Source organism: Parambassis ranga, unplaced genomic scaffold (assembly GCF_900634625.1).
Source record: "Parambassis ranga unplaced genomic scaffold, fParRan2.1 scaffold_21_arrow_ctg1, whole genome shotgun sequence".
Classification (NCBI taxonomy): domain Eukaryota; kingdom Metazoa; phylum Chordata; class Actinopteri; family Ambassidae; genus Parambassis; species Parambassis ranga.
The window spans coordinates 8,172,163-8,312,843 of NW_021144767.1; the positions used below are offsets into that span (position 1 = coordinate 8,172,163).

General features: G+C 44.4%; 14 protein-coding genes across 18 annotated transcripts in view; 9 read left to right on the forward strand and 5 right to left on the reverse strand.

Annotated features, from left to right (window-relative positions):
- Positions 1-26,962: 26,962 nt before the first annotated feature.
- tbc1d32 (TBC1 domain family, member 32) lies at positions 26,963-79,407 on the reverse strand. Its single transcript, XM_028398404.1, has 34 exons — positions 79,296-79,407; positions 78,802-78,971; positions 78,561-78,725; positions 78,302-78,479; positions 78,076-78,147; positions 77,428-77,553; positions 77,254-77,332; positions 77,073-77,176; positions 76,939-77,000; positions 76,717-76,861; positions 76,580-76,639; positions 75,999-76,095; positions 74,906-75,037; positions 74,000-74,089; positions 73,221-73,363; positions 71,899-72,026; positions 71,248-71,449; positions 69,047-69,126; positions 68,801-68,939; positions 67,641-67,728; positions 67,200-67,318; positions 66,611-66,730; positions 66,285-66,373; positions 61,483-61,605; positions 60,236-60,344; positions 57,259-57,352; positions 57,051-57,176; positions 53,657-53,740; positions 44,449-44,518; positions 41,800-41,915; positions 39,479-39,633; positions 38,942-39,082; positions 33,272-33,460; positions 26,963-27,245 (listed from the first exon to the last, which is right to left on the reverse strand). Exons 2-34 carry the CDS (start codon positions 78,954-78,956, stop codon positions 27,126-27,128), a joined length of 3,900 nt encoding a protein of 1,299 aa, XP_028254205.1. The 5' UTR covers positions 78,957-78,971; positions 79,296-79,407; the 3' UTR covers positions 26,963-27,125.
- Positions 79,408-79,639: 232 nt separating this feature from the next.
- On the forward strand, positions 79,640-82,317 carry hsdl1 (hydroxysteroid dehydrogenase like 1). Its single transcript, XM_028398430.1, has 5 exons — positions 79,640-80,073; positions 80,253-80,698; positions 80,822-80,905; positions 80,987-81,151; positions 81,239-82,317. The coding sequence occupies exons 1-5, from the start codon at positions 79,854-79,856 to the stop codon at positions 81,308-81,310; spliced, it is 987 nt and encodes a 328-aa protein (XP_028254231.1). The 5' UTR covers positions 79,640-79,853; the 3' UTR covers positions 81,311-82,317.
- A 669-nt stretch (positions 82,318-82,986) lies between these two features.
- Positions 82,987-84,912, forward strand: gja11 (gap junction protein, alpha 11). Its single transcript, XM_028398432.1, has 3 exons — positions 82,987-83,844; positions 83,939-84,124; positions 84,270-84,912. The coding sequence occupies exons 1-3, from the start codon at positions 83,716-83,718 to the stop codon at positions 84,852-84,854; spliced, it is 900 nt and encodes a 299-aa protein (XP_028254233.1). The 5' UTR covers positions 82,987-83,715; the 3' UTR covers positions 84,855-84,912.
- Positions 84,913-86,085: 1,173 nt separating this feature from the next.
- Positions 86,086-88,098, forward strand: gja13.1 (gap junction protein alpha 13.1). The gene is made up of 2 exons (XM_028398433.1): positions 86,086-86,208; positions 86,617-88,098. The coding sequence occupies exon 2, from the start codon at positions 86,638-86,640 to the stop codon at positions 87,487-87,489; it is 852 nt and encodes a 283-aa protein (XP_028254234.1). The 5' UTR covers positions 86,086-86,208; positions 86,617-86,637; the 3' UTR covers positions 87,490-88,098.
- An 830-nt stretch (positions 88,099-88,928) lies between these two features.
- LOC114429796 (gap junction Cx32.2 protein-like) lies at positions 88,929-90,893 on the forward strand. The gene is made up of 3 exons (XM_028398443.1): positions 88,929-89,057; positions 89,481-89,614; positions 89,828-90,893. The coding sequence occupies exons 2-3, from the start codon at positions 89,486-89,488 to the stop codon at positions 90,485-90,487; spliced, it is 789 nt and encodes a 262-aa protein (XP_028254244.1). The 5' UTR covers positions 88,929-89,057; positions 89,481-89,485; the 3' UTR covers positions 90,488-90,893.
- A 1,103-nt stretch (positions 90,894-91,996) lies between these two features.
- LOC114429784 (uncharacterized protein C1orf198 homolog) lies at positions 91,997-95,368 on the forward strand. Its single transcript, XM_028398427.1, has 6 exons — positions 91,997-92,329; positions 92,599-92,649; positions 93,069-93,194; positions 93,412-93,579; positions 93,661-93,996; positions 94,506-95,368. Exons 1-6 carry the CDS (start codon positions 92,024-92,026, stop codon positions 94,560-94,562), a joined length of 1,044 nt encoding a protein of 347 aa, XP_028254228.1. The 5' UTR covers positions 91,997-92,023; the 3' UTR covers positions 94,563-95,368.
- Positions 95,369-96,687: 1,319 nt separating this feature from the next.
- LOC114429793 (C-type lectin domain family 11 member A-like) lies at positions 96,688-100,371 on the forward strand. Of its 2 annotated transcripts, XM_028398439.1 has the most exons (6): positions 96,688-96,950; positions 97,404-97,571; positions 97,812-97,926; positions 98,007-98,114; positions 98,528-98,611; positions 99,442-99,854. In XM_028398439.1, exons 2-6 carry the CDS (start codon positions 97,485-97,487, stop codon positions 99,852-99,854), a joined length of 807 nt encoding a protein of 268 aa, XP_028254240.1. In that variant the 5' UTR covers positions 96,688-96,950; positions 97,404-97,484. The 2 variants fall into 2 exon arrangements, with proteins under 2 accessions (XP_028254240.1, XP_028254241.1); XM_028398440.1 differs by lacking the exon at positions 96,688-96,950 and having other exon boundaries at positions 97,291-97,571; positions 99,442-100,371.
- A 542-nt stretch (positions 100,372-100,913) lies between these two features.
- On the reverse strand, positions 100,914-103,505 carry LOC114429788 (uncharacterized). Its single transcript, XM_028398431.1, has 9 exons — positions 103,326-103,505; positions 102,762-102,840; positions 102,640-102,693; positions 102,491-102,536; positions 102,240-102,367; positions 102,036-102,150; positions 101,749-101,871; positions 101,416-101,553; positions 100,914-101,350 (listed from the first exon to the last, which is right to left on the reverse strand). Exons 1-9 carry the CDS (start codon positions 103,408-103,410, stop codon positions 101,213-101,215), a joined length of 906 nt encoding a protein of 301 aa, XP_028254232.1. The 5' UTR covers positions 103,411-103,505; the 3' UTR covers positions 100,914-101,212.
- Positions 103,506-104,372: 867 nt separating this feature from the next.
- LOC114429773 (tetratricopeptide repeat protein 13-like) lies at positions 104,373-113,868 on the reverse strand. Of its 3 annotated transcripts, none has more exons than XM_028398409.1 (23): positions 113,576-113,867; positions 112,866-112,960; positions 111,936-112,011; positions 111,779-111,849; positions 111,637-111,702; positions 110,736-110,828; positions 110,204-110,320; positions 110,011-110,121; positions 109,620-109,702; positions 109,401-109,542; positions 109,153-109,327; positions 108,591-108,747; positions 108,319-108,449; positions 108,112-108,244; positions 107,647-107,739; positions 107,451-107,534; positions 107,272-107,356; positions 107,005-107,111; positions 106,785-106,920; positions 106,076-106,155; positions 105,898-105,976; positions 105,457-105,536; positions 104,373-105,388 (listed from the first exon to the last, which is right to left on the reverse strand). In XM_028398409.1, exons 1-23 carry the CDS (start codon positions 113,742-113,744, stop codon positions 105,274-105,276), a joined length of 2,478 nt encoding a protein of 825 aa, XP_028254210.1. In that variant the 5' UTR covers positions 113,745-113,867; the 3' UTR covers positions 104,373-105,273. The 3 variants fall into 3 exon arrangements, with proteins under 3 accessions (XP_028254210.1, XP_028254209.1, XP_028254211.1); XM_028398408.1 differs by having other exon boundaries at positions 107,005-107,114; positions 113,576-113,744; XM_028398410.1 differs by lacking the exons at positions 105,898-105,976; positions 106,076-106,155 and having other exon boundaries at positions 107,005-107,114; positions 113,576-113,868.
- A 286-nt stretch (positions 113,869-114,154) lies between these two features.
- On the forward strand, positions 114,155-116,481 carry LOC114429801 (protein ARV1-like). The gene is made up of 5 exons (XM_028398446.1): positions 114,155-114,312; positions 114,546-114,665; positions 114,734-114,887; positions 115,018-115,242; positions 115,868-116,481. Exons 1-5 carry the CDS (start codon positions 114,160-114,162, stop codon positions 115,993-115,995), a joined length of 780 nt encoding a protein of 259 aa, XP_028254247.1. The 5' UTR covers positions 114,155-114,159; the 3' UTR covers positions 115,996-116,481.
- Positions 116,482-123,768: 7,287 nt separating this feature from the next.
- Positions 123,769-128,152, reverse strand: LOC114429806 (protein FAM89A-like). The gene is made up of 2 exons (XM_028398452.1): positions 127,793-128,152; positions 123,769-125,886 (listed from the first exon to the last, which is right to left on the reverse strand). Exons 1-2 carry the CDS (start codon positions 128,039-128,041, stop codon positions 125,602-125,604), a joined length of 534 nt encoding a protein of 177 aa, XP_028254253.1. The 5' UTR covers positions 128,042-128,152; the 3' UTR covers positions 123,769-125,601.
- A 3,996-nt stretch (positions 128,153-132,148) lies between these two features.
- On the reverse strand, positions 132,149-134,872 carry LOC114429781 (sprT-like domain-containing protein Spartan). Its single transcript, XM_028398424.1, has 5 exons — positions 134,140-134,872; positions 133,965-134,064; positions 133,751-133,879; positions 133,413-133,683; positions 132,149-133,338 (listed from the first exon to the last, which is right to left on the reverse strand). Exons 1-5 carry the CDS (start codon positions 134,478-134,480, stop codon positions 132,509-132,511), a joined length of 1,671 nt encoding a protein of 556 aa, XP_028254225.1. The 5' UTR covers positions 134,481-134,872; the 3' UTR covers positions 132,149-132,508.
- Positions 134,873-135,147: 275 nt separating this feature from the next.
- LOC114429776 (exocyst complex component 8-like) lies at positions 135,148-138,252 on the forward strand. The gene is made up of 4 exons (XM_028398416.1): positions 135,148-136,435; positions 136,512-136,765; positions 136,841-137,089; positions 137,441-138,252. The coding sequence occupies exons 1-4, from the start codon at positions 135,286-135,288 to the stop codon at positions 137,843-137,845; spliced, it is 2,058 nt and encodes a 685-aa protein (XP_028254217.1). The 5' UTR covers positions 135,148-135,285; the 3' UTR covers positions 137,846-138,252.
- A 1,211-nt stretch (positions 138,253-139,463) lies between these two features.
- LOC114429778 (E3 ubiquitin-protein ligase TRIM9-like) overlaps positions 139,464-140,681 on the forward strand; it is a 29,587-nt gene continuing 28,369 nt past the window's right edge. For both annotated transcript variants that reach the window (XM_028398418.1, XM_028398419.1), the window contains exon 1: positions 139,464-140,291. In XM_028398418.1, coding sequence (XP_028254219.1) covers positions 139,464-140,291 — 828 coding nt within the window. The remainder of the gene's footprint in view (positions 140,292-140,681) is intronic.

A 140,681-nucleotide genomic window follows, 5' to 3' on the forward strand; every position in this document is an offset into this window, starting at 1 on the left:
AAGACAGCATCATTTTAATGCGTGCGTCCTACACGTATCCACACAAAACCACTGAAAACGCTGCAGTCCATATGCCAGGCCTGTGAGTGGCGCTGTACTACCACAACCACATGCCAAAAACAGAACGAACACTTGAAAGATGACTGCCTGAGCCATCTTCGGTCACCATCTAGTCAACTATAACTAATCAGACCAACAAAGAGGAAACACAACAAGCCACTGAGGATAGTTGACAGCTAGGCTTCACTTCTTTGGCATTCCTCACTCAACACAACAACAACACACACCTATAACTGCCAGTTTTTTTATTTTGTTTTTCATTTTTGTGTTAGAAATAACACATATGTATTTTAATGTATTTTAATGAATATAATAAATAATAAAATGATTTTTTAAATTAAGAAATCCCAATAGATTATTACACAACACCATTTGAAGAGTGCCTGGCAAAAAGACCTGGGTCTAAACATTACAACGAATCAATGGACAAAGGCTCGAGAATATGTCCACCCCTCCACAGACTTTTTCAGTTCAAAATATTACCCAGATTACATCTATCGAAACAGAAAATGGTCAACGATGTTCCCTTCTGTAGACCCGTCCTGTGACTGATGTAAACAGGAACCGGCTTCACTCATACATAACATATTGGAATAAGATATTCTGAACTTCTTCCAAAATTTTGTGAAAATGTCAAACAACCAAGAAAATATGATGCGTTTTGTAATGATCATTATTTTGTTTCTGTAATTAAAAACCTACAATAAAAAGACAAAAGTTGATGTATTATGTAACTAACTGATATCAAATGAAAAAGTCTAGATCCTAATCCATGAATGATGGATATTTCACATTTTCTGGTATTTTCATCAACAAAAAAAGCCTGGTTAAAAACTGCAACAGCTTATTAATAATACAAATACATATTTGGTTCATTCACAACAGTACCAGCAGAGAAGCAGCTAACAGAAAATTGGAAAAATAACAAGTACAAATAGCAAAAAAAAAGAGCAAAGACGTGTAAACAAAACCTTGTAGGACAAGGTTAGCAGGCAGTGAGGTCTCTCCTGCATTATTAAAAATACATCAAGAGCTTTTTTGTGCCGGAGAATTTGCGGCACGTTCTTGGGGAGAATGTGTGCCGCTGTTGTTTTAGTTAATAACTGCTGTTCTTTTATCTGACGTGAGGTAAAGTTATTAAAACAGGATGTCGTGCAGCAGCTGACATACATAACATTACCATCACCTCCCCGCACGCTTTAATTCAGTGGCCTGTTTTAACACATCGTGTTCTTGCTGTTGGCAGTGCTTCAGAAATTCCCAAGTATTCTCTTACAAACCCCCTCAACCTCCACCTGCACCAGGTTCAGCTCTTGCTGTATGCAGGGCTTTTTATTTCCAGGTTAATTTCCTCAGCTCTCCATGGGCATAAGCAAACCTCGGAGAAAATACTCTGCCAAGTCAGATCGCTTCTGTATTTGTTGTACGGAAAGGGGTTTCTGATTGAAGCGACTGCTGATCGGAAGGCCAGCGGCCCTGGAACCCGCCTGCCATTGTATCTCAGCGGCTTTAATTTATTTCAGATACAGCCTGAAGTCATGTGTAAATAGAAATGAGAAGAAAGGTTGATTTTCAATGATTCTCAAATGAATATAGGAGCTCAGGGGTTTTGGCACCAAAGCTACTCCGTAGAGTGTTTGGGTTTAAAAACAAAATAGCAGGACAAATGTGAGCAGTTTTTGTGTGTTACCTATTAACATCACCACAAGAGGGCGTATAGCTACGTATATTCCCACTCTTTCATCTACTCTACACACTGTGGAAAGAGTGATGGAGCGATGTCATGCAGCATTGTTGTGCGTTTATTGGCAGGAGAGAGAATGAGTTGGCTCACTGTAAAACAATCACACATAATAAAATGGACTCACTATTGATCTGCCACCCGGAAACAAAAAGTCATCTCCACATAGTGTAATGCATCATCCTGCACACAAACAATCTTTGTGAGGACATTAATCAACATTCTTAAGTCTTAGCGCATAAATAGCTTTAATTTAAACTGCCCACAATGTCCTCACTTCACAAAAATGTCCTTTCTTCAATGGTGTCACCCTGAACATGGTTCTCACTATGATAGCTATACAAGAACACACACACACACCTGTACGTTTATCTTTGTGTTGACATCAGAACATTACAGAACATTTTTTGTACCATGAAAACAATGGTGACGTTGAATATTTAAGACGATCTATGTAGCTGTACGCCCTCTTGTGGCCATGTGAAACATGCAAAAGCTGGTCAGAGTTGTCCAATCCACCCATGATCCAGGGCCTATCTACAGGTGAGAGGCGGAGTCACCCTGGACAGGTCACCGGTCCATCACAGGGGAACACACAGACAAACAGCCACTCACACTCACACCTACAGGCAACTTAGAGTCACCAACTGACCCAACAAGCTCGTCTTTAGAATGTGGGAGGAAGCCGGAGCACCCGGAGGAATCCTACACATGCACCTAAACCCCAGCCCCTCTAACTGATGGGGATCCAGCGGTATCCTCCCTTGCAATCACAGAAAAGCAATGACCAAATAAATCTGAAGCGTCAGTGTCAGAATTGGGGTCAATTTCATGAAGTGTTGAATTGATTATAGTCATACATATTAATATGCCACATTAATATTTCAGAGATTTGAAAGCGCAGCTTTCCCCGTTGCAGTTGTAGTAAAATTTCAAATGTATTTTTTCATAAAAACATTGATAGCTTACATATTTATGTTCAGTTCAGCTTCAGGTTATTGGGCTCTTGTGTTTTTCATCATTATGTTTATTTATTATCTGAAGCTTCAGGCTCCTAAACAAGCAGGACGCACAAACAAATCACACACACACACTCAAAGGGAGGTCATTGTTTAAGATGAAATACAGCAGGAGGCACTTTAAGGTTTGTTCATTTATTATGCACACACACACACACACACTAACACACACACACACACTAACACACACCTCCCATCTCTCCTTTGTCTAGTTTACTGACTGTTAGATCAATTACAGCGAAAGGAGGCTGAACTTTCCAGAAGTGGTTAATTGGAGGGGGAGAACACTTTGAATGGAAATCATTGGGGATGGGGAGAGACAGAAGGGTGTGTGTGTGTGTGTGTGTGGTCACCTCTTCTGAATAATGTATGACCCAGTGTATGGTTATTTTTTTAATGCATACATACTGCACACAAAACCTTTATCTCCAACCACAACATGCACAGAGCATGTGAAAAATCTTTTCAAATATTAATACTCCAAATAAATGGAGAGAGCAGCAGTGAGTAAGTAAATGATGTAACTCTTAACTCACTGCAAACACTCTCACACTTGAGGTGTTTAGCTGAACGGCGCAGACATAAATAGTTTAATGGTGTAAATGTAACGTAACAGAGCCGGCGGTGTCCTGACTGACACGTTGTAGTCCTTTGCATAATAAATACGTGCACATGTAGACCTTCTGCTGATACCATTCAATGCACTGATGCAAGAGCATCTGCACAGTTTGACCTCATGTGCACCGTCAGGATCCAATCCGCTGTCAGTCTGATCATAAGCTAGTGAGGATTTTCCTCCTTACTGCGACACCACGTTGTCCAGCTTGTGATTTCATGCAGACAAAATAAGCAAGTAGGTTTTGAAATGTGACAGTGTGTCGTTTCTTCTTCTTCTACGTGGGAGGACAGTATGCTAAATAGTGTATGTAGGTGTAGACTGAGCCATATGTGGCAGCATAATTTCAATTTGTTTACTGATAACTTAAACACTGAGGGGAATAAATGAAGCTTATTACAGCGGATGAAGTGAAACAACTCTAAGTCTAAAGTCTAATGTGTGCGACCTCTCTTCTGCGTCTGTACAATGTGCTGAAATTAAATATATGTTTTTTAGATCTAACAGCCTGTGAAATCTCTACTCCCGTCAGCTCCGGGTTGAATTTTGAAGAAACCATGCAGTGGATAATCATCTGTCTCCTCTTAATGAAGAAATTCATCATACCTGCATTAATATAGAAATGAGCCCTGGGCTTTAAAGCCTTCATTTGTTTTTTAGGGCTTGCATGGCAATCATCATCTTCATCATCTCCAGACTGAGCAGTCGGCTTTATTATCATGACACCAGCTCCATGCAAGGCTTGTTTCAAAGCTCCGTTTATTATGCGTGAGGTTAATATTCTGCTGCGTAAGTATGCGTCTCTCTTATGGCGGATTTTGTAGTTTTGTAGATGAGGAGTGTGAGTGTATGTTCGTGAAGATTATGTGAAGCGTTTAAAACAAAGTTAGTCGTCTCCCTCTACTGGCAGTGACAGTAATTACATGTGCATTTCTATATGGTGAAGTAACCTCCTGCTGGCTTACCTACTCCTTAATCCTTGTCTAAGGCAATAGATCTGTGACGCCTTCATTTATTTACTATTTACTTAACTTTTTGTTGCTTTGTTACAATTATTAGACCTGCCTGGAAACACCTTTTGAGTCAAGAGCGAATGCTTTTGACTTTTGACCCCCTTTGTCTACCATTTTGGACACCACTGTGGCAAGTCACGCGACCAACATAGACCGGGAGACCATCAGACACATTTTTTAGACGCTAGGTTTTTCCACCATACTTCTAGTCAGCCTTCTCTGTCTCTGTAGCCAGAATTGTCTAGAATGCGGTATGGTCGAATTCCAGAATATAGAATTGCCCTTATGCCCGGTTTACACTGTGCGATCTTGGGCTGTCGCAGACGAGCATCGTAGGAGAATCGTGGAGATATCTTTGGTCGTGGCTCTAAATCAGTGGTCTTACGTCGCACTGTGAGACAGGTTCCACGACAGCCATTGTCAGTGTCTTACGACTAAAGACAACTGAGATACAATTCTAGCGGTGTCAGAAATTTAGGACGACTGTCTCACAGTGTGACAGCTGCCACGTCTTCCTCCTCGCAAGTTGACGTACGTCGTAACCTGTGGTTGCCTGCGATTCACTAAATGGTCATCGTACAATGTGCATGCATCAAACTTGGCGATCGTACCAAAGTTTATTAGATTCACGTTGCATAGTGTGTCATCCAATGGTCTTATAAGATCGCTAAAAATCACACAGTGTAGAAAGACAATTAGACCTTCAGTAAACTGCCGTTACTATTCTTCAAGCTCTTGAGTGAACCATTGTAGACCACCTGACCACCAGAATAATAGAGCGCTGGGTTTTAGGGCTGCAGATTTTTTTATCACTGCTTCCTCAAGAGCTGGATTGAATTTGTATTGATCACAGTTGAATGTCAGTCAGAGTCCACACAAGAAAAGGTGTTTTTGTGTAACTGAATGCAGTTCAGTGTATGTGTAGGTAAACAGCTGCTGTCTGCGCTGCCCTCTGCAGTGTTGGAGAGTTATTGTCTGCTTGGTCTCTGGGGGGTCATTGTGATCAATGAAGATCTGCCCTCATAGTTTTGGCCTTTTGAAAATGCTTTCAAGCAGAGCAGCAGCAGCAGTGAGCCAAACACCAGTTTATCCTGCTCATTTATCTTGTACAGCATCTCGGTGCTGTGCCTCCCACAAGGCCGGCCTGTAGGTGTATAGGTGTGTGTGTTAGAGCACAGGACAGTATTTATTTATTTAACTTGGCTCTAAGATAGATAAGTCATAAGTCACTGTGGCTTTTTCTTTGTTTTCATGAATGATTCAGCTGCCTGACAAACTAATAAACTACCACCGTCTCTGGGAGCGGAGTGAAGCAGCAGCTCCACCTGAGTACCTCTTCAATACTGCATGTCCTCTGTTCCAGGCTTTACTTGGAAACAGGACGAAAGAGAGACTGCTAGGATTCAGTGTGACGCAGGAGAACGTGTTTCGGATCAGAACCAGATTTTTCGCTGGATCCGATGCCTCTTGTGTCAATATGAAAATATTGTGTTTGTCTAAATATTCAAGGTTCTGGCCCCGACTTTAGACACCACTGAATCGTCTCTACCAACTGTAATTGTGACCAAAACAATCCATATGCGCATATTTACGCACATTGACAATAGCAACGTCTACTTGGGCCCAAGGTCGGATAGATATGCTTTATTAATCACTGAGGGAAGTTGTTCATAATTAGAGAGTCAATTAAATACACAGCATTTCTCAATAAAAAAATAAAAATCAGTCACAGTCCTCTCCTCCCTCTCCTGACCTGATGCGTAAATCAGCCCTCCTGCCTTGTAATATGTCAGACGACTTCGCATTGACCATCTTCCATCCATCATCTGAACCTGCTTCGTCCAGCAGTGCAGGGTCACAGGGGGCTGGAGCCTATCCCAAACTTCTTCTATTTACGACAGATGATCATTAGGGCCTTCACAATGCTTCAGACATTTTGTCTATACCCTTCCACAGATCTGTGCCTTCATAATACAATCCTGCCTTGGAGGTTTATAGACAATTCCTTGGACTTCATCACTTGATTTGTGCTCTGGCATGTGGTGTCAACTACCGGACCTTGTATACTCAAAGGTTTGGGGTCACCAGGCCAGTTCTATAGCTCCTCTGATAACATCATTTCACAGGAGTTTTCTAATCGTCAATGAGCCTTTTTAACAGGATTTAACACAATGTAGCATTAGAACACAGGAGTGATGGCTGCTGGGAAAGGGCCTCTGTATACAAATTTGTAGTTTTACAAGTTTTAGATTGATCTAATCCCAAACCCTGTAACATGGATGAAGCATGTGTTGTATGTGGGGGTTGTGTTTTTAAACAAATGTGGCGTTTTCTCGTGAAGACATAAATACAATAAGAACTGAGGAAAGACTTTGATTTTAAACACTCACACAGTTTCCCTGACAGTTCTCATGCTTTCATTGCACACACATCACGTGTGCTCGCGCTCAGCTGACCTGCTTTATTTTAATAAGCACTGAGTGACATTCAGATGTGACCTTATAAAAGGGGAGAGCGGGATGTTTCATTGTTGGCCAATCCCCACCCCCCATCCCCCCGACATGACCACTGCCTTGGGGCAACGCAGATCCTGCTCTTCTCTTTTCTCTGGTCTCTGTTTGAGATCTGAGTGTGTGTCTGTGTGTCTGTGTGTGTGTGTGTGTGTGTGTGTGTGTGTGCTGAACTGGTCTCCGGAGTGGTGACATTCAGAAACATTCGAAGGCGAGCCCAGCCGCGAGGTGCCACGCTAACACCCTGACATTGCCCTGACATTTCTCTCCTGCTGGCTCCTAACTCGCCTGCCTGCTTAGCTTTTGCATGTGTGTGTGTGTCTGTGTGTCTGTGTGTGTGTGTACACATCAAAATGTTTGTGAAATTTGTGTCAGCTGCCCAGATTCAGACAAAAGAAGTCAGCGGTGCACTAATGGCTTTGGATCTGCGAGGAAAGTCCATAAGGCCTGTGGGGAGATATTGTATATACACCACCAGATAAAGGTATAAATAATGGGCTGTGTCTTCTCCACAGGAGGAAGCAGCAGGAAGAGTGTGACTGTGGTCTTTAAACAGCAATTGTACATGACTGCTGCATATTTCTGACCATGTTCGTGCCATTCTCAGATCTGGACCTCTCCACCTTCAGTGGCTGCTTTTTATTTACAGCTCTGATGAAAAATCTTCAAATCAAAAGTTGTCTCCTGCTACTGCACTCTATATTCTTAAAAAGGATCACATTTTTACAGAACTGAACTGAATAGTGTCACCATTATTGCTTTTTTTTTTAAATCATGAATATTTGTGTGAGGTCTCATCAAAGCTTTTGTTTGAAGCAGAGAAGGTTAATATATTCAAATAAACAATCAGCGGTGCCATTTAGTAATGAAACAACACAAAATCAACCAAACCCCTTTATATCCACACATTTTGGGGGTGATTAAGGTTTAAAACTTTAACTTTTTGGCCAATAAAACAGCTGCAAGTTTCACTCTTTATAGATCTCGTCACCTGTGCTTTCACCTCCAGCCACCGGGTGGCAGTAGAGGCAACAATACAAGAGCTATAACGGGTCTATGATAATAAGACAATCTTTAGTTATTATTTGTCTGACATGTGACATGATCACATTTGCAGATGGCTGTGTTGTGTTGTGTTTTGTTTTGTTTTGAGCAACAAGTAACAGGTAACGTCTTTATTCAATAATTAACCCTTTCCACCCCAAGCCCATTTTTAAGGCCTCAGCTTGAAAATGGCATGATGAATAGAGTATATCTCAACCACAGGGTGTATTTGAATACTTTTGGTGTCATAATAAAGGGGACACCTGGGAGATTTGCTCAGATGTGTAAGTACTAGTTTGTATGCCTGTAAATTAAGATGGTAGATGGATTTTTTTTCTTGTTGGTTGAAAATTCACACTTTTACAATAAATATTGGTGTTCATCACCAATACTAGTTGTACATAAGATAAGATAAGATAAGATAAGATAAGATAAGATAAGATAAGATAAGATAAGATAAGATAAGATAAGATAAGATGCACGTCCATCTTCTGCATCTTATCACCTTCATGCAAAGTGTGTGTTCTGATTATCTTATCTTATCTTAAACACAATCATAACAGTTAACACACTTTACAAGAAAAGACCCTAGCCCAGTGTCCATACGACATGGGGTTGGCAGATATGTCATACAGTGGTGTGTGTTGGTCAGTGGTTTGTAAGTAGGAAACACAATTTATCCATTTTTTATAAATATTACCAAAAACATTACTAATAAGCCACATGTAGCTTAGTGTAAAAGTGAATATTTAATTAATAGGGCTGGTAAAACATGATTATCTCCATTAGCACTGATATTGTCTTAAAATCCAACAGCCTAGTCCTGGTCCAGTATTTGTTCTGACCAGCTTTTCTAAATCTTTCTGCCGGGAAGCACAGTTGGCCCCTCAGCTGCACTGAGGATTGACTTCGGGCACTAGAGGAGTGGGAGCAGTCATGGCCGACAGAGATACTGAGCTTCCTCTTGACTCGCGGCCTGACTTGGTGGTCCACTAACTGTGTGGACCGTTACACTCTGCAGAGCTCTGTGCACCGTGGGGAGATGATGTGGTAGATGGAGGGAGAAGCTTAGATACGCTGAGCTGGCAGCCAAGGTTAGAGAGTGGCAGTAAGCCCTCGACAAGCTGAGTGCTGTGGATTTGAAGGAAACTCCGGGAAGTAGTGTACCGTGGGAGGGTGGGGGAGTTCAGTTCGGGGATTAGAGCAGGACTCGGCCAGACTGTAGAACAACGAGGTGTAATTTAAACATTTACAGCAGGAGTCATAACTTTTGTGTATTTCCAGATAATTGGAAAGAAATATTATATTTATAATCTTGATTGAGTTAAATAAGGAGTCTAAATTCCATCTACTTTCATCTACCAACCAGAAGGTTGGCGGTTTGATTCCCACGCCCTGGCTGCATGCCATTGTATCTGGGCAAGACACTTAACCCTTTCCATCCCACACCTATTTTTAGAGCCTCAGCTTGGAAATGGGACCCCCAAAATGAATAGAGTATACCTCAGCTTTCATATGACACCTTGTTTGTTTGTGTGAGAGCTAAAGCAATAACCATGTGGCAAGTGTGTCGACTTAATATGAGCGTTTTATTTGGATGAGTGATAATTGATTTGCATGGTGTTGGAGTTATGTTGGATGTGTGTCAATATGACTTATATGTGCTTGTAGTAGAGTTTATCCTGTTTAATTTAATATGTAATATGATTATTTTTACATGGTTAGTACAGTGTTATATGGCTTTTATTGTTGGGTGGCTGAAAAAGCCTCCAAACATGGGGTCTGTGGGGTGGGAAGGGTTAACTCTGAGCTGTTTGATATACAACTGCTTTATGTGGGTAATGAAAAAAAACTTTTTTGTGGACCATCATTATTATTTGTGGATTAAAAATGTTATTGATTTAAAAATGTGGAATAAACTTGCTTTGTCTGTGCGGGCCCCTGAGGGCCTCACACAGATCTACTTTTAATCACTTGGTTTATCCCTTAAATGAGTTATTGAAAGGTGGTATATAAATAAATTAATTATAATGTACCTGCACTGACCTCTGCATGTGGAATGATAAGCCCAACGTCATTCTGGTCGCACCTAGCATCGATGTAGCTGCAGGTTGTCGCAACTAGGTGGCAGTGCAAGCAGGTGAAGTTGGAGTGAAAACAGTTTTTACAGTGTTTGTGCCACCCTTCCTTGTAAGTATTCATAGGATGGAATTATTTATAGCTCTCCTGTGTAAATTATGCATTTGCACAGTTATAGTGTTAGAGTGGGGTCAACTCTTAACAGAGATCCTGCAGAGTTGAACACTTGATGCTGCAGTCTGTAGAGACTTAGTGTTAACCAAACTTCCACGATGTTCGGATCCTGTGTGTGTGTCTGCAGAGGGATGTGCAGCTTGCAGTAAACGCATCATCTTCTTTTAACCTTCTTACTTTTGTGTGTGTTCACTCTTACAGTCCTGAGTGTGCAGTTTCAAGCCTTCAAGGTCGTGAAAGGTGATAGGCAGAGTAAAGTTTGAACAGCATACTCTCACACTCCGTCTAGACCGGGAGACTAGGAACATGTTATTCTTAAAATTGAAACAATCGTACAGTACAGTGAAGTGAATTCACCTTGAATTCATTTGTGCGTTTCAGACTACTGCAGGCAGGACTTTTTTCCTTACCTTAGACCCTCAGGGTCTGCCTCTCCATCTGCTCATTGTTGCTGATTATGATATTAATTAAGTGAAAATTCCCTCCATTAGTGGAGCAGTTAAATAGCAGTGTGCGTAAATGTCGGTTTAATCAGTGCTGAGATGTGAGGGTGGTTTAATTGTGCAGCATATACGTATGAATACAATGTAAGCCACAAGATGAAGAAGAAGTTAAATCAGCACTGCATCTACAAGATGAAGAGATTGTTTAAACTGTTTTAAAAACTTGTAAGTTGTAAATGTACAATTGTAAATTTCACATACATCATGAGTTTAATGAATCACTGCTGGATCAGTGGAATACTTATTGAATGGATAAAATATGAACGACAGATCAACATTGAGTTTTTTCTTTTTCCTATCATCTTACCTCTATGGTTTAACTTACCGCAGACTTGCTGTTGTTGTTCCTTTGGTTAAAATAATAATATAATAATATGCTGATGATTATGATTATGAAGAAGATGATGATAATGACAATGATGGTGATGACGATGATGATGGTGGTGATGATGATGATGATGAGGAAGAAGAAGATGTGAGGATGACGATGATGAAGATGATGAAGAAGATGTGAGGATGATGATGATGAAGATGATGATAATGACAATGATGGTGATGACGATGATGATGGTGGTGATGATGAAGATGATAAAGAAGATGTGAGGATGATGATGATGAAGATGATAATAATGACAATGATGGTGATGATGATGATGAAGATGATAATAATATTGATGATGATGATGATGGTGATGATGAAAAAGATGTTCGGGAGTGAATAAGAAGATGATGATGTTGGTGATGATGATGATGATGAAGAAGATGACGATGATGATGAGGAAGATCAAGATGAAAAAAGAAGCAGATGTGATGCTGAAGATGATAATACTATTGATGATGAAGATGATGACGAAAAAGATGTTCGGGGGTGAATAATAAGATGATGATGTTGGTGATGATGAAGAAAATGACGATGATGATGAAGATGATAATACTATTGATAATGATGATGAAGATGATAATACTATTGATAATGATGATGAAGATGTGAAGAAAAAAATGTATGGGAGTGAAAAGGAAGATGATGTTGGTGATGATGAAGAAAATGACGATGATAATGAGGAAGTTCAAGATGAAGAAAAGAAGAAGATGCGATGATGAAGATGATAATACTACTGATGATGATGATGATGATAAAAGATGTTGGGGGGTGAATAATAAGATTATGATGTTGGTAATGATGAAGAAAATGATGATGAGAAGATCAAGATAAAGAAGAGGATGCGATGATGCCGATGGTGATGATGATGATGATGAAGAAGATGACGAAGATGATGAGGAAGATCAAGATAAAGAAGAAGATGCGATGATGCCGATGGTGATGATGATGATGATGATGAAGAAGATGACGAAGATGCTGAGGAAGATCAAGATGAAGAAGAAGAAGATGCGATGGCGATGATGATGAAGATGATGAAGTACTCAAGAACAACTTTATTAATTACAAGCAAGCATTAATTATTTTTAGAAGACTGGCGTCCAACATGTTCGGGGAGGTGTGTGTTACTGATTATGCTGACAGTCTGTGTAAACCTCATGATGGATTCTAGGATTCTCTGTGTGGATTTGTTGTTAGATGTGCTCAAAGGACTCAGCATTGTTTTATGTATGAGTCATTGATTAGAAGACAGTAGACAGTATCACCTTTGTTCTCCTCCTACTCCTTTATCCCAAAACACTCTGGTTATGCTTTATTTGACATTTTATTTTATTTCCCGATATGTTCTTCTGGCACAGATATTTCATTTGCTGCCTCTACTGTACCATGCAGATCTTGCCCCCTGAGATTGATGTGCAACATGGCTGGGAGGCGTGTGAGCCAGTTGTTTGTATTTGTGTCTGTGTGGTGTATTATTACGTATTGTTGTAATGTATTGTCTTGTTGAGTTGCTTTATCCCAATGAGCAGTCCTTCCATAAATTCAAATTCAAAAGGTGAGTCTTTAGAATTTGAGAGTAGGGAAAGAATCAATGGTATGGAGGTCCCGGGGTATGGGGTATTCAGCTCTAAACCCTAAGGAAACATCTGAGACTGTAGCAGACCACAGAGGTATGGAGCTGCTAGGTGACGGAGAGCTTAGTTAGGTGAGGAAGCAGAATGTTGACATCAATACTGGAGTGGACCAGGAGCCATTGAAGCTCTGAAGTGCATTGAAGTGTTCTGGAGATGATATGGATGGCCATGTTGCTGCTTGTTGCCGCTCAGTCTGAATGAAGTGGGAATGTTCCAGTGGAGAAGTGATGTCTGTGCATACTTTCTATGGGTGACCTACTGGGCCAGCCCAGACATGTTTAGTTGGAAAGTTCATGCTAGCTCAATGGTTAATTCGTAGATTTGTTTCTTTTATGCATCTTGGTGTACAGTGGTCCCTCGCTACAACGCGGTTCACCTTTGGCGGCCTCGCTATTTCGTGGATTTTGTTTTAGTGCATTTTTTTAACAGCGCACCGTGTTCTGCTTCCCGATTGATTGCCAATGGTCTACAGCCAATCTCCTCCGTGCAGTGTCTCCTGTACAGTGCAGAATGCACACTGATGACAGGTTTTGATCTGTGGTTTCATTCTGTAATACCAGACTTATTTTTCTACGAAGTGGACTACTTCGTGGATTGTTTATTTATTTTAGGACCGTAACCCCGGCGATAAACGAGGGATCGCTGTTTTACAAATATCTATATTAGGGCTGACGAAGTTAACGCAGATTAATCCATCATAATAATTAATGTCTCGTGGTGTAGGGAGATGATTGTTGCTTCGGGTGTGAGAGGTCCCGGGTTCAAAACTCGGCTGTTTCTTAGTTCCTAGTTTGGAGCAAGTGTTAAGATTCAGTGGTAATGCATTTTGGGCAGATGTGGGAATGGGCTGTCAGCGGTGAGCGGACACACACACACACACACACACACCTTTTACCTATGCGATTATCAGCAATTAACGCTTTGGAATTCTGAGATTAATCACGATTAAGAATTTCAATCGTTTGACAGCCCTAATATGGACAAATAGTTGGCACTGATTGGCCTCCATATTTCTTTCCTTTTTAACTTCGAGCAGCTATTTCTTTTTCCATTATTTACTGCAGTGCTTTGTGAAGTAAACATCTCCATTAACACTCCACTCCCAACACTGCACCAACCCCAGTATGAACTACTTAAAATATTTGTTTTTAAAAATCTGTGTATATGTTGCTACCCACAGCAGTGGGTAAACATCGGTGCCAACATGAAATCTGATCCATTTATTCAGTGCTCGCAAACCAAAACGGTGGATGCTAAAATGCTTAAGTGATAGCACGGAGCAAAGGATTATCAGGGGTGGGAAAATGAATCATTTTGTTGTTTTTCATAACCTCTCATTGACAAAGTAGACACTCAAAAAAAGAAAATCAATGCAGATAGAGGAGAGTGTGCACACAGACAATGAAAGAGCTGAGTGAAGGGCTTCTGATGTCACTGTAGTTATTATATTCTCATCTTCCCTCATCCATCTTTCGTTTTTCTTTTCTCACTTTCCCCACTCATTGTCTTTGAGTTTATTCATGTCAGTGCTGGAGTGAAGTCAGCCCCTTGGCTAATGATGCTTCTCCTCTCACTGACCTTTCTCACTGCAGGATGAAGGACCAGGTGATGTGAGAACAGAGCCGTGCTGACATATCAGTCTCTGCAGCGGTATTATATAGGCTTGGCAGGTCACACACACACACACACATTGTTACTGCCTCTCATCCACACACAAATATGTCGGCTTATCAGCTGCAGTCCACACACTTCTCATGACAACTCTGTGCCCTAAACGCAGGTGACTGTACTTGTGTGGTTGTGTAGATAAAATGCTTCAAATACACACACACAAAAATAGATTGTGCGGGTCAGAGTGTGAGCAGCTGCACAACCTGATACTTCAGTGAGCATGTTAACCTCAGTCAGAGGTCAGTGCTGTTTCAGGCTATATACAATAATCCCAACAACACACCTGTGTGACAGTGATTGCATCGGTAATCGATACGGCAATGCAGCAAGGTGAGACCACGGAGTACACAGAGACACAGAGACGGCTGTGTGTCCGAGAGGAAATACAGTCAGGAAACACTCAGGATGCAAAGTCATGACAAAAGTGTGCCATTAACCCTTTAGGAATTATTCTCACACACTCTCATATTTGGTGTCTTACATTATAATGGAACAAATGTCTGACATCTCTCCTGTTGCCTTGTTACTTCATTACTAATCAAACCGTTTGAAGTCACCACAAACATGTGGTCTAAAGAGGTATCAGAGAGATACTGTAACAAGGAAAGAAGACTGTGGAGCAGGTAGGAGTGTCATTGTCAAAGTCCACAGTCACATACAGCTTAGAGAGGCTTAGACGTCCTGGAATAAGATTCTTTGGACTGAAGAAACTAAGATGAACCTGTGCTAGACTGAGGGAAAATCAGGGGAAAAGCATGGAGCAGGACACACATCAGTGACTGACGGCACATTTTAGGGTTAAGACGTTGCAGCCACCATTGTTTTTAGAGCAGTAATATCACACGAATGCTTTTAAAAGGGAGTCCAAATAGAGAACCTACTTGTAATGCATGGTGTACCTCGGCTAGGTTTAATTAATGGAGCTGTAGTCAAACAGTAATTGCATTTGGATCTGCTCAGCGTTTGCCTAGTCTCTCTCCGAAAACATCAACAGACGCTCGGCTGTAAACAGTTGTTGCACTCTATTAACGAAATGGCTCTTCTGGCTTGGACCAGCAGAGAGAGAGAGAGAGAAGAAGAAGCACTGAAAAGGACTGAAGCGCTTTTTGTTTTTAAAGTTAAATTAAAGCTTAACTTCTATAACTTCAAAAGAGTCAAGTGCAGTTGGTTTGTGTGTGCTTGCTGCGGCTGCTCTGCCAGCCGTCTTACCTCTGCACCTTTTTCATTTCCTTCCTCCACTGGGCCGAGACATGAAGGCTCCGAGGCCACCAGGGGGGAATGTCAGGGATGATCGCGACTTTGTCCCCAAATATGACACTGCTGCTAGGAAATCTGTTCACACTCTGAGTTCTTGATTTCATTTTGTCAGAAAATAGTTCAGTTTCTATTCAATCATCCCCCTTCACACACATACTACTGAGAAATACTATCAAATTAGGAGTCCATTTTTTTACATTTGCTATGTTTGTCTGGCAAACCTTTTAGATTCCAGCAGTGACCTGAGCTTGGAACAGGACGTGGATGTATAAGTAGTTGTTGTTTGGTACTATGGTCTCATTGTAAACCTGAAACCAGCCTCTGAACAACATGGAAGCTTCTCGTCAGGCGTGTGGATAATGCGGGCAGGCACATACCCAGAAAACACTGTAGCTTAAGACCAGAAAGACCAACCTGTGCACTGCCCGGATTAACTAGAAAGCCTACAACTCAATAGCACACACATAGATCCTGGAATGCTTAGGACTATACAACATCAACAGGATGCTAAGAACTTTCATCAAGTGCAGCATCTACCAAACAGATGATGTGTCTGCCAGACCATAGACAAGAATGGGATCACCATCAGCCACTTCATCTACATAGATGACACCAAGCTGATCATGGACTTGACACCAGAATCTAAAGCAACAACATCAGGATGTCTGTACAAGTACAAGTATAATACTGCAGGCAAATGGGAACCATGAAGAGGCCACCGGTAACGCAGCAATCAACACCTACTCAGATACCCCGATGACCAATAAGCTGGCCTGAGGAGGACACAAGACCACTCACATCAAGATGAGAACTCCTCAAAATGCACAGGGTTTCATCCCAAACCCTGCAGCCTGAGGCTGATTATACCTTAGGCAGCAGAAACCCAAGAGGGAAGAAGCACAGGAACTAGCCGCTTGGGATCTACAATGCCAGTCAGCACCCCAGGTGCAGCCTTTGTAAAAGACGCACAAAACAGCAGCTCAGAAGGTGCTATAATATAATTTGAGGAGGCCCCACTTTTAATGCAGTACTACACCTCAGAAGGTGGTTGACAATGATCAGGCAAAGATTCAGTGGGGCCTCCATATACAGACTGACTGTAAACCAACATCAGACAGACTCTGATCTCCTCATTGATTAAAGCCTGCCATTCACCAATCTTCTCTCTATCCGCCTCCCCGATATCTCACTCTCCACTCTCTCTCTCTATCTCGCCCCTCGCTCTCCCTCTCTCTCCCAGGTGATTAATAGAGAGCACCTCCACCCCAAGCACCACCAGATTCACGACAGTTCAAGGCCTCTTCTCGCCTGCTCTCCAGCCTTTCCCACCACCACCAATAGGTCTAGACCCCTGGGGGGACATCTGATTCAAAGGGCCTCTCCTACTTCTTTCCCCCTTTTGATGTGGTCATCGCATCGAGGTCTAAAACACCAAAGCACATTCCACTTATTTGTATCACACTAAATGTACTCCCATCCAATCACCTGATTGAAATATTACAATCTATCATGTTTGAATGGATTTGGTGTTGGATTGAATTACACTGCAAACACATGAATGAACCGTCGGAAGAAATCCTTTAATTTGCTGTCGGTAAAACAAATATCAAGATGAATATCAGTGGTGAGTGAATCTTGTTAAGTGCATAATCAAGCAGTGGAAACACTGAACTCCCTGACATCCCTCTAAATGGCAGCTTAGCTGTAAAGAGGATTAAGTGAGATTAGTTATAATACCTGTGACAGTAGGTTGATAGGCCACTAAAAGGTGAAGTTACCGCGGAGCTGTGGTGTGTTGGTCTAAAAAGCTGTGCACCTCCTAATGAAGTCATGTCAAGATTAAAGTACATACTCAAAACACTCTCCGCTTGTTGTACAAAACACAGTTTCGAGCGCTAAATGCCTCTTTTCATCATCTCGTTTCCACCATCACCTGTCAGCGTTCATTACTCTGACCTACAGAGCGTCCTCATTTACTTGCTGGGAGAACATGAGGCACAAACGATGGGGGGTAAAACACTGATTTCTCTGCACCACCAGTAGTCAAAAACTCTGCAGGATGCCATTAACATCAAACAACTGTTCTCCTCTGAACATGAGTAATTATTCTCTAATTAAGGTTGAGTAATACACAGCACACATGCTAATCAGTCTGAAAAGCTCTAATAAATCTACTCCAACCTGCACCAGGTTAGCAACCAGAAGCTAATGATCAGACTCTGAGGTGGTGATTATCACCTCTATAAAGTCTGTTGCCTCTTTTCTTTTCTTCAAGTTAGTTTAGCAAATTCGATTCATACATTTGACTAAATGTTCACTACAAACTATGAGCTGTGCTTGTTCTAAACAAGTGTATGGAGAGTGTACGTCCAAACGCTGAAACAAAAACTGCACTTCCTCAAACTGCCACTAGAGGCAGGCACCAATTTTAAAGTTGATTACTTGAGAACTACATGTTAAAATGTCCAGCTACACAGCAGAAATCATAGACTGGATATAAAGATGGACGAGGTTCTTCCTCCATCAACTGAGGGCCAAAATATCAGGCTTACAGGCGCTGCCATGTTGGAAAAGGACACTAATATAGGAACCATAGGAAGAGAGGTAAGTCTGCACGGTCACTTCCACATTACTTCCTCCTTTTTTAGCCAACAATAGCTTAGTGGAAAATGTCATTTATTAATCTTCATCTATATCAAGTTCATATGTATATTCAGCCACCTTTTATACAAAAGGTTAAATCATCTCTAGATTAAAATGATGTTTAGGGGTCATATGTATGGATTAAGATTAAGATTAAGATTAAGAAAACCTTTATTTTTTTTATTTTAGATACTGTATTAATCCCAGAGGGAAATTCTTTACGGCTGCTGCCAAGCAGTGTCATACAATGACTAGCAAGGCGCGCCACAGGCTAGGGTGAAGTGTCTTGCCCAAGAACACACAACAGTGACTAGAGAGGAGTTGGGATCAAACCACCAACCTTCCGGTTACTAGACAACCCTGCTATACCACTGCGCCACTGTTGTCCCCACAATGGGGAAATTGCGATAAATATGGACTCTTGGTCAGATTTATGACTTCATCTTGACTAGGATCAGACATTTCTATCCCCTTCCCCTCAGAGAGCTTGCATCACAGACACAGCAGACAGGTTGGGAGGAGCAGCAGCAGGCATAATTGAATATTTTATTAGAAAACAGAATGTTAATTAAATCACTGAGTCCTCTTACTATTGCCAGGACTCGGGTAGACTGGGATACTGTCCAGCCTAATGAGGCACAGCTTTTGGTTGTGTTGACGCCTAATGAATGTATCCGTATTGGTATAAAATGAAACTGGCTGCACATTTAGTCGTGAAGGTAATTTTAAAGAGTGATTGCTTTCAAGGATTTCGGCAAAGTCAATCAGCAAGGCCAATTTCCTTGGTAATGCGGACACATAAGGTTTCTACAGTCTGTCCCTCTGTCTGCTGGTACATGAAGCTGCCAGGAGGCAGCTTCATGTACCAGCAGACCACGGATGGTAATGGACTTAGGAGGATTTAGGAAGCCAACTCTTGATTTTGCTCTGCAAATCCAAGGAATGGATGCATGGCTGGGGGTGGTGGGGGTGCAAGCGTGAATTATAATTCCCATCGTCTCTCCTGCTGTCTCTTTCAGACTGTCTGACAGGCGGCAGGGTTGATAGCGGCGGGGGACTCAGGGAAAAGCCTGTAGCATGCATTCTAAACGAGAGAGGGCCACACTTTAAATTAAAGAACAACAGAGAGGAGGTGGAGGGGAGCTTCTGTCGCCACTCGCTGCAGATTTAGAATCAATAGTAAATCAAATTCAAAGATCTGTAGACATTTTTTTTGCATATACAGTATCCCCCAGAGTCATCAGACACACACTGAACAATCCACTGCACTGTGTAAAAATATTGACTGTAACAAATGGAAATGCTAATGCACACCCCCCCCCCCCCCTAAAGCCCCAACACAGCATACCAAATGATCAAAACATGTCATCTGTGGCTACTAAAGTGCTGCAGAGAATCTGCAAACAAAAGCATTGCAGCGGATGGAAACAATGTGCATCATTCACCAGAACTACAAGAAAAAGCACACAACAATAAGATAAGAAGAAGAAGCAGAAGATCAGAATCAGACAATGAAAAAAGTTGAGTATAATCAAGGAATCACTGACACTTACAAATGAGTGCAGAGCGAACATCTGCGAGATAAAAAGGCAGCGAAGATAACGGCGCAGCGCGTGAAAAGAAAAGTGTTCGGAGACACCTTCATGCTGCGAGGTGTGTCCTCGTCTCTGCCTAATCAGCCCTAATTACCACCAATTATCTGCTTCAAATTGCTTGCTGTCAGTTTGAAAAGTCCATAATCAAGATCAACAGCACAACAGATCATTATACTGTAAAAAGGTTGCCATTACAGTCATCATCTCGAAAACCACGTTACCCCTTCTGAGGTCGAGTCGCACACACCCGCTCCGATAATGAGGTTTTCGCCGCTAATTGAAATAAACAGCCAATTATGTTCAAATGAAGCCGTCGATTGGCTGCGTGGAAGGAAATGTGCAGGTCATGGTAAACAGAGGGCGATCAAATCAAAGCGAAGCAGCAAAATGACACCTTTTGAGTGTTTTCTTTTTTTTTTTTGGAACACGCCGGACTCGAACCTGCGACTCTGCAGTCACGACCATAGACTATATATATAGTCTATGGTCGTGACTGCAGAGACTGCAGACTGCAGAGACTGCAGGTTCGATATATATATATATATATATATATATATATATATATATATATATATATATATATATATATATATATATATATATATATATATATATACACATACATATATACATTATATCATCATACAGAATAATCCACACACATGCTGATAATGCACATGCATGTAGATGAACATCATTATACAGCATTGTATGTGTAATAAACGGTCATACAACCAGAAGGATTTGCAGCTTTGATATCATACACAGGAATCAGTTTAAAGTTTTATTCATACACGTGGTGGTTCAGCCTTCTCCCTTCCACTGTAGCACCTCATTTTAGATTTCATGTGCCCACTCATGTACTGCAGTTATGTCGTCTTGATCTCTCAGATTTAGTGAGTCCACTTCTGAAAGTTTTATGGAGCTCTTACAGTCCAGCACAGGGCTCATCATGCCTCAAAGCTCAGCAGACTGCAGCCTGTGTCCCACAGGAGCTCTCAGCTCCACCGAGCTTCAGCAGAAGTCAAATATGTCCAATAATTTAGCGGCGCTCTGAGGATCCTTCGCTAAATATCAACAAGCTTCCTTCTTCACACTGCAGGGTGGTGCACACACGGTTCATTTAGCTTTGTGCAGCTTTAATGAGTTTGGCCAGTCTACCTGTGTACAATTAATACCTGAACAGCCACCCCTCCTTCATATTCTATGTTTCTGTGTCTGTGGAAAACACAATGAAAATCATCTTATCCTAGGGGGACTCGGTATTTGTGCAAAAAACAAGTATAAATGAACATGTAACTTTTTTCACATTATTTAATTAGTAAAAATGAAGCCAAAAAGAAAAAACCTTCTACCCACTGTCAACCATAGCTGTGGAGAGGAAATATATATATATATATATATATAATTCAATACTATTTGTCTGGCATCTTTTACAACTGTTTACTTGAACTTGTCTCTAGGTGCTTTACAGAAACTCCAAGCAAGCACTTAAAAGCAGACACCCTTTAACAGCAGGACCTTCATAACGGGGGACCCTCAAGCCCGATTTAACAACAGGGGCATGGAAAAACTCCCTTTAACAAGACCTGGCTCATAAGAGAGAGAGAGAGAGAGAGGAGAAGAAGAGGGAGACAGGACAGAGAGGATGAAGGAGAGAGAGGAGAAGAAGAGGGAGACAGGACAGAGAGGATGAAGGAGAGAGAGAGGAGAAGAAGAGGGAGACAGGACAGAGAGGATGAAGGAGAGAGAGGAGAAGAAGAGGGAGACAGGACAGAGAGGATGAAGGAGAGAGAGGAGAAGAAGAGGGAGACAGGACAGAGAGGATGGAGGAGAGAGAGAGAGGAGAAGAGGGAGACAGGACAGAGAGGATGAAGGAGAGAGAGAGAGGAGAAGAAGAGGGAGACAGGACAGAGAGGATGAAGGAGAGAGAGAGAGGAGAAGAAGAGGGAGACAGGACAGAGAGGATGAAGGAGAGAGAGGAGAAGAAGAGGGAGACAGGACAGAGAGGATGAAGGAGAGAGAGAGAGGAAAAGAAGAGGGAGACAGGACAGAGAGGATGAAGGGGAGAGAGAGAGGAGAAGAAGAGGGAGACAGGACAGAGAGGATGAAGGAGAGAGAGGAGAAGAAGAGGGAGACAGGACAGAGAGGATGAAGGAGAGAGAGAGAGGAGAAGAAGAGGGAGACAGGACAGAGAGGATGAAGGAGAGAGAGGAGAAGAAGAGGGAGACAGGACAGAGAGGAAGAAGGAGAGAGAGAGGAGAGAAGAAGAGGGAGACAGGACAGAGAGGATGAAGGAGAGAGAGAGAGGAGAAGAAGAGGGAGAGAGGACAGAGAGGATGAAGGAGAGAGAGGAGAAGAAGAGGGAGACAGGACAGAGAGGATGAAGGAGAGAGAGAGAGGAAAAGAAGAGGGAGACAGGACAGAGAGGATGAAGGAGAGAGAGAGAGGAGAAGAGGGAGACAGGACAGAGAGGAAGAAGGAGAGAGAGAGGAGAAGAAGAGGGAGACAGGACAGAGAGGATGAAGGAGAGAGAGGAGAAGAAGAGGGAGACAGGACAGAGAGGATGAAGGAGAGAGAGAGAGGAGAAGAAGAGGGAGACAGGACAGAGAGGATGAAGGAGAGAGAGAGGAGAAGAAGAGGGAGACAGGACAGAGAGGAAGAAGGAGAGAGAGAGGAGAAGAAGAGGGAGACAGGACAGAGAGGATGAAGGAGAGAGAGAGGAGAAGAAGAGGGAGACAGGACAGAGAGGATGAAGGAGAGAGAGAGGAGAAGAAGAGTCTGAAAAACGTGAATCCGGATATATCTGGATGGATTTCAGTCCACCTCTCAGACTGGTGTACAGAACAGAAGCGGTACAAACTTTCTAACATGACTAGTTAACATTTCATTGAGCTACTTTTAATTGGCTGGAAGTTGTGAGTGACAGTCTAATTACTGTTCAGTTTGCAGGTACAAGCAGATAACATGACACGTGGATTAAATAAGGTGCAGCTCTCTTAAGGCAGAACACACTGCTGCTGTGTACTGAATTGTTTGGAAGCTGACAGCTGATGGATATCTTATGTTACTTAGTTACAGTTACATGCTGGGCTAAAGTCAGCAGACTGAATGTATGTGTGCAGGAAAGCTAAGAAGCCTCAGTTGAGTGTTCAGCAGCTCTTCAAACTTGGTGTCCCAACAGTGGCAAGCCTGTGGCTCCATCCAGCGAGCTTCTGGCGAAATCAAATCTCAAACATCCATGAAAAGTTTTTAAAGCTCCAAATGAAGACTCTTAAAAAAAGACTTCGGAGACTAACTGAGGTTTCTGACATCTTGCCAAAAAATGTTCTCAGTAATTATTCATGAAGGAAGACGTAGCTACAGCATGAAGGAGGGAGACCTGTTAGCTGCAGGCACCCAGTCCAATCCCCGATAAGATGATGTAAGCGTGCTGGCTGATCATCACACATCCATTTCTCTGATGGACTTAAATGGGCGGGGCATTGAAAAAGTTCATGTTACAGCAGATACAGGAACGTCTTCTTCCTTTGCTCACACTGTATTCTGAGGCACCTCCACCAGCAGGGGGAGACACTGACTGGATGTACATGCTGCAGTCTACAGTGCATGTTGTGTGTCAGTGTGTATCAACGGGGTCAGACGTTGGCTGAAGTTTGTGCAGTTTGGAACGCTCAGCAAAGTCCAGCTCTCACATCCTGAGAAGAACAAAAAGTCCTAGATCCTCTTCAACATTGACAGATTACAGCCCAGCGCTGTCTCTCCCACTAAATCAATCTCCTGCTCTCTGGTCTCTCTCGCAGCGCCCGCTATGGATTCAGCTGATGGAAACGCTTGCTGACAGACGTTTCTAATACCAGGCTGCACTGAAGTCCCACCAACCGCTGACAGAGAATAATACTCCCTCTTCTCCTCTGCTATCTCCTCTCAAAGAGTTTGAGAGATAAAAATAAATACATAAATAACTAGAGCAACCAGCGACATCTGGTCTCAGCCTGACATTAACTTTTCCATAAAGCAGTCTGTCGGAGGCGAAAACAAGGATCGATAGAGGACGTAAAGCGTCTCAGGCTTTAACATCACAGAGGCCGAGGAGCACACAGCTGATTCAGTGAGGCTTCCATTTTGTGTCAAACTGCAGAGAAAGTCAGCTACATCTTCACCTCCATCTGTTTTACAGTTGGGTTTTTTATCAGTTACTAACCTGATGTCTGCATGTTATGGTGACCAGGAAGGGCCATACAAATTCAAGCTTCTTGCACTCACGCTCCACCCCCCAGTGGGGGTGGAGAAGGCTGGAGAGCAGGAGAGAGGAGGTCTTGAACTGGCGTGGCTCTGGCGGTGCCTGGGTTGGTGGTGGAGGAGGGTTGGCAGAGTCGATCTGGAAGGCAGCTGGAGGAGATGTTAACAGTTTCCGCTAAGCCGTGATTGGTTGGGTGAGCGACAGGCTGACAGCTGATTGGTGGGGGAGGTGCTCTCTATTAATCACCAGGCCAGAGGGAGAGGGATTCCAGAATCACCAATGATGGCTGACCCTAAAAATGTATTTAAAGTTCTCAGTCTAACTCTCCCTGCATTTGACACCTTTACAACAGTACGAGCCAAACTTCAAATTTGGACACGCTTTAGCAATAAAAGAATAAAAACACAATTCAAAGCACAAAAAAGATCAATATGCGAAGTAACGTGTATTTGGCTAACCTTTCACCAGACTGTTTACTGCACAAGGCTAAAATGTCAGATGTGTTTGTGTTGTCTGGTCTTCTATGGAGCCCCCTAGTGGCCAAACAAAGCAGTAGTGCTTTAAGGTCCAAACTCTCCACTCTGTGTGTAAAGCTGTGCATATGTAAACACCACTGTGTTTTGTGAGAGCGATGGATGGACGTGATGAGCTCATTTATTATTCAGGTCTCAGTGTGTCTGAAGAGGGACAACAGGACCGCAGTGGAGAGAGAGAGAGAGAGAAGCCTGTGGTTACTAATGAGGCTCTATCACAATGATACCACCGTCCTCATACAAAGACCTGCATAAGTACCTAACACAAGCGTGTGATGCATTCTTCTGTGTCCTGGCATTAATGATGTGAGCCGCAGCTCGCATCCATGGAGCCGGAATGTGTGTAAAAAGAAGGACTGTGAGGACACCTGTTGGTTTGTGCTGCGTTGATACTTCCACTTGGGCATTTCAGCTGAAAGTCTGATACCAAGTGTGACCACATATAGACTCAAATTCAACTGGACTTGATAGAGTTCCTTGAAGACGTTCCGCTGCTGGGTTAGGGACTGAAAAAGCTGCTCGGAGGAACAGCAAAACGTCTTCAAGGAACTCGAACAAGTCCAATTATCTGCTTAAAACTCACTGAATGACAAAAAATCCTGGGTGACTGCGAATCAAAATCTGGCACATAACATTTAAAGTAGGGATGTCCCGAGCAGGTTTGTTTGCCCTCAAGTCATTTGAATTTGAGTATCTGCCGATACCGAGTCCCGATCCGATACTTTTAGGGTTCTCTACAAAGGCCGATGGCACATCACTCATTGCTATCTTGGCTGTGCCGTCCTGCACCTCGCCTGCTTATGGGGCACAATACATTAAATGGGCCAAAGCGCATTGCAGCAGACTATAAATACTTCATCCATCCCCAGACTGGGAAACGGCTCATCGGACTCTCGAACCCAGGACCTCTCACACCCAAGGCGACAATCATACCCCTAGACAACAGGGCAGAGAGTCATTCATACACCTAATGCATATATATCCGAGTCCTGACTGGGAGGCAGCATCTGATTCCGATCGAGCCTGAAAACACGTAATCGGGCCCGATTTCTGATCACGTGATGGGATGTGGTTGCTCCACCCTGTAGAGCTCTGTTTTTCTAAAGCTGTTTGGTTGTCAGGTCATGAAGTGCCACCAACCTGCTTCACCAGTCATTGATTCTTCAGTAGGTTAAGAAAATATAGACATATAGCAACAGATCAGGTGCTTCTCTTTATAAGTCACAAACAGGACACATACAAAAGATCTCAGAAATTCAGATATTTACATTTAGACAAAAATAAATACAAAACAAAACAAACATTTCCAAAAGTTGACACCTAACCAGGAGCTGCACGTGAACATTATACAGTAATTACATCCTTTACAGTCATGAAAAGGGTCACATGACAGATCACCGCACGTCATGAAAAGATATGCTCCTGTAGTCAGTGTTGGGAAGAGTACTTTTAAAAAGTATTCAGTTACTGAATACAGATTACAGGCCCTAAAACATAATTAGTAATGTATTCCGTTACATTACTTAATCAGAGTAAGGTATTCTGAATACTTGGATTACTCACACATTGAATTGCATTTAAAGTGATAGAGTGCAGTGATCAGCCCCTGCTGACTACAGAGGGCGCTATAAAACATTCAATAAAAATGTCCAGACTGTTCCAGCTGACTGCATCACATCAATGTTCTTCTGTTTAGAGAAACAGAACGTGATGATGACAGAATATATTTTTTAAACAACGTAACCCAAAGTAAATTTATACACAAAAAAATAGTACATCGTACATCAAACAGACCCATTTTACCACGTAAAGCTGACTGCAAGCAACACGTTCCTACTTAAATGTTAATCAGCCTCAGTTTTGGACAGCGTTAGCTAGCAGCTGACAGCTAACAAGTTCACTCCTTCAAGTGACGCTAACAGTGTGCCGGCATCATGACTGAGGAGCATTAAGCATGCAGCGCTTCATCCTCAGACTGACCCCCATCAGTCCGGCTGCTTTGTCCTCTCTGTCCTCTCTGTCCTCTCTGTCCCCGCAGCTGCAGCTTTCTGTGCAGTTTGCTGACATGAACCAAAAACTTTAGCTTTGATCAAAGATGTTGTATTGACGGTAAGAGCTCTCACTCCAATGACTATTCACTGTGATACACGCGTATATGACCACACAATGAGACAAGCGATAAGGAGTCAGACATCTGCTGTAAACAAGATCTTTGTTGTAAGAAGACAATGATTTGACTTGTTTCATCCAGCAGAGTGAAAAAATAGTACCGTCGTGTAATCCACTGATTTCAACAATGTAACTGTATTCTGATTACCATCTCTCAACAGAATACAGTTTACATACATTTTGTATTCTAACTAGGTAACGTCTATACATGTAACCTGTTACTCCCCAACACTGGTTGTTTGTTACTCTACCGGATTTTTGATTGTTTTCATGTCGGTGAGAACAACGTTCCTGTAGCTGCGCTCCAGCTGTAGCATAAACTCCATGTAGCTGCTGATCTTGAAGTCCTGGATTGGCTCCTCCTGTAGGTGGAAAGGATGAAGAAGAGGATCTCGGATTAAAGAGAGGTATCAGCAGCAAACATTTTGATGCTTTGACTGACACGTGGGCGCCATCTCAGATCAGTATCTGCGTGTGTCTGTTCACAATCCACCTTTTTTCTCTATTTTTAGATTAACCAAGAGCGAGTGACAGCCTCCACACTTAGCTTCAAAACCTGCGGGAGACATTACGGCATTACTTTATCTATGCTCTGTAGCATATTTCAACCTCTGAAACCTTTGCTTTGCATTTGGTTCCACTGATGCTGAACAGGTGTGGGTGAAGCATTTTAAAGGGTGATAAAATAAATGAACAAGTGAATATTCTCTGAAGATTCAAAGCGTTTCTTGTCATAAGCACAGTAAGGAAACTGGTTTCCCTGTACGATGAAATTCTTACTTTGCTGCTCACACTGAATGCCATAATGCCATAAAGATTTAAGGCACCAACAAAAAATAGAATCATTTACATGCGACAGACTATCAAGTCATATGAATCACCATCTGAAAATAATACTTTGTTCACATTCCCACTTGAAACAAAACACTTAATCTCAGGGCTGGTTTGCTACTTCGTAGGCACTCTAGATACAAATACTGTTAAAGTTAAGCCTGGGAAGGTGAGCCTGACATTGAGATCGAGGATGAAACATGGGCTGAGGTACCAATGAGTCTTGCTCGATTAATGCTGGGCTCCAATTTATCCAGTACAACGTAGTCCATAGACTACATTACTAGATGAAATAGAATTTTCCCACACAAAACGGAATAAAACATGGCCACAGGAGCCATAAGATGCTTCATGTGAATATTTAGTTATATCATTTTGGACCTGGATGAATGAGAGCATCCACAGATATATTAGTTATATCAGCTTTCCATTAAAACGCTTTACAATCAATCTGCTTCACAGTCGCAGGAAATCAAGTTAAAAACATGACACAGTTACACACACATGAACAGGATGTATGGTAATAAGCAGCCACAGCTGAACCAGGAGACGCAGATCAGACAAGACAAAAGAACATTTATTTGGCTCATTTGTTCCGTCGGGAACTTTCAGCTGCCTGAGCTTAGGCGTACACCTGTCACTGCAACAGCCCAACCTTCCCGGGGCAATGCAAACACTGCAAGCAGAGCAAATAAAGGTGACTGCGCTGCAGACTGAGTGGCATCGTCAATTAGCAGCCCGAGGAAAGCTACACATGGAGGATGTTCAGAATATCAATACACTGTGATTCCATCTGTTATCAACCAGGGCCAAGGCTCCTGAATCATGTTCATTTGTGCAGGTAAAGAACACAAAAGGACACGGTGACTGGAGTCCGATCATTTAGCTCTAATAAGGCTGAAATTTTACATGTATGAAAAACACTGTTTGTGTGTCAGATGGAGACTGATCTGTTCATCCAATCACGAGCCAAGCATTCTTTAAGTGCTAGCACTAGACACATCCACACAACACCAAATTCATTTGGTAATACATCCCCAAACATTCAACACATAGCTATGTTTGTGCTAACAATACAAACGAATGAATTGCTGCTATACGACACAGGGCTACGCTTATGCTGACGGCCCGACGTCAACCAATCAACAGTTGAGAGGTTAGGGACAGGGGTCTGGGGTTTGAGACCACCTGACATCATGAGCTGTGGTTGCAGTGAAGCATTAAACCCACTGGTTAAGATTAGGCATGCAAAAAAGGTAAGGTTCTTAAAGATCATCAAGAAGTGTGTCATGTATTTATAACACTAGTAACATTTTACAAGGAAAATCGTTCCCTGTTATTTGTCTCACCCCTCCATAAATGCACACAGAAATATCCACATGTTCCATTATCAGGGCCTTATGTTTTCCTGGTGAGGACCGACTGTAATGTAAGACTGGAAAAAGGTGCGGCAGCCGAAATCGCTTGTAATGTGTCCTCTCTGCTCAGATTGTTGATATTTGAATAGTTCATGGGCCTGAACCAAGAAAGTCAAAATATTCAACATACTTTTGTGTTGAGTTTTTCTACCCTTGAAATGACCTCACTACCCTTTAGCTTCACCCTGTGACCCTTGAAATAACCAACTAAACAAAGACTGTTAAGCAATGAAATACCACAGAGGAGTGGAATTTAGAGAAGTGCACATGTAGTGACAGCTTTTAGTCTAGACCGTGGAGGACTGGTGCTTCAGAGGGGAGTGCGTAACCTCTGGAACAAATGTCTCTATCTGACGGAGGACTCGGCAATGCCTCACCCACTACAGAAGACAGAAATCTCCTTTTAATTTGAGTTTACAGATGAGACTGGAGTGATTGAAGTGTCATCGGCGCAAGCTAACTTCAAAGCTCTTCTAAATTCATATTTTGTATTTGTTTTTTGTCAGTCAGTACACTACAGTATGTGTGAAGCTACGGGATGTAATGAGAATTTTAAGGCCAGATTATGAGGACGGAGATTAATCCTGAAGAACCATCAGCACTCAAGTTTCTCAGGCCGCTTGTTTATCGGGCTGGCTGCTGACACAGTTAAACAGCCGGGAAGGAGAACAGAGATAAGACGGGTATTTTTGGTCTTATTTTGTCTGAGAGCATTGAAAAAATGAGGGTGGAAAAAAAGGACAGGACAGTGTTGGAGTAAGTTTCTAACTAACCCAAGTTCAAGGCCAAATACGCTCAGTGCCGATGTCGAGCGTTTCGGGCTATTTAACATTACACACAATTACGATATAATAATTAACGCTTATGAGCTCATTAGGTACGCTCATTATTGTATTAATTAGCAGAGATTTCTGTCCTTCTTAAGCTTGCCCTCACATGATAAATGGGTGGCGTTAATATTCAGTGAGGCACAGAAATGAGATGGGACGGGAATGTTTCTCAAAGCATGCAGGGTTTTATGGGTTAGTTGAAAAGAAAACATTATGGGTTAGTGACTCTTGAAGGCACCCTGATGCACTTCATCCATTTTTATTAGGTTTGAATGAAAAGAATTCTGAAAAGGACACAGTTGCAGTGTTCACCGCCACAGAGAGGAGTAACGTTTAAAATGTCTGCAATGAAAATGACTGGAATGAAACACAAACCTTAGGAGGTGAAGGGAGGTGGATGATGGAACCACAGAATAATAATAATCTCTTGGGATAGGACCGTGATCCTCATAGATTTAGCTGACCTTATGTGGCCTTTACATCATTAGTTGTGCTTTGTAGCATATACACAACCTGCTAAAAGTTAAGCTAAAAGCTTGTCAGCGTCGGCTGAGCTGGCATCCACGATCACCTGACTTAAACCCAACCGAGATGCAAAGCAGCTTCAACAATTCTGAGAAAACCACTGGAGAGCCATTCCAGGTGACGACCTCATGAAGCTGTCTGGAGAGTTTGCAAAGAGTGTGCGAAGCCTTCATCAAAGCAAAAGCAGTCAGGATCATCAATGCTCCAGCATCTAAACAAAACGCATCCAGTTATAGAAAGACCAGCTCAACCAGACCGGCACAAGGTGATGTCATTCTTCCACTGGACGCTCTCCAGTAAATGCTGGCGTTAGCTTATTTAACATGATTGCTAATTGAGCTAAAGTCAACAGCAATAGTTAAAACATATGCATTTGTGGGAGTCTAATAACAGTCTGGATGACTATGGCCTAGAGCTAATGTTGTGGGGAAATTAGGTAGTAAACCATGCCTAAACTAACTCCTTAAACACACACACGCCCATTTTTGCAATGTCAGAATCGGTGGCATTACATGGGTATGGGCGTTGCAATAAAATGACTTAGCTCTGATGACCAATAAAAGATTTACAAACCTGTTTGTTTTTCAAATATAAAAGCCAATTGCTTGCTTTGAACAGGTCTGTCATGCATTGTGCAATAGTATTGTTGTTCAAAAATGTAAAAATCGATGTTAACTGATTACTCTCTGAAAATATTCGGCAGGATACTCGACTAAAACAATCAATACAAACAATCCTTCCTCCTTTGTATGTGAAAAATCTTTAGACATTATACTATAAATTCCCTTTAAAAAGGATGGGTTAAGTTAAGCAGCAGGCACGCTACAAAGTGGTGAGCTAACTGTTAGGCTAGTGCTAAAGCTCAGCTATAAAACCTCTCTGTTTCAAACAGGACAATCACAGTTTGTTCAGGGATGCATTTACAAACACTGGCTCCTTGTGTTAAGTCAAGTGAAAGGAGCTACGCTGCTAATTAGCTACACAAACTTAATCCATTTTGTGCACTACACTTAAATGTCAACACTTTCTAGCCGATGTTGAACCCTCAAACAGACTCTGTGTTTTTAAATGTGTCCAGGCCTTTAAGTGATGATGATGATAACTGAGGACTGAGGGACATAGTAAGACTGATTTCAACCAATGATGTCAGCCCCCCTTTTAAAAACGGGACATGTTAAAAGGAAATAAAAATGGTGGTTTCGTGTAGCCTCTGAGTCATTCTGTCTGCTTTTCCTTTCACCACTTAAGCTTCACCGCAGGTTAACTCCGGCTGGACTGGGAGCGATTGTAACGAGTCATTTGCCTTTTCAAATTTTAATTAAGATGAAATATAGATATACCCCCTAGTGAATCTGAATGAGTGTAGAAGAGAGCAAGAGTGTGTGAAAAATGTTTAAATAAAATAAAATAAAATCCTCTAATACCTCGGCTGTCTGGGTAAAACACTCCCTTCTCATTGTTCCCACAGAGAGACAGAGGACATGATAAGGCCTTTTGGATCCAAAACCCTCAAAGTTTTGTTTTTACAGTTCAACTCAGGACGGGGGTTGCATAAGTTTCTCTCTGACACCCACAAACACACACTCAAAGCCTGCCTCTTTGCACAAGTATCTGATGGTACAGCTCATTAGAGGAACTTCCTCAGATAAAGCCTCCATAACTGATCTTTTATTCACAAAAAAACTGTCAGCGGTGTTAACAGACAAGCTATCAGGCAGAGACGAGACCAATTGAAACACTTAATGAGTAACGATGATGAGCGCCTCATGTCAATGTTCAGGCTGCTTTCTATATTAGAAGACCGTGACTGGTGAAAATCTTTGTCTAAGTCTCCCCTTACTGCCTCCATAGGGTTTATTTAGCTGAGCTGCAGCAGGTGCTGCTGATAGTCAGTTCTTGATGAAATGATCATCATCAGTGTACAGACACCGGTCAATCTACGCTCCTAGCCTCACCTATGGTCATGAAGAATGAGATCGCCAATACAAGCGGCCGAAATGAGTTTCCTTCGAAGGGTGGCCGGGCACTAGAGTAAAGCTTCACATCGAGAGGAGTCAGCTGAGGTGGCTCGGGCATATGTTTCGGATGCCTCCTGGACGCCTCCCTGGGGGAGGTGTTCTGGGCATGTTCCACTGGGAGGAGACCCCGGGAAAGACCCAGGACGCTGTAGAGAGACTATGTCTCTCGGCTGGCTTGAGAACACCTTGGGATTTCCACGGAAGAGCTGGAAGAAGTGTCCGCTAAGAGGGAAGTCTGGGCGTCTCTGCTTAGTCTGCTGCCCCCGCAACCCGGCCCCGGATAAGCAGTTTAAAATGGATGGATGTTTGGACAGTGTACAGACCAGTACAAAAACAGATGCTTTGTTTGAATGGTCACCAGGAGACTTCTGTCTAAAAAAACACATGGAAGCAGGACTGAGGTGTGAATGACATCAGGATAGTTTTTGGAGGTCGGACCATTTAACACTGCCCACTGTGACCTTCATAGTCCATGTGATGTTACCTTTGTAGACTTTAAAGGCCAAACATGCTTTTAACTATGCAAGGCCTGCTTTGAGTGTACCACAGATGCTTTAGATCATAAAACATTGACAGGTCTGGCAACAGGTTTTTGTAGTCGCCATTTTGGCAGCGCCCACTTAAATCCCAATGTACTCCTGTAAAACCTGAATAAGAGGGATCCTAGAAAGTCAGAAAAAAACAACTCTTTTCTTTAAATATTTCTCTGCAATTATAAACCTATAGAGGTGCAGGTTCGTGAATAAACTACTGAGACTTTACTGACCTTTAGGACGACCTGCAGCTCCTGGGACTGCGTGTGCTGCAGGATGTCCGGCTGCAGGTGTTTGAATATGGCCACGCACATGTAAACCTGGTAGTCCGGGCCCATCACCACACAAGTGCAGATGTAGTTGCAGATTTCAGTCCAGTCCAGGTAGTTCCAGAAACACTGCGTCAACCAATGGAGGCACATCTGTGGTTAAAAAAACAAAAAAGCATCTTATTATTATGATTACAAATTCAGACACCAAATAATGACACCGCCAGGACTACAATTAAGATTAAATTATGGTATCCATTACAGGCAATTAAAAAAAACATGGTAGTGCAAATGACAATAAGTGTTGCTTACAAAAGATAATACAGCAGAGTAAGACAGACATCAATAGGCCTCATTTACAACACAATGAGATTCAATGAGAGGTAATTGTCATTCTAAAGGAAACGCTTAGTCACTCCTGGCTTTATATATATATACAACCAGGAGGAAACCAGTCAAAGAACTACAAAGTCTGTGTCTGGAGTCTGCATTTACATCATCTGCTGACTCAGCTTTTCAGAACGACTCTTTTTTTTTTTTGAAACATTTCCATAGAAATATTATTTAGAAACTCTCAGCAGTCTTGAATGTTGTGAGGTGGGATTATGGGACAGAGAGATGAGGAGATGCATGCTAATGTTTACTTGAATGTGACAGAAAATGACAGCTCAGAAATTAGAAGAACGCCAAGAAGTACTTTAAATACAAAACACAATGCTCTCAATATAATGAGAGTTTCTGTCCTCCAGTGGTCTCCTCTGTAGGTGTATGTTAGATGAACTACGATCCCAAACATCATGAAGGCTAAAGTCCACAGGTTTTGCAGTGTTTCTGTGTGGGGTCAGCATGGCCATGAGGACATGGTGACATCACTGGTGTGAGGAGCTTCTTGATGCAGGCTGCTAGATTTAAACCTGGTAGGGAGAGCCTGGAAGATGACCCCCATCGCCTCCACATGACACCACTGACACGATCCATGACATGAGCTATTAAAACCTGAAACTTCTCAGGCCTGGTGAGAAGCAGATTCAGAAACAGTCTCTCATTTCTGAGGAGGATCCGGAGCAGTTTGTAACCATGGATCAGTCTTGGGTTGTACAAACAGAGTCTTCAAACCAGTGAGGTTTGCGAGGTGATGGCCTATGTTCTCTGAGTGCTGCTGGTGCACCTTCTTGAAAAGGCTGTCTTAGACCCCGTTCACACTGGGGAAATCCATCCGGCTAGAGTGGGATTCGCCTGAATGGACTCTGTATATTACGAGGTGCCACCTAGTGGTTTGGAGGACAACAAAAATCTCTGATCTCTGAGGCAGCTATGAGACAATTCAGACCAGGGGACGTCCACCTGGACAACACTCTATCACACAAGTCCACAGCAGTGATGGCTGCTATCGCCCAACTGTGTTCATCTGATTAGACCCCTCAAACCTGCCCTCCAAAGATGAAAAAGGAGCTCATTGGAGCTCACCTGGATGACGTCACTGCCATCTTATTGGTCATATTTGATCACTGACATCCACTAAAGGGTAACTAGCATCAACCCTACACTAGAAGATCATCTCTGCGTGCCAACAGCAACAGACATCTTAATGTTACATGTGGCTCTACTGCAAAGGAGCATATACGAAAATGTGTTCTCTACACGACTTTAATCATTCTATTGTTCCTGAATATTAATTACCGTCAACAAAGTACAAACTAGGTTTAACTAATTATCACACCCATAATTAGCCACTGTGTTTCACAACATAAGCTCCGCTCAAGCATACCAACAAGCATCACTTCTGCTCCATATAAACATTGACTGCCATTTCCCCCTTCAGCTAATCTTTAATGAAAATACAGACGTCCTAATTTGCGTGTTAATAATAAAAACAGGGAACGGCTGGCTCCGCGCTGCCCTGTGTTTTTGAACCCTCGGGAGAGAAAACAAGCACACACACACACACTGCACTGTACTTTCTGTGACTATATAAATCCCTCCGAGGTTCTTCCAGGAACAGTGATGAAATGTGCTGTCCTTGTTTTTGTATTTCTCTCAGCTAAAACTTGAGGCTAAAAGGTGAGTGTCACATTTTTTATAACTTTCCTTCTACTGCAAACTGTCTCTCGCAGCTTTTTATAAAAATTATTATTCTGCAAAGTGCCTAATTCACAGATATATGAGCAGCTCAGGAAAGACCTTAGTAACAGTTCTTTGGTTTTAATGGATGACTGCAGTCTATAGCAGACACATGCAGCCTATTCACCCAGTTTCCTGTTTGTGATCTGTGTTGTCCTCTGGAAAAGGTCTTACACGGTGTTGAATGATACAGCAGGGATGACTAGTACCTTTTGTTACATAATCACGGATTGATTATTATTGACTGAAATTTTCTTTTTAGGCACTTTGGGTTGTGGCCGCATACCGCCTCGATATTCAAACACCATGTGGTCCATTATCCCTTACTAGTTTAAAGCTAGGGCACAAAACTGAAAAAAAATGCTAATGCTATAAACTAAGCCTTTATAGCCTACTAATTGGCCTATTATTATTATTGTCATCATCATTAAATAGGCTACTGCCTGCACATCTGTAGCCGATGTTTCCGAGGACTCTTTGCAGATCTTTGAATTTGTTCAAACGTAATTTAACCTTATATAACGTCACTTATTTAAACGTACTAGACTTTGAGACTGATTGGGTCATTGAACGCTGGTGTATTATTTTCTGCGAATTATGAAGCTTTGCGAGCTTCTTAAGCTTCGGGATAATGCCATTGCACCCGCAGCCTCGAGACAACTTCTCAAACCTTTTTTTGCCCTTGAATTCTCCAGGCCTATAGGTAATCTTACCTACAAGCCTAAAGCCTCCGATAACACTGTGCGATTTTGGGGAAGTCTGTGTTTAACACCAACTCAACACAGTACAAATAAAACGCATGCGATGTCAAGTCAAAGCGCACGATGTATGTGCTCACACTGTACGGTGCAATGATCGGCTGCGACGTCACTGCTCACACTACACGTGACTTCGGGTGCTGAGTGATCACATTGAACCAGAAATTAAACATGTCGAACCCGGAGCTGTTGCTGCGTGTTGCTGCCTCAGCTCATCAAATATAGCCTCCATCAATCCTGCCTAACGCTGTGTGGGCGCCGCCATATTTGTTATCATCTGAAACAATTTTGTGTAGGTGCAGTGACGTCGGCGTGTTCGGCAAACGCATGCGCAGTGGGGGAAAAAAAAGACTTCGGGTCGTATCTCTGCTTAAACTGTGCGATACTCTCACGAGGGGCGACAAAAATATCAAACATGTCAGAAATTCAACCGATCAGCCGATAGCCGTTCATGCGGCGTTAATCGCCTCTCGTGAGCCCCAGTACACTGCGCGATTAAAGATGCACGACAAAGCTGAAATTCGGCCCGACCCAAAAAAAAACGTAAAACTCAAAATTCGTGTCAAAATCGGACCAAAAAATGCACAGTGTATGCCCGGCTTAATGGGGTGGGGAGCACAAGGCATGGTTTAACAAACAAAAGGTTAAAAAAATCCCAGCTGAGAGGTGAAATGGTTGCAAATCATATCGGTGTTACAGCCAGACTTGGCTCTTGCCTCAATCGAAAATATTTGCAGAATCGCTACGACGACTGACAACAGTCATTCACCAGCGTCTCTGTCTATTTAAATGCACCCAGAGGGGTTATACTGTGTCTGTTGGTACTTCCCCATGGAAACCCTAATCTGCAGAGACCTGACTAATTCTGTGTACACAACAGAAACAGATTGGACACAACATTTGGACATAGTTTTTTCCTGTTAATAAGATTTATAATTTGAGGGTGAAGCAAACTGACTTGAAACTTGTTATAAATCTTTGTAAAGCTGAACAGGGCCATGAGGCACACACACACACACTCCTAAGGAAAACAGTTTGAACATTGCAGCTTCACTAAAACCTGCATCCACACACACACAAATGTCAGAGGTGTATTCTGCCTCACTTGCTATGGCTGCTTTGTCAGGCTTCCAAACTTTGAAATAGATATTTCCATTTGTGACTGAAGAACAGGTGCCCATTATCGCCTTGAACATTAAAAGAGATGAGCTGAATGTTACCGTTGCTGCTCCGCCCCGGAGACGGCGAGTTTGGATCTTTGATGCGAATGCAGCAAGTCTTATAAGTCGTACATTACGTGAGCTTCAGCTGTCAGCTGCCGACGCTCGGAAGACGGGATCAAATAATGTGATTCGAGGTGAAAAACCTTTTTGTAGCTCGTTGTTGTGCTGTGTTGTGCTGTGTGAGAGAGAAGCACCGAGGAGCATAGATCTAACTGCTGCAGTGTAAGTACTCAGTAAAACAGGAAGGCATTTATAGCACCACCACGTGTGTGGTGCTGACCCCATTAATTACATACAGTGACAAAACCTAATGCTGCTTATGTAGTATATTCTGTTCCTTTTATTCCCTCAATTCGTTTTTATTGGCACCCCTTACTGATCAAAGAAAGCCAGAAATTATTACACCGCGATGCTAAAGAACTAATTATGTGATTAAAACTAATTGGCTGAGGCTGAAAAGAAAAATGGTGTCTGAACAGCTTCATCGCTCCGACTTTAATTTTCTGTGTGTGTTTCTGGGAATTATCATTTGACTTGATGTTAAATGTAGTTTTAGAAGCATGCAAGCAGTGAATATTAAAGTCGGATTTCTAACATTAACAAGTGTCTCTGTTAATGGGATTTTAAAAGTTTTAAAAGATACAACTACTCACAATAATCTGGTAATTATAATTTGTTAAAGTCCTAATCCCATATGTGACATATCCATCTAATGTATACCTATCAGCCATAAAATGACCACTTGATATGTGAAGTGAGAAAACAGATTATCTGGTAACCATGGCACCCACCAGTGGGTGGGATACAGGAGAACATTTTAATCCTAAAAGTTGATGTTAAAGGCAGAACGCGTGGTCAAGTTAAAGGATATCAGTGACAAGCTGAGATCACGTGGGGCAAGGACACCTTGGGAAGCCTTTGGTCATGCCACTCATGTGGTCGTTAATATGAGATGTAGTACCTAGCTGAGCTTTGCTAGAGACCATTTCGGTATTTTGGTATAACTCATATATTTCGTATTTTCCGGACTATAGGTTTCACACAGGTTAGGACACAAGCTTCACTAAAAGCCTACTTTGAGACATTTAGGGATAGCTCTGAACAAGTTCTCACAGGGAGAAACGATTAGGTTCTCAGAAATTCCTATAAACATCCTGTAAATGAGTCAAAGGCAGACTACTGTGAGCTCATATAGCTGTCTGGAATTAGCGACCTGTCGACCAATCAGAAAATAGAATTCCTTGTTGCCAGGTGAGGTGCGTCACCTATGCTCGGAATGCAAAGAGTGGACAAGCTGTAGTTTTAGTTAAAGATTAGCCATGTTCATATTTTCCAGACTCACTATCACAATCATTACAACACCAGACACATCAATAAAACCAACGCTACCGATTTACGCTTTATGCTCTGCCGTGCTGAATCACTGACTGAATTTGCAAACGTCATTATTTTATGAAAACCCATGAAAACAATCTGACAGCAGTCCGAGCGAAGTGTCTGTCGTCGTTTGTCGCCTGGAGTACAGATCATACCTGCGACGGGGTGAAGCCGGACATCCTGAAGGCCGCGTGCACCAGAGGGACTTCAGCTTTCAGCAGCATCTCCACATAGTGAGCTGTGCACCAGTAGACAGGAAGGATTCCTGATTCAGCCACTTCCTTCGGAAAATGGACCTGTCGTAAAAACCCACAAACACGTTTTAACAAACATTTACTGCAGAGGTGTACTACATTCACTGCTGCTGCATAAATGAAAAGAATTTACAAGCTGAGAGGTTTGAGTTCAGAGCTCAGGCGGAGACAGATTTCAATTCAGTGCGTGTTTACAGTGTGTATTTATTCCCGTATCTGTGCCTTTAACACATCCATATATCTCATCTTTGACCTTCCTCTTGACCTTTTGCCTGGCAGCTCCATTTCTAACACCCTTCTACCAACATAACCACTATCACTGCGCGTCCAAAATCCATCCCTAGGCCAGCCCGTTCAATAAAATATATAGCTTCCAGATTTTTAACTAATTCCAGATCATGTATTATTAAGGGTTAAATGATGAGTTGTAGCACTTACAGATGCATGAATCCTCGCAGGCCAGATGAACGCCGAGGTGAGCAGGGAGGAGAGGTTGAGTAACAGCCCCAAAGACTGCTCAGTGTTTCCGGCCATGATGAGGAAAACCGTAGAAGCCAGCCAGTCGTGACCTGGATAAGCATCCTGCTGAGTGCCTGAGTGAACGGTTAAAGACTCAAAGGACTGAGGATCAATGAGAAGTCATTGAAATGTACTGTATTTAAACTGGAACACAGACTCAGGGTCAGATGAAACTGGGCCCGTATGTTGCGTGAATGAAGCATAAAGCTAACGTCAAATGATGCAGATGCTACTGAGCATCAACCACAGAGTGAGGATTGCTGTGACACTTAATTAACTCGGATACAGCAGAGCTTTATCTCCCAGCTGGAAACAGACAGTCAGGTCTCTGCAAGGATCCAGCATAAAACAGACTTTGTATGTCGCTATGTAGGTAGAAACATGTTGAGGTAGCCTAAAATCACAAAAACATCATATTTCTGTCCAAGGTTCTCCAACTTAAAGCTCTATTGAGCATCCTCTGCAGCATTCAGTTCATTCAGATATTTGGTAAATGCTGCCCTAATGTGTAACTGTGTGTCTGTTATCAAGGTGAATTATCAAGGCTGAATTGTTGCCTTAAAAAAGTTTCAACCTTCAGTTTCTCTTTAGGCAGAACAAACTTTTTGCAACCTGCCCTTGAAACCTTCACTAAATACATGTAAAATGTAGAAGATAAAGGTTCTTGTTCAGAAGGTGCTGTGAATAGAGACCGAATCACAAACACTGATGGTGTGTTGAGCAATGTTATTAATGAATACGGACATGGTGCGTGGAGCCATGTGTTTTGATGACCACTTAACATGATGGTGTCTTCTTAATGTCCATCAGTTGTGTAGAAGTAGGGTTGGTACACAGTTAACAGCCTTATTTGGCTTCTGTAACCCATATTATGGTAAGAACCACTCAACATAGTAAACAGAAACCACAGTCCATGAAGGTCAGTCAGTCCAGAAGACTACAAGAACTTTGAATGTGTCTTCAAGTGCAGTCACTACAACCGTCAAACATTAGGATGAAACTGGCTCTCGTGAGGACCGCCCCAGGAAAGGAGGACCAACAGTTACCTCTGCTGCAGAGGATAAGTTCAGCGTTCACCAACACCATCCTGCCTGATTGACTGACCACACGTGTACCGACCACTGCCTGAATAAAAGAACTGCCATTTCGCTTCAAGCTCTCCTCCTGTCCTGCACTTACCCTGACAGCAGCAGCTGGTTTTTATGGATGACAAAATAAATCTTTTGGCCACACATAGACATGGATACAAGCTTCATAACCTCCCAAAAAACAGAGGGAGAAAAAACTAACAGCAGAATGAGACGCATGTGACAAAGAGCCAGAACCTCAAATGTAACGTTACTGACATCACTGTGATGCTGTTTCCAGGCACCAAGGTAACCAAAGCAGTGCATCATGGGTGTTGACGCTTTGCTGCCTCTTCGGCATTAAACTAAATGAATAACCTTCCTGCTGATTCAGTTAGAGGAGATGTTTGGGCTGCAGCATGAATGCATGAATGCAATCATAATGCAGCAGCATGACCCGGTTGAACTGACTCAACAACACATGCATGCACAAACTGACTGACGGGCAAGTCTCATCCATTTGTAATGTGAGGACTTTTAAATGAAGAATATTGTAGTGCCCCCCAGGAAAGACAAAAACCATTTGATCTAAACAACATGACTGAAAACTGGTGAATCCTTAATGTGATGTTAATTAAACATCTCCCCTTCAAATCAGCTTTGTTTTCCTCTGACAGACTTCTTTAGTTTTTCTGGGTTTCAGGCACATTTTTTAACAACTTTATAGTTTGTACCTGTTTTTCTTCAACTCGCACACTCACAGGAGACGTTTTTCATTTGCAGGAAGAACAGAATAAATCTGCATGTAGTTATTGTACTCCCATCGCTAAGATTTTAAAACCAGCTCCCTCCTATCGGCTGAAATGTCAGTATTACAGCTTCTTTATACAAAGCAAATGTCAGTGTTTTATACTTATGAAGAAGATTCATCTCTGCTTGATGTGTTCATGTTCATGTCCACGTACAAAAGAAACTCTCCGGAGGATAAAGGAGGCCTATCAGCTTGTATTTTGGAAGTGAAGAAGAGCTGACTCTTCACTGAGACACAGATATTGATCAGACGGAGATGGACGCCATCTGTTCTCTCTTCTAGGATGAGATGAAATTAAAACACGTTTTGGCTCCCAGTCATCATGAAATCCTGCTGAATGCAGACACCCTGTAAAAGGATACGAAGCTCCGATGTAGTCTTCACTCTCTGCGTGGACAAGAAGATCTTTAAGTGCTTCATTAGCAGCGCCAGGTCCTTCACAGCGTCTTCTTTCACAAGCTTGAGGTGGCAACCATACCTGTGGATATGAGACACGATACACAATCAGGTTTATAAATATTGGAACAATATGACATTTGGCCTTTGTACACCATCCATGCATCCATCCATGCATCCATCCATCCATCCATCCATCCATCCATCCATCCATCCATCCATCCATCCATGCATGCATGCATGCATGCATCCATCCATCCATCCATCCATCCATGCATGCATCCATCCATCCATCCATCCATCCATCCATCCATGCATCCATCCATCCATCCATCCATCCATCCATGCATCCATCCATCTATCCATCCATCCATCCATCCATCCATGCATGCATGCATCCATCCATCCATCCATGCATGCATCCACCCATCCATCCATGCATCCATGCATGCATCCATCCATCCACCCATCCATCCATCCATCCATCCATCCATCCATCCATCCATCCATGCATCCATCCATCTATCCATCCATCCATCCACCCATCCATCCATCCATCCATGCATGCATCCATCCATCCATCCATCCATCCATCCATCCATCCATCCATGCATCCATCCATCCATCCATCCATCCACCCACCCACCCATCCACCCATCCATCCATGCATCCATCCATCCATCCATCCATCCATCCATCCATGCATGCATCCATCCATCCACCCATCCATCCATCCATCCATGCATGCATCCATCCATCCATCCATCCATCCATCCATCCATCCATCCATCCATGCATGCATCCATCCATCCATCCATCCATCCATCCATCCATCCATCCACCCACCCACCCATCCACCCATCCATCCATCCATCCATGCATCCATCCATCATCCAAGTCATCCGAGTCTTGACTTGGCTAAAATCTTGAGTGCATACACCCTGGACAGGTCACCAGTCCATCACGAACACCATTCACACTCACACCTATGGGTAATTTAGAGTCACCAATTAACCTAACAAGCACGTCTTTAGGATGTGGAAGGAGAAAGCCGGAGAAAACCCACGCAGGCACAGGGAGAACATGCATACTCCACACAGAAAGGCCCCACAGTCAGAACTGAACCAGGGACCTTAGCCAAATGCCAAAAAAACCTTTCAGTGTTCCAGTATTTATGATCCTAACTGTATATGTCACATCCGCACAAGTACCGTATTTTCCGGACTATAGGTCGCACCGGAGTATAAGTCGCACCAGCGGGCCTGCGTAAATCACTATGTTTTTAGCGTAACGTTGCCTCTTGAATTCCTCTTAACTTAAGTGGTGCGGCTGCAGGACATTGAGAGTGAGACACATGCATTTCAACAAGTCCTCACGCTGAGAAATGATTAGCTTCACCACACAGAAACTCCTATAAACATCCTGTAAATGTGTCAAAGGCGACTACTGTGCGCTCGTATAGCTGTCTGGAATTAGCGACCTGTCGACCAATCAGAAAATAGAATTCTTTGTTGCCAGGTTAAGTCTGAGGCTCAGCTGCCTATGCTCGGAATGCAAAGTGTGGACAAGCTGGAGGTGGAAGAGAACCGTCAGGAGAGGGACAGAACAGCTGGCATTATATCTGTAATAGGACGTCAGGACACACTAACTAATTCTATATTTTGATATATAAGTCGCACCTGAGTATAAGTCGCATACCCAGCCAAAGGATGAAAAAAAGTGTGACTTCTAGTCCAGAAAATTCAGTATTATTTTTGTCTCAGTTCCAGTTTTGTCTTATATTCCTTGTCTACTATTAAACATTTACATTTTCCCAAAAACAGAGGAAAAAATAGCCCCAAAGCAAACACCCTCAGAGACTCATCAAGACGTTACTGTACATGAAGACTTAACTCAGCAAGTCTGACACTTACAAGTGAAGGATTAATTATGAATTTGTGTCTGACAACTTTTAATCCTGTAAGACACGCTGCTCAGAGTGTAACAACTCGTACAATGTGTTGTGCTCTGAAACTTTTCAGCACCTTTCAGAAGAGGCGATCACAAAAGAGTTATATCTACTGTGTCATGTAATGCAGCAGTGGGAGCCATTAAAGGCAGGTAGGGGAGCCATGTGTCACACACAGAAGAACAGTTAGACACACAAAGGACTAATAAGACTGTGACATCCCTATTCATAATGCAGCATTTCTCACTACATCGAGATTTCTCTGAAGAAACGTTGACCTGACATCACTCTTTACTCAACATAAGAAGCATTACTAAACTCATACCTTCTTCTTCAGCCAATGAGATTCCCTTTACTCCTATCCTACTCAAGACCTCCTTAACCATCTACAATCAGTATAAAACACAGAAACTTTGGTCCGACCTACGTGAGCTTCTGCTTCAATCTATCCCAGGCCTTCTATCCATCCTACATTTCAGCTATAAGAATATTAAGTAAAGCTGGGTATTCATACAAAACATCAGATCAAATTATGAGCTTAGCTTTTTGTGACCTTCAATAACCAAACTGAAACATAGACTTACAGGGGTTCTAAGGCACTTGCAGCAGACAGCCGGCTGAATCGGAGTAGCGGGGTTTATGAGATACAGAAAGGCAATTTACATACGTGACACAGGTGTTGATTCCCAGCTGTTCCACTGATGATAATGCAGCATTCCTCGCACTCGTCTCCTCTGCTGTAAAACAACGCGATTAAAAGACAGAGAGGTGGTTATTAGAAAAGACAGGTAACAGGGCATATAATGAATTGCTGCAAATGTAGCGTGAGTATGAGGTTGGCAGTTTTTACAGCGGCCGTTTGGCATTAAGTTGTGATGCTTGCGAGGTAGCGTGGCGTCAAGGTGATTGGGTAATTTCGCTAACATTAGGCCAGCAATGGAGGCAGGATTGTAAAATACAGTAGGAAATCCCAAACCTTGTTTTTATTGCAGCACTTATACTTTTTTTGTGGATTTTGGTCCAAAATACCCGACTTTAGAACCACGTGCAACAGCTTCACACACAGGCGACCGGCAATCCAGTCTCACCAGCTGCTCTCATGGGGGTTTTACTTATCACTGTCATTTGTAGAAAATCATTAAAAATATATTAGTTTTCAGGAGTTAGAGTCGTAATTGTACGGTGAGAACAATGAATGAAGCAATATCTGCAAGGAAGAGCGACATTTTGTTTTGAAATGTTTCTCCACTCACGCTTCCTGGCTTTGGGGGAAATGGAATATTATTACATCTGTGTAAACGGATCCCCTCTTTCAGACAGTTTGTGGGTAAGATGATGAGAAGATTTTAACAATTAATATGAGGAGTATTATCCAGACGCCATCAGTGGGAGAAAAAAAAACTTCAAATCCAATTTACAGACTAATAGTGCAGAAAAACGCAAGGGAGGTGATAATATGGCAGCTGTAATCTACATATCAAAGCCATAATTCAACATTGTTTCCATCAGAAAATCAAAGCTTAGCAATCGGGATTAATCACAGGCCATCAGATGTTGTATTAATTGGGAGAAAATAGCGTTTGATGAGGGCATAAGTCTACATCAGGACAGCTAGCTCTGTGTTTTTTTTCTTCTCATATTAACATCTCTACAAAATAAAAAAAACCTCTGGCTTATAGCAATTACGGCCTAATGGAGATGAATCCTCTCCCTCTGCTCGTTCCTCTCTCCTCAGCCTTGCACCACCAGAGTCTATTTTACAGTTTGTAATAACTATAATCACAACCGTTTAACCGTTTGTTAAAAAGATAAACAGTCCAACAGTTCATCTCTGACGTTAGTTGTGACAGCGCGTGGAAATTATGGGGAGCAATTTCAAGAATCTGCAGTTTCCCACAATCCTCTGTGCATTGGATGAATTAAAACCAAAGTTATAATGAAACTAAGGAACTCTTTAGAAGTTAAGGGCTTCAGGGACTCACTCATTGTTATGAGAAAGATGGGGGCTCATCTACCACAACAACACACCCACTAATGTGCGCCGCCTTTTGAATAAATGTGAAGCAGACTTGGGGGAAATGTTTCTTTCTTTCTTATGACCTAGCTCTAGAGAGATAAACAAGTGGATTTTAATTATTGATTAACAGTCAAACTGAACCTTTAAACCAACAGGGTCCTAAAACTGCTCTGAATACTTCCAATAAAACTGAGCCAAATTTTGCGTGACGTTGTATTATATATCAATGTGCAGATGCAACACTGTCCATCAACTTCACCTTTGTTGTAAAGTGGAGTATCCAAAGTCCTCAAAGCACCAAGAAGTGAGCTTTATGCAACGACTAGTCAATGGCAAAATTCGTCGACAACTAATTTAGTAGTCGACTGGTCATTAGTGACGCCATCGCATGGCATGCAAGTGTAAGGCATTTTCAGCAGCGAATGATTCTCCGGCTCGTGGTGTAGTGGATCATTGGTGCTTTGGGTGCAAGAGGCCCCGGGTTCGAAACTTCGTATGAGCGGTTTGTTAGTTTGGTGTGGAGTTCGAAATTTGGTATGAGCGGTTTAGATTCATGGTAATGCGCAGATATGGGAGGAGAGCGGACACACACACACTTCTTTTTGAGGCCCATAGACATTGAAGCAGTAGCAGAGATACCCGGCAGCAGCATGGAGGCGGTCCACAGTAGTCAAATATTAGTCGACTAGTCATTAAGCTTAGTTCAGCAACCCAACCGGCAGTAGTACACACACAGATACGCTAAGCTAGCTAGTTATAACTTAGCCACACTGACTTTCTTGCTTACTTTATAATGTCAGAGTAAACGGTTGATCACTCAGTCGATGTCACAATACCAATAACTGGGGTTTGTATATTGGGTGATCCCTGATCGCACTCGATAGGCTGCTAATTTCCTTTGCATTATTGCAAGTAGTTCTCAAACATGTTAACACAGACAGCAGGAATACCTTCAGCTGACTCTCAGGCTCACTGCTGTTTCTGTATGCCAATGCATGTTAAATAGATCAGCCCCATGGTACTGATCCTGCTCTTTATTCAATATTGAGGCAGAATGGTGCATCCCTGCCCACAGGAGCATTGGGGCCAATTGGCCACAAGCTAGTGGAACACAGGCAAGGCAGACAGGAGCACTAAGCAATGTCACTTCAGAACTGTCAGATAGATATTTACATGTTTGTTACAGCGGCAGGTGGAGGTTGGACCCAAGCACAGAATACGTAACCAGATCAAGTACAACTAAACTGAATCAAACAAAGAGACAAAGACCAGACTGGCAATCCAGGAACACAATGACAGGGTTAACTGACAGACACAAAAGAAGCACTATATACAACATTAAGGTTATCTGGTTAACGACCTTACACAGGTGGAAACAATGAGTTCTGAGGAGACACTAAAATAATGTAAGCTAAAGAAAAACTGCTGCTGTTCATTCATCATTTTCCAACATTAATAGTTTTTTTCCCTGGCACTTTATATGTGGTTAAAGCAAACGTTGACTGTGGTAAAAGAAAACCTTTTTTAATAATCATTCCTCTGAGAAAGCATGGCTTTCAGTTTGAGCTATTAAATTGTAACAGGCTCTCCCTTTTGTTTCCAGCCACCCAATTCCAACAGGTCGTGTGTGAGATAAATGAGATTGCTGGACAGCTGCCTTCAGGAGTCAGGGCCGTGACGGGGTGAGGAGATACAACTCAGAACAGTGAACTGACAGAGGTTAATGCTTGGCAAATGAGTCTGCTCGCTACATACAATGGGAGCGCTCAAGTAGGGCAGAGTGGCTAAGGCTGTAGTCAACGTCAATCAGACACCCAGAAGTACTGCACTACACAACTCTACAGCTCACACAGACGTCAGACACACACATGTAACTGCCAGATAGCAGGACTCAACCAGCGCCCTGACAGCTGCCTGGTCTCCTCAGAGGCTCTCTGTGTGTGGAGTATTAGAGAGAATGGAATAGCTCAGTGTGTCTACTTGTATTGCTCCTCACTGTCCTCATCCTATAGCCCATTCTCCTCCAGATTTGATAGTTTCCTGGCATGGATCCTGGTCTTTAGAACACTCCACAGATTACCAATCATATTTAAGACAGGCCTTTGTGAACTTTCGCTCTCCTGGAGGTAGTCCTTCACTAGAAGAGATGTATGCTTCTGGTCGTTGTTGAAAGAGAAAACACAGACCAAGTCGCAGTTTTGCTGCTGACCAGGTTAGGTTTTCTTTCAAGATATTCATCTTTTTTCATGGTTTCTTCCCAGACCCAGATGCACTAAAGCCTCCCTACAGCATTACACTGCTGTGTTTGACTGTGGGAACGGTGTTCTTTAGATTATACACCTCTCTGTTCTTTCTCCAGCAACATCTGTGACCAAAGAGCTCTAGTTTTGTTTCATCTGACCACAATGACTCTTCATCTAAAAGTTCCAGGTAATGTCCCCTGAAGCGAAGGAGACATGACAAGATAAGGCGCCGTATGGCTGATTTTATTATCGATTCTTAATGTGGTTAGTGGAGCAGTGGGTGAAGGAAGACAATGCGAGTGGTTCCTATGCACTTGCAGCAAGCACTGGTCTGTCTGCTTCACCCTCATGACTTTTTTTTGTGTTTATTTCTTCTCTGGTTGGCTAATGAATGTTTAACAGCGTTTACTGAAATTGCTGTAACAACAGAGAGATGTCTGAGCAGATGATGGCTCAGACTGAGGCAGAAAGAGGATGGATTTTCTCTGCTTGTCCAAACAATGAAAGACAAAGACGAGGAAATGCATTTCAAATATTTTCAGATGTCAGAGGATAGATTTGTCTGTTCTTAGCCTCAAACAACGTGGCCCACTCAGTTTAGAAGCCAAAAATCCATAAGAGGGAATGTGATGCTATCATCGAATCACCTCAGTGGTGATTAGGTGACCCCTGGAGTATTTTCCGGAGAAAAGGTCACTATATAAACTAAATATATGCATAAAAAAGCAGTCACAAGGGATTAATAGATACATTATAGATGTCATCATCAGCAATGCATTTTTCAGCCCAGTATCAAGAATATGAATAACACTGCAAAGCTATGCAGTGTTATTCATACTATGCAGTAGCTTATTGCTACGAATTTTTAGCAAGCCACTTCACAGCGCTTTAGTTTCTCCACTGATTTTCATGGCAGCAGAAGACCATGGTTTTCCATTAAAATGTGTTTGTTGTGTAACTACACCCTTCCTCATTTTTTATAATGCCTAACCTTAACTAGTAGTTTTTAATTAGGGACGTCCAGATCCAATACAGTATCTAAAAAAAAAAAAAAAAAAAAATCACACAATCGGAAATCGGGCCTGATTACGTGGTTTCAGACTCGATGGGAATCAGACGTTACCTCCCGATCAGGACTCGGATATATATATAATTATTAGGGTCGTCAAAGTTAACCCATTTCTGCGGATTAATGATGAGTTTGAGCTGTTTCCTTTGCGAAATCTCCCAGTTTGGGATGGAGCAATAACAGGTAACATTCATTTTAGTAACATTTATAGGCCCTGTGACAGCGTGAGGAGCAGAGTCAAGATAGCACGAATGATCGCAACGAGTGACCTGCCATTCGCCTTTGAAGAGAACCCTAACAGTGTCCGATCGGGACTCGGTATCGGCAGATACTCAAAATCAAATGACTCGGACTCTGACTCGAGGACAAAAAAAACTCGGAACATCCCTGTTTTTAATGCCCAACCTCAACCGTAAGTGAAAACCTGTGTCAGGGGGACCTGAACCCCAGGCTCCTCACAGGAATTGTGGTTGTTTTATTGCTAAGCGATTGACGAAGTGACGTCAGCCAATACGCCACCAAGGCCACCAATAAAGAAATATTAATATTTCTCTGTTTAAGGCTTTCTCCCCTTTAACAGTACTTAAAAAAAAATTGAGTGTCTAACAGCTAACTCAAAGTCAACAACACTTTCACAAGTTCAAGTATCATACTCTTAGTTTGAGCTCAACAACTGCTGGTAAAAAATTACCAGCATGAAAAAATATCAATAAATCAGAAGTGTGTGTGAGAATTTTAATAAATCAATGATCAAAACACAAGTGCGAATTCTTCTTGAGGACTCTGATGAGACAGGCCTTTGTAATGACAGACTTACAGAGACAGCTCTAATAGAAGACATTCCCCCATGCACCATAGGGGGAATATTTTAGTTTTCAATGGGGGAATAAAAAAAGGGGGGGGGGCTAGCTGACACGCTCACTGAAATATGCATAATAAATGAAGGCACGCTGAACACATTCCACATATCCCTTTTAATCACTATTATTCATTATTTAGACCGAATTTTTCAGAGACACTAACAGACAGACAGATGCTGCCTATTTCATTTGCCGCCTTCTCGACACAGATGACTGTCTGCTAATTCATACCATCTGATCCTGCTGAATTCCTCGTGCATTCGCTCCACTGCTCTCCTTCAGGAGTTCGGGGACATTTGTCTGAACGCGCTGACTGAAACAGCACATCAGACGCTCAAAGATGGCAGATTACCAATGTTTCAACAAGACACCTCTGGAGGTCAATGCATATTAAACCTTAGAAGCCAAACACACCTGTGTATATCATCACTCACTTTTACTGTACGATATATAAGCTACCGCATCTCATACTGCACTGCCTTGTAATCAGCTTGTAACTTTTGACACTGATGAGGCGATTTTACGTTTCAGGTCGTAGAAAACAATGACCAAAATCTGTTTTTTTCTGATTACTGCTTTAGGTTTTCTTTCTATTCCCAGTTTCAGACACCCTAATCATCCATACAGCATTATACTGCCACCGCCGTGTTTGACTGTGGGAACCACGTCCTTTGGGTTGTACACCTCTACTTAACCAATGCAACATCTGACCAAAGAGTTCTTCCGGTATGTGATATATTTCTCTAGCATACTTCAGTCTGGCTTTGACTGTTTTTCTGCAGGAGTGGGTTTTTTGGTCTGTAGTCTGGCAGACCATTCCTGTGGAGGAGTCTAGTGACTGTCTGCTCTGACACTTCTATTCTAGATTTGTTTAAATCATTCACTTGTGTCTTTGCAGTTGTTCTCGGCTCTCTCACTAGTTTTCTTTAGAGACCTCCAAATTGTTCTTTTCGTCTGCCAGTTGTGTTTGACTCTTATTGAAAAAAAAATAAATATGCCACATCTTTAAATGTTTTCTGAGCCATCATCAGCAGGCATCAGGAAACAAGGCACTGGTTTAGTTTCTGTTAACCCCATGCATCCCATGCATGCTGTTGTTTTTATTTCTGTTAACTGCCTGTTTTGGTTGTTCATTGTTTTATTTTAGCCATTAAACACGTTGCTCAACCACTACCATCTGGTTTATGTTACTTCCCCCTCCCCTAGCAGAGCTGGGTCGTAACAATGGCCATGTCATGATTCAGTGTTACGATTGTCGTTGTTTGTTTCCCTGTGATATACCCAGTGTCTTCCTTGTGTCCTTAGTGAGTCTAGACTTTTGTTCAATAAAGTCTGGACTTTGAACTCTGCCTCTTGTCCTGCGCTTGTGTCCACTCCTGACAATCCTGACTTGCTCATATAGGCCTGGAACACTGAACACTTTTTTCTTTACTGTCTGTTGGAGAATGCAGGATCAAGCTGATTTTAACCTAACCTTAATCTAAGCACAGAACACAAGTCAACAGCAAAAGAAGAGGAATCGAAACCCCTGAGAAAGTCCATGGTTTCTGAAATCATCTGCTCCTCCTGCATGCTTTATGTGCAGTGATCCTAACAAATATAACCCAGACAGTTTTCCTCCTGTCAATCACTCATCCTCCTGAACTACTGGGTACGTGTGATTTGGACCTGGTGGACCTTAGAGTCAAATATCAGCTTTAATCCAATGATTCACATCTGGCATGAACAATTCCTCACACATTATGTAAGATGTTGTGTTTTACATTGTTACGCTGTTAACAGGCTATTACCAGAAGTAAAAAAAAAAATCAATTAAACTGCAACACTAAGTCAAAAGCAGGCAAGCAAGCAAGACAATAGTTATAATAAATATAGTAATACTTGTTGGTTTTTCTGCGGAACACGTACATTCTTCTGATACACTCTATTTGCTGTATACTTTGATGTAAAACGTAGTTTCATATGGTTTGACTTCATTTTCGAAAATTATGTATATTAAGACAAGCAAACATGCAATTAGAACTTCTTTACCTTCAGGAAAATGTACAGTTAGAAACAGTTTGTGTATATTCACTAATGAGGTTATTTTCTCTCTGGCTGCCTTCAGTCTGATCTGCTTGTTTAGCCCACTGGCGACCGAATAAACCGACCTGCATTCGTTTGATTTCATAACATAACAAATTTTAACCCGAGGTGGAAAATTGCTTTGAAAATAAGGTGGATTTCTCCTACAGTTTTTTAGCCTCACACACATACACACTGTCCTGTCAGTGTATTGAAGAGATGTGTCAGCTAAGACAAAACCTATCCACAGCCTTGGAGTCTCGCTGGAAGTATCCCAGGAGACTTTGACTATGTATCCACAGCCGAGGTCAACGTTGACTTACCCCTACGAGAGCAGCTTATTTAAGGCAAGCCACTGCAGACATGCACACAGGCGGATGCTGACTGACTAAGTTCTAAGGTTGAAATCTGGGTTTCAACCAATGCACAGTGGACTACATGGGTGTATAGTCTGTGCACACACACACAAACTTTCTTCAGACTTCCCTGCACTTTTGGTTGTATTTCTAATGTTTTAAAAACAGATTGCACAGACGTGGGCTTGCAGCAGACCTCAAACAGCCTCTCTTCAAAGTCAGCAGTTACTTTTAGATAGGGATGTCCAGATCCAATCACCATCCATCCATCCGTGATCAGAAATCAGGCCTGATTACGCGGTTTTACACTCGATCGGTTAACTCCCGATCAGTATATCTATATTTGTATTAGTGCTATTAATGACTCTCTGGCGCGTTGTCTGGAGGTATGATTGTCGCTTTGGGTGTGAGAGGTCCTGGGTTCAAGACTTGGATGAGCCATTTTCTTTGGGAAATTTCCCAGTTCGGGGATGGATGAAGTATTTATAGTCTGCGTTTCGGGCATGTTTGAAGTATTGTGCCCATGGAGATGGGTTGGTGGGGCACCAGCGATCGTTCCTCTCAGGACACACACACACAGACAGAGTTTTGCTTATGCAAAAAGAAACGTGCAGCCAAGATAGCACAAATGATCGCAATGAGTGACCTGCCATTTGCCTTTGTAGAGAACCCTAAAAGTATTGGATCGATATCGGCAGATACTCAAAACAACCCCTTTAATAACACAACCCCAGTAACAGTTCTCCATACTAAAGCAGCTGCAGAGAGAGACAAACCTTGGCATCACTTGGTAAGTTGTTCACCTCTCACTGCACTCTTGAGCTTACTAGATCTGCCAGGCAGCTGTCCTTGGCAGAACAGTGATGTTGATAGGTTTCGCTCTTTTTCTTTACCCAGGTGCCTTAAGAGATACATGCATGGATCTGATGATAAACCTGACGTTTCAAGACTCAGAATACCTACCTTCGCCCTGGACGTATATGCACTAATACATATATAGACATATGATACCTTAAAGGTCACATGCTGAGAGGGCCAAGTAAAAAAAGACCAAGACAACATCATATCTTAGAGTGTCTGTGTTTTCTGTATATTCTTACATAGCTAAAATCGATCTTGATGTCATTTTCATAAAGGAACACAAGTTAGGTTTATCCTCCAAGTACAAAGAATCTATCTTCCTTCACAGAGTGCCCTTTGGTTGTTTTCTTTTAACTAAATTGTCAAGAAAAAAAAACACTGAATGTGTTGCTTTTTTCAACTGACCTTTGTATCGCGTCGGTGAGAAGAAGCACTCTGCGGCAGAGTTGGATAGATGGGCCACAACTTTCTCCAGAAGGTCAGCCAGTACTGAGGAGAAATGAAAAAAAAGACAGCTCACAGTATTTCCAAATTCACTTACATCAGCTGCTTCACTTCAACTATTTCTGGACTGTGGATAACATCCTGTTATGTTACGCAGCTGTAAGTGGACTGTAATCCATACAGTACCATCACAGAGTCATTAGCATTGGAATGATAAAAGTTATATATAGTCAGAAAATGAAGTTGCATTACATGTGGTGTGTGTGTCTGACAAAAAAAACACATGTACTACACTAAACATCTGTTGGCTTTGTAAATGCTCGTCCACTATTTACCATAGTACCATTTTGAGGCTCCACTGCCTCTGACTATCCCTGAGTAAACCCTGTCAGCGAGGCTTTTACTGTCATATCACTGTGCAAAGGAACCATCTGCAGCCACTGAGGATCTGTCGCAGTAGAGTAAAACTTGAGGAGGGTGACTGTTAGAAAACAGCAAACTTAGCTTCTCATCATACAGCAGCCCAGGAGTAGAACTAAAAGCACTTGTGAGGTATGTTTATTTAAAGTGACAATACTGTATGCAGTCTCCTTGTTTCATAATTCCTTCCACCCTGACAAGATTCCCAGTTCTAGACACACTGAACCACCCCCACAGCATTATACTGCCACCCCCGTGTTTGACTGTGGGAATCCTGTTCTTTGGGCTATTCTCTGTGACCACAGACCTCTAATTTGGTTTCATCTCACCAAATGACAGATGGAGTTTCTCTTGGTCTGTAACCTGGAAGTTCATCAGTATCTTCTCCAACACCTCAGTTTTCAGACTTGGCTCAATCATCCACATGTATCTCGCCAGTTGTTCTAGGCTCTTTAGACACATCTTTCACTAGTTTTTTTCCAAATGACTCTTTATATCTTTGCTTGAGCTCTTGTTGAACTTCTTGATAATACCTCTTATATCAGAAATAAGTCTAAACTTGTTTCTTTCGCTTTTGGCATGATGCTTTCCCAGTCTTACGACAAAAGTACAAGTTACAGGGTCACTCAGTTAAAGCATTGACATAGTATCATTGCATTGCAGTGATTTGCACTATGACTAAACAAAGAGGACCGTTCTTAACGGGGCTAATAGTATTGATATTTTGGGATTTTATGTTCATCTCTGCAAAATAACTATGGAGATTATTCGATTTTCTCAAGGAAAACACTATGGTAAAATGTTGTGTTCACATTTCTTTGTGAATCAGGATATATGGAGCAAATAATTACATGTTCTAATGCATTTCTTATTATCTGGCTGTCAACAGGGTTTGGCTGCAGGTGCCCCTTTGTACAGTTAAATATGAATAAATATGTGAGGAGAGATAATTGAAAGATATTTTGTAAACACACGTGCTGCCAGTTCAGAAGTGATCATAACTTTGCAGTGACTCAGGGAGCTCTAGTGAATGCCTCTCATTGATATGCTGTTGAAGGCGGCCAATTAAATAATCAATAAGGTGAGAGAGTGAGGTATTCAACATGAAACTGGTCTAATCGTAAGCAGTTTTTTGATGAAGAGATAGTATAGGTAATCATTCGGGTCTTCCGGCTGAACAGAAGCCTGTTGAAGACACAAGTAATAATCACCACGTTTCAATCATACGTAGTGAGTAAATGCTATAAAAAATGCCTTGGGAATTAGGTTAATTTAGCAGTCAGCTCGTAAATGCTACAATTTCCTTCGCTGGATATGTCTTTTAAAGTGAAATGCCAAGTTTGTGCGTGGTTAAAAGAAAATGGCACTCCTGCAGGAGGGGATGCAGAAAAGATAATCACGTCTTGATGGTGGTCTTCTGATGAAAAGCTTTAAATGAGCGAGCGGTGCTTAAAGGCTGAGTTCGACAGTGCGCTGATGAAGGGAGCAATCACTGTACGGCGTGTGCATTAATCACAGTTATTTATTCCTACACAAGTACAGCAGGCATAGGTGCAATTTCATAATTACCGTCACTAGCAGAGATGATGAATCCTTTAATGGTTCATACACACTTATGGAATTTCAGTGAGAAATAAATGTGTGGTGCACCTGCTTACCATAGAAGGCCTCAGCGGATAGATAGATAGATATATTGGTATCAACTTTTGAATGCTGATTTTGTTACTATGAATCCTAAATCCTATGATTGGGTTTGAGGTTTGAACAGTTCAAAAGAATCAAACTAGCAGCTTGTAACATATCTGTGGTAAAAGCCGTGTAGGCGTCATGTATATTCTTATTTATTTGTGTCATAGTAATGACTGTTCTTTTTTAAACAGCCACCGACCAGCTGCAAATGTTGATCTGTGTGGAACTGTTTCATCTGATTAGCTCACTACCCTGTGATATGATAACAAGATACCCAAGCTACACACACAAACGGCCTTAGCCCCAGGTTGAGTAGCCATAATCCGAATTTGTTCTTACAGCGCATTGTGTTCTGCGTCCTGATTGGCTGTTGACCATCAAAAATCAATCAATCAAATATTTTTGTGTGTAGTGAGGGGTTTTACAGCCTTAAAACATCTATAATAAAAAATAAAGCTGACTACTTCGCAGATTTTGCCTGTTGAGGGTTTTTTTTGCAACGTAACCCCTGCGATTAACGAGGGACCACTGTACAAGCTTTTCTTTCCATGCCTCCATTACTCCCCTCTATAATCACATTTAGTAGTAAAATAGGAAAATCAACAACAAAATATAACATTTTTCACAGTGTAATTTTGTATTTGACAAAAATGAAGCCAAAAAGAAAAAAAAAACGTGTTCATACAGTGACCCCTCTTTAGTTAGGTGAGCTGCAGCAGGTGCTGCTGATCATAAGCAGGTGTACAGACCTCTATAAAAGTAGAAGTTTTGGCAGTTTACAGCATTCAAGTGTGTGTTAACACAATGACATGAGGGCAAGACATAAACAATGGTGTTAGGGAATCAACTCTTGCTGCACATAATCTGGAAAGACTTATAAAACCATTTCAAACTATTGGGAGTTCTGCGTTGTACAGTGAGAAAGATTATTCACAAGTGGAAAACATTCAAGACAGCGTTAGAGGGGTGATGGGTTTTACAGCCACAGAATCTGGGCACCTTGCAGCCAATGAGTGGACCATGAACTCCAAATCAAACAAATGTGAGTCCATCTGTCTGACAGTTGAAGCTTGGTGTAAATTGGGTCATACAACAGGACAATGATCAAATCACAGCAGCTGATCTACATCAGAATGATGACTTGTGGGAGTGGGTACAACCATGACAGTAGAGTATTATGTATGTTATATTACCATTAGTTTTCTAAAAGGTAATACTACTAGATAGCAGATTCACAGAAGCTTACCCTTGCCAGTAAGGATGTAGGGTTTGGATTTCATGACCTTGCAGTACAGTCTCCGGCAGCTCTCCATCCAGCTCTCATCACTCTTTGAATCTTTTGATGAAGCCAGAAAGGTGCTGATCTCAGAGTCTATACGTGAAGAGGAAACCATAGATGAGGTACAACATGATGCAAAATTGATAGCGGTAACTTTATCAATATTTTGTCTTACCCCGTGAGTTGAGGTGGATCTCTGGTGGGTCCAGAGTGTAGCAGCGGGGTAGAGGATAGCATGAAAACATGGGCCAGGGATAAGGATGTTCTCCCTGCGTGAGCACATAGAGAAACTCAGCCACTACCTTATTAACATCATATTCAGTGCTCTGAAGATAGGAAGCACAGCTTCCTGTGTTATTAACGCAGCATTACTTTGGACTGCTACTAGAGCGGTTCATCAAAAGCATGTTTGTAATTATGTGCCGTTTGTCACTTCCTCTGTCTTGTCTTTGCATCCTGCACTCGTTTTTTTTTGGTCATTTCTGAGGACCCATAACTTCTGACAAAGCACAGCATGTGACTTGCCAACATGACATGATCTAAATGTTAATGAGGTTTAGTCTCAAATCCGATCCAATTGTCTGTGCCCTCCACTCACGATAATCCCTCAATGATGTGCTCATCTGAGGATGCTGAGGGGGACACATGTAGGGAAAAGCTCTGATGATTGCATACAATTCTTAGGCAGCTTTAGGACACGGAGCAGCTTGATTTGTGACGCTTGACGTTTATCCGTGTTTTTTTTTCTTGGATTTTTCTGAATAGAAATGTCATCTTACACACTTGTACAGTTCCTTAAAGTCTGATAATAATGGTTTGGGCTTGAGCTGGGGTTTTGATGATAATTCATCACAGCATGCCAGTGAAGGATTGACTACTAGTAACCGAAGAAAAACATCTCCTCATTGGGAAAGTGTACTTAAAAATCCAAATCCAACCCAAAACGAAGCAACGTGTTTGGCATATGGAGAGCAGAGATGTGTGAAAAAGGGGCAGGGATTTGATATTTATTCATCAATGCTAAACAGATATTGATGGGGGGGGTATTCTTTCTATTCGATTTACATAAAACCTTACAACTGTGTGATCATAAGATCACTATTCTGGTATAATCCTAACGAGAGATTATGTTGTATGTAAGGACTGATGACTTCCAGTAGCATCTTAGCTAGCTTCTGTGATATTCCATTCCAAAAACATCCACTCTTTTATAGATAAGATGTACAGACTTGTATCACCATCCACCTGCAGGGGCTATATACTCTGCTGGAAAACATTCTTTGTTCATTCTTGGTGGAGAGATTGAACCCAAATGCATGTGTGTGATAAAAGTAGACTTCTGATTGCACTTGGTCTTTTAACTTAGAGTTATTTTCAGAAATGTACCTAGCAGATGTTTTATAATTGAGCTAAAATTATCTCTTCAATCATAATATATAATGTAATCACAAGAGACAGACAATCAACTACTCTGCTTCAATCAAAGCTGTGAAATTTAAGGGAGAAAGCCCACAAGTATGACCTCTTTAATTGCTTGTTAACACAAAGGGCTAATCAGCCAGTCACATGGCAGCATCTCAAATCTTTTAGGCATCCAGACATGGTGAACTTGCTGAAGTTCAACCTTAACAGGAATTTAAGTGCCTTTGAACGTGGCATGGTTTCTTGGCCCCTTAGTACATATTGAGCCTCATTAAAATGCCACAGCCGTTGACATGTCCAACCCTTTATGACCACAGTGTGCCCCTCTGAGCAGGGTAATGCACCATTGAACACCTTTGGGATGAGGTGGAGATGGGAGATTCTATCAATCAGGTCTGGAGCTCCATGTAAGAGCTCACCTCGTGGAGTTCCACCGATAATAAGAACGGTGAGGAATCAGCCCAGAACTACTCGGGAGGAACTGGTCAATGATCTCAAGGCAGCTGGGACCACAGTCACCAAGAAAACACTTGGTAACACACTACACCGTGAAGGACTGAAATCCTGCAGTGCCCCCAAGGTCCCCCTAAGAAAGCACATGTACAGGCCCGTCTGAAGTTTGCCACTGAACATCAGAATGATTCAGAGGAGGACTGGTGAGACCAAAATGCAACTCGATGTTCTTGCAGGAGGAGTCATTCTGCCTATGACTCCAAGAACACCATCCCCACCGTCAAACATGGAGGTGGACACTTATGCTTTGGGGGTGTTTTTCTGCCAAGGGGACAGGACAACTGTATTAACTGCATTACAGGGAGGACGGATGGGGCCATGTACCCTCAAATCTTGGGTGAGAACCTCCTTCCCTCAGGTCATTGAAAACGGGTGGTGGGTGGGTATTCCAGCATGACAATGATCCAAAACACTGGGCCAAGGCAACGAAGGATTGATCAAGAAGAAGCATATTAATGCTGCATCTCATGTCATGACTCACTGAGTGGATTCATTTCATTTGTTTTGAAAAACACAGATTGAGTCCTGATTCAACAGCTTTCTGCTTCTTGTATTCTCTACAAGTAACAGGGGAAATAATAATAAGAGAGACCTGTGAAACATGAAGGAAAGACTCACTAAACTCATTTACACTCTCCTCCCTTCAGAAATCTTTTCCATATCATTCTCTTGACCTCAGCATAAATTAGTTTCTGTTTGGAGTTCAGCATAAACAACATCTAAATAATTGATATCTATCCTCAAAACATGCTGAGTAAATAAGGCTGCAGGCTTCAAACAAGGACTGAAGCGCTGATGGTAATCAGTTTCATCTTTACGAAATTACAACAAGCACGAGTGCTGAATACAAATAGATGCAGAGGTTGTGCCTGGATTATGAGATTATATAAAGAAGCCATGTCCATACATTGTGTGATGCTGCGTGTACTAATGATTCTAACCCTCAGTGTCATTTAATACGGTTTCATTCTTAATATACATTAGCCCCCTTGGTCGGATCATAAGTACTTTTAAAATGTGTTTTATCACTTTTATGCTGATGATATCCACTTGTATTGTTCAAAACAGAAACTCTTGTGTTGGCCCCAGATTCCTGTCCTCACTCCCCACTCTGGTTCTCTGGGCTCTTCAGTTCAGTCAAGTCTTAGCAATCTAGGAGATCCTCTCACCAACACTTTCTTAAGGTTCCAAAAACCCAGTTTAAAACCCAAACTGACCTCTTGTAGGGCTCGAGCTGGAAGCCTCCTCTCACACGGTCCTCCCACCACGCTAACACGAACCAGCACATGATTCCTCTCCACCGACAGGCTGTCTATGATGAACTCCCTGTGGAAAACATGAGGTTTAGTGCCTCTGTGTCAAGTCAGATAAGTAGATGATGACATCAATCTTCTGATAAATGTTAGCCAAATGACAAAAGTGGCCTGCATGGAGGTCAGCACACTTCCAAACCTTTCCATATTAATGCATGTTTCTTAGTCATGAAGTCATTTAAAAGACTTTTCAGACAGTTTGGGGCCTTTGACTGACTCCAACTGTATTGCTGCTTTGAGGAAAGTTAGAAAAGAGAGAGAGAGAGACAGAGACGGGTTTTCAGGTTGGAATTTTCAATAAGATCAGAGAGCATTCCAATTACAGACAGACATTTAGGACTGATGGGGAGTAGTTCTTTTGGATGGAGCAGCTTAGACTTTAGATTGGTAATAAGGAGGACTACTTTTTTCCTTTATGGTGCTCTTTCCAATGGCCTGTATGCAACATTCAAACTACTGTAGTAAAATTCAAATTGCAGACTGTCCGTATCAGTGTCAGTGGAATTGCAAAGACAAGGAAAAGAGAGAGAGAAGGGAAACTAAATGCAATAAAATGAAGGAAAAATCGAAGGTTTAGATGACTTTGAGAAAAAAATCAAGGAAAAGTGTAAATAAAAAAGATGTCTGTGATGTCTGTGGTGATAATGGAAGTAAGGAGGAAGGAAGAGAAGGCTGGGAAGTGGAAGGATAAATTAGTAAGTCATCATTTTCGAAAATTGAGCCAGCACTCAGACATACGATGTGAAACTGGCATTTCAGGGCCATTTCCATTCATAGCCAATAGGCATGGCTGCACCAGCCATTACCCGGAGAAGGAGGTGCTCTTGAACAAACACTTTCCGAAATGGCCTGTTTTTTTTTTTTTACTTTTCCTATATTTCATTTTATTTGTGACAAGGCAAACAAACAAACAATTTCTCATCCTGTGCAAAGATTAAATTCTAAAGTCATCATCAGGATGATGCACAGAGAAGCCAAGTGTGAGACAGAAGGACTATGTGAGAGTTGAGTGCATCAAACAATTGAAAAGTCTAGACATAACTGACAATACCTCTGGCTAGAGTACCCTGAAACCTTTTAATAGACAAAAGTAAGCAGGTAACAACAATTAGAAAACCAAGTAAAACGGTGTAAATATCCGGTGTTCTTACCCCTGACTGCTGTCTGGGTTGATGATGTTCTCCCTCTGACTCTGCAGCAGCATTGAACAGATGTTATACTGGCTCTCCAGCAGCAGATATGAGTCCAGATTACAGCAAAGCACGCTGAGCAGTCTGTGGAAATGCACACAAAGGCAAAGATTTCCGTTCTTAAAATGCAAATGAGGGGCGGGGCTTTCCTTAGACCAAAGCATCAGGTTGCAGTCCGACAGTAACCAGGGAACAACTTTGGTGTGTGTTCCCTTAGGTGGTGAGTGGTTTGATAGCTAGCCGAGCTGAAACACACTCCTGATAGTTGTAATGTTATTTCTGTGTGCACAGATGCCACCTTCTTTATGTGCTGGGCGGTTGCTTTGGCTCCAAGTTTGATTGACACCTCTACTCACTCCAACTGACAGCAGCACAGCAAGAGGCTGAGAGTGTGTGTCAGGCCTTGTGACCTCCCTTTGTTTGAAACAAATAAAAATGGAGGACCAGGGCTGCTTCCACTTTGTCTCTTTGATAGGAATCTTTGACCAAGTGTGTGTACTTAAAGCAACTGTGCATTCAAACATCCTCCTATGACTGATGAGCTCACATGCATCAAAAGACTCATAAACCCATTCCCAGCAGTAATCTGCCTGGCAGTGTGACTGATCATGGTGCTGTGGGTCGATCAGTCATGCATTAGGAAAGATGCACGTGCTCGCTAGACGATGCTTACATCCAATAATACATACATATTCATGCTGGTGCCAGCTGTAATGTCGGTAAGGTGAAACAAAGAGAAAAGGACGTTCTTTGAAAAAGTCTTTTTCAAATAAAATAGGTAGCCAATGGTTCAGCTAATGAGCCCCACAGGTTGAGCATCTGCACATATCAGTTAGTGCTTCATCTGGCTCCTAACACTGCAAATAAGTCAGAGTGAAAGCATTACATTTAACTGTACCGTGGGGAATCACAGGCTTCTAATCCTTCATAAAAACAAAATGAAGTTTTTTGTTCTTCCTCCGGGTGTTTTCACATTAGACGTTAGCAGCTCTGCAGCATAAGATGCTTTATTTCAAACCAATGGTAAAAAATGACCCCAGAAGAATTCCTTCAGGGCTGGTGTACATTAAGGTGTTATCCTCGTACAAATGTCATCACATCAGGTCAAAGCATGTGAAATTCTGCAGCGATAAGTACACTAGAGTCATCGATAGCAAAAGAGAGAAGAATAGAGGCGTCCAAACAATCCAGAGGCAGGTTGCCATGACAACAAAGAGGCTTTTAGTAACAAGAGAAAAAGAGGGGGGCTCTCATTAGATAGTGAAGATCAAGAGAGGTGAAAATTGTGGCTCTTTTTCAAGGGTAGCTGGAACGTTCAGTGTATGACGGCTCTGCATATGATAAATATGATTATTATTACTGTATTCTGATGGTAGTCATAGTACAATAATAATATTATTATGGGAAGTATGGGTAGACACATTTTGTCAATAGCTACATTCCATTCATTTATAATTGAATATATATTTTATCTTGATCCAAACTGTATGCCAATGTTTTTAGAACTATATATTCAGGCTGATTCAGGCCAGGGCACATGGATAGAAGGAAGGTTAGAACAGAATATTCATGCCCTGGTCACATTTTGGTTTAAGTGAATTTCTATTCAGTACATTTTTTTTCTGAATGCTGAATTCTTGAATGCTTTACCCCTTTGGAATGTGACCAAACGTTTTCGTCTTTGTCCAGATGAGTTTTGGTGAAGGCTGGGTGAGCTTTGCCCGCCTTGAAGAAGTGGCGTCCTTCTGGGTCCATGGAAACCAGCCTTGTTCAGACACTTCTGGAGTGTCTGCCCTGAGACTTGTATGCCAACATCACTCAAATTATTTGGAATGGCCTTGGATTGTTGTTAGCCTCCCACACTCCAATTGGCTTCCTACCACGTCCTTTTGGTTTGTTTTGTGTTTTTGTACAATGCGAAACTTCTTGAACTTTCCAATAATGTCTTGCACAATGGCTACTGGTACTTGAAATACCTTTTCAGCCATTGTCCCTTCTTGTGAGCATCCACAATACAGACTCAGAGGTCCTCACTAAGTTCCCCGGTCTTTAGTCTAGAAGTTAGGGTCATTCAGAATGATGCAGCAGATTGCATATTCTGATAATTGTGCAGTAAGATCAAGGGTATGAATAATGTTGGACATGGACAATTTGGTCAAAATGTGGGAGTGTCTACAAAACATTTCTCCATAGTATCTTTACCACAATGTCTGACACTTCTTGCCACTTTGTTGTGTCATTTTCAGCCATTAACTGAGTAAGAATTCCCTTTGACTCAGAATTTGGGCAGGGTATGAATCATTTTGAATATTATAGTATGTAACATCTAACACTGGTATAAAACAAGACATACATACAACGATTGTATTCCTTCCACTGGTAGCCTTGGGAGACAGCACCAACAGAATACAGCATCTTTATAGGTTTTATAAGTTTTTTATATTTTGTGATATTTTTCTATTTGTATGTTCCATTTGAGCTTTTGTTTCATGGAAGAGAGAGAGAAACATTCATAGCACACATTCCAATAGGAGAACAACCTGAAGCTGTTCTCTATTATTCATTATGTGGCCAGCGTGATATATGAAGACCTGAGCACATTAGTGAGCCTGGGTCCCTGCACTCCCTCATCCGCTGTGCTCACATAATAACACAGTGTGGCAATGTGTCCTTGTCCTCAGGTCTCTCCTTTAAAGGTTTACACACAATACACATGCTCAGTTATGGCACAAAGTATTTTTAAGACAAAGCTGCTTTTGAGACATCATTTAGCAGGGAAACATCTGTGTAAACCATGTGTTCCCAGCTTGTGTGTGACTCTAAAATGTATCTTTAATTATGTTCCCCTACTCTCCTAAAACGCACACCTGGACCTGTGCACATGATGACACAGTGTGGTGTCAGAGCTTTCCTTTGTAATAATGTTGCCGTGACAACAAAGGTCCAAACATACTAAGGAGATTGTCCTATGTTTTATAATACATATTTGGATTTTGTGACTTTAAAGGTGTGCTACTATGTGACAAAAATACTGTAAAGTACATCACTGAATCCTATCCCCTAATGCGTTTGAAGCTGCAGGGGGCGCTGCTGTCCTCTCCATACATACATCCACCCATCCATTATCTGAACCCGCTTTGTCCTGCAGTGCAGCAGCCTATCCCAGCTATCTACGGGCGAGAGGCAGGGTACAGCCAGGACAGGTCACCAGTCCATCACAGGACGAACAGCCATTCACTTACACCTACAGGCAGTTTAGAGTCACCAGTTGACCTAACAAGCTTGTCTTTAGAAAGAGGGAGGAAGATGGAGCACCCGGAGAGAACCCACGCAGGCACAGGGAGAACGAGCAAACTCCACACAGCATCGAACCAGACGACAGTGCAGTGTACGGAGCCCCCCACTCCGTACAAACTCAACCAAATTCAGTCGAAAAAGTATGAGTGCTGGATGTTGAGACATTTTTCTGAAAAGCCTCAAAGGTTAGCAGTTATTGACCCAAGAGCGGAATGTGATGTAACAAGATGCAACCTAAAATCATGCATTTTTTGTTTGGTTTTTCAATAAGGCTTTAACGGAATATAAGAAGAGGGCAACCTTACAAGCATCGTGGATGTTCAGTCCTCGAATAAAATGCCAGTGTGAAAACTATAAAACACAGACTTACTGCTGTGATTAAATACTAATAATAATAAATACATGACAGCATATGAGTAGTGCACAGGTTATGGGGCACTAACCCTGCCCTTAGCCTAAATCCTACCAACCTAGCACCTAGCATACACACCTTAAAACGCACATTTACTTGATTCCTTGACTGTCAGCGTGCTTCACGTCCATGTTTGCTTTGTATTCTTAGACACTGTTCATTAATCAGAGCAGCTATCGTCCTTCTGTTTTACTGATGCATTTCCCCCTCGCAGGGATCAATAAAGCTCAGTCCATATAGCAAGCTGTCATATCCCTTCAGGCAAAGAATAATCTGAAAATCCAATAAACAAAAACACACAGGCACGGCTGCATTTGTAACATGTAAAACTGAAGCACAGATGAGTAGTTTCCTAACAAAGAGATTTGTTTAAGGGCAGATATCCATATTAATGTGATGATTAAAAAAAGCTGCATTTAGCACATTTAGCGACCCACAGAGAGGCACAGAGGGCAATCTGTCATGAATCCATCAGCCTGGGTGGTAAATGAACAGAGCATCTTGTTCTTTTCACTTGGCTTCTGGATGTTAATAGGAGTGGGCTGACTGACAGGCGCAGAGCGAGTGAGTCAGCAGGACTCCGAACAATCCACAGCTATTGTGATTCAGACAGCTTTTAAAACGGCAAAGGTATGCACAGCAACCAGCTGGGATCTGTGCACACATTATGTACCTGTCTGTGTTCAAAAAACAACCAAAAACACTTCTTCACCTTCCCTTAGAACACACGTTAGCTGAATCCTCACAATGATAAGGACGTGATTAAACCCTACTGTTTAAGCTAAGCTGACATAGCTCTTCATTTCAGAGGAATTCCTTCACCTGCTCCACCGCCACCTTTCTTACGTGTTAGGATGTCTGTTCTTCATAAACGCCACACACAGCCGAGCTCATTCCTCTCCTTTCAGCCTTTCAGTGCTGGGTAATCAAAGTATAAATGCCAGTCTGCTACTGCCAGAGGTTTAAGTGTGTGTGTGTAGACGACACCAGGTGTTAATCCATTATCATGTGCTTCCCCTACTGGAAAAAAAAAATATATATATATCAATCTCACCTCAGGCCAAAAGTGTGAGACTGCTCATAGTGGAAAAGGGAATGAATCTTGGCATCTGAATTCACGGCAATCAGCCTGTCGATCAAATCCTGTGGAGTCAGAATGAGAGGCGTGAAAAGGAATGCTGCCGTCACGGTGCAAACATGGAAAAGCAGTGTGGAAATATGCAATGTGCAAGGTGCAAAATGTACATCGGCCCGATTGTAATGGAAGTTTAGCAGACGGTGTGCTGTGAAGGGAGTGGTTTGGAGCAAAGCGCAAACATGCCCTCACATGGCTGAAAGATGAACTGCACAGTGAGTGTGGAAGCTGGAGGAAACACTCACAGGTATGGATGTTGGCATTTCTCTCAGGGTGTACTCGCTCTTGTTGGCCAACGGCTGCTGGCACAGCAGCTTCCATACTGATGGAGATGAGGACAGGAGGTTGACCAAGGACAGGAAGGACTAAAAAGACAAGGAGTGGTAAAGTAAAATAAGGACAGACACAAACATGGTGCGATTATTCATAATCATATTTTTGACTTGAGTGCATTACAGGCAGGGCCACACAGTCAGTTTGGCACTGAGGTCTGTATGTGTATGTGTAACATGGCAGCTGACCCACTGATAAAGTAGCAGGACACAGTTCACACTTCACTGGCTGTCCGTATTCACTTGGCTAGTTTCACTCAGAGAGACCCGGCTCCTGTCAGAGGCCAGGCCACAGCATCAGACCCAGACACTGACAGACGCCGGAGTCTGTCCTCTACTAAACCTGGATCATAAGCTAAAAGCAGCCTTATGAAGAAAATAAAACACTTTCTAGCTGTTTTGCAGCCTTGGCTGCGGTTTTAGAAGAATATCGATCCAGATCATAACAGTGCACTGTGTAAAAGAGAAGGAATGTCAGCTGGCCCTCCGTCTGCTACTCTACCTTCAGGCATCTCCTGTCTATGGGATCCATCGGCGTTGGTCTGGGACGAACCACTCTGACGTCTTCACTGCCGCACTCAAGAACGGACCACAGCTCTACCACCAGTGCACGGACATAACCTGTGAAAGAATTTAAAACATAGCAGAGGCCATAGAGAAGACAGAAAACCTGTCATATCTGTCTGAATTACCCATTAGCTTGCTAGATAATACAATGGGAAACTCCTAACAAGTCCAGCTGTCCTGCTTCAAGCTCTGAAATGACCAAGGATTTCAGTTGAACATGTGATCTAATACTTGATGTCTGTCTGAAGAATAACATCTGAATGTCCGTGCTGTCTTCATCTACTCATCCTGACACAAACCTCAGGCTGCCTGATGTCAGCTTTATACCGACTACTCCACAATACGAGCCTTCTACGCTCCAACAGCTGTGAAGTACCTGAGCTCTGCAGAGCCACCACCCCTGGAGCGGTCGCCGCCACCTGCGTCACCATCACACCGTACCCAAACTTCTCACAGCGGCTCACCTGCGACAAAGACGGAGGAAAATGATGTAGCTCACCAAATCAAATTGCAAATTGACGTTAGCGTGTGCAGGCCCTTCGTTAATTACAACACAATGTCACAACTAAAAATAGACTAAATATAATTAGGGCCCGTAATTAAAGTGAAACGCCAAGTGAGAGAAGCAATTACAAGAGCGTGTAAACAATGGCAGTAAATGAAGCCTATGGAGGATTAGCTGAGGTTTGGAGCAAGACTACATATGAATCTTAAAGCATGTTTCAGTGCCGGGGCTGCTGAGGAATACTAAACAGCCTGCAGGAGATATGACTGTGGCCTTGAGGAGGAGCACGATCAACAAATTACCACCAGTCTCAGGCCGAATGAATTAGGGATCCCAATGACAGGATGAATAAAGATTTTAAGATGTATGCATGCTGTTTGTGAAGGAGCCATTAAAAAATCACCGATCACTACATTAAGTCAGTCCATTTTCCCTTATCATCCATGCTCATGCATCAGAATGTACAAAGCTTTATGTATATTTTTTTTTCCACCCGTATCTTATCTGATCACTGTAACCCAGTGTTTGCCAAAAGGAATCAAATTACTTTGGCACCTGGAGAGCATTGAGGAGAATTAAAACGAGCCACTGCCAAAGGTAATACTTCCAGTACATCCATAAAAAAAGATGGAACATCAATAATGCTATGTATACCAGCCTCAGGGCTTATCAGCACCTGTGTCATGCTGATTAGTCAAGGCGGCACTGGCTTACATTTTAACCCAAATGACTCAAAATCTGTACTCCTCCTTCCTTGGAATGTTATCAACTCGTATAAGCTGCAGAAATGCATGCTGCTCCCGGTAGGGTGAGACACTTGATATCCAAACTGCATCATTTAAATCTGGTGTGACTGTATAACACAAGGTGGCGCTGTCAAAGAGCATTTAGATCAGCACACCTCTAGGTCTACACAGTCCTATTCAAAAATGTGTTTTAATTTTTCCCGTATATATAAATATAATATGACATGGTTAAAAAAAACATGACTATATATTTACACTATATCTTTAAAAATGGGTTGTAGCTACCTGTAGTTTTTTGGTAGAGCGGGAAAACATGTAGGAGGCACACTCGTTAATAGCTCCTGTCTGCTGCAGCAGCAGCAGGCCTTTAGGCATTGCGGCAAAGTTCAGCAGACTGTCCAATAATGTCTCCTCCCAGTGGAGCCTGTTCCAAAAAAATCACAAATAAAGAGTAAAGAAACACAACTTGAGACACTAGAGGTCAATAAGGCTAATTACTGCGTGTGTGTGTGTGAGCATGTGTAGACTCACAGGTTCTGCTGCTCCTCTGTAGAGACTCCAGCACTGGCTCCAGGTACCGGGGTTGGAACTCTTTCTAACATGGAACTGGTCTGTATATAAAGACAAGATGAGTACATGTTTATCTCTCCCATGTGGTGTGGGCTAGGCTAGGATTCCTGGTTTTCACCCAGGTGTCCCAGGTTCAACTCCTGGTATGGGAATAATGAAACATTTTACTATGCATTGTACTATGTACAACTGTGCATGTGTCAAATAAAGCTGATGTGATTTGACGATGCATGTGTTGGCATGTACTGCTACAAACTGTTTATATCCAGTGACACAGTAACTGCAACTATGCACCTTAATACTCAATAACTGCACATGAACCATGTTATTTACCTCCTGACTCTCTGATCCTCTGCTAAACTTTGCACAACAGCACACATGCACATTTATGTATATAGCTTTACTCTAACTTTACTTTAGAATTCATTTTACAGGGAAACCTGTTTCCTTATTGTGCAATTTATTTATGACATTTATGACAATAAACGTTTTGAATCTTTGTGACGATTTTGCAGTCAGATTTATCTCTGTAAAGAATCTGCCAAAATCTGGACTTGCTCATGTAATGTACGGTAAAAAAAACAGCTCTGGATTTTGGCAGATTTTGGTATTTTCTTTTATATTTTTGTGGCGTGCATACATATTGAAGCTCTGTAATCAGCCTGGTGACCTGTCCTGGGTGAACCCTGGCACCAGTCCATTACATTTTTCCCCTCTCACTTCCTCCTTACTTCTTTCACTTTGTGTTAAATATTAATTATCCGCCTGAACATACTGCACTGCTGCACATCAGACATGACATACTAAATGATGGCAACCTGTTGTGAGTTCAGAAATGGATGGATGGATGGATGGATGGATGGATGGATGGATGCATGGATGCATGCATGGATGCATGGATGGATGGATGGATGGATGGATGGATGGATGGATGGATGGATGGATGCATGCATGGATGCATGGATGGATGGATGGATGGATGGATGGATGGATGGATGGATGGATGGATGCATGGCTGGATGGATGGATGGATGGATGGATGCATGGATGGATGGATGGATGCATGGATGGATGGATGGATGGATGGATGGATGCATGGATGGATGGATGGATGCATGGATGGATGGATGGATGGATGCATGGATGGATGGATGGATGGATGGATGGATGGATGCATGGATGGATGGATGGATGGATGGATGGATGCATGGATGGATGGATGGATGGATGGATGGATGCATGGATGGATGGATGGATGGATGGATGCATGGATGGATGGATGATGGATGGATAGATGGATGGATGGATGGATGGATGGATGGATGGATGGATGGATGCATGGATGGATGGATGCATGGATGGATGGATGGATGGATGGATGCATGGATGGATGGATGGATGGATGGATGGATGGATGCATGGATGGATGGATGGATGCATGGATGGATGGATGGATGGATGGATGCATGGATGGATGATGGATGGATGGATGGATGCATGGATGGATGGATGCATGGATGGATGGATGGATGGATGATGGATGGATGGATGGATGGATGGATGCATGGATGGATGGATGGATGCATGGATGCATGGATGGATGGATGGATAGATGGATGGATGGATGGATGGATGGATGGATGCATGGATGCATGGATGCATGGATGGATGGATGGATGAATGGATGGATGGATGGATGGATGGATGGATGGATGAATGGATGCATGGATGGATGGATGGATGGATGGATGGATGGATGGATGTAGCAAAAACAGCAGGGGACTTCTTCTTTATTTTGGTTACATATTTAGTTTTTCAGGCTTGGTAAGTATAACTAGCTGCTATGCTTTGTTATTATGACACCAGCAATATTCCAAAAAGTAAATGACGCAGATTACGGTATAATGGTTGGTTAATGGTTTTGATTTCCCTTCCATTTGCAAGAAACGGTGCTGCTTCTCTTACAGCGGTGTGTGAATCAAGAGGGAACTCTGCATTCATCAAGCAAATGAAACATGACAGGAGTATTCTGGCTAGTGGACTCATTGCCATTTGTTTCAAAAACACTAACCATCTCTTGCAATGTTTTTGTAGCTGGGTTACTCCTTAAACATGGAGAAATCTACAAGTCCCTACAGTGTGTGGAGTGGAGTGATAAATACCTTTTTCCATGCAGCAGCTACAGCTTTGTGCAAGCCGTAGGGTCGGAGGACCTGCAGGCCCTCGAAGGTGTTGTACATCTGTCGACACACAGAAATGAACGCTCCACATACAGTATGAGGCACGTCGGATTCACTCAGCGATGGCAGCCCCTTATCCAGCAGCCTCAGGGTGAACTGCACGATGACATGAGCAGCAAAGGTCCTGCAAGAGACAGAAAACGGACGTCTTAAAGCGCGTCGCTTGTTGGTGTTGAATGCATACATTTGAAAGGGTTAAATTTGGATGGATTAAATGTAGGAGTGAATTAAAGGCTCGACGTCCATATGAATGTTAAAGTCAGCCACTATGATGACTTTATCTGTGCTGAGCACTACACTTGATAAGAGGTCGAGCAGGAACTCTGAATAAGCAGCAGCAGGTGGACATAATGAGCCAGATTACAGACTTGTCAGGATCAGGCAGAAGATTTTAAACATGAATTTACAGCATTTTGATAAAAGCAGCATTTTACAAACCAGCAATGTTCTTTGGAGCTAATCTGTAAAAGCAGGATGTCTTACACAAACGTAGTCAGGAAGATTAAAGTAATTTATTCATGCTATCAAAAAGACAAACTCATACTCTGTGTGTTTTTAATCAGACCGTCTCACCTTTCGCTGTGGCCCACGCTGAGATTCTTCTCATATAAGAAGAGAGCTAATCCGCTGTCGGTGTTTGCAATGCGAGCCAGAATATCAGCGATGAGAGTCAGTGTGACTGCGGGAGACTTCAATTTGGCCTGGAAACAGTCGCAAACAAACAGACACAATTAGCCAGCGGCTTCAGAAACGGGTGGGACGGAGCCTGACAGACTGAAACTCTAATCAAATCTCTGACAGGTTTATAAAAGGCTGACCGGTGACAAACACTGTTCTGCTGTGACAAGAGGTTTATTAACATCCTTAACATAACTGGAAGAATAAAAGTCCAGAACAGGGAAAAAGCTTAGATTTAAGGAACATGACATGTGAGTTAGTTTACGGTAGTTAGTGTAGGCTCAGCTGTGTCGTGTCGTGTCATGACATGTCATATATCACGTCATATGTCATGACATGATGTCATATATCATGTTATGTCATGTCATGCCATATATCGTATCCTGGCAGGTCATGTTATATGTCAGGTTATGTCATGTCATATATCATGTGAGATAGAATTAGTGATAAGCTTGGTTGCTAGGCAACCAAACTAATTAGTGTGCAGGATCAGCTGTATCGTGTTGTGTCATGTCATGTCATGACACAACGACATGACATGACACGATACAGCTGACATGTCAGGTCATGTTATATATCATCATCAGCATGTCATGTATCATGTCATCTCAGGCCATGTTACATATGTCATGTCATCATGCCATATATAATGGCATGTCATATATCATGACATATGACATATGACATATGTCATATGTCATATATCATGACATATGACATATGTCATGTCATACGTCATGACGTAGACATGACATATGACATGACATATGACATGACGTATGACATGAAGTCGTATGTCATTTTGTGTCACATCAGCACCTGACCTGACATAACATGTCATATGTCATGACGTGATGTCATATATCATGTCATATATTATGTCATGTTTGTAACAGCTACAAAGCAGAAGCATCAATGTTAAACAATGTTAAATCTGCACATTCTGATCCAGGTAAAAATTTTAAATTTAAAAATGTATCTTATATTCAATTTCCTAAAGCCCCTGAAACACAATTCACACGCTATTCAAAACAAACATCCGTTCCAATACACCACCATACCATAGTATACTGTACAGAATATGAGTCTACAGGAATTTGACAGACTTGATGTGTCATCAGAATAACACGGGGAATCATTTTTCTTTCCTGTTGCTATCAAATGTACTGTTAAAAAGCTTTTGTTAAATGAAACAATGTGTTAAAAAGGAGAGAGACCTGCTGTCCGTTCAGAAGCTCTATAACAGGAGCCAGCAGCGTGTCTATGACAGGAGCCTGGTAGAGACATTCCTCGGCACACTCGGTCCGTTCACACAGCATCCATAGCGCGTGCATCACAAGGCTGCAGGGTGACAGGGAGTCTGAACAAAGCAACAGACTGCATCAGACATGTCTGCATCAGAAAGATCAGCTCTAGAACTTTAGATTTTAGGTAAAGTATATGGTTGATCATCATCCAGGGAACAGCTTTCCAGCAAGGAAAAGTTATTTAGAAAATTATTTTTTGTACACATTTGCACTTAGTTGTGTTTTTACATTGTGCTTTTATATCAAATATCTACAGAGTGCATTTACTCCCTCCCTGATCATGAGAGAGCTAAGGAGTGGTCCATGTGATCTTAATCATGATACAAGTTAAATATTAATACAAATCTCTGACTGGGGGATGATCTTGCTGACAAAGTCAAGGTGGGGTGGGGGGGGAATTATTGATCACTGGCAGCAATGGACAATAAAGTCTGGCAATAATACAAGGCTCAGTACAAGTGATAAAAGATATGGTCTGAGGAGTGCTGACATGCCTCACAGGGAGGGGCACCATGTTCCCGAGAGGGAAGCTGTATAACTCACTCACGTAGTACAGCCCCACCTGTCTGTGACTGTCTGAACCCACCTGTCTGTGACTGTCTGAACCCACCTGTCTGTGACTGTATGAACCCCACCTGTCTGTGTGACTGTCTGAGCCCCACCTGTCTGTGTGACTGTCTGAACCCCACCTGTGTGTAAGGTGTCACTGTGCAGAGGCTCGGGGTGTCGATACATGTTGTTAATCATGATGACAACCACGCCCGTCAGGCTAACTGGATCTGAAACACAGAGATAACAGAGAGTGAATCAGTCTGGCTCTGTGTCTACAGAGGACAGGAACAGACAGTATCATCTCATTATTATCTCCTGTTATTCAGGGTTTGATCAAACCCAGAGACATGAATCATCCTTTCTGTGCATGAGGAGTTTTAATGTCACGGGGTACTCCAACACCATTAGGTGATTCATTTAAATGTGATATCGTTCCTTCAATCGTCAATCAATAACGAAAATAAATATTTGACAGTGCTGTCATGTGTTGCTAAGAGCAAATCATTGATAGTTATTAACTTGATTATCTGTGCATTCATGTAACCCCAGCACTTCATGAGTTAAGGTCCAACGGGATAACAGAATGCATGTTATCGTTAAAGTGATGTCTGGAGGAAGGCACACAAGTAAAATACAGCAATGATTCAAATGTGTTTTATTTTGAATGAATGTTATTATTATTATTATTACATATGAGTGGTCCTGGAGAAAAAAGGTGTGGGGACAGATTATGTAAGACGGACTGATTAATAATTCAAATACTGTGCACGCGCATGGACAGGACTGCATCAGTGTACCATTCGGCCGTTATGTAACGTTATCAGTGATTAAGACGGGGTCAAAGGCGGACAGATGCATGGGAGTATACGCCGCTGGGATCCTGCGTGAGACTGTAAAGAGTCATTGTGTTGTAAACTAAATGAGTTTATGTCAGTTTCTGTGAGACCTGCTGTGTGTGGTTATATAAGCATTTCTCTTCTTCTGGCAAAGTTTCTACATTACCTAAACACAAGCTTTTTTCGGAGGACACTGTGGCACCGTACCTCTGTGTTTCCTCATTTTGATGGGGAACAGCTTCCTTCCGTTGGTGTAGATGATGAGATTCCCCAGGATGCACAGGGAGTGGACGAACAGGGAATATTCCAGCTCCTTTCCTGAATACACACTCCTCTGCACTGGACATGAAACACACTAAATGTAGGTGCAGCTGTAAATGTCCACTTGGCATTGGATCATATTATCACTGACATGTCTACAGGTGATGGAAGGAGTCACAGACCTCTTCAAAGGTGCCGACTTTTGAGTTCGATTGGAAATCACGCATGGAAAAACATTAAGAGCCTCAGCTTTGTTTATGGAGAGCGTATCAGTGATGGAGGAGACAAGGTCACGGTGTTCAGTCCCAAGGAGCCAGCCGGCTCCGAGGAGATAACACACTGACACACTGCTGCCACCACTGTGTTCACCATTCAACATACTAAGCTGGGTGTTCATCTGCACCAAGCATCGTGTCATTTGGTTTAGTTGTTCAGGCCACAGCAGACACAGTATATAAACACATTAACAGCCAAAGGCTTGGAATGAGGCACTATAGTTTCTCATTAGGCCTCCACAGTACTTCAGTCTGAGTGTATTATTCTCTGGTTTGTTTCACATTAAATCAGCATGACTGCAAATGTGCTGACTCCGAATGCTGCAGGCTGATATTATAATATGCCTAAAGACCCACACACACACACACACACACACAGCAAACCCTGAGCAAGGATTGTAAAACATACTCAGGTGTAGAGTCTGAGGCGCCTGGGGCTCTCAGTAGCCTTCTTGCATTATTAGAGAGAGTTACAATAATTCTCTAATAAATCAAAAACCATATGTTCATTTGATCCCTCTTAACCCTGAGGTACTTCTGAGTAGGTTGAAAAAGCTCTATATAAAATAAATATATGTCTTATTAGATAGATTATGACACTAAAGCATTAACAGGATGTTCCAGCTTCAAGGTATGCACAGAAAATAGACCCGTCGTCTTGGGTAGCAGTGAATCTTGGTATTACTCAATATCTACTATCTGAATGATTATATACATGGGGTCTGGGCCTCAGGGGCCTCAGTGGCAGCCATGACTTTACTCACGTGTGTGTTGCTGCTTCCCTGGCTGGGGACCAGTAGCTTCCTTGATACAGTCACAAGATTCACTGTAATGGATGCACTGCTGAAGGGCTGCTACAATCTGGAAAAAGGCAGAGGACTAATATTATATAAACCTTAGACACAACACGTGTATTACAAGACAAACTTCTGCACCTTAGCTTTTTCTTATCAAAAGTATTTTTTAATCAAGATTTAGGAGCCGCAGCTTCCAAATCCAGGTAGTTCAGGGAATCTTATTCACTGCGAGGAGTGTTTTAAGGCTTGGAAAGTTACTGACATTTCCTTCAGAGAAAGTTTCAGCTGCGATTCCACAGTAATCCTCTCTGAGGTCAGAGAAGGAGCCCGGAGTTAAACAGTCCATTCTTAAATGTCAAAGTGACAGTGGGCGCCTGTGCACGCTTGGTACAGGATTTGCACCTAGACGCCACACAGATGGGGATGAATAGGAAGTTCCATGTGGAAAACCTCATCATCATCATCATCTGCACACGTTTGACTTGTCAACCAGCACAAGCCATTCATTTCATCCAAGTATGAGGAAGTGAGAGGTGTGGATCACTCACCAAAGACTTGTATTTCCTCTTCAGGAGCCTGAGGACAACAGTTCTGCTGTAATAACTATGCTGAGAGAAGGAAGCAGGAAGGAGAGGAGTGTTACAAAGGGTTAATAAAACACACATGCTGACTGTCAGCTACACACCATCCACTTTTTGAACCAGGTGGCGTTAACGTCCAGTAAGGCCAGTAAATGGAGCGGCTCCAGTGCCTTCTCTGTTCCTGTGGAGGCGTGTTCATAGTGGAAGGACAGCAGGGACAGTGTGCTCTCGATCACTTCCTCCATGTACCTGACGCAGAGCAGAGAGATGAAAAACACTCGAGAGGCACCACACCCAGACTACATGAGGGTGTAGAACAAGCTCACTTTTCTGGATGACGGATCCAAAAAGTCGTCACCTCCTTCTGAAAGTCATTCATCAGTCGAATCTGAGATGAGACAGAAACAGATTTTTATGTATAGTGAGACAGCAGAGACATCCCAGGGGTGAAGCATCGCACCTGTTTGAGCAGGCGACAGATCTCGGGGCGGTTGATGTCCAGAGTGGCCGAGCCGGTTGGAAAGCTCAGTTTGTGAGACACAAAAGTTGACTCCACGCTTTTAGCTGCAGGTGAAAGGCAACATTTTCCTACTCAGGCGATTTCTTCCAAATCATCAAACCCCATCATCACATCAGCCTACCTAAGCTGGTGTAGATCTCCCGCGTCACATTCAGCGGACAAAAGGAGAAGCTTTTAGCGAAGAACTGCAGAACGTTATCCTTAAGAGGGGAGAGAGGGAGAATCAACGTCAGCATGTACGCTTTGAAAAGAACACCCAGGCCACATGGTTACCGAGCTGATGCTCAGGACTCACGCTGAGGTCGGGGTCCGGTTCGGTCAGAGCTACACAGAGGTTCCGGCGCAGGCTGCTCCAGCTCTCACAGCTCAGCACGTCAGACGGAGGGGCGCAGCAGAGGGCCTGCAGAGCCTCGCAGCGCAGCTACAAACACACACACACATCACGCTTCATCACGCTGAGCGCAGCGTTTCATAACCTCTGGAGTTTTAGGAAGAGTTTTAGTCCACACTCTGCACACTGACGTCAGAGTGAGCACATAATCATCTTCAGTGATAACTAGCTACTAGCTACTGTGATAAAATGGCTGAAAATGCAGCCATCAATACAAAACTCTACTCCCAACATGACCGCCGATCATCATCACAACACATCCTGGGTTACTGGAGCAGAGAACACCGAGCCTTTCCTGTGGTGCAATTAACATATTAAGAGGGTTCATTCAATCTGTTAGTGTTGAACACATTTCATTCGGCTCTTGTTTGCATGACCAGCGCTGACCTATCATGAGCAAACCCTCAATCTCCAATTAGTCCCCTCTGCAGCCCCTCTTTTACACTCTCTGATGTGACTACACGTTTTTCTTGCTTCTTATCTGCCATCGTAAATAAGGTTAACAAGCTGGAGCATGCAGTAACATGTCGTCATTTCAGAGGCTCTTTCTACCTCTTTGGGTTTGCTGGCATCAAGTTTTTCAGCCAAAACCTGCAGCTGCTCTTGTCTGATGAAGGCATAACTCTGAAAATGACAATAAAAAGTGATGAAATACACACAAATTGAACACATCAGTACGTTCAAAGGTCACTGAACCAATCAATTCCAGCGAGACTGGGAGCTACAGTCTCATACAGTCCTGGGCTTTGATATTGAGCGACGAATAAATTGACCTGACCTGATTGAAGGAAGAGTCGCTGTCAGAGCAGTGATCGGTGGACTGGCTGCTGGACTGAATGCGCTGCTTCTCTTGGTGCAGCTCCTCCTTTCTCAGCTGGTCTTCCTCGAATTTGTTGATTAAAGATTCCATGACCACGATCATGGCGTTTTTCAAGGTCTGCAGCGTCTGCTGGTACCTGTTCCAAGCCAAGAGAGAGACTCGATCACCCAGCCCACACAGACAACACAGCCCCACACTACTCTGAAGCCACACTCACTCAGCGGAGTCTCGCATCCTCTGCGTCATGCCGTGAATTAGGCTGTCGTGTCCTGACCCAATAGCGTGCTGTCCATCTTCTGTGCTCAGGTTCTTCATCTCCTCTTCTACCACAGTCCCCAGAGAGTGCTCCACATACTGACGGAGGTACTTGACAAACTCATAACTGAAAAATGCAGTGACCAAATCACACCTGCTGTGTCTACATATGATCACCATCATGTGGGTTATGGCGGCCTTACTTGTGGAAGTCCTTGTCGGTCTCCTCCAGGTGAAGGAGGATCTCTTCTGCGCATTCAGCCGATGCCGCATCAGAGATCTTGTCGTTGATGCTTCTCAGGAGTTGATTGAGCAGCGACTGTAACTCTAGCTCGTCCTCAGCAGACAGCTCTGCCATCTCTGCTGCTGTATGCTGCAGGGACAAGAGGACTTTAGGAGAGTTACACAACTGTAGGGACATAACCACCCAGAGAGAACAGACACAGCCCTGAAATCTGCAAGGAGGACAATCAGCTTCCATGAAGGATACCAAGTCAGTAACAGCCGCATCTCCCTAAACATGCACATACTTAATACACGTGACGTACACTCAAACCTCGAAACCACTGCGCTGTCTCTGGTTAGCTTCACGCTGCTAATGTATGCACAAGGTTTAGCTAGCCTGAAGTACATATGTCCAAATGTCGCTGCTAGCTGGACACCACAGAACCACAGAACCACACGGACAGAACGTCACCTGCTCCGTGTGCTGGACACGCTCTTCATCCACGTAGCTTTTGTAGGAGCGCTCCAACAAACCCGTCTCTATGGAAACGTTCACTTCCTGTTGCAGCTGCGGTGCGTTGTGGGAAACCGGGCGCTGCGTTCAAAGGCTTTCGGAGATGTGCCTTTCACCGGTCGCATAATAAATGTAACGAGAGTTATACGTGGTCACATGACTTCACCGAGAGCAGCACTGCTATTTATCAATGACAGGAGTTCATGTTTACTCAAACCTCCGGTACATTTGAAGGTAGACCATTTCTAACCATTTGTCTTGTGGAACCCTGAATGCAACACGCTGACGTAGGCAGTCACATGACCCCAATGTTTTGCTCCTTTCACCGGGTGCTGCTGAGGGGCCAGTCCAGCCTCCCGTCTCCCGTCAAACCTCACAGCGGTAACATGATTTACTGAGCAGGGGTCGACATGCTTCATCCACACGTCTGACTTGAGTCGTTACCGTCACAGTGAGAAATTACCACCGTAAATCTACGATAGCTTTTCAGCTAGCTTAGTTAGCTTCAGCATCACAATGGCGGCGGTTGACAGCTTTCAGCTGCTGTACAGAGAAATTTCTCGGTCGTGCAGCTCTTACTTTGACACGCTGGCCCTGGTGGGGGCGCTGTACACGGCCAGCAGGGCCATTATACTCCTGAGTGACTGCTGCACGTTGGTTCGGGTGCATTTCCTGCCCAGAATGATCCCGAGTAGGAAGCTGACCCAAAGATATGGTGACTGGGCTGTCGTCTATGGTAAGAATGGAAGGGCTGCTAAAAGCTGTTGTAGGGAGAACATTTGAAATTAACTATGCTGCACTGGGGGTTACTACAAATCAGATGCACAAAATAGAGTCACACAGGAAATCAAAGCCTTTAATGTCTGGAAATTGCTGTTGTTTAATGTTTTTGACATAAATGTTGTCTTCTCTTAGGTGCCACCGAGCCTGTAGCCCAAGCATACGCAGAGGAACTGGCCCGGCACGGCATCAGCATTATCTTTGTCACTGCAGACCACACAGGCGTTAGAGACACCGCGGCCTCCCTCTCCCAAAGCTACGGAGTGGAAACTCTGATCGTTTTAGCCGACTTCTCTCTGGACCAAGCAGCCAGCAAGCCCATCAAAGAGGCCCTGAGGGGCAGGGACGTTGGCTTCTTGGTGAACTGTGTGGATGAGTCTTTGGCTTCCCCCCAGAGTCTACTGGAAATGCCCGAGCAGGGACTGTTGGATTTGGTGAACAAGAACGTCGCGGTGGCGACTCTGATGGCTCGATTGGTCCTGCCGGGAATGGTGCAGCGCAGCAGAGGCGCTGTGGTCAATATATCATCGGGCGCCTGCTGCAGACCCCTGCCTGGAAGAGTGACGCTCACTGCCTCCACCGTGAGACGCACACATACACATCTATAGCCTCCGTAAACTGTCATCACACTAGATGTTTTGTCACAATGTGAAATACAGTGTCATGTAGATCATGTTCAGAGCTTATCAATATTGATATTTCAGGGATACCTGGATCACTTCTCCAGAGCTCTTCACCACGAGTACAGCAGCAAAGGAATATTCGTTCAGAGCCTGGTTCCTTTTGAGGTCATTACCGGCATATTTAACCCGCTGCAGGAGAATTAAACGCTGTTTTAATCATACAATTTGTGTCTATCAATGGTGCAGATCGCCACAAACAGGCAGCAACCATCATCATCATCTTCTTCTTCTTTGCCGCCATCATCAAGGGAAGGCTGGTTTGTTCCAAAGCCAGGTGTTTACGCTCGCCACGCCATCTCCACGCTGGGCGTCTCTAACAGGACCACGGGCTACTGGCCTCACACGCTGCAGGTAATTTGCATCTTTGCAGGAGGCTTGTGAAAGTACGACACAGTGTTTGTCCACTCACACCGTCTTTCTGCTCCTTGTTCCTCACAGTACGGACTAATGAGGTGCATTCCAGAGTGGATTTGGGTTCTCGGGTCACGTGTGCTCGTCGGTTCAAGCTAAGAATTTCAACCCAGTCACTGGTTCTTGTTGTTAAAAGGAGCTGTGTTGCGTTTTAGCTTTTTCAATTTACTGAACTTTTACTCTGGTATTAATCTCTGAAGAATCTGCACAGGAAGTGATCTCTTGTATGAGCAGGTTATGGTCTGTATAATCTATGACATCCAGGATCTACTATAGAAAGTCATTGATTACCACTGGAGGATAATAACCAGACTTGGTGTTTTGCTGCTTTCTTATATTATCAGACGACATGGACCATGTGTGCTGGCTCAGTTTGCAGGACACTCGATGTATTTTTCTGGCTATTTATTTATCTTGTTGAACAGAAAGGTGAGTTCTGATGTTACATAAGACATAATTATAAAATAAGATAATAACCTGTGTCCTTGTGATCAGACTTTCAGGAAACTCTGATGTGCACACACACACATTATGCAACATTAACTCAGATGTGTGTTCTGAACACATATCGGAACATATTTCTCGCACTGTGATTGGCTCCTTGGGCCGATGGAGTTTAGATCGTTGTCTCCAGAATAAGAGCGTTTCCATGTGTGCAGTGGTGGTGAATGAAGAGTGAAAGCTGTAACTGAGGTGAAAGTTCAAACATCCTCAGAAAGGCTTTTATTTTGATAAGAAGCTCCGGTGTATTTGAGCTACGTGTAGTTTTGTTTTGCACTAAAATAATATTTGTGTGAAAGTGAAATCAGAAGAATAAAGTCTTTCCTCCATTCCCTCGTTACTGTCCGGTGTATTTTAAAGTCATCATCGTCTCATTCCAAGCAGAGGTCTCTGTCTGTAAGGTGTGTGTGTGTTTGTGTGATCTTTTGTCTCTGATATCTAGACTGAAGGCCAAGCCCACTTTGTTTTTCTCTCTTTGAAAATCAGCGCAGTGTAAATCATTCACATCTAAGAGCAGACAGCATGACGGCAGCCAGGGTTCATCCTGTGACCCCGCCCCGCTCCTCCTCCTCAAGAGTCAGGACAGAGGCTGTTAGTGAACCTTAGGAACACACACGTCAGCAGCCATTTGCTAAAATCAGTTTTTTAATTAATGTCCACACAGCTCCTCATACTGACAGAAACACAGAGTTGTTGACATGTTTGCAGATGTACTAAAAAGACAAAGTGAAATATGACATGGGTTCTTCTTTACCTCTCTCACGAACGCTCTCTCCCTCTGATAGCTCAGTTTGGCTGGACGGCCAGCTCTAGGAAGGGTTCTGGTCGTCCCAAACATCTTCCATTTAAGGATTATGGAGGAACCATGGCCAGATCTGTGCCACAGTTCTGTCTCTGAGCTCTTCAGGCAGCTCCTCTGACCTCATGATCCTCATGTGCTCTAACATGCACTGAGCTGTAAGGTCTTATAGACAGGTGTGTGTCTGTCCTCATCAAGTCCAATCAGTATCATCAAAGACAGCTGGACTCAGATGAAGGTTAGAACCATCTGAAGGACGATCAGAAGAAATGGACGCACCTGAGTTCAATATATGAGAGTCACAGCAAAGGCTCTGATACTTAGGACCATGTCATATTTCACTTTGTCTTTTTAATACATCTGCAAACATGTCAACAACTCTGTGTGTTTCTGTCAGTATGGGGAGCTGTGTGGACATTAATGAGGAAAAATGAACTTCAATGATTTTAGCAAATGGCTGCAATATAACAAAGAGAAACATACAGATATAAAAAAACAAGACATTCATTAAACTTCAGCAGAGTTTTTGCTCACATGTAGAGTCACAACTGGGGCGTTTGTTGTGGTTATGATGGTGTCCTTCCAGATAAGTCGGCCAAATGAACAATAAAGCAAGGGCGCCTTCTTCTCCACTCTCTTTTCATCCACCTCCCCAGGCGACGTGCTTCTCCTCTGCCTTTTCTCCCCTTTTTCTTCGGGCTGGTAAGTTGGTTTCTACATTTCCTAACTAGAATGAGAGATGTGTGCTAGGAGAAGAGTATATGGAGGACCTTTGCAGAATAAGGAAGTACATGTACAGTAAGCGCTACATGTCAGTGTAGGCATGTGAAAATCCAAGCACAGCGACACAGGTGCTGTGTCGCTGTGTCAGGTGCTGAATAAAAGTATAAACCAGCTTAATCTACTCAGGCAGGTGGATCTGTGTTGGTACATGACTAGCCGGGCTCAGCGCCTCACATTCTGTGGATCAAAAATCCACAACGATTGATATTAGCCAAGGTTAAGCAGATAAGTATGTTTTGGAGACTGGAAATCAGCCACTGTGACTTCTATCTGAAAACTGTGAGACGTGATAAAAGTTCGGCCTTGTGACAGAGTCTGCCTGCTTCTACAGCCTTTTTTAAAGCTGCTGAATAGAACTGTAACCTAAATGTTGCTGCTGTGCATCATGCCTGAACAGAAAGCTGGACACCATTAGACGGAAATGGGCGAATGGGATCTGCTGGGCCGCCTGCTGGATAAAGTGCAGAGCCATTCCACGGTGATCGGAAAAGTCTGGCTCACCGTGCTGTTTGTCTTCCGCATCATGGTCCTGCGCACTGGCGCTGAGAAGGTCTGCTTATATATTCATTTTTACTGTCTTATTACTTTAAGAATGTCTCCGATTTTTCCGTATAACGCCTTCTGTCATCTTGTCCTTCCTCCAGGTTTGGGGGGATGAACAGTCGGACTTTATCTGCAACACTCAGCAGCCTGGCTGTGAGAACGTCTGCTACGACAAGGCCTTCCCCATCTCCCATGTCCGCTTTTGGGTTCTTCAGATCATCGCCATAGCGACACCCAAGCTGCTTTACCTCGGCCACGTCCTTCACGTGATCCACACTGAGAAGAAGGTAGAGTATGTCACAGCAGTGTGCAGTATGACCGCATGTCACGCCTGTATTATTATTACTTCTTTACTGCTTTGCTGAAGTGTCCACCATCAATCAGTTCTGATTACTGGACCTGTCTAACTCTAAGGTCTTCTTGTTCTTCAAGTTGAAGGAGAAAATCAAGAAGCAGGCCGAACTGGATGACCCTGCCAGTCTGTTCCTTCGGAGGACCTTTAAAGTCCCCAAGTACACCAAAAGCAGCGGGAAGATCAGCATCCGTGGCTGCCTCCTTCGCAGTTACGTCCTCCATCTTGTGGCCAAGATCATCCTGGAAGTTTTATTCATCGCCGGTCAGTACTTTCTCTACGGCTTCACCCTCCAAGCCCGTTACGTCTGCAAGAGCAGCCCGTGCCCCCACCAGGTGGACTGCTTCGTGTCCAGGCCCACGGAGAAATCCGTCATCATCTGGTTCATGCTGGTGGCAGCCGTCATCTCGCTTCTCCTCAGTCTGGTCGAATTGTTCTATCTGTGTGTGAAATCGGTGAAGGAGTGCATGGCGAGGAGGCAGGACTATACCGTGACCCCGGTGACCCCTCCGCTTGTTGAAAGGAAAGCTTTTAAAAGCAGAGGCAAGGTCATCCAGAATCATGTCAACCTGGAGCTGGAAGGACAAAAGCTGGGGGCCGTCAAAGGTAGAGGCGAGATAAAGACATCGCCCGAGACCAACAACGCTGGGGAGATCCACATTTGAGGCGACGTTAGGTCAGGTCCACTTGCGGTGTTTGTTTGCTTAGGCTTTGGGATACAGAGGGGTGTGTGTGTGAGTGTGTGTATGAGCAGCTTCTGTAAACACAACTCAGTCACATGGAAAAGGTTGGCTCAAAATGACAACTGTGTTTTCTCAAAGACCGTAGTAACATTTAACACAAATACACATTGTAGTGCAGCACTCATCCAATAAACATTGTGTTCAGATTCTAAATCCCTTTCTCACTGTTTTTTTGCTTGATGCTATTTTACAAAGCTTTTAATTAGTTCTATGAGCCATGTATATATCAGCACATAGTTTGTTCCTGATGGCTGCAGAACAGGTAGTGCTAATTGACAGTTTGGGTGATGTGCTAATAGGCTTTTTGTGCTGAGTTAGATGACAGAAAACGTGAAGAACTAACCACAAGGGGCTTGTTTTTTAATCCCTTCTCTTTGAAAATACTGTCACCACTCCAACGAGGTGCTCTGTATATTATACATCATGTTCATCTTACGAACACTCAAATAATAATACAAAAAATTAAGTAAACTGTGGCCTGGATCCTCGAAACATTGCTGTCTCCCTTGGTCGTCTCTCTACAGTGGCCGAGAAGGGCCATGCAAATGCAAAACCCTTATGATGGAAGTCAGCCCCACAGTGGATGTTGGGTATAAAATGGTGGCCCACGGAATGGTCTGTTAACATTTCACTTACTTAGTCTTGGGGCTAACTTTAGCTGTGAAGTTTTGGGCCTTTTTCAACCACCGTAGTCCTCAGTTGTAGAACTGCTCTAGCAGACCTTTGTCCTCAGATTGTAACAGGCCTCACATGACCTACTGTAATCAAAGATGTATCTGGAAGCGACCCCACAGCAACTAATAGCAGTTTAAGGGCTGTGCTCTTATGTCTATTCCATTGTGATCACGATCAATATCCAAGGAGTGCTTTAAGAGAATTTCTTCCAATGGGGCGCAAATGTCCATGTTGGTGAGCAAAGGTCAAAGGTCATCGTGGCCATTGGAAGAATGAAATGCCAGCCAGGATGTTTGTGAGCTTGCCATACCTAGGCTGTTTATTTTCAAACCTTCAGTGCTGTAGATCTTGGCCTCTGAACGTGAAACTTGAACACCTGTCAATAATTACACATTTCGCCCCCCCCTCCCCCTGGTTTTGGTCCTCAACTTTTTTTTTTCCACCCCTCCCTGCTCTCTTTGCTGACGAGTACAACGTGACATTAAAAGCCAGATTGCCTCATCCCTGCTTGGTGTCCTCACCCAGCACAAAACTCCAAGGTCCAACTGCACTTAGTGATCTGTCCCAGGCGGAGACAGTCCTTTCTGATCAGGTCCAGCAGGTAAGATGCAGCTCCTTCTGTCTTTACGCTATAGATCATTCCACCACTTGAAAAAAAAATGACGCTGTTGTGTTAATTTTCACGATATTTATTGACTTTAATTTACTTGTGGGGTTCTTTTCCCCTTCGTGGCCAGGTTTGTGAGATGATGTGAGTTTATTGTTGCATGTTTCTCTCTATGTGAGCCTTCTTGAATGAGTTTTCAAAATTCTGACTAATGATGTTTGGGGGGAAATATTGACAGAACAGCTCAAGGTTTAGGAGTTTTTTCCGTCTCCCGTAGCCAAATTCAAAGGAGCATTGATTCATCCACAGAGCAGTGAGCAGTGGATTGATCAAACAATAAGTTGTGGTTAATGTTTCAGTTAACAAGGTGTGGAATATTGACTGTATTTTCCTTCTATTCAGTTCTACAGATCATCAGTAAAGATGGGAGACTGGGGATTCTTGTCGACTTTGCTGGAAAAAGTCCAGTCCCATTCCACTGTTATCGGGAAGATCTGGATGAGCGTCCTCTTCCTGTTCAGGATCATGGTTTTGGGTGCGGGCGCCGAGAGCGTCTGGGGTGATGAACAGTCCGGTTTCATCTGTAACACGCAACAACCCGGTTGCGAGAACGTTTGCTACGATTGGACCTTCCCCATCTCTCACATCCGCTTCTGGGTGCTGCAGATCATCTTCGTCTCCACGCCGACGCTGATTTACCTGGGTCACGCCATGCATGTGATCCACAACGAGAACAAGCTGAGGGAGAAGCTCACCAGCCCCGGTGGGACCCGGGTTTTCAAGCAACCCAAATACTCTGATGAAAAAGGACACGTGAAGATCAAGGGGAACCTTCTGGGGAGCTACCTGACCCAGCTAGTGGTCAAGATCGTCATCGAGGCCGCCTTCATTGTGGGTCAGTACTACTTGTACGGATTCATCATGGTTCCCATGTTCCCCTGCTCCAAGAAACCCTGTCCCTTCACGGTGGAGTGCTACATGTCCCGACCCACTGAGAAAACCATCTTCATCATCTTCATGCTGGTGGTGGCCTGCATCTCTCTGCTCCTCAACATCGTCGAGGTCTTCTACCTGCTCTGCACCAGGGTCAAGTGTGGGTCCAGGCCTCACAAAATCACTTCGGCAGAGCACCCTGCCTCCCTGTCAGGATCCAGGTGGCCCACCGGAGAGGACGCGTTCAAGCAGAACAAAGTGAACTTGGAGCTCGAGGGCAGCCGCAGTGTGGGAGGAAGCCTGGACGGAGCCAAAGACGAGAAACCACTACTGGGCCATTAAAAACCGCCGACAGGACCGTTTTAAATCCACCATACAATTTCAGATTGTGCCTCCTCTATGGGGTCAGATATCAAGAGACTAAAAATAAATAAAACACAACATTAAGGAACATATTTCCACATTTTTTAAATGGAAATTTACTAATAAAACTGTGCAATAGTGAATATGTATTTATGTCAGATACTCACATGTAGAAGACTTTGGTTTGCCCAGTTATTGAATGTGTTCTTTAAGTTATTGGGACAGGTAAGACGGGGTACCCGCTCCATTTTTGGCTCACTTCGGGATTTCTAGTTTATCGGTTGATGCCTCCATTGTAGACTTCGTTCAGCCATTTTGTAGATGATTTAGAGAGGTGTTTCTGTAGGCCAAGTTTTGTTTTATTGCTTTCATTTATTTGGCACCACCTTCCTCCACCCTCCACTACATGTGTTTTGGTTGTAACTTGGTTTGTCTGGCTTGTGATAAAAGCTTGTGCGTTCTTCACCCACACCTTGATTTACTGGCTCTGATTGTCATGCTGCATGTTTCCTTATGGAACGATGCTGATTGAAGAGTCTGTTTTTTGTATGCATTCTGTTTTTAATAAATGATTCAAGTTGAATAAAACATTGTGTCACTAGTGTTTATATGAAAAGTTTTCCCCTTTAAAAATAGACGATGTGTGCATTTGATAATAGAGTACTGTATCATCCATATGAAGTGATTGACAGACCTATAAAATGATTTTTTTTTTAAAGAAACGTGTGGAAAATTAACATTTGTGTACTCTTCTACAAGCCTCTTTGGGGGATCTTGTCTCCAATCCTCATGTTAATCTGTGGAAATTCTAGTTAACCATGAACTGACTTAACCTGTTTTCTTAGTCTTAGTTTGTTTTTTTCCAAAATAAAACATATTTGTCTAAATTAAAAACTTTAAAAGGTTATAGTTCCCAGCCATTTTCTATACATTTAGGTTTGTATACATATTAATACACATACTGTGCTAACAGGTTGAACAACAGTTCTCCAACCAAACTAATACTTTTACATTTCTTTACTTGAAAAGGCCCCTTACTGTAAAATATTGATATGAACTATATATATATATATATATGTTTGGAATTCTAAACATGTCATTCCAATATATATGTAAGACACAGGCACATACTAAAGCTTCTCTCATGCATGTGTTGTGCACCTCACGCCGTTGCACTTTAGCTCTCTGCTGTTATGATTATTGAACTTTTGAAACACTGACAATCTCTGCACATACCAAATACTGTATGGGAGTTCATGGGGGGGTTATCACAGAGTGATAATAGTGAACAATAACACGCAGTAAAAACAGCTGCAGAAGCACAAAATCACCAGTAGAGGAATCTACTGCTTTATGGGCTGTCAATCATTAACCGCTGCAATCTTTCAGCACTCAGCCCAAATTTGTACACTTCCAGATGTCATGACAACGTGACAGCTCGCACTGTTGCGACATTTCATCTAAAGTTCAAGGTATCATAGCGCAGCTCTTTATCATTCAGCTGCACAGCTGCTGACCGGTCTGTGTGTCTCCAAGAACAGTCAAAGGTAAGCCGTACACTCCTTTCTTCTTTACAATAACTCTTAGGTTAGACATGAGGGTGTATTAAATATATATGTTTATTGATACATTGATAGAGTGTAAATGAAGTAGGGAGGCAAAGACGCCCTGTTTCTTAACTCTCTGTATGATCCATGTGTGATCTGTTAAACACAGAAAAAAAACTGAAAACTAAAACTCTGATTTTGTTCTTTTCGCTGTAGATATCAGTTATGATCAATGATCAATGATGGCAGCATGACTAATGTTATAAAAATAAAAGAATGATCGCAGAATTTTGAGCTCGTCCCTTATTGGAATCGTTCATTATTTCTGAAGCTCCCATAAATAATTAACTTGAAAATATGAAAATATAATCAAATATTTCTTATTGTTATTATTACATATTGTTATTTTATTTATTTTTTCAGAAAACATGGGGGATTGGGGATTTCTGTCAGCTCTGCTGAATAAGGTCCAGTCGCACTCGACCGTCGTCGGGAAGGTCTGGCTCAGCGTGCTGTTCATCTTCAGGATCATGGTGCTTGGAGCTGGAGCAGAAAAGGTCTACTTCTACTTTATTGATTGATTTATTTATTTATGCTGATCAATCTCTGTCCTCGGCTTCCTGGATTAATCTGGGAAAGATGTAACATAATCAGTTTTTTTCTGCTTATGTATATCAGCCACAGGAGGGCGCCAGCTTCATAATTCAGCCCACAAACGTTGTCTCCATGGTGATCACGGAAAATGACCATATTTTTCTTGGTATTTGCAGGTTTGGAGCGATGAACAGTCCAGTATGATCTGTAACACCAAACAACCCGGTTGTAAGAACGTCTGCTACGACCACGCCTTTCCAATCTCTCACATCCGATTCTGGGTCCTCCAGATCATCTTTGTCTCGACCCCAACCCTGATCTACCTGGGCCACGTCATCCACGTCATCCACAAAGAGAACAAGCTCAGACAGTACATGCAGACCCACTCCAGGAGCGAAGTGGTCAAGATTCCCAAGTACTCCGACGACAAAGGCCACGTCACGATCAAAGGCAACCTGCTGGGGAACTACATGACCTCCATATTTTTCCGAATCCTCCTGGAGGTAGCGTTCATCGTTGGGCAGTATTATCTGTACGGGTTCGTCATGGACCCGAGAATCGTCTGCGCCAGAGCCCCGTGTCCCTTCACCGTGGAGTGCTACATGTCCCGACCCACTGAGAAAACCATCTTCATCATCTTCATGCTGGTCATGTCCTGCATCTCTCTTGTGCTCAACGTGGCTGAGATCTTCTACCTGGCGTGTTCCCGCTCGTCCAGAAGGAAGTCCAAAACGGTGCCGGCGGCCGCCATCGCCATCCACCCGCGCTTCAACGGAGATACCCTGATGAAAAACGAGAAGCTGGGCCTCCATGGCGCCTCTCACAGCACAGCGTGAAGAGCGCCATTTTGGATCCAAAGGATAAAATCTAGATGTTGATAGATGATGATATTGTTTCTGGAGCTAACCCTTTTTTAAAAAGTGGATTTTCTCGTGGTTATATTTAATTTTTATTGTTTTTAACTTAACATTAAGGGCCGGTTCTGTTTACATATCCAGTGAATGAAAGTTAAAGGGACCTGGCTCCTTACCTTTGACTCCTGGTCCAGTTTGCTTTGGCTTAAAGCCTATTTGTTCTAAACAAAATTTTAATAAAATTGTATGGTCTTAATAAAACTTTCAGTTTCGGCTTTATTGATGAATTGTATATATTTTTATTTTAATTTTTGTTTTATATTAATATGAATGAATGTGCCTTGTGTGCATACCTGACTGTAAACATGATAAAAGTGTCACACTGCTACATCTCTGTTTCTCTTTATTCATCATACTTGATGACAAGTCACTAAACCATGACTCTGTATGAATTATTACTAACTTATTATGGTTTTTAATGTCTGCAAAATTAACCAACTCATTTGTTGTAACGACCTGTTTCTACTGCCCCCATGTGGTCATAATTAACTGTGCCCCATAAGCCCTAATACCTTTTATGGTACTGTAAGTGTGATAAATAAAAGGTTTCATCTCATTATATTTCTGCTTAGTCATGATAATTCCTGTTAACAAACTTTAAATCCATAATTCTTCTTGTCGTTTAGTGTTATATTATGGTGGTTTATATTATTAGGGTTTATAGTGAGATTATCTCACTAACGACTAAACTGAACCTGACGCTGACCCAGCATCACCGTGTTGGTGACATCTAGTGGTGAAGTGGAGACCAGCTCTGTTAACAGTTCATCACTGTGAGAGTCATTTGCTGATGTTGTGTTCAGCAAATGGTGGATCTGAGGAGGACCAAGGCTCCAGTGACCCCTACCAGCATCACAGGGGTCAGTGTGGAGGTGCTGGAGGAGTACAGATACCTGGGAATGTACTTGGACCACAAACTGGACTGGAGTAAGAACGTGGACACTGTTTACAGGAGGGGCCAGAGTCGCCTCTGAGTCTGTGGAGCCATCATGTGTGCTGCTGTCTGCTGGGGCAGCAGTCTGAGGGTGAGGGGCATAAACAGACTCAACAGAACCATCAGGAAGGCGGCCATGTTGTGGGAGAGGACCTGGACTCTCTGACAGAGGTGTGTCAGAGGAGGACGTGGTCCAAAATAAAGACCATACTGGACTGTCCCTCTCACCCGCTCCACACTGTGCTGACCAGCTACAGGAGCTCGTCCAGCAACAGACTCCGACTCCCACGATGCACCACTGAGAGACACAGGAAGTCATTCCTGCCTGTCTCCATCAAACCACTGAACTCTGAGCTGTGACAGTCACTCAGACCCTGTACATTCACACTGGTAGCTTATAGTCTTGTATATCATTGACCACAAGATGGCGCCGTTCACTCACAGAGCGGTGTAAGCCCCGCCCACCTCCTCCCGCACAGTGACCAGCTTCCTGTTCCTTCAACAACAGCTGGCAGCAGTTAAAGATGGCCGCCGCAACCTTAGCGGGGCTCGACAGCCACAGGATGGAGGAAAAGAAGCTGGAATACTTCTCCTCCATTAACTCCATGGCAAAGAAGATCATGCAGGAGCGGGAGAAAATTAAAGCCAAGCACGGCTCTTCCTGGGAGAAAATGAGCCCGCAGGAGCAGGACACGGCCATCGACAACTGGATGATGGATCCACACATCCGAGCCCGATACGCTATGCACAGAGTGGACCGCGAGGAACTGGTTTGTTATCCTAAGCTGCTCATTCAGACGGGGCAGAAGATCGTTCATTTCGGCGAGGAGGTACTGGAACCACGTCACATGTAGTTTAATGCTCTCATGGTGCGTGTAGGGAACAGAGCAGCCCGTGTGTTTATGCTAACAATAGCCACGTCGCCATTGAAATATGTTAGCAACGTCACCGCGGCTACTGGATGCGTAACCTAGCAACACATCATATTTGGCTCGCGGACTTTTTGACTTTGCTGCCATGTGGTGCTGCTCTGAATGTTAAACACACTTTAACTCTTGCTCCTGCACATGATGTGATCTGACACTGTTTGTTTGAACAGGACATCACCTGGCAAGATGAGCACTCTGCCCCCTTCTCCTGGGAAACCAAGGTGGGAACTCATCACAACAATGTGTTCTGACTCTGATGTACATCGTTGTAAAGACAGATGCTGATATAAACCATGGAACTTTAGGGCTTGTCTGAAAGCTTGGCAGCGGTATTGTTGTACTCATGCATGCAGCAGTAGCATGTTGCCACTGTGTGTGTGTGTGGAGGAGCTGCTGGGGCTCCACCCACAGTGAAACTCTGACTCACAAACCAGCAGCACAACCACAGATTATAAGACAACATTAGCAAGGATGTTTATGTATTAATTTACTCACACTACTGTGTATCCTAGTTACACATGTATGAACACAGGAGGCCACATTAGGATCATAGTGATTTAGGCCATGTCCATTTTGATCTTACAGTAAATAAGGTCGAACGTCATATGGTCACTGCTATAAGCTCTTTTCCATCTTTCAGAGTCAGCTGGACTTCAGTTTGACATCAGGCTCCACAGACCAGGGGATCTCTGCCTCACAGGCCGACTCCAAGCCCGCAAAGGCTCCTCACTCCAGCCAGCTGGGAAAAAGTACACCAGGAACCAAGGTGCGATCAGGCTTCATGTTGTCGGAGTGTACTCCTGGGAGTGTACTACTCCTGGGAGTGTAGTGTGATTTATTAGGAATGGGAACATTTGACTGATGGCTGTGAGCACAAATGATCTTTGTACTCGCAGATGATTCATGCTTGTAAACATTTTTAAATGCAGCTCTGAGTGCAAAGCATTTTTTTGATCAAGCGTCGCGGTTGTGCGATTTCAAAGGTGTCTGTCAGCGAGGGTCGGAGGGCAGAGGAGGAATCGTCATTCTGGAAGATCAGCGCTGAGAGATCCAGGCTGGAGGGCGAGCAGGCAGACTTCCAGTCCCTGACACCCAGCCAGATCAAATCCTTAGAGAAGGGAGAGAAACCCCTCCCCTCCTACCTCCGACAGGTAAGCAACCGTTTGTTGATCACCTCCATAAACTCACGTACTAGCTCGTTCATTCTAATCAGTCACATTCTTTTTCTGCAGGAGACCTCCGTCACCACCAAAGAGCCCGAGACAGTGGAGTCCCACCCTCCAGCTCCGACAAAGTCCACCAAGCAGAGAGCTCCAAAGCCTCCTGCTCCACTGCCCCCCATTCCAGTCGCCGTCAGCGCAACGCCGGCATCCATCTCCATTTCGCCGGCCCCGGCCCCACCCGTCAGCGTCTCATCATCGGTCGGAGGGTGGGAGAGGTCCCAGAGCACCCTGCCGTCCGTTAGCAACGCCCTGGATGAAGTGTTCTCCTCCAACCGTATGTCCAAGGAGAAAGAGAAAGAGGAGGAGGGCTCACACCACGTTGGTGCCAGCCCCACCTTTTCCCAGGTCAGTCACATGATCACACTTTCATTGATGGTTCATTTGATCATTAGCCCAGCTGTGTTCACAGTGTCTCCAGTAAGTCACTACATATTAGTGTGTGTGTGTGTGCATGCTTATATGTGTCTGCACCCTTGCTCTGCTTAGGACGTACAGTACCTTGGTCTTACCACACTGTGTCCTCATCCTTGGTGACACAGTACAAAGAGTGCATCTGATATCACTGCAACACTCGATGCCTTCTGGAGGCTTCCATGCAGTTACTGGAGATCAGCAGGACACACACACGTTTTGTCTCTAAAGGGACAGACCTCTTTAAATAGCGTCCTTTCTCCAACTTAAGCAGCTGTTTTTAATTTTCCATTGCATGTGTAGTTGGTGCTGTTTGGCCGTCCTGTCAGCTACAAACCAACTAGCTAGTCTCTCTGTAGGTAATCCAGTTAAAACCTGTCTTTGGACCATGTCCTCCGTCCCTCTGAAGTGTTTTAATATGTCCTCTCCTGTCTCCTTTCCAGTTTAACACAAGCAACAGCATCCTGAAGACCGGATTTGACTTCTTAGACAACTGGTAAACCACAGTCCCAGACCCAGTCAGCGCTCGGCACGAGTCGGCACTCATCATCACTCTAAAGGAGGACCACACTGCCACGACTACAGACATCCACATGTAGATTTAAGACCACCACATTTATGTTCTCTAATCATCTTCAGTGGCATGTTAAGACATTACGTCACCGCTCTCCCTGCTTTCAAACTAAATGCCAAACATTTACTCGGTTCTACTTCTGAAGAGCTTCGGTACTCTGACTTATTTATGTGTATTAACTTGGGAAAGTCTTTCATTTGTTTTGTGGCCACACTTATTTAGTTTGTCGACCGGCCATGATGATGTTTGCATTGTGAGCGCACAGTGACTCGGCTGCTGTTAGACACTAGAAAACATGGTAACACTAAAGCATCGTCCACTTAGTTTAATTTACACCGGTATATCAACATAGACCTTTACGGTTTAGCAGTGAAGTAGCATTCACTGCTGCAGTTCCTGCTCATAGTGCATCTACTAGACTTTAGCTTTATACAGTTCAGGGGCACGAACATTCATAGCCTGGGTTACCATGGGAACAGATGTTACAGTGCTCCTTATCACCTTATCTCCACCCTTCACCTCAAACTGAGCAATGATATGAACATGGTGTGATAGGGCAGAGTGTAGTGATCAGTAGCATTTGTGTCATAGAAATCCAACACATGACTAGAGAACTATTTTACTGACTTTTATATTTATCTGCTGATTGTATCTTCTGCTACACATATATATATATATATATATATTGCACTCACACATTTTGAGGTAAATGATTGGAAGGAACTAATCAAACCCTGTTTCTTGTCTTGCTTTCAAGAGTTCTGGTTATAAACTGAATTCCTTTATAATGATGGAAAAGTTTCCGCCCTTGGAAATAGAAGGTAATGAAAGCCACATCGACACAGCCTGTGAAGGAACAGCAGAGGTCACCACGGCAGTGGCTGCAACAAGTTCAACTCCCATGACATCATTTAGAGAGAGAGAGGGAAGGGTACCCGCGGCTCAGAGGACATCTGGTCTAAAAGCATCAAGATCTGAATCCACCGTCTCTCTGAGAGGTTCATCCCGATGTGTCGATTTCAGGAAACCAGTGTGTTTCATACGTATGGAGGCTGAGAGGACTAGAACAGGGCAGGCAGTGTATTCACCTTACTCCTAAAATGAACAGTACATAATATTTGTGACTAAGCAGGTGTTAAAGTAAACATCTAAACTTAGCATTCACGTGGCTAGGCTTAGCTTAGCATGATCGTTCATCTGTCCAGGTGTCTTGAGGTCGTGGTTCAGACCACTACTAAACCGCTACCTTGGTTCAGTACTCCTGGTTAGGTCTGGAGTTCTTTATGCTAAGCTAGCAAGCTAGTTAAGCTGCTGATCAGAGAAGCTGTAGAACTGGCCTGGAGACCCCAGACCTTTGAACGGTGGAGTGTATCAGTCTTCATGATACTGTATATTTCTGTTTATCGTCCCTGTGAACTGAGGTGCCTCTGTCCCATCCAGATGCCATTCACCTTCCACTCTCTCTCTCTGCAGCACCCCCCCCCCACACTGCCAGGAGCCTGAATGGCTGCTTTGTGTTCAGCAAATGTTTGGTCCGAGGTGGAAATCATTGCTCGGTATTAAACTAAACAGAAACAAGCCTGTTATTGTGTGTAACAGTGCCGGTTAGTGTCACTACAGGGACACTTTATGAATGAAGGTTCATAAAGTCAACAGAAGATACTTGGAGTTGTCCTCGCATGACATTTCCCCTGCTTTTAGAAGTGTCGGTCATGTCTGAGAGGTGGAGGATACGTGGAAATTAGTCATCCAGATGTTTTTGTGCTGAGGAGATATGTATGGGAAAATATCTGCAAAATACTGATCCCCAGAGTACTGCATGTATTCTGACAAAAGACACACAAGAGATGGTGTAATAATACATTTAATTAACATTAAGGGCCTGGAAAAACCTCAGTCATCCATTGTGTTGCTGGAACAGCTGTGTGTGTGTGGACACATCTGTCCCTGTTGCTGCCGGCGCTCCTCCCAGTCTCCACATCGCAGAGACTTTCCTGAAGAAGCTTCCCCTCTGGAAACTCTACTGGATTCTTGTGGCATTTTAACTGGCATACCTCCCACTGCACACACACACACATGCACAGGCTCTTACATAAGATTTATTGAAGCCATATTTTCTGTGCTGCTGCAGAGCTGATGCAGTAAAAAGGGCTGTGTATGTATGTACAGTATGTGCAATGTACAGACCAAAGGTAACCGGACCTGCAGAGAGACGGCTAAATGTAGCATAAAGAGGAGCTGAAGACTACTACCACCACACCGGCTACGAGAAGCAGAGAGCATCACAGAGAGCATGAGGGTGAAGATGCTGCAGGTAAAACTGGACTTGTCATGGACATGTAGCATGTTGCGGGTCGTCCACTCCTTTATAGATTGACAGCTGTCTTTCACAAAGGTCTGCACATCTTGCTGATGATCAATCCATCAAGGACCGATGATCAGCAGCACCTGCTGCAGCTCATTGAACCCTATGGAGGCAGTAAAGGGGGGTTATGTGTTGTTCTGCGTCAAACTGTAATGCCAGGCTAACAAAATGAAACCTTTAAAATACATTACAGCCGAGCTTAGAGAAGGTTGTTATTCTTGGTTTCTGGGCTGTTTACATTCTCAGAGATGAGTGCAGAGACCTGTGAATCACACAAAGAGTGGAAATGGGAGGTGGAAGGAGCTTTCCTGTTGTGTAGCAGGGGAGAGAGAGAGAGAGGCAGGGATGATATTTTTTTAAAGGGGGTGTATACCAGCTCCCATTCACATTTCTAATGCCAAGGCTCCAGGAGAGAGAGAGAGAGCCTCAGAGGGAGTTTGAACTGCTGAAGGAACGGCTCACAGCTCCTGGGGGAAGCAGAAAATGGGACCGGCTGCCACCTCGCTCGCTCTCCTGTGTTTATGTTCTCTGGGTGTTCCTGCAGGGACGGCCGGCGCTGCACCCACACAGGTCAGGACTTTGTGTGCTCTGCTGAAACATTCTCTGTTCGCTGTAGTGTTCAGGGACACACTGAAGCCTTTCACTGTTCTGAGCGTATATTAATGATGCTACAAAAGGATTCATGACATTTTGATTAATCACATGTGTCTCAGATTTTCAAAATAAAGCGCCGTAGGATCCCTCTGAACATGATCCAGATGTGTTCAAGGAGCCCAGGCTTTGATGGAAATGTGTTTGTGTGTGTTGAAGGAGTCCCTGCCAGAGGTGAAGAAGACAAGGGGCGACGTTCCCGACATCCTCCCAGAACCGGAGCCAGAACCAACCAACCCAGTGTCAGACTTTGAAAACTCTTACAACTACATATGTATGTCATACATGTTTAATAACCTTCACCTGTCTCTGTTCTTTCATACATGTCAGCTACCTTCTTCTATGTGCTCTCAGTGTCTAGACTAGCAGGCATGGACCAGGCCATCCACAAGCTGAGCGTCGGTCACTACACGTTGGATGTTAAAGTCACCCAGCTGATGGACCGTCTGACCAGGATGGACGGTAAACCCATCATATCCAATCATAGCCGGAGTTTATTGTAAAGAATGTACGGAGGCTCTGATTGGTCAGATTAACACATACCACCCACCACTCAAGAGATGCTCTAAAACAATGACACGATGACCTGGGAACACTTCATTGGTTCTTGAACATGATGTCACCTGATTGACAACAGTCATTGCTAGCTGTATGCTAACATGCTACCCCAGCATTGCTAAACAGTTGGCTAAGCCTGAATTCTTATCTGAGAGATGCTGTGAAATTTCATTGGATGCTAATTTAGGACACGCCCCCGTGTGCAGGATGAGTCATCAAATTTTTTTTAAATTTTTTTTTTTTTGACCAACCCTTGTTTCTGTCATTGTTCGATGTGTTGAGCCGTCTAACATCTGCAACCCCTCTCTAAACGACAGCCAAAGTCGGGGAGCTGGAGGACAGCATCCGAGAGGTCTATCAGCACAGCAAGGACAACCGCAAGGAGATCGGAAGACTGGAAGGTACGAGCTGGTGTCCCCTTCTTTTATGTATGTTGTTAGGCAACACTTACATTTGATTTGCTGAAAGTGTAAATAACAAAGAACTGACAGATGAGAGAGGCCCTGAAGCAGCACAGCATGCCACAGTGTGAACCGCAATAACACAAACTGCAAGCCCAATCACCTTGTGTCTGTTTATGTGTTTGGGAGCGTAACCAAGCCAGGACAGATGGAAATCAGGCGCATGATACAACATGTAGCTGGTAGACACGAGCTGTTTGTTCAAAGCTTGCATCAAAGAGGTTCACTGGAATTTTGCAGTACGCAGCACAGCTCTCTTTCCAAATTAAACAGCCAAAATACTGGAGGTTGATACAGGGCTTGTTTTGGTGTGGCAGGCTCATAACAGTAGCAAATAGCTAGTGAACAGATAAAGATTTCATAGTGAAGATACTCAGGAGCTGGAGGAGACCAAAGCAAAAATAAAAACATCAAATGTCCGACAAGCCAGGTGTCGATAACGGTGATTGTGGTCAAAGCATGTAACATGAGTCAACGAGTCTCTGAAACTGGATCGTCAGCAAAAACCAAACATAACACCAGGGGAAAACAAAACGGCTTGTGGGGACTGGGGGGGTCGAACCCTTGACTCCACAGTAACACTGTGCGTGTGTTCCCCACCAACCCCATCCGGCTACCTTACACTTTATTTTTAAGACTGTTGAGGGGTGTATCAGTCCCACATTTATGTTATAGTCCCTGCTTCCACTTCACAATGTGTTGATCTGATTGGTTGAAGATGTTTCTGCGCCTGCTTGACTAAACCTGACCTGATCCTCTTTGCTTTGCAGGATGCCAAAAGGGACACCGGGTAGGCTACAAATGTTACCTGGTGTACAACAGCTACGAGGATTACGCCGGAGCGTCCAGGAAGTGCCTGGAACGCGGAGGACGCATGGCGATGCCCCGAGACCGCAAGGAGCAGGAGGCCCTGGCCGACTACGTCAAGTCCTTCTTCCGTCCGGGGAACTGGCCCGTCTGGCTTGGCATCAACGACCTCCGATCCGAGGGCGCGTACCTGTTTGACGACAGCACTCAGGTATCGTACTTCCAGTGGCGCAAACACTTCCTGTCCAGCCAGCCGGACGGCGGGAGGCGGGAGAACTGCGTGGCCATGTCGTCAGACGATGGTGACTGGTGGGACCACTACTGCGATCGGACCATGAACTATGTCTGCGAGTTCGACGACAGGGTGGCTCTTTAGTACGAGTCACTGCAGCAGCTGTTCTTAGAAATACGTTCTAATTTATTTTTGCTTTAAAAGATTCGGCGGTGGAAGAAATGTTTTAATATAAACATCCAATATAATGTCGTTTAGCATTTAGCTTAGCATCGTGTCAGCACTGTATCTTGCAGTAAATCTGCACAAATTCCTACGTTTCCATTTAAGTCCTTTACTGAATCCAGTCTTATTAGATTCTGGTGTTATTAATACGATATTCATGCAGAAACATTCAGCTGTGGTATTTGGTACAAACAGAAACCTGGCAGGACGTGTCTGACACAGGGTGGGACTCTGTTCACACCCATGCTTTAGCCAGAGGAGCGCTCCTGACCTCCATTCACCTCCTTTGCAATGATCAGGACGTCCCGTGGTGAGCGCTACACCGTCACAAGGCTGAATGTGAATGGCTGCCCGTGATCTTCAGTAAAAAGCTTTACGGCATTTGTAGGGCTAGGTATTTTGACCAATATCAAAATAAAACTTTATGACACCTTCATTTGTTACTACTTGTTTTAGAAAGATTAAGATTAAGCATTACTTTATTAATCCCTGTGTGTGTGTGTATATATACATATATTTGTTGCTATGGTTACACATGGGTTTGTTTTCTAAAGAATTGAAGCCCTGCCTTCTTTTTGTGGACCACATGGGACCTCATTATTGAGAAAAATGAATGGTGGTCAATGGCAAAATATGTATTGATCTGGATGTATGTACGCACACACATATATACATATATGTTGACCACCATTCATTTTTCTCAATAACTTGGAGCACATGACTACAGTCCACCTAGACTCCTAATACAGGCAAAGAGGCGGAGCATAATTAAATCATTTTTTTATTTTCAATCATAAAAAATAAAAATCATGAAATATTTTTGGTACCATGTTGTAAACATGTTTATTTCCAATGTGAACATGTTAACATGGGAGTCTATAGGGATTGACTCACCTTTGGAGCCAGCCCCTAGAGGCTGCAGTGTGAACTGCAGCGCAACACACAGCTGATTCAGGGTAACGTCACACAGCCCACAGCTCCTAGCAAATCATGCGTTTATTTTATTCATAGGTAATTCATACATACTTTTATCATTTGTTAAAATCTAAAGACATCACTTCTCATCACGACCTGATTTTTATTTGAAAGTTAATTCGCTCTACTCTTCATAAACACTGACACAACGGAGAGGAGCAGATGTCTTTTCTCTCAGCCTCGGCATCAGTCAGCACCTCTTCATGGCGCCATGAGAGCGAGGAGTGACGTCATCAATGCGAGTCGAAGAGCTGCTCTTCTTCTGTGGCGTCAGTGCCCCAGGCACACACAGTGTCTGTGTTCTACACGGCGTCCGTGGAGCCGCCCGCTGAGTCCGCCGCCTGCAGGACGTCTTTCACCGCCGGCCTGTCCAGAGGGTTTTTACTTGGATGACAGAGAAGCACCGCCCCTGCTTCGTCCAGCAAAAAGTCACCGCCCAACTAAAAAAAAAAAGTCCTGTTAGTGAGGAGACCTGAGCCATGTGACGTTTGTTTTCCATCCGCACCTGGTAGATGTCTTCCAGCAGACGAGGAGGGATGTCAGGGAAGTCTCTGTCTGCGAGTGTGTACTCCGAGTACTGAAGCAGGCACTCGAACTTCATCACCTTTGAGTAGGACGAGCCCAGGCCGAAGCTCCTGTAGACCTGCAGCAGGAAAAGATGTGTACAGTTAGCAGCACCTCATGTGGGATGCTTTCCCTGCACACTTGCTAACATCTGGTGGGTGACTTGTCAGAACAGGTGTTTTTGGTCATCTGACACGTCATCAAACAGCTGCTGGGTCGTCTGCTCCCCATGCAGCTGCCCACCAGCACAGAGCGTCTGCTGAACGTCTCCAACCTTTCTCTGCTGATCCAGCAGCATTTCGAAGGTGCATCCGGTCTGCTCCAACCACAGCCGAGCTCCTTCTGCGCCGCCGAACGAAACCACCAAGACCCGCACCGACCGAGCCCCCAGGAGGGCCTGCACGCAGCACAATGACAGAAAATCAGAACCTACTCGTCAGCAGCGTAGTTACTAGCATACATGCTAATGAGCTTCCTGTGAAGCAGCTGAACACACTGCTCGATCCACACGAAACATACAGAGCATGACTGTGAATGGAACACAATGGCAGAAACACTGACCTGACTGGCCGCCAGCTCGGTCACGTGGTCTCGTCACGGCAGTCATCCATAATGTCTGATGAGAACCAGCAGCAGCTTCTGGTTCTGACCCAGGTACTGACTCAGGGTCACGCTCCTGTTAAACACACATATGTTGACAAAAGCACACGGCATACACCACTTGTGACACGTCTCCGTCGGGTGCTGTGTGAACCTGCTACCTACTTTCCGGTCCGTCCGTCGGTGAACTCCGTCTCATGGCTCAGCCTGTCCGCCATCTTTGTTCCCGACAGCTGCCCATCTGTTGTCTGAAGGCCTCGGTCCACACTCTCCAGGAAGGAGTCCCACTCACTCTGCGTGAGCACACACACACACTATATATATATAATGTGTAGTCGCCTAGTCTGAGTACAGATGATATCAAGCGTATGAACTGAAACGTATTCAAAGTGTGGAAAAGAAGACGACAGACAGACCTCCAGCTGCAGAAGGTCCTCTACCTTCTCCCTCACTGCTGCGTCTCTGAGAAAAACAGGACGAAGATCATGATTCGTGCTGTAATCTGGATTAGTAATCAATGGATTATTGTGTTCACTACTCATTGCACGCTGTAATCCATACTCACTGATAATGCTTTTGCCATAGCGCCTCCGCTTCACTCTTCGTTTTCACCCCGAGGCTGCCCAGTAACAACAGCATACATGACCAGGACGTCACGGTCCATGACACAGATGTGTAGTAACTTACCTTCTGTAGAGGCCTGCTCCGGCTGTGATCAGCCCAAACAACGTGGTGATCTTGTGCGGGACGAAATTCTCCAAGGAGGCTGCAGGAGAACAAAGGGGGCCACAGTCACGGCTCAGGCTGGATTGTGTTGGCAAATATGCATGACGGGGATTACAGCAGCCACCTTGATGCCAGAGGGGCCTTCTAATCCGCTGATCTGCTTTAACTAGAGGCATGAAGAAGGCGTCTGTGTCCCAGTCACACAGTGCTCATGTGAGGCATTAGAACACCTAATTAATACATGTATCCATATTTTAATCCCACCTAGGCCTGCATTCACATTTCTTTCTTTACATTAGAAGGTTTCAACCCTTTGAAACTGTTCTCTTCAATGATTGGCTGATTGTTTGTCCCTACTTCCGCCTAAATGTGCACAGAGTTACTCTTCTTAAATATATTTACATTTCAAAGAGAAGCCGCATTAATCAGCGGATCAGATACACCTCACCAACACAGAAGTTTCCCTCCAGCTAAGGAACCATCAAACCGTGCGTGTCCTCGGAGCTTCGTCCGGTCGGCCCCTACCTGCTGCGTCCTGCTCGGCTTGCTGCAGGAGGACTTGGCCCAGGTTGACCAGCAGACTCAGGGCAGCGGCCACATCCTCGGCCATGGTCACACTGGAGCTCTGACTGCAGCTCTGACTGCCTGCAGCAGCCTGTAGGAAAACCCATGTGAGCCAGGCACTTCCGGACCACGTGACGCAATCACGTGAAGGGACCAGGCCGGGGCTTCCGTAAACAGGAAGGAAAAAATCATTTTTTACTATTATATACACATATTTTGACAGACATATATATATATACAGACATATAAATATATATTGTTTTGTATTTTTACGTCTATTATGCGCAAAAGTAGTTTATTTCAACATCGACCGTACTTCCGGTTAGCTCTGTTAGCCTGCTACGAAGGTTTTTTTAAGTCCCACTTCAAATATAGACGGAAAATCGTATATGCGCCTGAAATATCCTTTAAATTAGTAGAAAGATGTAGTGGAGAAACAAACGCGACACTAAGAATTAAATACGCTTTGTTTTAAAAGCAGGAAGCGGCTCAACCCTAGTACCGTAAGTTTGAGTCGAAGGGCGCACTGGTGGCTGCCTGTGAGCTAATGTGGATGAGCCTGGAAAGGGTTAAAATGCATGTTTCAGATGTATGATGTATATATGGTTGAGGGAATAAATACATACATACAAGCTCCTGAGCCAGTTCCATTGTCAACCTGTTTTATTATTCACTCAACTTCAAACACGTCCCTCTGAGTTTTACTGTAACACAGGTAACAGGTCCTCACTCTGAAGCTGCTGCAGCACTCAGTGACTGGGGAGAGCAGAACCCTGGCCATCAAGTGCCAGACCCAGTGATGGAAAGAAGGACTGAAACCAACCCGGTATGACAGCTTGTTTTGTTCTGAGAGCCAAACACATCAGGAGGCTTTACGTGTTAGTCATCTGTAGGACATGAGCTCTCAAACTGACTCCACATCCACAGACAGTCCGATGAAGATGGTTCAGTATTTAGGAATGATGGTCAGAGATGTTGGAGGACAACCAGGAGCCTTCATGTGCAGTGTCTATGTTCAGCCTTTATTTAAATCAATAAAGTGAATATTTCATGAATTAGCATTAGGCCACTTCAGTCCTGCAAGTCATAACTCTGGGATTAGAATGATTACTTCCCTTTGTCTCCTTTGCCTTGTGTCACCAGATAAATAAATATTCTTATGTAAACACGTTGGCTACCCATAAAAATAACAATAAATAATAAATGTGATCTCAAATTTTAGAAGCTGGAACTAGGACCGTATTGCTCTGAAATCTGACTGTTGCTCTGTGTTCAGCAGTCATTTAACTGAGTGTATTGGTCACGTTAAAAAGACCTGATGGACAAAATAAAGACTTCAAGTGTCCTCGTGGATTTCCATAGCCCTGAAGGGTTTTGTTCCAAATGAAAGACAGCTCTCTGCTGATAGGCTGGACTGGGTGTGTGTGCAGCAACATGTTTTAAAGTGCCAACGTTACCTTGAACTTTAAACACACTAATTCACCTTCTGGCTGAGCTCTGGGTTCAGACTGTGCTTTAGATTGGTTGTTTTTACAGCAGAGAAAGACAGAAAGTGGACAGAATCACTTCTGCATCACAAGCGAACCGGAACACTCCATTTAGAGTGGTCCCAAAAAAAACTAATTTTCAAGACTGTAAATTTACAACTTTAACGTCAAAAATGTCTAAATCCTGGTCCTGTATTAATCATCATTTAATTTGAAGATTATGTGACATCAATTGTAAATTTAACAATCAGTTCATAACCACCAACATCAGCAGCCCGATTCTCTGTGTTTTAAAATGTAGTGGCAGCGCTTAGAGGTTCCAGTGTTGTTCGTGATGCAGAAGAAGAAGAAGAAGAAGAAGAAGAAGAACATCCCTTAGTTCTGCACTGTTAAGACTTCACTAAGCAGACGTCTCTGCTGTGTTAAGACTTCTTTGGACAGTGTGAAGACGAATCTGTGTTGAGGACCTCGATCATCGTTCTTGTCGACGGGAAGGTCTCTGCCACAGATGGAAGACTCTGGTACCAACCTGGTAAACTGAGGAGGAAGAGGAGGAAGAGTCAGAGCTCTGTACAGAATCACAGACAACGTGAAGGTGTTTGTACCTTTTGAGACTCATCCAGCTTTTTGCTGTTTTACTGAAGCTGTCTGGACTGGGTGTGGTCATGGCTTCAAAATCCACCAGCTGAAATGACATCACACAGGCGGTGTGAGCAGGTTTTCTGACAGACGGCGTGTGAACACAGGCTGAACATTATGCAGCAAAGATGACAGGAAGCCAGGTTAGCCTGAGCCGAACGCTGACAGCTCATCGGGCTGATCAGGGTCTGCTGGCCCTTCCTCCACCAGAACATGCTAACACCACACGGGTACAGTGCACCTTCTTGCAGCAGGATAAGGAGGTGGGCTGAGGGCCAGGAAGGTGCATGGCATCCCCCTGTCTCTTCCCACACTATCACATCAGAGCTAAGGAGACCAGACCCTGACTACGATGGATCCATGTGCTCCCCGCCTGCAGGACTAAGTGTGTAAAGACATTTCCTCACCTTTCCTTTGGGGATCCTGCCGATCACTTCTTTCCCACTGGCCATCAGCGCCCCCATCACAACTGAATAAGCCACCACACTGAGGAGAGGCAGATCACAGAGGCCTCAACACACACACAAACCCAAAACCACCACTCCATTATTACTGCACCCAGAGGCTGCCCTGGCTCGACATTACCTGGATCCTCTAGAGAGAGGCATGAGGTTGCAGAAGTAATAAACCAAGGAGAGGATCAGGTTACACACTGCGTCTGCATCCTACAGAAACAAAGGCCAGACAGTCATGACCCCCACTGTTACAGTTCATCTCTGCTGGGTGAAGCAGAGGCGGCTGCAGACATAATAAACAGATTAAAGAGCCGCAGCAGAGGGGCTCATATTCCACCAGGTGTCCCTTTCAGGGGCAGGCTTCCAATGAAGACACAACAATGTAAGACAATATCTCTCCGCGGCATTTCTCAAAGACAAGTTTCTCTGAAGAATTCATAAAGCGCCTTTCCTGTGTAACAGTAGAGACAAGAGGAGAGAAGGTGGCAGCAGCTTGAAGCAGAGACGTGCAGGGTAACATCAGCTGATCGATCTGGGGTTACAACAAACTAATCCTTGTTATTGCCTGTTCACTTCGTGTTTGTTGGTAAAATAATAAGTACAACAGCCTTCTTCTTTGCTGTTCTTCTTCTCTGAATCTTTTCAAAGATACAGAAGAGTGTGACACTGCAGGAAGATCTGTAAAGGGTTAATGCACTCATGTGGCAGATAACTGGTTAAAGGTATACTGTACATTACGGTGAATGTTTAGAGCACAGAGTATGATTTAGAGGCATTGAACTACATTACCCATAATGCTCTAGGAGTGAACCGTGTGCAGTGATTTATGCTTATCTCACCCCTAGCTCGGTGGACAGCATTAACGCTTTCCCTTTGGCAGTGAGGTCTTTGTAGATGGACTCGATCTCGGACTGGTACTGCTGCGTCCGCTCCTCTGTCGTCTGGGTCTCTACTGAGAACAGCATGTTTCCCACTCTGAACATGAAGAAGACACACGGTGGTAAACAGAATAACATGCAATAAGCAGATGTTTCTATATGGGGTTAAAGTGACCCGAACCTGTCTCCGGTTATGGTGATGGTAAAGCCATCGTACTCCTTCCCGGGATCCTTCATGCTCGGCACCTTGGAGTTGACTGTGAAGCCATCTCTGGTTTTACTGTTGAACTGCTTCAGGAAATAAAGACATAAGCACAGAGACAACCATCACTGCTGAACAGCCACAGGTGTCCATCCTAACAACCAACCACCGACGACTTGTTGTTCATCAGTGAGGAGGAGGAGACGAAAGGAGAGGGAGAAGGTCAAACATCCACTTCCTTCTTACCTTCATTATAGGAAGCAGGTCCTCCACTTTATTCACATTTTCAAGAGCCTGGCGGACTTCCAGAACGCCTCTGGGGTTGTACGCCCTGAGAAAGACAGGAGAGGAAGAACGACTGAAGTCTGAAGGGAGAAACTAATGATCAATGCTGTCAGCTCTATGAGGTGTGTCCAGGTTGTTACCCATGGTACACCAGTATTCGGTCTTTGATGAAGCTGAGGATGTTGTCAAAGTAGGCCAGGTATCTGATGTTGATGATCTGCCCCCTGAAGAATCAAAAATACCAGGGTACATTACAAAGAAAGCCAATGGAGCCCCCAGGGAAGCTGCTTTGGTGACTCGTGTCTGACAGCGTCATGGAGGTGACGGGGGCGTTACCTGATGAGATTGATGTGGTTGTTGAAGCCTCGGCTGAGGCTTCTGGCAGGCATCTGGTCTAACCACAGAACGGGCTGGTCTGGGTCTGCGATCCTGCGAGCACAGGAAAAGCCTGTTTAGTCTTTTCCACGCTGTAATCCCATCAAGCTCTGCAGCTCGGAAGAGGATTTGATTTGTCAAATGTGGGAGGAAAAGGTTCGTCGTTTCATTTCACGCTGCAGACAAACTGTGACGGCAAACCAGAGCCATGAAAGGGTTAAACCACCTGAGTCCAGACATTATTGTGCTGAAACCTGAGGAAGAGGTTGTGACGATGTGCTCTGATTCCACTGATGCTTCTCAGCTCCGCATCCCGCCAAGCCAAACGTAGCCTTGGACGTCCCAGCAGTAACTCCAGACTCGGTAAATGCTGCCTGCATTCTCCTCTTTAATCTGTAACACCACATGTCCTCCCCCCTTCCTCACCTCCTCCATTTGACAGCTATGTCAAACATGTCTCTCCACTGCATCTGTCTGGTCTTGCCGTTGACTCGCACTTTAGAGTTGCTCCATGTCCGATGCATGGCCTGCATCACCTCCAGGGTGGCTAAGCCCATGGCTGAGGGGGAAACAACAGAACAGCATAAACACACCCGCTGCAGGCTGCTCACATGACGTGTCAACGAAAGTCACCTCTGTGGATTCTCCTGTTAGCTAAAAAGCCAGGGGTGTCGTACTGCATCAGGGCCCCGAGGTGGTCGGCGGTGCAGACCAGCTTCTGGACGTCGTTGTTGTAGCTGTCAAAGTTCTGCGGCAGCACGTCTCTGGGAAGCACAAACACAGAGAAGATGTACTCTGTCGGCCGGAGTCTCCGTCTGACAGCCTACACTAGAATGTGGACCACAGGTGATCATCTCAGCTCAAATGTCTCATAAAAGAACCTTAAGTTAACCCGTTAGACCTACTTGATATGTGGCTGCAGGCCAGGCTGCTCTTCATAGTCCTCTATTAGGAAAGGCAGGTTCTTGGCCCAGTGGTTCTTAAAGTTCCCTGGCAAGTCCAGGTCCACGTTGTACTCTGCTACTGGGACGTCCAGGTGGGAGTGCAAGTAGCGAGAGTACTCTGGAAGAAAACAAATGTGGGACATGAGAATGCCTGTGTTGGTGTCATAGTTAACTTCCAGGTCAGGGTCCGATCATTAGGCTACATGGATTATGCTGATCTATGGTAAACCTCATGAGTTCCACCGTTCTGAACTCATCAGAACCATGACACAAACCGGCCGTGGGTTTTTGTGAACGGCTCCAATCCCTCCATGTATTTACACTATGGACCAGTGCAATGGTCTCTGGGCCACAGGTACACACAGTGATCACCGCTAACATTTAGCCCACTTGCTAACCAGGCCCCTTACACGGTGTCCAGACATGTGTCTGCAGGACCAGCATGGACCTCTTTAGTTTGGGCAGTAAAGCAGTAAACAGAAAATGATGCAGTACTATTAACTTCAAGTTATTGTGTGCCCACCTCTGAGGTATTTCACTTTGAGGTATTCAGAGCTGGCCTTCTGTCCGAGCAGAGGGTCATTCAACATGACCTTGGTCTGCGCCTTGATGCCCTCGTAGAACTGCCCCATGGCCACGTGACTCAGCCCCTTCATATACTGACACACCTCATTGTAGGGCTCCAACTGAAGACACCTCTGGAGAATGACAGCAAGGGATTATGGGAGAATTCAGTTGAAACCAGCTTTGATCGGATGCAAGCTGCTTTACCTTGAAGTTGCCGATCGCCTCCTGTATTGAGCCGTGGTGGTACAGCATCATGCCCCGGAGCTGGAGGGACTGGATGTGGTTCTGGTTCAACATGAGAGCCTTCTGAAAGCTGTCCATTGCTGATTCAAAGTCACCCAGCTCTCTGAGAGGAGCAGGAGGAAGAAGAGAGCGGAGTGTGTATATGAAACATGAAGGGAAACGGCCTGCTTCTGTCCTTACCTGTAGGCCTGCCCGAGGCTTTTATAGGCATCTATGAAGTCTGACTTCAACTTCAGCGCCTCTTTGAACGTCTCAATGGCTTCCTGATGAAGTGACGACAAGCAGAATGAGGACACTCAGGAGAACTGCATCATGGTATGTTCACATGTAGCATGCTATCACTTGCTAAACTAAACTGCTGCTCAGCACACATTCTAAACACAGCTTCAACGGTGCTGCCACTGTAGACAGACTGGGTGCAAACATTCCAAATAATAACCCCATTGTGGATCAGCTGTGCTTTAAATAACATTTCTCGTTATAAAACTGAGCAGTCAATAAGTGTTGATCACGCTCTGCAGGCTCTCAAATGAGGCGTCACAAATCCTCACGTTTACACTGAGGAACCTACTTTGAGCATCCCTCTGTGGAAGAAGGTCAGGCCTTTGTACAGCATGGCGATAGGCTGGTTCTTCTTCAGCTCTAAGGACTGCTGGAAGTCATCCATAGCCGCCACGTAGTCCTGAACGGAGGCCGAAGCTCAGAGTCAGCACATGTTAGCACGAGAGAAAAAGACACATGGGGGTACACCTGACGGGCCAAACCTCTGAGATGAAGAGCAGCGTTCCTCTGTGTCTGTAGAGACGGGCAGAGGGCTGCAGCTGGATGGCTTTGGTTAGGTCGCCCAAAGCCTCGCTGATACGACCCAGAGGGGACAGGATCTGAACACACACGCCAACGTGCAACGGATTAAGAAATCAGGTTTGAAAGGGAGGTAAGCATTCCAAAGTAAACATGACATCACAGGGATGTAGAAAGAATCTAATCAGATTACAGGCTGGGCATCCAGAGCATTCTCTTACAAAGCTCAGGTCACAGCAGCTATAGCCTGAGACTCATGAGAGGGAGGCTCCACTCCTTAAAAGGGGCTATGCTTGTCTGAAAAGTCCTCCGATACAGCAAGAAAGTTGCAAAGATTACAGCTAATCCCAAGCTAATTTACAGCCATGTCTTCCTCGGGGAGTTGTGCCAGGACACTTTAGTGTTAGAGCAGGTAGAACATGCCTGCTGGAAGCTGAAACAATGGTCGGCATGAGGCACTTTGTTTCACCTCTCTCCGTACAGCAGCCGTCTCACCTCTGCTCTCTGCTCGTACACCTCTGGCCAGTTGGGCTCCAGCGTGATGACTCGGTTGAGCTCGTACAACGCCAAGTCAGCATTCTTTATGTCCTGGGAGGAGAAAGGAGACAAAGCCAAATATATGGTGCACAAAAGTAGCACAGCCACGCAAGCAAGGTGAAACAGGGTTAAGGGAGACTTCTTCTCCTGGTAGGGATAATCTCAGCATCCTGGCAGACTGAATTTGCATTCACTGAACGTCGCTCTGGGGTCCACATGTTTTGCTTTTATGTTGAGACCAAAGAAAACGCAGACAGACAGCTACTCCCCAGGCTGCATACACACAGGCTTTGTTTTGATATGTAAGGTGACCTTTTCCTCAGCCTTTACGGTAACACACATTAAGGGTCAAAAGTCAGTCCATGTCAATAACGGAGCTCCGGACACTGTGGGTGCACCTGTTCCTGGTCCACCTGGTGCCCACGTTCTATACACGCACAGTGGACAGGTGTAATCCATGCTGACACCAAGCAGCAATCTGAGAAACACACCCGTGTCCTTAGTCACTGTACAAACAGGCTGTGGCTGAACACACGCTGTCAGACCTCATCATCAGACGGTGCACCCCATCCTCTGCATACCTGGTTCCGTCCACCTGCAAGAGCATTAGGTGTGCAGGCAGGAGAAAACCGAAACAACCGCCAACTCTAAAGGGACTGGACATGGGTTTGTTAAGAGTCTGCAACTATTTACAGACTATCCAATCCTGTAGAAGCTACCGTGCATGTATGGAACCCGAACTCCAGGATGATTTTAAAGTAGTGTAAAAGGGACGCATAAGCTAGTTAGCGCTTAGCGGACTGCAGGCACTTATCAAGTGACAGGTAAAGGCAGAGACTGAGTCTCACGAGTCGCTCACCTGCAGGCTTTTCTTCCCATATGCTATCCCTCTTCCGTAAATGGCGCTGACCAACTCTGGGTCACCCTGTACGGAAGGAAAGAATAAAAGCACAAATAAACCCCTTTGATTTTGAGTCGTGTTATTTTAGAGCTGCACACACCTGTAATAAGAGCGAGAAGTGCTTGATGGCTTCATCGTAGAGGCCGTTGCCTATCAGGACGTAGCCAATGGCTGCACAGGACACAAAGGGACAACCATGAATGACTAAAGGTCAGCGGCAGAAGACATGAGAGCGTCAACCAGCAGCACCGACTTACCCAGTTCTTCGTTTGTGTTGTGGTTATCTACTGGGAAGGGGATTTTCTTCTGCTCTATAAACAACTTGGCCTGATTCTGTAAGAGACGGCAGAAAACAGAAGCTACGTCAACACGCTGCAATAGTTAGAAACAGCCACACATCGACTGGCTTCCTGTGTGAAGGCAACATGGCGTAAAGACATCTATATTCAAAGAGCGTCTTCAACATGCAGGCAAATAACTGCAGCATCATCAGAGCGTGCTGCTGCAGGGTTAAATGTTGCAGCCGTCGTCATGGTGGCACAGCAGGAATAACAGGTAGAAGTGAATCCCAGGGTGTGACCATCACTTGACGTGTATTAGGCGTGGTTCAAGAGCAGCTATCTGAGGCAACACCCAGGCTGAATATGTCCTAAATATACACAGGCTGCATCTGGCCTACAGAGGACATACTGTTCTGGAGGCTAAGGTCCACCTGTCACTGGTGCACAACACAACAGGCCGTCACAGGATCTGGCCCTCGAACCAAGAAAGGACGCCCAGGCTCACTTCCTGATTCAGTCACAATATGTCTTCCCCTGATTATAGCTCCACTGATGAGTCACAGGCAGCGGTGCAGTTTATCATACCACTCCAGCCTGGATGTTCAGGAGGGGTGTGCTGCCACATATGGGAGTGTATGTAGCCTGTCATAGGATATGGACCTGATTCTCATGAGTGTCGCCTGAGGAGCAACAGACCTGAAACCTGAGGAGGTTCTGTGCTCTTTCTCAGCACGTTATGTTTTCACAGGACTCATCGATTCACCATCAAAGAAATATTCCAGAATCTGCATTCATGAACTGGCGGTACACACGTTTTTAGATGTGACATTGATATAAATACAACAGAGGAAGTGCTCCAGCTTGCAGAAATGCCCCGCCTGGCAGTGTGTGTGTGCCATATCTCACCAGGATCTTCTCAGCGTTAAGCGAGAAGACCGACTCGCAGGGTGAGTTGCTTCCCTCCTCACAGTCTGGGTCTTCTAACTGTAAGATTGAAGAGTCTGCAAAACACGAAGCAGGAAACATATCCGTGAGCTTCAGGCCTTTGCACGTACATAGATCACGCTCCTATTCCTGCCACGCCATTAGTCTGTCAGGTGACATTTTTGACATTCTAAAATTTCAAAGTAAAACAAGTATCTGAGATGTCAGCAGGCCTGACCTGTGGAATCTAAACCGACGAAGGCCTGGAGGCCATCTGTAGCTTACAAATGTTCATTGAACACATATCACTGCTGAGTGATTACACTAGATTATTACCTTGAAATGTGACAGAGGCAGGTTTGGGGTATAATCTGCTGCATTGGGTTAGATTAGGAGTCAGATTAATACATTCTGTGCCCACTCACCCAGAACAGTGCCTGTAAACAGGTCACTGGGGAAAGGAGCTGCACCGCCTGCTCCTAGCTAACACCAACACTGGGTGGAGTGAGTGTTTAAACTTTGCTCACACGTGTAAATAACTGACGCTCTCCATCTGTGAATCTTGCTTTAAAGCCCGTCTGAAGCAGGAAGGACTCGGCTGTCAGCTTGTTGTTGTTAGCTTCTCGGCGTTAGCTTCTTTACCCGGTGACAGTTGTAGGAGGACGTGGCAAAGTAAGAGAAAGGAACTGTACCGCAGTCAGCCGCGTAGTCCTCCCACTCGGACAGCGAGCTGCATCCCTGCTTGTGGAGCTCGCTGTTGAACAAAGTGACAGTGGAGAAGTACTCGGTGGAGAAGCTCGCCCGGCTCAGACACAGCAGTGAGAGCGCCACCACAACAACAGCCCGGCTGGTAGGGGCCATGTTGGGCTACATGTGTGACGCCAGAGAGCGGAAGCTGGAGCTGCAGTTCGCCCACAACCGAATGAACACGCCTCCACCACCCCCTACACCCGAGTCTGTGGTTGGTTAGAGCCCGCCGAGGAGAGAACAATTAACACTACATTTCCCGAAAAACCGTGCGGCATCCCCACAGACCGCGGAAGCGTCCTTGGTAGGAAGATCCTTCCGAGTCAGATCCCTCCGCCTCCGAGGCCAAACAAGAGTCCGTCCGTTTAAAGCGCTCAGACCCCAATACATTCAGTTTATATTACAATAATAATAATGCTAATAATATTTTAAAGTTTTTTGTCTAAATGATACGCGGGATCCAAAACATACACCTCGAAATAAAAATACACCGACACAGCCCGTGCTTTTATTTTGAAGCCGCAGCCGTATGAACAGTCTTCCGGGTTGCACAGCGTGTTCCTGCTGGCTGTTCCCGGAGGAAAACATGGGGAAAGACGCGTTTAGGTGTGTTGAATGTAACGAACAAGCAGCAGAACTTCACAGGGACTACAGCAACGGCATTCTGAAGATAACTATATGTGTGCGTTAAGTATTTACGTCGTATGATAGCTTAGTATTGAGGATGCTAGCTAACAAGTCACTTCGTAAACAGTAAAGATCTCTTACTCTACATTGTACTATAGCAAATATAACATATAACCGTGCAACACCGGTGCTAATAGTCGGTGAATACTTTAAAGTGTTGTCAGTGTGTAGAGATGACATGTGTCCAGGATGAATGGGCCAACATGTCCTCTGTGTCTGTTCCTCCAGGACTCCTGCCAAAAGCCAGTGGACAGGTACATCGAATATGATCCAGTTATCATCCTCATCGATGCCATTCTGTGCAAGACGCAGGCGTTCAGACACATTTTGTTCAACGCAAGCCTGAACGTAAGTAACCCGTGGTTGTTTCCCAGCACCATCGGGGAGGTGCATGTGTAAGCCTTTCGCCTCTGCAGATCCACTGGAAGCTGTGTGTCTTCTGCCTGCTGTGCGAGGCCTACCTGAGGTGGTCCCTGCTTCATGGCTCTGAGCCGAGCAGCGACCCCGCCGACATCATCAGATACACCAAGGAGTGGGAGTTCTACGGCATGTTTGGATTGGCCGCCCTGGGTGAGACGATGATTGACTGAACATTCCTTTGATAACAGCAGTTAAACAGTGTGATGTGTTTTAAACGTTGACTCATTTCAACGATATTAAACAGACGTGTGTGCTTTCTCACCGCATGGTGGACCTGCAGAGCTGTCGGCGTTCTGCGGCAGCGTGCTGTGGTTCCTCTGGGTGGCGGTGGGACGTCTGCGCGGCGGAACCGTAGAGCTCAGCCTGCTCCTCAGAGCCCTGCTGCTGTCCAGCTACGGCAAAGTCCTCCTCATCCCCGCTGTCATCTGGGAGCATGACTACTCCCCGCTCTGCCTGGGCCTCATCAAGCTGTTTGTTCTCACCTCAAACTGTCAGGCTATCAGAGGTAGGACACACACACACACACACATACATGGACGGACACACACACACGTTTCTCTGTGGATAGGTCATTTCACTGTTATTCACTCAGTCTCTGTTAGATGCTCCCAACTGAATGAAAACCTGCCCCTGACCAGGTTCTCAGAGGTAACAGAGTATGAAATCGGCCCTGATCCTTTCCCTTTCTCTCCTTTTCGTTACATTTCTGTAGAAAGAAATCACTTCAGAGCAGAAGCACACACTAACATGTTGTATAATCTTAGTGTGTGGATTATAACGTTGGATTAGCTGCTATGTTATGAGGGAGGTGCTGCTAACAGGTCTTTAAAGCACCAGCAGGGGGCAGCTTCTTCTTCTTCCTCCCTTTGTTTTTAGAAACCCTCCTGTGCTTCTTACAGCCATTTAGAAAAATGCATTACACAACACAACAAGAGGTTTGTGCTCCAACAGGTGGTCGGGTTGTGTAATTATTTCTTCATAAACAGAAATGTGTTGGGCAACACTCGGGCGCTGCTTTACAGCCTGTGCTCCGATGGGTTATGTCATATTATTACAGACCAACACTGTACACAGGAGTCATGTGATGTATCTAAAACTCCCTTATAACATGTATGTGTTTCTGTTTCCAGTGATCCTGAACAGCAGCAGACGCCTGCCGCTGATGGCCGTCTCCGTGGGCCTGCTGTCAGAGACGTGCGTGGCTCAGGCCTGTAAGAAGCTTCTGTGGAGCATCCAGGACGGGCTCAGATTTGAATGAAACTGATGCATGGCCTCGGGGGGTGAACAACAAGTGATCGCTTACTGCTGGAGATATGAACGTCACTGCTCTGAGTTATGGAAATCAACCAGAGACGGATCAGTGTCCAGACTGAAGGTGTTTTTAAGGCTGCTAACACTGACCTAGGGAGGAAGCACACAAACGGATCCAAACCACGGTTAGACACGCTCCAGTTCCCAGCACCGTCCCCGAGGTTGTAATTTGACAACTACTACTACTGCTTCTATCTTTGGCCCGACAGCACTCACAGAGACACTTATCGTGACTGTAAACAGAACAACATCCAGCCAGTGAAGGTCCGAAGCAGACAAAGAGTCTGTGGAATGACAGGAATGTTTTCTTCATCAGGTTTTCCTGCGGTATGAATGGACAGCCCAACTAAATCTGCAGGAGTCTCTGCAGGAAGCCATGGCAGAGTTTTTTTCTGAGTTGAGTTTTAACCAATAAACAGCGTTTGCATTGTGATGTGGTATTTGTGACGTGCACCGACGCCTCTGCTGTACGTGTCCTCACATGCCTGAGTCGCTGGGGAGACGACACATTGATGTGGAATGTTTGTGTCCTCCTCTCCCTGGGTGGATCTGTGACACAAACACTCCTCCGCCAGTTAAAACGTACATCAGACTGTCGTTTTAATGAAGCCGTCATCATGACCTGTTTCTAGCCGTCATATCTATATATTGTATTTCATCATGTGACAGCCTGAGAACAGTTCTGTCACTGTGGCATGCAGCTGCTTTAATCTGAGCCCTTCTAATCAGATTACTGTAACAGCAGTCGCATTCACCAGGTCTGAACTGGACCAGAGTCCTGAGCCAAGGAGCTGGAAGGTAAATCCAGTACCACAGGCTGGGATTAAACAGAATCTGTTCTCACAACACAGCTAGTTGTTATTGAATCTAGCAGAGGCCCACACTGTTAAATCCATAATCTAAGCTGAGTTTATTTTTATATTCTTCTTATCAATCCTAGCATTAAAGCAGAACCCTGTCTTGCTAGTTGCTTACCTTGGTCTTCTAGCACGCTCTCAGGGGCTTAGCTTAGCTAGCTAGTTTGGAGTGTTAGCATGCTAACAGCTTTGCTAGCCAATATATTTAGTTTTGGCTCATTTAGAAGGAAGACAAAATATTATAATTATATTATATAAAATATGTTTAGCACTCGCGACAAGCAAGTTTGTATGTTAGCATGTTAGCATAACCCAGATATTAATAAAATGTTAACGTTTAGCATTAGCAATGCGCTCGAGGAGGGAGGAGGCATGTGATTGGTCCACACCAACCAATCACTGCCTTTGCAATGTTCTACGCATATTCAAATGATGACACACAAACAGGTCTGTCCTGAAGTGGCCTTTGACTGGGATTAAGATTCTGAACCAGCACTTAGTGCAACACAGGTGAACCCTTCAGTGCTTCACAGAGAACACAGCCCGACATGGAGAACACACAGCCCGACATGGAGAACACAGCCCGACATGGAGAACACAGCCCGACATGGAGAACACAGCCCGACATGGAGAACACAGCCCGACATGGAGAACACAGCCCGACATGGAGAACACAGCCCGACATGGAGAACACAGCCTGACATGGTGAACACAGCCCGACATGGAGAACACAGCCTGACATGGAGAACACACAGCCTGACATGGTGAACACACAGCCTGACATGGTGAACACAGCCTGACATGGAGAACACAGCCTGACATGGTGAACACAGCCCGACATGGTGAACACAGCCCGACATGGTGAACACACAGCCTGACATGGTGAACACACAGCCTGACATGGTGAACACAGCCTGACATGGAGAACACACAGCCTGACATGGTGAACACACAGCCTGACATGGTGAACACACAGCCTGACATGGTGAACACAGCCTGACATGGAGAACACAGCCTGACATGGAGAACACAGCCCGACATGGTGAACACAGCCCGACATGGTGAACACAGCCCGACATGGTGAACACACAGCCTGACATGGTGAACACAGCCTGACATGGAGAACACAGCCTGACATGGTGAACACAGCCTGACATGGAGAACACAGCCTGACACACAGCCCGACATGGAGAACACAGCCTGACATGGTGAACACACAGCCTGACATGGTGAACACAGCCTGACATGGAGAACACAGCCTGACATGGTGAACACAGCCTGACATGGAGAACACAGCCTGACATGGTGAACACACAGCCTGACATGGTGAACACACAGCCTGACATGGTGAACACAGCCTGACATGGTGAACACAGCCCGACATGGTGAACACAGCCTGACATGGAGAACACACAGCCCGACATGGAGAACACAGCCTGACATGGAGAACACAGCCTGACATGGAGAACACAGCCTGACATGGAGAACACAGCCTGACATGGTGAACACAGCCCGACATGGAGAACACAGCCTGACATGGAGAACACACAGCCTGACATGGTGAACACACAGCCTGACATGGTGAACACAGCCTGACATGGAGAACACAGCCTGACATGGTGAACACAGCCCGACATGGTGAACACACAGCCTGACATGGTGAACACACAGCCTGACATGGTGAACACAGCCTGACATGGAGAACACAGCCTGACATGGAGAACACAGCCTGACATGGTGAACACAGCCCGACATGGTGAACACAGCCTGACATGGTGAACACACAGCCTGACATGGTGAACACAGCCTGACATGGAGAACACAGCCTGACATGGTGAACACAGCCTGACATGGAGAACACAGCCTGACATGGTGAACACACAGCCCGACATGGAGAACACAGCCTGACATGGTGAACACACAGCCTGACATGGTGAACACAGCCTGACATGGAGAACACAGCCTGACATGGTGAACACAGCCTGACATGGAGAACACAGCCTGACACACAGCCTGACATGGTGAACACAGCCTGACATGGTGAACACACAGCCTGACATGGTGAACACACAGCCTGACATGGTGAACACAGCCTGACATGGAGAACACAGCCTGACATGGTGAACACACAGCCTGACATGGAGAACACAGCCTGACATGGAGAACACAGCCTGACATGGAGAACACAGCCTGACACACAGCCCGACATGGAGAACACAGCCTGACATGGTGAACACACAGCCTGACATGGTGAACACAGCCTGACATGGTGAACACACAGCCTGACATGGAGAACACAGCCTGACATGGAGAACACAGCCTGACATGGAGAACACAGCCTGACACACAGCCCGACATGGAGAACACAGCCTGACATGGTGAACACACAGCCTGACATGGTGAACACAGCCTGACATGGTGAACACACAGCCTGACATGGAGAACACAGCCTGACATGGAGAACACAGCCTGACATGGAGAACACAGCCTGACACACAGCCCGACATGGAGAACACAGCCTGACATGGTGAACACAGCCTGACATGGTGAACACACAGCCTGACATGGTGAACACACAGCCTGACATGGAGAACACAGCCTGACATGGTGAACACAGCCTGACATGGTGAACACACAGCCTGACATGGTGAACACACAGCCTGACATGGAGAACACAGCCTGACATGGTGAACACAGCCCGACATGGTGAACACAGCCTGACATGGAGAACACAGCCCGACATGGTGAACACAGCCCGACATGGTGAACACAGCCTGACATGGTGAACACAGCCCGACATGGTGAACACAGCCTGACATGGTGAACACAGCCTGACATGGTGAACACAGCCTTACATGGGACCAGCCTGATGGTGAACACAGCCTGACATGGTGAACACACAGCCTGACATGGAGAACACACAGCCTGACATGGTGAACACAGCCTGACATGGTGAACACACAGCCTGACATGGTGAACACAGCCTGACATGGTGAACACAGCCTGACATGGAGAACACAGCCTGACATGGTGAACACAGCCTGACATGGTGAACACAGCCTGACATGGTGAACACAGCCTGACATGGAGAACACACAGCCTGACATGGTGAACACAGCCTGACATGGTGAACACACAGCCTGACATGGTGAACACAGCCTGACATGGTGAACACACAGCCTGACATGGTGAACACACAGCCTGACATGGTGAACACAGCCCGACATGGTGAACACACAGCCTGACATGGAGAACACAGCCTGACATGGTGAACACAGCCTGACATGGTGAACACACCGCCATCCACACAGCCCAGCTCTGCCCGTGGAGAGAGTGATGATGCGCACCTTGGATTTGCTCTCTCAATCAAGATTATGTTAATCTGTTCTAATCTCCAAACAGACGCTCACACAGCCAGTGCTGGACCAGAGCACAGAGATGGACTTAAACCTGTCTGTGATGGACCTTTATACAAAGAACATACCACAAGTTTCTTTTTAAAATAAACAAATAGGTTAAATAATAAATCAGATCATCCATTTTTCACAAAAAAAAACAAAACCCCACCAGCATATGGTCTCACAATGGGTCTGAGGGTCTCATCCTGGTGCCTAATGGCAGTCAGTGGGCTGCAGAGCCTCTCCTTTATAGGGCTGTCTTGATAACTGCCTCTCATTTCCACCTGTGTCTGTTCCATTTGACCAACAGCAGCTGAAACTGATCCACAATCAGTGTTGATCCTCACTGGACAGGCTGAGTCCACAGAAGAATGACGGACTTTACACTGTGTTCTTCAAGTGTTCCCTTTGTTTTAAAGACATACAGTTGACCCATTTATCCAGTCTCTGGGAGTTAAGAGAGGATTTAACGCACTTCCTCTCCTCCCTGTATGAGAAGCGGCTGCTACATCAGAGCTGTCACATCCTGCTGCAGCAGAGATCAGTTAAAGTGGAACAGCTGCAGCTACTTCTGCACCAAAATGCAGATCAGTGCATTTAAATGATGCATTCAGGGGAGAGGGAAAAGTAGGGCAGCAGAGAGGAGGGACGGGCACTACGATTATTGCTTATAGTGGCACCAGTGGGTGAAGATATTGTATATGAAACATCACTCACAATCCTAAAGTATGTAATCACTTTATTAAATTCAGTATAACTATGACAGGAAAACAGTAGTATGGTCGTTCATGGATGAAACAACAGGAGGAATGATGATGTAGCTTGAATATCTTTCATCTATACAACACAAACACATCAAAACCCTTTTCCACTAGAGTGATTTAATAGATGATTATACTGAATGATATAAAATAGTACAAGAAAGAATGGAACTTGATGACTTCACCACTTGATGACTACAAGCGGAGGCTTCCTTGTGTTGTCTTCAGTGTCCCACTGTGCATTGTAAATGTGAGGTTTGGTCAGATTAAGAAGTCAGTTGCAGATGAAGCTTTGTGTATTTTTTTAGGCTAGCATGTTATGGTAATAAACTGTCAATCAATCTCAAGCGTCACAATCTTTTTTTTAAAATAAAATAAATAGAAAGGTGGTGTGTTAGGGTCATGCTTGAAATGAGAGAGTACAGGGCTGCAAAAAATAAAATAAAAATAAAAGAGAAAGAGAAATGTAAATTAAAAAAAAATAAAGAAATAAAAACCAAAACAAACAAAAATAAAGAAATAAATAAAAAAAACAAAAATAAAGAAATAAAAAACCAAAACAAAAATAAGAAATAACTAAAAAAAACAAAAAAGAAATAAAAACCAAAACAAACAAAAATAAAGAAATAAAAACAAAAAAATAAATAAAAAACAAAACAAAAAAAGAAAGATAAAACATTTAAAAAAATCACTAAATGCTTGTTTCATGTGATTAAAATTTAACATCAACATTTCCCCCAACAGAAAAATTAATGATAAAACAACTCATCAAAAGGTATTTAAAATAGTTTCATTAAAGCTGTAATTTTAAGAGAGGGGAAAAAATCTATATTTTTTCAAATGAACACAACTTATTTTGAATTTACAACATTATTGTGACCCCCCCCCCCATTTGACCCTAATACATACCTTAGGTAAGGCATGTAGCTCAAACACTGAAACACATGGTTTGTATTTGCATTGCATTCTGGTCAATGGAGGCCAATTCGCCTCTTCGGTAGGCTAACACCTCTGTAATGAGATGTGCACCATTGATACATTTGTGGACATTTTGATTAACATAAATCATAAGTGGGTGTGACATCACACTATTTACAGTTAGTAGCCGGCTAATCAGTGACATGGTCAACCAGCAAATGAACACAGATAGCCTCAGTGCTATGTGTTTGAGAGAGAAGCCGTTTTGTGTTAGAAGCCCAAAACAAATACACAATTTTTGCCACAAATTTACCCTGAGATGACACCTCCACGTCACACATCCAATAATCACGTGAAAAGGGGGGGGGGGGTGTTTTCAGGTTGTAGAGTAGGAAACGCACACAGTTGGTAGAATTTGCTGGTGTTTCAATTTAAACCTCCTCTCTTGTGCTGGACAAAGCTACAGCCGAGTACTGTACAAAAGGAGCACCGTGTGATCAACAGCCTCGAAGGACTGTAGGTAGTTTTAGGAAGGGAGTGAGGAGGGAACATGTGCACAAATGACTTGACTGATTGTTAAGGCTTTTTGGAAGTTAAGGCTGCTACATGAGGAGAACTTTGTATGGAGCAACTCGGATTTCAGAGGGTGGAGGTGTCAGAAATACACCGCTGCTGACAGCTGCATCCTCATCGATGAGGAGCAAAAGCACCGGACTAGACGCTAGCCTCAACATGTGACACGTAGCAGCTTTAAAAACCAAGCTCATGTCGCGCAACTGCCAGAAATGACTGCGGATTGAAATCCTCCTTTTGGACATAGCCACAGTTCTGCAACCTTTAACAAGGCACTGGTTGTGTGTAGACATCCAATAACATGAAATCAGGGGTTTCATTCTTGATACGCTACATCATTTGTTTCTGTAAGAACATTAATTGAGTTTCATTAGAAGTACAGTGAGTGAACATTCAATCCTAACCCAACGTTTACTGGTTGTTTTTACACTTGCAGATGGATTAGGATGACATTTTGGATTATAACATACATCAGTGTTAATCAATCATTTTGGAAATATGCTGTCTTGTTGTGGCGCCTGAGGCTAGCTACATATGCTAAGAGGCTGCTAGCTTCAGAAGACATACATTGAGTGGATGATTGTTTGATGAAGGTGCTTAAGACTATATTAGACTGATATTATTTTACAACACGTCTTCATAAAAAAAAAATAATCGATAATACACCCGCCAGATACGACACATGGTTACGTTTATGCTAACAGAAGATAAGGATGTGTTGCCCGACATCGTCCAATCGTTGAGCAGCTGCAAAAAGCTGTTGTTAAGAGGTAGGTAGGGGCAACGTGGCAGACTCGTCGACTCAGGAGTCCTGCGTTCCTACCCCCTGACACCACGAGCCGCTTTGTTTTCTCTCACAGATTGTTTTTTTTCTTTCAAACCTACTGGTTAGAATAGGCATTAAAAACAGGGCAAGGGAACAAATATGTCACAATTTGTTCCCTTCGGTGGCGTCAACGAATGCGTAAAGAAATATCGACTTCGGGTTACATTTTCGTGGTGAGGACGGGCTGCTAAAGACTGGTTCACTGTGTCAATTAAGTCTTGTGGGACACTTGCTGTGCTCTTTCTACACATTTGACTTTAGAGCTCATCATTCGCGATGGTGTTTGAAGAACTTTCGTCGGTCGGTGTTAGATTCACAATCATAACCCAAACATTTTGTGTCATGTCAATCAGGTGAAACAGAAGGCAATAAATAATGAACTACTGTCCATTAATCGGCGGCAAAATAAACGTCAAACCTTGTACTTTCCTTTGGTTCCTTCACAAACCAAACGCTGACATCATCATGATCTATACAGACATGAGGTGAACACGTTCGTGGTGAACGGTGAGTGACGGAGAACAGCTGCTGAGCTGTGGGTGTTTACAGAGCTACAGGTTGAGCTGAGACTTTTGCTGCAGAGTTTAAGATGCCAAGGAAGACCAGAGCGGAGCTTTTTGTTAAGACTGCTAATTTTTCAATGGAAACAGCATCTTTTCAGCACACAATGAAAGCAAGTGTAGCAATGGAAACCCCTTATCTGCTACAGTTTATAGATGAAGTGAAGGTATGCAGAAACATCCACCACATCCTTCCGAGATGTCTTCAGGTCAGACCTGTTGGACCCAGCAGACCAGCCAGGATCCATGTAAGTAAGTACAAAGCACCCTGTTTCCACATATGTCTGCACGGTTAGCAAGGCCGCAGTGAGCAGAAATAATTAGCTACAAATCATTCGTTAGATTACTTCGGTTATGTGGTTATGAATGAACATTCCAACTATAGCAAGTGCAAATCGTGAGTTGATCGCAGCAACTCTTAGTGATACTTAGATCCGATATAGTTTCAAAGCTGGTTACACGGAAGTCATTTTAGCATGAGGATTACTTTCAATGGTAATTCCTTCTTTTGTTCCAACACAGTTCTCTGCTGTGTCTCAGTTTTGGGGGGCTGCTACTGTCCCCTACCAATCTGAATGCTCTATTCTGATTGGTCAATCACACCAGTTCTGTGGCCTGCTTTTTCTGAAGGATGAAAGAACTAACCGCTGCTACGAATGCCTTTCCAGGCAGCAGGTGGGGCCATCTTGTCCGATCGCTACCCGTAAAGTACGTTTACCTTGAATAACCATGTTGTGATGTTATCTAATAAAAGAAACTGAACCGAGATGCAGCCAAATGTATAAGATCTGGAAACAGCTGCAAACACTGCTGCCAGAGATCAGCAATTAACCTACTGAGCACTGTTATTATGCAGAGGAATGATGGTCCTACAACCACGATAATACAGGATCCAAGCGGTAATAAACTGCTCTGACTCCTCTGTGCGTCTTGATTACAGGTGATGCTAAAAAAATTACAGATTCCAGAAGGTTCCAGAAGCACGCCATCTTGCAGCCGAACGCACCGAGCGTGGAAAAAAAAACTGTGTCCAGCATTTGGAACACTTCACATTTCCAGAGTCTCCATTCATGTTGCATCACTTCTGTCTTTGATCGTCTGGAGTTATGTATGTATATGAACACACAAGTTAACACGTCTCCAACAGCTGCAGAGTCAGAACTTCCACCTCCTCTGTGTGTGTGTGGAGATCCACAACCTCTGGAGTGGAGCGGTAGAAAAACGTCTCTAGAACTGGTAAGCAAATATGTTGTTATTTATATTATATAATAAATAAAACTTTGTTCATATATTTTTGTATAACTAACAATAAAAAACAGTGACTGGCTGGTTTAGAGGAGAAGCGGATTTTTATATTGTGTAGCCTAATGATGAGTATTTGGAGTCTTAGTGTTTGAACTCCTGAGGGTCAGCAAGCCACGTTTTGATGAAGCTCCTGGTCATGCTGCAAAAATAATAATAATAATAATAATAAGAACATTCTGCAGCACAAGCAGGTGTTTGTTCCACCTGAGGAGGAGTGGAAGTCAAGCTGCAGCTTTACATTCCTGCAGTCAGCCACAGCCACGTCCCCCTTCCTCCAACTTATCCCCAGTCTGTCGCACCACAGAAATCCAGCTTGCAGCGCAAAGAAAACACAAAGAAGCCGAGAATCGGGGCCTCAGATGGTGACGTGGAAGGAGTCCCAGCTGTCCTCTTTTCCGCCGCTGCTCCCGTTCTTGGCCGACGGCGTCCCGTCTCCGACGTCTCCGTCCGGCTGCTCTCCTGTAGGGGTTGCGCCAGGTTCCGGGTAGTACTCGTCGTCCTCGTCGAAATAGCCGTTCTCCATCATGCTGAGGCTGGAGGCGGCGCTCAGGTCCTGGCAGCTGCCCTTGTACTCCTGGATGGACTCGTGGAGAGACCACAGCTGGCACAGCAGCGACATGTCCTGCTGACGCAAACCCACCTGCAGAGGGGGGAGAAGAAGCACGATTAACTCAAGTGGTTCAGAACAGTGCTGCATTCATTGCTCTGTTACAGGGACCGCATTCAGCCAGTAACAGGCCATGATCGGCTTCATTCAGATGTACTCACAGAGATCAATAAGTAATACTTTAGGTATCAATATTTACAATGCTACTGTCCTCCTGCTGTGAGAATGAAACGGAACCTGACACCCAACCCTCTGTGACTGAGCTCAGGACTCTGGACCTGAACATAGCTGCTGTGTAAAGGAGGTGGTGAAGGTGGAGGTGAGGGTAATGTAGAAAAAACAGAAGGTCCTCTGAGGAAGCAAAGTGGAGGCAAAGCGAGAACGACAGTGCAGGTGCGCTTCCATGGTCAACCTTTCCTGTCTGCATCTGATTGGATGAACATGCCTACACTCTACCAACATGGTGGATAATCTGTAAAAACAAAAATCTCCTAGTGTATCCTGGGTCCTGCCCCAAAACCTCATCCCAGATGGTCACGCCCAAAACGACTGACAGGGAGGCATCTGAACCAGGTCCCCTCTCAATGCAGAGGAAGGATTACATCTTTTGACAGGCCTGGGAATGCCTCAGTATCCACCCTAATCGTCCGGATGTTTCAGAGATTTGAGGTTGCAGCGCAGCCCTAAATGTCTCTGGAATGTATCTTTACTTTGGATCGTATTGTGGACTGAACACCTGCACCTGTTAGCTGTTGCCTGGCCTTCGTTGTGAATCAAATATAATTTGTGAGAAAATAATAGGTTCCGAAATGAAAGACAGTCATTTTGGACTTGGACAGAAACGTGACCATTCAGAACAATTCTGAATTAAAGCTACACATCAATGTAAACACACAAATAAGATCCAGATTGTGTCCTCTGTCAACACCCAACAATGCAAAACCCAAAAAGATGTAGTTTATTATGTAATAAGAATTACAGAAATGCACTAAAATCCCCACAAACACGCCAGAGCTAGGCACCGTTTAGCCCCCTCTTCTCTTTTTTCACATCAAAATGCCAAACCAATCCCCACATACCCGCTCAGCTGACAGTGCAGAGCCACTGCATTGTTGTGCAGCAGGGACACAGACATGCAAGCCTGTCAACCAGGGAGCTGCTCGCACACTTCACAATACATGACCCTGACAACTTATGAAACAACGTGGACTGGTAACACATTAACAGCAGCCCAGGGAGCCCGAGTCAGGAACCTGCTGCATTCAAGGACAGCAAGGAGGAGGAGGAGGTCAGGCTCTGATATGAAAATCCTTTCTGCTGGCAGGAGAGTGTAATAAGGTCTGACTGCGACCACATCCCAGCGAGTGTGATGAAGGTTAAACCTCACTGGATGGATGGAAGTGTGTCATCAAAAAAACTTTTATACTACAGCTAAAAGGTGTTAAACTGAGCTTACAGTAGAAATCAGCACAAGCCCGATGGCTTAATTTGTCTTAATCCAACGGAAAGCTGTTCCTGATCTGACCTGACAGACCCCATCTTTAAAAAATGACATATTCTTATTTAAATACCAATGACCTTAGAATTAACTAGGTGTTATTAACTTATCATTATATTAACTGATCAATGCCAATGACTAGGGAGGAGCTGGGCTCGAACCGGCGACCTCCTGGTTACCACTGCCCCGACCTAATCCGAATCCAAAAAAAGCGAAAACCAGCCAGAAGTTGATTTTATCCACGCTGCGTTAAGGGTTAATTATGCCGAATTACTCATTATTAGTGTTAATAGTAAAATGTGTACGAAGTGTATTAAAATGCGCCTAATTTAAATAAGAACGTCGGCTTCTCAGTGGAGTCTGGCAGGAGGCGGCTGAGCCTGGGAGAGGAGGGCTCCGATAAACCAGCACGCTTCACGGGGAAGCCAACATTAACGTTACCATTTCCTTCCGCAGAAGCGCCAGGGCAGCGTCCAGGTTAGCCGGCTTGTTGGCCAGCAGGTTGTCGGCGTTGTTCCTGCCTCTGCTCAGGTCGTCCTGGATCATGGTCTTCTTCACGTACATCCTCTCCATTTCTCTCCAGGAGCCGCCGCTCGAGTTCAGCAACCCGCTCAGGCTCTTCGGCAGCGGGGGCAGACCCTCTATACAGGCCATTCCTCCCACGGAGCCGTTCGCTGACTTCCCGTTCATTGTCACGCGTGTGTTGACTAAGCGAAGAGACAAATACTTCCGTCGTTATCGATTATTTATTAGTAACTCCGTCCACTAACCCACACCGAGCCACGGCCGCTGCTGCTCTTCTTCTCTGGGGCGGCCAGCGACGCCACGGCAAGCTAACCGGAAACAACACGATCCAACTTCCTGTTCTTATCAAAATAAAAGCTCACTGGGGAAAAGTTTACAGGAATTTAAAATGAATATGAAAAAAGAAGAAGAGTTATCATTGTTATTTATTGACTAACGTTCGATCTATGCAAAAATACACACCATAGCCACTATAGTCATTTGGAAAATTATTGTACTGCCCTGGCGAGCTTTTATTGTGAAATAAAGCTTCCGGTCCAGTTTTTTTGGTGAATTGCCGTAAAATCCGCTTCCTGTCATTTTAACGCTGTGGCTGCTGGGCGTCTCCCTGCACACACGTCAGAGGCATACACCGTGCAGGACAAGGGTTCGTAAATTCTATTTTTATCTTGTTAATTATTGGAGAACAAAGTGGATAAAAAATATTTAAAAAAATGATAACTATGGAACGTTTATAATGAATGATTTTCAATAAAAGTTAAAAACAATGATCAACCTTAAGTTTCAATGTGGCTGATAACATTGTCTTCAAACCTTCAAAACAAGAAGAAAGACGACAAAACCAGTGCAGACAGGACATCTGAGGTCACAGCAGGAGTGTGTGTGTGAGTGTGTGAAAAGACAATAGTGTGTGAGTATAAAAGACAGATGGTGGGCTGTACTTCCACCCCACTCCAGCCTGCAGCCCCACAGTCACAACAATAACACAATAATAACCTTGAAACCGGCACAAAGGCTTCACACACTTTCCTCTGAAAGAGAGAGAGGAGCATGTGTTCGTACCACACACACACACACACCACACACACACACACACACCACACACACACACCACTCACCACACACACACACACACACACACACACACACACACACACACACACACACACTCACCACACACACACACACACACACACCACACACACACACTCACCACACACCACACACTCACCACCACACACACACACACACACACCACACACACACACTCACACACGCACACACACACACACACACCACACACACCACCACACACACACACACACACACACACACACACACACACACACACAACACTCACACACACACACACTCACCACACACACCACACACACACACACACACTCACCACACACACACACACACACACACACACACAACACCACACACACACACACACACACACCCACACACACCACGCACACACTCACACACCCACACACACACACTCACCACACCCACACAACACCACACACACCACACACGTCACCACCGCACACACTCACCACACCACGACACACTCACAGCACACACACACACCCCCCACACACTCCACCAACACACACAACACTCACCACCACACTACACTACACACACACACACACACACTCACCACACACACATCACACACACCCACACCCACATCACACACACTCACCCACACACCACACTCACCACACCACCCACACACACACACCACACACAACCTCACCCACCACACACACCACACACCACCGACCCCACTCACCCACACACACCACTCACCACCACACACACACACACCACACACACACACACACCACGCAAACACTCCCCACACACCACCACACTCACCACACACGACACACACACACACCAGCGCAACACACTCACCACACACACTCATCCTCACCACGACACACAACACACCACAACCACACTTCACGGTCACCACACACACACACAACCAGAGGGTCAGGGCAGATGGATGCAGCCTCGAGCTGCTATTTCTAATCACTGTACTGAAATTAATGACATTTGACTTATTTCCTATCTATTCTAATCATGTATCGACTTTATAAATAAGTTATTATTATTTAGTTATTAGTTATTTAGTTATTGTTTAGTTATTATTATTATTCTGATCATGTGCTGCTCATAGTCACCGTTAAGGGGGAGAAGCCTGACTTAGCTTAGCTTGCTAGCGTCATGCTAACCTAAAAAGACATCACATTTTTGGCACTATACAATCACAGACTTTAACTATAATAGCAGGAATTCTACTTTATTAACACACAAAAAAACAACTAGCTTACATTATTATGCTCATGAGATGTCAAAATAATTACAAAAAACACACGGCAACTTTTTAGTACGCATCTTTCATCATTAGCAGTTAGCTAGTAAATGCTAAATGCTTCTATGTTACAAAAGAAGTTAAAATAATCCAAGATAAAAGCATAGAAACACATGAATATATATAAAAAGGAATTTAAAAATGCTAATTTTATTAGTAGCTTATTATGCTTCTAATTGGCCATTTATTTACAACAGCACTTTTAGCAGCAGGTTAACAGGCTACTAATAAAATTAGCATGCTAATAATAGCAAGTAGCTCTTTACTCAAAGGGGCCAGTGTCGAGCCGCTAGCAGCAGTGCTTCAGCTAAGCTAAGTATGCTAGTATCCGTTCCTCTGACGCTACACACACTTTCATGTTCATGTTTGTTTTGAAGCTCCATAATTACAGGTTGATTCCATCTATTTCATCATTGAGTGAATGTTCAGTGTGAAGAATAAAAAAAAACATTATATTCTATCACTTCCCTTGAAAAGCAAAGCATGTGCTAATCCTGCTAACAACAATTAGCCATCAGCTGACAGTTTAAAGAGGCCAGAGGTTTTATTAACAGTGTCCCCTCTATAAGCCTCCACCACCATCATCCTCCTGGGATCATAGGATTAGACATATGATGGCACCCCGCGGGGACGCATGCAGCCATAGTGTTAATCTGCCTAGCAGAAAAAGCACAATGAGTCACGTAGCATAGTCTGGGTAATAATGGGCTAAAGATACCCGCTTACGTCTCTGCTGGGAAGATCCTTTAAATCACAGCATCGTGTCCTGTTTTGTGTGTATTGCTGCAAAACTGTCAAAAAATACAGCGCATTAGCCATTTTCTAGCTAAAGTGCGCTAATATTTAAGTGATAAAGGACTAAAATATGCATTTAAAGGGTCCGTCACCTCCGACGTGAGGTAATAATTAACCCAAAGTGTGCCTCAGTCCCATCTGCAGGCCGACAGACGCTGAACTTGCTGCTGCCTCTGGGATACATCACTGTCAGGAAGAAACAAAAGGAAGTTGTGTGTGTGTGTGTGTGTGTGAGGAGGTCAGCTTGTCAACCTACAGCAGGTCAGGAAAGAGGAGTGGCTGGAACCAACAGCTGCCGTCAATGACACCAGCTTTCCCCCACCCAGGGGGCCTCTGGAGGGGACGAGGATGGCGACTTCCTCCCTCTGCCAGTGAGCCAGAAGCTGCAGACTGTGCTAATTGAAACGCCATGCTTGTTATTGCTGCTGTGCTCCATCACCTCCCCTTGGCCCAGCTCCAGGCTAAGCTAAGCTAAGCTAAGCATACAGAGACAGGAGGGCGTGTCCCTGATCAGCAGCTGGCCTCATGCTGCTTGACCTCTGACCTTAAACCTCCACAGTCAGTCACGCCACCTTGGTTTTAACCCTGTCAACTACAGTTAAAAATATGTCATATAATAATCACTCATTTTTGAACAAGCATGCTCAAAATTATGCAAATAACAAAGGTGAATCATTAGCATTTTAGCACAGCTAGCATAGTAGCAGTTCAGAAAAGAACTGGTAGAAGAAAAAGAAGTTAGCTGCTAATCATTAGCATGTTAGCATGTAGCCCAACACACTACCATGGTTAATAAGTACGTAAGAAATCGAAGCTACAACTTACGCTATAGTTAGCATAGCTTCAGGCTTACATTAGCACTGTTTAGCCTAGCATTTGTAATGTTAGCCTTTTAATCAAGTAGCAAACTGTACAGTTCTGTTTATTTTAATAAAGGACCTGACTTTAACATTGATTAATTTTCAATTAAAATTACTTGAGTTTTGAGAAAGTTGTCATAAACTCCACTTTTTAGGCAAACTGAACAATGAACATGTTTTATTGAGCAATAAAAACACATTACCATATTTAGTAACCTCATTTACCATACAAACAAAAGATCTAACATGTTAAAACACTTGTAAAAAACTTCCCTGGAAATAAAACCACAGCATGTCTCTAACCCTCTGAAGTACAGCAGTGATAAGATCAAAACCCTCTGTGCTGCCTGACCTTGCAGCTGGGTGCAGAGCAGACCTGCAGAAATAAAACAGCTAGCAAGTGAAATGGGATCCCTGCAGCTCAGCAGACACCTTCAAGTAAAACCCGATGCTTGCAGTTGGTGTAAGGCACGAGTTGTCAGGCACTCGAGAGAAAAGAACCACTCTCGTTGTATTAAGATAACAATGGCAACCTTTCAAAAAACCTGGAACCATGTGAACTCAACAAGGCAGAGGCCTCCTTCATGAGAGGCACGAGTCCAGGTGCTCGTTGATCTTTGACTCCTGAACTTTAGCTTGGCACACCGGACAGCTTACCATCACAGTGAAGGAGGAGGAGGAGGAGGCAACACTCTGCACTTCTGCAGAGGAGGAAGATGCGGTTGTAGCAGTAGTGGTTCTTTGCTGCAGCGCAGGTAATTTAGTCCGCATGGACTCCCTCTGCACCGCCGACTCGCCACCTAACGTCTTCCGGAACAAGTCAAAGACGTCGCCGCCATCCCGCGACCTTTTCCTCGATGTGGTTCCTAACGCAGCGTCGCTGTCGGGAGGGAAATATCTGGACTGTGTCGGGGTGGGGGATCCGGTTGGGTAGGTCGAGCCGGACGAGGTAGAAGGGACACTTTTAGTCTCTCTAGTGTCTGAGCTGGATTTTTGACCCGTTGACTTCCTTTGACCTGTGCTTGTAAAAAGCTCCTCGATGGACTTCTGTGTGATTTTATTAAGGCCTTTGCTGCGCTGTGATTTGGGGATTCTCACCGGTGAGCCGTTGACGTTGACGAAAACCCTCGTGTTGCTAACCGACCTCTTTATAGGCGACTGTTTCCCCGTGGATGTAGCAGCTGGTCTGACGGCGGGGGAGTTTCCCGGGATGTTCAAGCCAGCTAGGTTCTTAGCCGGGGATGACGGTGTTAATAAGCCCTTAGAAAGAGAGGCGACTGGGCTGGACGAGGGTGTCGGCGTGCGCGCCTTTTGGGGAGAAGAAGAAGACGTGAAGGTTTGAGACTTCCCTCCGAGAAGGAAGCCCTTCCCACTGAAAGGGATGATGTTCCTGAGATCCTGTGATCCAGAACCTGAAAGAGACATTGTTATAACTGTTATTATTTTGGCAGCATAAACACGTATGCGACGGAAAGACGCGCCGCACCTGCAGTCGTGCCGTTTCCTATGGCCTTCCTCTCCGTGCTCTTCCCGTCCTTCTTGCCTTTCTTGCCATACCCTTCGGGCTCTTTCACCTTAGTGTAGGTACCTCCGCACGTCCTCTGGTGATCCCCCCACCAAGGATCCAGGGAAGACGGAGCCCTGTTCATGGCCCTCTTAACGTATCCAAAGTAGGGCTTGCGGGTCTGGCAGGGCCCGTCGCATCGCCACCAGTGCTGCCTGTACACGTCCACCTCGTCGTGGAAGCTGTGGTAGACCTGACGAAAGGGAGGGGTTACATTCTTAGCACAGAACATAACATGACTAAAATGGAGCTGCACCTACAGTGATGTTGGTCCCGCTGGCCTTGTTGATCCTGTTCATGTGTTTGCAGAACTCGGGTCCGTGGCCGTCTCTGTCTCGGTTGTTCTGGGTCACGAACAGCAGAGCGTGGATCATTTCGTGGAGGAGGGTCTGTGTGGAAACAATACATCACAGTGTGTTTACACCAAGATCACACTGTTGTTATGCAGCTTGTATTATGACCCGGCCGCCTCACCTCCACCAGGTCTTTTCTGGGTCTAAGCTTCAGCAGAGGCTCACTGAGTCTGATTGAACACAGTCCACCTCGGCCCTCATACGAACACACACCGGCACACCTGTGAGAGAGCACCAGGAGACCTGTTTATCATCAGGTCCACCATCAGATTCACATATCAGACCATTCCACTCACAGGGTCATCCTCGGGCTCCACTTCACCTCCACACCGCTGAGCTTCCCCCAGAAGAACATGTCGTTAAACTCCAGGAACATGGCCCTGACATCCGGGCTGGGGTCGAGCATCTCCCAGGACGCGTCCACGATGGACAGCGGTCTCTCCGGCTGAGGAGCCGGCTGCTTCCAGTAGGGAGCAACAACAACATCGCTACCACCTCCGGGTGTGTCCACTTTTCTTTTCTTGCTGCTGTTACCGAACCCATTTCCCTCAAAATGACTTGATGGAAACAACGACGACTGGTATTCATGGTCAAACTCCTCCTGCAGCTGAATGGCCAGCAGTAAATCTTCGTCCATAACTAGCTAGCTTTGTAGCTCTGCTAGCCGTTAGCTCCTTAACGCTAATCTAACAATGTAGCTGGTAGAGGGTCACCACATCTGGAACATAGCCCGTCAGACTACCTGTGTGTGTACATGTTGGGGTTTGTGTCCTGTTTTCAACAGACACGGACACATCTATACGTGGGACGAAGGTCCTAACTGTCAGTCCACAGCTAAGCTAGCAGTACAGCAACACAAGCAACTTCCGGTAGAAATGTCAAAATAAAACAAATGCCCTTCTCGTAGTATGTATCTATTGTGAATGTTGTTTCTTTCAATTGCCAAATTTGCTATTATTTGTAGTACCTCTGCATAGATGGATACTTCTTTGAATTGTTGTGATGCCTTCCTCTTCTTATAAAACTCGAGTTCCGCTCTAGACTTGAGTAATTATGCTAAACTTGACATAGCTAGCTGTTGCGAGCTCGTCTGGTCAATCTCAACGTTACCCGGAGTGTTTTTCTACTAAAATATAGTGATCAAATCGATCAAATTTTAGTTAATGTCAGATGAAGAAATATTAATCGAAGTGGTAACATGACTTATGTTGCTGCCTTTAGTGGCTAAACATCTTTTATTAACCGCTGGGTATGGTTTTGGTTGGCCATCCAGTTTTCCTCCTGAATCTCGTGACGTGTCAGGGTGTCAGCCCGTTGTCTGCTTCCTGTTTGGGTTGCAAGCGAACGTGAACCAAGGAGGCTCGATTATTCTCCTCCTGTCTGTTTACTTCAATGTTTTAGTCTTTGTAGACTTTTGTGTTAAAGCTCTCATTCGATAAAAGATGTCGGAAACGGGAAACAGACTACGTAAACTGCTCGAATCGCCAAATTTCGACCCGCAAAATTACGTCAAGCAGTTGTCACAGCAGTCCGATGGCGACAGAGATCTGCAGGAGCATCGTCAAAAAATCCAAAACCTGGCCGACGAAACGGCTCAAAACCTAAAGAAAAATGTGTACAAGAACTACAGACAGTTTATCGAAACGGCCAAAGAGATTTCCTACCTGGAGAGTGAAATGTACCAGCTGAGCCACATCCTGACGGAGCAGAAGAGCATCATGGAGAGCATCACTCAGGCCTTGCTGTCCACAGACAAGGACGAGACCTCCAAAGAGATGCAGGCGGCTTTCCCCAAAGAGACGGAGGAGGTGAAGCAGAGGACGCTCACCTCACTGCTGGAAAAAGTGGAGGGAGGTAAAAGCATCATGGACACTCCAGGCAGGCACCTTGTCTACAATGGAGACCTGGTGGAGTTCGATGTAGACAACATGTCCCCCATCCAGAAGGTGCACGCTTTCCTGATGAACGACTGTCTGTTAATCGCTACCTGGTTACCCAACCGCCGTGGCACGGTGAAGTATAAATACAACGCCCTGTACGACCTGGAGAGCTTCGCCGTGGTCAACGTGAAGGACAACCCTCCGATGAAGGACATGTTCAAGATCCTCATGTTCCCAGATAGTCGCATCTTCCAAGCGGAGAACAGCAAGATCAAGAAGGAGTGGCTGGAGATCCTGGACGAAACCAAGAAAAACAAAGTGTCCAAGGACAGGCACAAAAAAGAGGAGGAGCCCCCTACTTCTCCTGTGAGGGTCGAGGTGTCCACCAATCCTTTCGACGTGGACGACGACGAGCCGGCCGATGCTGAAGAGAGCGTGGACCTCAGCCTCGAGTGGATCCAGGAGCTGCCGGAGGATCTGGACGTATGCATCGCGCAGAGAGACTTCGAGGGCGCCGTGGACCTGCTGGACAAGCTCAACAAATACCTCAAAGACCAGCCGGTCACTCCAAGGGTTAAAGAGCTCCGGTCCAAGGTGGACGAGCGCGTGCGGCAGCTGACAGAGGTCCTGGTGTTCGAGTTGTCTCCAGACCGCTCACTCCGTGGCGGACCTAAAGCGACGCGGCGGGCTGTGTCCCAGCTCATCAGACTAGGTCCGCCTTTATTTTACTATCTTACACTGTCAGAAAGTCTCCTTAACACAACATGGGGTCTGCATCTGTTTTTCAGGCCAGTCCACCAAAGCCTGCGAGCTGTTCCTGAAGAACCGAGCCGCCGCGGTCCAGACGGCCATACGGCAGCTTCGCATCGAAGGAGCCACGCTGCTCTACATCCATAAGCTCTGCAACATCTTCTTCACTAGCCTGCTGGAGACCGCCAAGGAGTTTGAGATGGACTTCGCAGGGAACACAGGCTGCTACTCTGCCTTCGTGGTCTGGTCCAGATCGGCCATGAGGATGTTTGTGGACGCCTTCAGCAAGCAGGTAGGCGGGCAGGCAGTCTAATAAAAACAAAAACACACATTTAGGGCCAATAAGGATGGTTTCTTCTGCCACCAGGTGTTTGACAGTAAGGAGAGCCTGTCGACGGCCGCAGAGTGCGTTAAAGTGGCTAAAGAGCACTGTCAGCACCTGACGGAGATCGGCCTGGACCTGACGTTCACCCTGCAGTCTCTGCTCGTGAAAGACATCAAGGCAGCCCTGCAGAGCTACAAGGACATCATCATCGAGGCCACCAAGCACAGGAACTCTGAGGAGATGTGGAGGAGGATGAACCTCATGACTCCAGAGGCTCTGACTAAACTCAAGGTGAGGTGTTGTCTTTATTGTTCATTGGTCAAGAACTAAGTTTAGATATTGGACTTTTTTTAAGAGAAGGCCTGACGATCAGACAATTGATTGAATTTTGGTCATGGGACTGCTCTTTGGTCATGTGACTGCACTCTATGCAGAGGGAAGCAGAAGTTTTCTTTCTTCAGTTAATTTGTGGTACAGCATCACATGTGATGCCTTCAAGGGCAGTGGGAAAATGTCTTCCATTGTTAGTGTTTATAATTATATATAAGTTATAATTCAGGTGTGTTGGGATTCAGAAGGTTAATTTCCTGCCATGAAAACATGAATCCTCCTTCCACAATATCAACATCCTTGTCTCTGCAGGATGAAATGCGCGGTTGCGGCATCAGCTTCGAGCAGTACACGGGCGACGACTGCTGGGTGAACCTGAGCTACACCATCGTGGCCTTCACCAAGCAGATGATGAGCTTCTTGGAGGAAAGCCTGAAACTCTACTTCCCCGAGCTCCACATGGTGCTGCTGGAGAGCCTGCGGGAGATCATCCTGGTGGCCGTGCAGCACGTGGACTACAGCCTCCGCTGCGAACAGGACCCGGAGAAGAAATCCTTCATCGTGCTCAACGCCACCTTCCTCCACGACACCGTGCTTCCGGTGGTGGAGCGCAGGTTCGAGGAGGGAGTCGGGAAGCCCGCCAAACAGCTGCAGGACCTCAGGAAGAGCACGAGGCCAGTCCGGATCAACCCGGAAAGCACCACATCCCTGGTCTGAGGGGAGGGGAAGGCGTGACACCAGAATAACAGAACAGGTGGCCAGAATACACCTACACACCCTACTACTGACTCTTCTGGCAACTTGAGGTCTCATTTAGAAAGAACCACACCGTGTTTGATACTGCAGGACTGATTTACACCACAAGCTGTAAAAACTGCATATGGATCCTGCCTTAAAAGAATCCGCTTAAATTAAAAGAAGTCATGAATGAACCCAGATAATCTATAATCCCAGATAATCTATACAGTTTTTGATCAAACTATGTCATGTGCAGCTTTTTGCACACACAAACTTAGGACTGATCTAAAAGGGATGACTGAAAATCCAATGCTCTTGTAAATGTATACTGCTAGTTGAATTTGTTTGATGGTAACATTGAATAAAAACATTTCTCTTGAGTATAATCTTCATTTTAATTCTACAAAACATTGTCATTTCACATGGTCCTTGCTTAGCGTCCTATATCGCCCTCTTGTGGCGGCTTGGAATAGGAAGCTCTTACTTTATAACAGTTTATAGATAGAAGTAGTTTCATAAATCATTATATATATATATATAACATTTGATTTCTCCTCTTCAATAACGTCACAGCATACAGACACAGTTAGCGACTAGCTGCTAAGGATAAACAAGCATTTACCAGCCATATATTCCCTTATTTATTTAGTGTAGACAAATGAAGACATGGCACAGCATAGAATTGAGCTCTGCTGTCATACAGGATGTCCATACTATGTTTAATAATATTGTAAAATTTACTATACGAGTATTTGTACCCTTTAGAATTTTTGACATTTCTGCACAAAAAATACAAAACATCCAAAGATTATGACACACATCCTAAAAATGTCTCAGTGTGTTGGACTGACACACTGAATACGTTAGGGCAAAGTGAGGGAGTCTTTCCTTTGTAGGAAGACACCAAAACATAAAATAACCTCTGACACGTGAAACAGGAGGAACGGTAGTCCTCACTGGGAGACACGTCCATGTTGTAGTGTGGAGATCATTCTCATGGTCCAGGTACTGGGATGCTGTCTCACAGCGTGGGGTTAATGCTGCTGCCCTGAGGGACACGGCTGCTGACGGCTCAATGAAAAGTTTAGTTAGCACTGAGGGCTAATGTGAAGAGATATCAGATATCAGCCTGCACCTCTGCTCTTTAGGTTTGACCTGCCACCAGCTGACAGGCAGGACCACTGTGGACTGAGACAGACACAGTACATGATCAGCATCAGGCTACTGCCATCATCACATGATGAGGATGAGAAAGGCTTTGTATGTAGCTTTATTTATGATCAGTGACAGCATGCTGACTTATATAATCTGATTCCAGGGCTGTAGATGGCAAATGATGAAAATAAGGAAACGTAAATACAAGTATATACACTGAAGAGATGATGACGTCACTGCGAGGTGACCCGGGTCACAGGTCTGGATGATCCGAGCCCTGTGCCGTTTCAGAGCCTTTTAATGAACCCGATCAATCAACTCTCGTCCCCGCCCCTGCCCCCGCGCATGCGCACTGCAGTGCAGGGAGCTGTCCATGTCAGACGGTGCTGGAGCGTTTCCTCCGAGGCGGCTTGTCCCCGCGGTCCACCGACAGGCGGGAGCGATGGAGGAAGAGCTGAAATGCCCCGTGTGCGGTTCTCTCTTCAAGGACCCCATCCTGCTTCCGTGCTCCCACAATGTGTGCCTGGCGTGCGCTCGCAACATCACCGTCCAGACCCCGGAGGGGGAGACCCCGGTGCAGAGCCGCGCTTCGGGCAGCTCTGACTACGACTACCTGGACATGGACAAGATGAGCCTGTACAGCGAGACGGACAGCGGGTACGGCTCCTACACGCCGTGCCAGCTCAAGTCCCCGAACGGGGTGCGGGTGTTTCCACCGACCATCCCGCACCGACACTGCTCCCTCACCTGCCCGCTGTGTCACCGGAGCGTGTCCCTGGACGAGCGAGGGCTCCGGGGTTTCCCTCGGAACCGGCTGCTAGAGGCCATCGTGACCAGGTACCAGCAGAACCGCGCCTCTTCTTCCTCCTCCTCCTCCTCTTCTTCTTCTTCTTCTGCGGTGAAGTGCCAGCTGTGCGACCGGAACCCGGTGGACGCGTCGGTTATGTGCGAGCAGTGCGACGTGTACTACTGTAACGCCTGCCAGCAGCGGTGCCACCCGTCCCGCGGTCCGCTCGCCAAACACCGCCTGGTTCCGCCGAAGAACCCAGCGGCAGGAGGGGCGGCAAGCGGAGGAGGAGGCAGCGGCGGCAGCGGCCAGCAGCCGCCCGCTACCGCGCGGAAACCGGCGACGTGCGTGGATCACGAAGCGGAAAACTTTAGCATGTTCTGCTGCAGCTGCAAGGCTCCGGTGTGCGTCAAGTGTCTGGAGGAGGGGAGGCACGCCAAGCACGACGTCAAACCGCTGGCCGCCATGTGGAAGCAACACAAGGTGAGCGGACACACACACACACAGAGCATAGTGTACACACACACACACACACACAGAGCATAGTGTACACACACACACACACACACACACACAGAGCATAGTGTACACACACACACACAGCATAGTGTACACACACACACACAGAGCATAGTGTACACACACACACACACAGAGCATAGTGTACACACACACACACACACACACACACACACACACACACACACACACACACACACACACAGAGCATAGTGTACACACACACAGCATAGTGTACACACACACACACACACACACAGAGCATAGTGTACACACACACACACACAGAGCATAGTGTACACACACACACACACACACACAGAGCATAGTGTACACACACACACACACACACAC

What these genes read in the sequence shown, in the direction of transcription:
- tbc1d32 (XM_028398404.1), bottom strand. Translation starts at nt 78,956, where the DNA reads ATGGCAGAGCTGTCTGCTGAGGACGAGCTAGAGTTACAGTCGCTGCTC. An exon ending in AGAGGAAATACAAGTCTTTG is followed by an intron (nt 76,096 to 76,579) that starts GTGAGTGATCCA and finishes GCCTTTTTCCAG; the next exon opens with ATTGTAGCAGCCCTTCAGCA. An exon ending in AGCTGCAGGTCGTCCTAAAG is followed by an intron (nt 27,246 to 33,271) that starts GTCAGTAAAGTC and finishes TTCCACCTACAG; the next exon opens with GAGGAGCCAATCCAGGACTT.
- hsdl1 (XM_028398430.1), top strand. Translation starts at nt 79,854, where the DNA reads ATGGCGGCGGTTGACAGCTTTCAGCTGCTGTACAGAGAAATTTCTCGG. An exon ending in TGACGCTCACTGCCTCCACC is followed by an intron (nt 80,699 to 80,821) that starts GTGAGACGCACA and finishes TTGATATTTCAG; the next exon opens with GGATACCTGGATCACTTCTC. An exon ending in AGAGCCTGGTTCCTTTTGAG is followed by an intron (nt 80,906 to 80,986) that starts GTCATTACCGGC and finishes TCAATGGTGCAG; the next exon opens with ATCGCCACAAACAGGCAGCA.
- gja11 (XM_028398432.1), top strand. Translation starts at nt 83,716, where the DNA reads ATGGGCGAATGGGATCTGCTGGGCCGCCTGCTGGATAAAGTGCAGAGC. An exon ending in TGCGCACTGGCGCTGAGAAG is followed by an intron (nt 83,845 to 83,938) that starts GTCTGCTTATAT and finishes TCCTTCCTCCAG; the next exon opens with GTTTGGGGGGATGAACAGTC. An exon ending in TGATCCACACTGAGAAGAAG is followed by an intron (nt 84,125 to 84,269) that starts GTAGAGTATGTC and finishes TTGTTCTTCAAG; the next exon opens with TTGAAGGAGAAAATCAAGAA.
- gja13.1 (XM_028398433.1), top strand. Translation starts at nt 86,638, where the DNA reads ATGGGAGACTGGGGATTCTTGTCGACTTTGCTGGAAAAAGTCCAGTCC.
- LOC114429796 (XM_028398443.1), top strand. Translation starts at nt 89,486, where the DNA reads ATGGGGGATTGGGGATTTCTGTCAGCTCTGCTGAATAAGGTCCAGTCG. An exon ending in TTGGAGCTGGAGCAGAAAAG is followed by an intron (nt 89,615 to 89,827) that starts GTCTACTTCTAC and finishes TGGTATTTGCAG; the next exon opens with GTTTGGAGCGATGAACAGTC.
- LOC114429784 (XM_028398427.1), top strand. Translation starts at nt 92,024, where the DNA reads ATGGCCGCCGCAACCTTAGCGGGGCTCGACAGCCACAGGATGGAGGAA. An exon ending in AAAGTACACCAGGAACCAAG is followed by an intron (nt 93,195 to 93,411) that starts GTGCGATCAGGC and finishes GCGATTTCAAAG; the next exon opens with GTGTCTGTCAGCGAGGGTCG. An exon ending in CCAGCCCCACCTTTTCCCAG is followed by an intron (nt 93,997 to 94,505) that starts GTCAGTCACATG and finishes TCTCCTTTCCAG; the next exon opens with TTTAACACAAGCAACAGCAT.
- LOC114429793 (XM_028398439.1), top strand. Translation starts at nt 97,485, where the DNA reads ATGGGACCGGCTGCCACCTCGCTCGCTCTCCTGTGTTTATGTTCTCTG. An exon ending in CCGGCGCTGCACCCACACAG is followed by an intron (nt 97,572 to 97,811) that starts GTCAGGACTTTG and finishes TGTGTGTTGAAG; the next exon opens with GAGTCCCTGCCAGAGGTGAA. An exon ending in GGAGATCGGAAGACTGGAAG is followed by an intron (nt 98,612 to 99,441) that starts GTACGAGCTGGT and finishes TTTGCTTTGCAG; the next exon opens with GATGCCAAAAGGGACACCGG.
- LOC114429773 (XM_028398408.1), bottom strand. Translation starts at nt 113,744, where the DNA reads ATGGCCCCTACCAGCCGGGCTGTTGTTGTGGTGGCGCTCTCACTGCTG. An exon ending in TGTACGAGCAGAGAGCAGAG is followed by an intron (nt 110,321 to 110,735) that starts GTGAGACGGCTG and finishes GTGTGTGTTCAG; the next exon opens with ATCCTGTCCCCTCTGGGTCG. An exon ending in TGCTGTCCACCGAGCTAGGG is followed by an intron (nt 106,156 to 106,784) that starts GTGAGATAAGCA and finishes TTGTTTCTGTAG; the next exon opens with GATGCAGACGCAGTGTGTAA.
- LOC114429801 (XM_028398446.1), top strand. Translation starts at nt 114,160, where the DNA reads ATGAACAGTCTTCCGGGTTGCACAGCGTGTTCCTGCTGGCTGTTCCCG. An exon ending in TTCTGAAGATAACTATATGT is followed by an intron (nt 114,313 to 114,545) that starts GTGCGTTAAGTA and finishes CTGTTCCTCCAG; the next exon opens with GACTCCTGCCAAAAGCCAGT. An exon ending in TGTTCAACGCAAGCCTGAAC is followed by an intron (nt 114,666 to 114,733) that starts GTAAGTAACCCG and finishes TCGCCTCTGCAG; the next exon opens with ATCCACTGGAAGCTGTGTGT.
- LOC114429806 (XM_028398452.1), bottom strand. Translation starts at nt 128,041, where the DNA reads ATGAACGGGAAGTCAGCGAACGGCTCCGTGGGAGGAATGGCCTGTATA. An exon ending in CGCTTCTGCGGAAGGAAATG is followed by an intron (nt 125,887 to 127,792) that starts GTAACGTTAATG and finishes CCCCCTCTGCAG; the next exon opens with GTGGGTTTGCGTCAGCAGGA.
- LOC114429781 (XM_028398424.1), bottom strand. Translation starts at nt 134,480, where the DNA reads ATGGACGAAGATTTACTGCTGGCCATTCAGCTGCAGGAGGAGTTTGAC. An exon ending in TGGAGCCCGAGGATGACCCT is followed by an intron (nt 134,065 to 134,139) that starts GTGAGTGGAATG and finishes GCTCTCTCACAG; the next exon opens with GTGTGCCGGTGTGTGTTCGT. An exon ending in CCAGCGGGACCAACATCACT is followed by an intron (nt 133,684 to 133,750) that starts GTAGGTGCAGCT and finishes CCCTTTCGTCAG; the next exon opens with GTCTACCACAGCTTCCACGA.
- LOC114429776 (XM_028398416.1), top strand. Translation starts at nt 135,286, where the DNA reads ATGTCGGAAACGGGAAACAGACTACGTAAACTGCTCGAATCGCCAAAT. An exon ending in GTCCCAGCTCATCAGACTAG is followed by an intron (nt 136,436 to 136,511) that starts GTCCGCCTTTAT and finishes TCTGTTTTTCAG; the next exon opens with GCCAGTCCACCAAAGCCTGC. An exon ending in AGGCTCTGACTAAACTCAAG is followed by an intron (nt 137,090 to 137,440) that starts GTGAGGTGTTGT and finishes TTGTCTCTGCAG; the next exon opens with GATGAAATGCGCGGTTGCGG.